At 38.8% G+C, this 144,179-nt stretch overlaps 2 protein-coding genes and 1 long non-coding RNA gene across 6 annotated transcripts; 2 read left to right on the forward strand and 1 right to left on the reverse strand.

Moving 5' to 3' along the window:
* Positions 1–9,117: 9,117 nt before the first annotated feature.
* On the forward strand, positions 9,118–69,662 carry LOC100561808 (calpain-2 catalytic subunit). Of its 2 annotated transcripts, none has more exons than XR_010003629.1 (21): positions 9,118–9,505; positions 19,642–19,711; positions 29,969–30,087; positions 33,150–33,283; positions 35,471–35,639; positions 39,998–40,081; positions 43,755–43,840; positions 46,169–46,243; positions 48,597–48,757; positions 51,142–51,311; positions 52,218–52,229; positions 53,294–53,505; positions 55,686–55,722; positions 57,543–57,608; positions 57,787–57,844; positions 62,132–62,196; positions 64,217–64,285; positions 64,930–65,008; positions 66,450–66,583; positions 67,129–67,187; positions 68,732–69,662. XR_010003629.1 is itself a non-coding variant. In XM_008125886.3 (21 exons), exons 1-21 carry the CDS (start codon positions 9,269–9,271, stop codon positions 68,753–68,755), a joined length of 2,103 nt encoding a protein of 700 aa, XP_008124093.1. In that variant the 5' UTR covers positions 9,120–9,268; the 3' UTR covers positions 68,756–69,662. The 2 variants fall into 2 exon arrangements, 1 of the variants encoding a protein (XP_008124093.1); XM_008125886.3 differs by having other exon boundaries at positions 9,120–9,505; positions 66,450–66,566.
* Positions 69,663–71,572: 1,910 nt separating this feature from the next.
* On the reverse strand, positions 71,573–129,849 carry tp53bp2 (tumor protein p53 binding protein 2). Of its 2 annotated transcripts, none has more exons than XM_008125889.3 (18): positions 129,503–129,849; positions 104,048–104,195; positions 95,583–95,696; positions 94,493–94,572; positions 93,538–93,639; positions 92,475–92,649; positions 89,976–90,157; positions 89,478–89,642; positions 88,883–89,120; positions 87,863–87,991; positions 87,139–87,287; positions 85,628–86,111; positions 83,996–84,774; positions 79,672–79,809; positions 79,304–79,437; positions 78,116–78,282; positions 75,437–75,636; positions 71,573–72,472 (listed from the first exon to the last, which is right to left on the reverse strand). In XM_008125889.3, the coding sequence occupies exons 1-18, from the start codon at positions 129,527–129,529 to the stop codon at positions 72,431–72,433; spliced, it is 3,453 nt and encodes a 1,150-aa protein (XP_008124096.1). In that variant the 5' UTR covers positions 129,530–129,849; the 3' UTR covers positions 71,573–72,430. The 2 variants fall into 2 exon arrangements, with proteins under 2 accessions (XP_008124096.1, XP_008124097.1); XM_008125890.3 differs by lacking the exon at positions 129,503–129,849 and adding an exon at positions 109,671–109,693.
* On the forward strand, positions 92,645–104,785 carry LOC134296780 (uncharacterized). 2 transcript variants are annotated; one of them, XR_010003638.1, is made up of 2 exons: positions 92,645–92,859; positions 104,242–104,785. It is a non-coding gene; the product is annotated as an uncharacterized LOC134296780 (long non-coding RNA). The 2 variants fall into 2 exon arrangements; XR_010003637.1 differs by lacking the exon at positions 104,242–104,785 and adding an exon at positions 93,519–94,687.
* Positions 129,850–144,179: the final 14,330 nt, after the last annotated feature.

Consider the following 144,179-nt stretch of genomic DNA (forward strand, 5'->3'; position numbering starts at 1 on the left):
GATCAGAGAGAAGTGCAGGCAGTTAAAGATAAAACAAAGGATGTTTTGGATTCCAATGTTCATTCCTTAGCAATAGGAAAAAAGACAATTTCTCTTGGGAATTGGCCTTCAGTTGATGAGGAGTTTTCCCACAATATCAGATTAGGTCTCCACATGGAAGGAGTGAAGGACAAATTAATTAGGCATTCAGAAAGACTCTGTAGGAAGGCCTTGAAACCCAGGTGTGTGAGGCATGATCTCATGGCTTCTTGGTCAGGCTTGGGCTTAAATTAAGTGATGTTTACTTGCTCTTTCAGAGCAGACAACATTGCCAAAAGGTTCAGGTTCATGTTTCAGCACTTAAGTTCATGATTAAAATTTCCTATGTTTGCCTATTTCCTGAAAGGGTTTTACCTTGAAAAAAGTTCCTGCTTTCATGCTTATGGATTTATGCCTGTGATCTTGACTTCCTTGATTTCATGTACCTTGCCATTTTTGGACTACTGTTCAGATTTATATGGACTATTTATTTTATAGCTCCTTTTCTACTGCTCTTTTGGAAAATGCCTTTTTTTCCTTTTGTACAGTACATGCTTTCCAATAAACTGCTGTAGTTAGTACTACTGGACTCTGGTGTGGTGCTGGGTGAAAAGGTGCCTCAAGGCTGGAGTGCAACAATACATTCCCAGGTGAATCATATAAAAGGATGGGTGCACAAGTCATGGACGATTTAAAGCTGGCTCACAATCTATATGCTGATTCCTCTGCCATCATCAAATCCCTCCCTATTTCTAATTGATTTCATACAGATTGTTCTTTCCCTGGTGATGCAAGCCATAAAAGAAGAAAGAGCAATGTGATGGATCTCCAATTCAGATTGACACATGAATTGTAGTTCTGATCCTAGGCCTTCAGAACTACCTTGCCCTTTGACACCAAAACTCTTTTCTGGCTCTGATATTTGAGTCTTACAATAACCTCTATGCTGGACAAATGGATGTGTTGGTTGTTTTGTTCATTGTGGTAAAGCATGTCTGCTCAGTTCCTAACAAATAACCTTTTCCCTGAACTCTTTCCATACTCCCAGCTCCCTTCAACCCCATTCCTCTCCTCCTTCCTGGCCCTATTTGACGGTTGTTATTTTAAGTGGCCCTGTCTAACATTTTAACAAGTAAGCCTCTGGCTTTATATTTATCCTTCCTAAGTCCCCTCATAACATTCCATGAGTCATCATTGTCATTATCTTTGTTGATATCCGGACTTTTCCCCATGAATGGACTCAAGGTAGTTTACATATTAAAAATTTTCAATTAAAAACATACAAAAAGTCAACTTTAAAACAAAATCAAACTATTAACAATATTTTAAAAAGACACTCTAAAAAAAATTAAAAAGTTTACCCAATGCAATTTTAACAATATAGCACCTACGGCTCTTCGGTAACTCGTCAGTTCTACAAATCTGCCTGAATAAAATGTCTGGCAATGCAAGAGGAGTAACTGTATCCTCCCTAGGAAGGGATTTCCAAGTGTAGAGCCACTCTTGTGTTCCCATCAGTCATAGATTAAAGTTGGTAGTACTGTACTAAGAGAAATCCCTGTCTTTGATTTTCAGAGTCTGGGGAGGCCCCTATTGGGAGATATGCTTAATCAGATGCCCTGGACATAAGCCACATAGGGCTTTGTAGGTCATAACATTCAATTATGTCTGGAAACAGACCAGCAACCAGTTGGAGCAGGGGAATTGTACAATCTCTATAATCAGTTAATACTTTAGCTGCAGTCCTTTGTACCAACAGAAGTGTCCAAACACTCATCAAAGGCAACTTGACATAGAGTGCCTAACAGTAATCCAAATGGGATGTAACCAGGACATGTGTCATCATTGTCAGATCAGGCATCTCAAAGCACAAGTACAGTTGGTGCAAAAGCTTGAAGTCTGCAAAAGCATTCTCTGCCCACAGCAGATGCCTGGGCCTCCAGGTTCAAGGCTAAGTCTAAACTGCAAATCTGAGTCTTTAGGGCAGAGCTTTCCAAACACTTCATGTCAGTAACACACTTTGGAGACATGCATTATTTCGCAATACAGTAATTCAATTTTACTAGAAAATCGGAGGTTAAACCAACCCCTTATAAGAGATACAGAGAAATACATAAATTGTAATAATGAAATATATAGGGACACAGCATATCTCATTTAAAAACTTTCATTTATATTTGTTAAATATATGATTTATTACTTATTTCATAGAGACTCAGAAATGTCTTGTTATGTTTACACAACACACTTACACAGTTCAGCCAATGCACTAAGGTGTCCCGATACACAATTTGGAAGGCTCTGCTTTAGGGGGAGTATAACCCATCGAGCACCATCTGTATGATTGACTGGTTTCATCAAGGCTTCTCCAGTTTCTCACTTCACAACCCATATCTAAATTTCCTGTGGTAAAGGAGAAAGTACCCATAGAACTGGTGGATGTGTAGCTCTCTAGATCTTTCTGGACTAAAACTCCCATCCATTCCAGCAATGGCTAGTAATTGTGGGGAGAGCAGTCTACAGATAAATGACAGTCTGTGCAACGTTGCTATCTCTTTACCTGTGAGAGTGTAGCAAGACAATTTTCCCTGGAGGGGCAAAAACACAAATGGGAGCTGGGCAGAAGGGCTGGATTGACATTCATTATAAAAGAGCTGTGGCTAGCACAGCAGGTTAAACCACCAGCTATAGAAAATCTTGCCAACTGGAAGATTGGCAGTTCAAGCCATGGGTCAGGGTGAGCTCCCACCATCAGTCCTAGCTTCTGCTTACCTAGCAGTTTGAAAACAGCAATGTAACTAGATAAATAGGTACCGCCTTGGTGGGGAGGTAAAAGGCACCTCAGAATAACATGCTGGCAATTCGATCAGGAAGACGTCAATGGACAACAGGCTCCTCAACATGGAAAAATGGAACAACAGCACCTCCCCATGGCCAAGTCGAGCACAACCTCCAGATGCCAGACATGAAATAGAGCGAAGCCTTGCCTCTATGTACTATCTATCTTTGTCCTGAGTCCCCTCGGGGAGACAGAGTGGAACATAAATAAAGTATATAATATTATTATTAAAAGAGACTTCTGTCAAAAATCTTTTCATAGGTAATAATAAACAAATTAATGCCTTTACTTAAAATCAGTGTTGTGAAGCTTACAAATAAAACACAAACCGATTTTACACATGTTTTACACATAAAAATAGTTGCATCAACTAAATAATAGTTATTAGGATGTCAATGAATATTGTTCAAGTCATCCTGCTCTAATGATATGAACTGGTAGTAAAATCTAATGTGACATACCCTGTCTACCTTAACATGAGAACATGTGCTGCTGGAAGGATGGGAAAGCTTGCATAGTGATGTGGCTTTGCCTGCTTATAATGTCTAAAACTGTTCTTAACACCTTTCCCAGTTCTTATCACTCGGAATCAGTGTAGAATAAGGTCTCTCACAATTTCAAAGGGAATAAAATGCAAATTTTGATAATGGGACTTCCATACAGACTACTTTCTTAAAATCTACAAGAGACCGATCTCTGTAGTTTTCTTATAGTTTATATAGCTTATAATTTGCCTATATCCTGTTCTTAACATTATCGCTTCTTTTAGCAGCTTCAGAACAGCTAGGCTTTCTATTTTGAGAGTATTTGGCAGCTGAAATTGCTAGGAATATTGCAATCACATGGAAAGAATGACTTGAAACAACTTCATGAGTATGGAGAAAAAAAGTAACATTGGAATTTGGTGGGCCCTCCCTTCCCTTCCCTTGCTTTGAATACAGCTCACAATGCCAGAGGACAGTGTGGGTATAAGGTCGTGATCTCCTCCTCCACAACGTCAGAGCTCAAGATGTTGTTGTTACAAAAGCTATAAAGCAGTGCTGCTATTATGTACTTACAGCAAAAATAAAAAGACATTATTTAATGCAAGAATGTATGGAATGCTGGGTTTTAAATCTCTCTAGTTCTTCTGCAACTATACACCTGCAAGAGAAGTTTGGAAAATGTATTTCCGGAGTTTTGATATTTATGGAATTCACAGGAAATTTTAGCACAATGTATAATTACTGAGGAAGAAGGGATGACCTTTGCATCTTTTCTCCAAAAAACAGGCTACAGGAGAAAGGATATTCAGATCTCTCACAGACACTAAGTAGCAACAAACCAATGTATTAAACCAGGGGTGTCAAACATGGATTTGAAACATGTGCATCTAATACACCATTGGAAAGACTGAAAGACATTCTAACCCAGTGGTTCCCAACCTTTATTTGACCAGGGAACACTTGATCAGGGATCACTTTGACCAGGGACTACTCTCCAACATTAGTATCAAAAGGGTTATGAATCATTTTTTCATCAACTTTAGATTCAGTTTAGTAATTTGGGGTGCTGATTCAGAACATTGCATTGGATAGACCACATCAGCTCTAGTTTCTGATGCAGAACATATGCCATCCAGTAGTTGTCATCTGCTCGCCCACAGAAAACCATATCTAGAGCTGATGTGGTTTATTCAATGCAATTTTCTGAATCAGCACCCCAAATAACCCCAGGAACAGGCCTAAAAACAAAGACACCAAGGCAACCCCGGTGTCAGGCGCCACATGAAACAGCTCCGCTCAGGGGGAGGCAGGGGGAGGAGAAACAGCAGTCTGGAGGCTTGTTGTTGCGCCTTTCGTGGTTATTCAGCCTCTCCCCTCCCGACATCCCCGTTGCATCAGAACTATAAGAGAGTTTCGAGAGACCAGTCACTCTTCTTGCAACAATGTAGTAACGGTGAGGCCGCGGACTATATTTTAGTTCTTAGGGACCACGGGTGGTCCACGGACCACAGGTTGGGAACCACTGTTCTAACCAAAGTCATAGCACAACCCCATCAACTTCCAGCAGCATTCAGAGAAAGCTGAGCTGTAGTCTTTTTGCCTTTTGTGGTTGCCCTAAAAGTTAAAAGTTTATTGTATTATTTGTTTATTAAAACTATTTATTAAGCATTTTCCTACCTGCCATAGCTCTCAGACTACTGGGAAACAAAATGAAAACATGGCAGTAATGGAATAGTATATCTACTTATAAATAGGTAAATAAAGCTTTCAAACAAGGCAATTGCATTACTCCTTGTGGGATGCCTTTCATATATTTATTTCTTATTCCTAAATTCTGCAGTTTTTCTACATTCACTTTTTTGGCTGTCCACTTGGCAGCTATCCAGATCCTTCTATTCCCCCACTCACATTTTTTCTTCATAGTTATTCCACCTATTCCCAGAATGCAGAAAGTCCAGTTTTTAAAAAGAGAGAAAGTTACCTGTCTTGGTCCAAGAAGAAAAAATTAAAAATAAGAATTCTATATGATTCAAATGCTAATTTACATGCAACATAATGGAAAAATGCTTTATATATAATGTTATGAAATGCAGGCTCCTTCTACATTGCCATATACTGTCATATAAACCAGATTATCAGATCAGATAATCCAGATTATCTGATTTGAACTGGATTATATGACAGTGTAGACTCATATAATCCAATTCAAAGCAAATAACATGGATTATCTGATTTGATAATCTGGATTATATGACAGTGTGGAAGGAGCTGTAGCGACATAGGAATGCCCAGACATTGCTATGTCTGTGTTTTTACCTGAGGGAAATGTCCGTGTAAGTAAGTACAACTTTATTTCTATCCCACCCTATCTCCCCAAGGGGTCTCGGGGCAGCTCACAACATCAAAGGCAAACATTCAATGCCATTAAAAATACAACAATAAATTAAACAAATTCAAATAGACAATACAACACATTCAACAATCATAAAAATCATATGAGAAGCAATAAGAAGTTAAAACAATATCAATAAAATGAGGGCTCAAAAGGGCTGCAAACAGGAGCAAAGGTTGCCTGCTTTGGTCTGGCCCATAAAAATTCTGGCAGGGATGCTCATCAAACATTTTGGCTTGAAATCAGACCTACTCTCTGCCCTGCCCCCTCTTTCTTGGTGACGCTAGTCATAGCCCGGTCTGAGACCTGATGGTGGCTATGGAGCCTATTGGATCATCAGAGCCATTGCCTGTTGCTTTTGAAACATTGAAGAGGAAAAGAAATAATGCTGGTGAAAAAGACTTGCATACCTGAAACAAAAGTGTTCTGTGTTAATATTTTGACCACTTTTTTAATGATTACTCCACTAAACATTGCCACTTTATGGCTACTTTAGCAGTGAGAGAAGACTAAACTAGACAGCCCTCTATGACATTGCTACCAAAAAAATGTGTATCTCTTATATACGGTATATGCAAACATATTTTTTAAAAGCTTGAAACAGCTCCAAAAGAACCCTTTCTTTCCCATGTAAATATACTGGAACACCAAGATTTGAAAATATGTACCTTAAGTGGTGTGTTAATGGTAATCTTACCTGCCTGATTCAGCTGCAGAAGGGACCTGAGTTCTCCCTAAATAAGAGAGTCCTGGGAAACTCAGGAGATGTGTATCCACACAACAGAATTGAAGCAGTTTGGCTCAATTTTAGCTGTCAAGGCACAGTGATTCAGAATAGCAGTTAAAATGTTCCAGACTGTAGCCAAACTGCTAAAGATTTCTTCCTTTATGAGATATGTACCCTTCCCTGCTGCCACAACAACCAGGAGGCATGGGGTGCATCTAAACCAAAACTTTCCAAATATTTCATGTTGGCGACACACTTTATAGATATGCATCGAGTAGAGTTAATGTCAGGGGAAAACCGTTACTACCTATCATGTCTCCTCTCAGCCTTCTCTTCTGCAGGCTAAACATGCCCAGCTCTTTCAGCTGCTCCTTGTAAGGCTTGTTCTCCAGACCCTTGAGTCTCTGTGAAATCTAACCTCTAGAGCAGGGGTCCCCAAACTTTTTAAACAGGGGGCCAGTTCACGGCCCTTTGGACCATTGGAGGGCCGGACTATAGTTGGCCACCGAGCAATAATAATTAATAATAATAATAATAATAATAATAATAATAATAATAAAGAGGGTTGGAAGAGACCCTTTGGGCCATTGAGTCCAATCCCCTTCTGCCTTTGTACACCGAAAGCACAAGCAAAGCACCCCTGGCAGATGGCAAACCAGTCTCAATGTCAATAATAATAATAATAATAATAATAATAATAATAATAATAATAATAATAATAGACCCTTGGGCCATTGAGTCCAACCTCCTTCTGCCTTTGTGCACAAAAAGATCAAGCAAAGCACCCCTGACAGATAGCCTCCCAGTCTCAATGTTAATAATAATAATAATAATAATAATAATAATAATAATAATAATAATAGAGGGTTGGAAGAGACCCTTTGGGCCATTGAGTCCAACCCCTTTCTGCCTTTGTGCACCGAAAGCACAAGCAAAGCACCCCTGACAGATGGCCAACCAGCCTCAATGTTAATAATAATAATAATAATAATAATAATAATAACAACAACAACAACAATAATAATGGTTGTAAGAGAAGAAGAGACCCCGTGGATCATTTAGCCCAACCCACTTCTGCCCTTCTGCTGTGGGGGCCGGATAAATGGCTTCGATGGGCCGCATCCGGCCCCCGGGCCTTAGTTTGGGGACCCCTGCTCTAGAGCAAGGGTCCCCAAACTAAGGCCCGGGGGCCACATGAGGCCCATCAAAGCCATATATCCGGCCCCCGCAGGCGCACGCCTTTCCCACCTCCTCCCTCGCCTAGTGCGCACCTTCCAAAGCTTTGCTTGTTTATAATGGTATTTTAATTATTATTTAATTAATAATTAATTAATAGGGGGTGCTTTGCTTGTGCTTTTGGTGCACAAAGGCAGAAGGGGGTTGGACTAAATGGTCCAAGGGGTCTCTTCCAACCCTCTTTATTATTATTATTATTATTATTATTATTGACACAAAGACACAGTATAGCACAGTAAACAAATATATATCCTGGATTTCGTATCACAAAATCACAAGTCGAACACTTCCTAAGTGTTTAGGACTATATGATGTATTATTATTATTATTTTATTATGACACAGCAAACAAGATAGACATGCTGGATTTCGTATCACAAAATCACAAGTCGAACACTTCCCAAGTGTCTAGGACTGTGTGATGTATTTTCGGATGATGCGTGCAGATCCCAGTAGGGTGGCCTATTGTAGTTGACAGATCGTAATTTTGTCAATGTCTATTGTTTATTATTATTATTATTATTATTATTATTATTATTATTATTACTAACAACATTGAGGCTGGGTGGCCATCTGCCAGGGATGCTTTCTTGTGCTTTTGGTGCACAAAGACAGAAGGGGTTGGACTAAATGGCCCAAGGGGTCTCTTCCAACCCTCTTTATTATTTTTATTATGATTATTATTAACACTGAGGCTGTATTTCTTTCCATTTTGTTTGTTTGTTTCAAAATAAGATATGTGCAATGTGCATAGGAATTTGTTCATAGTTTTTTTTAAAAAACTATAGTCCGGCCCTCCAAAGGTCTGAGGGACCGTGAACTGGCCCCCTGTTTAAAAAGTTTGGGGACCCCTGCTCTAGAGTCTCTGTGAAATAAGCAAGTGGTGTCAAACTGCAGAAAACTCGGGCTGTGGCGCAGGCTGGAGAGCAAGCCAACTGTAACCAGCTGCAATGAATCACTCTGACCAGGAGGTCATGAGTTCGAGGCCCGCTCGGAGCCTATGTTTGTCTTGTCTTTGTTCTATGTTAAAAGGCATTGAATGTTTGCCTATATGTGTAATGTGATCTGCCCTGAGTCCCCTTCGGTGTGAGAAGGGGGGAATATAAATGCTGTAAATAAATAAATAAATAAATAAAACACCTTTCAGCTGCCATGGCTCAATGCTATGGAGTCATGGGATTATAAATTGGGGGAGGCACCGCACTCTTTGGCAGGGAAGGCTAAAGACCTTGCAAAGCTACAACTTTCAGGACTGCATAGCAGCTATAGTGGGGGTTAAACTACATTACTTCTAGAATTTGCCATAGTTCAGAGAAGTTTTGGCAGAAAAGGCTGAAGACCCTAAAGTATCCAGGATGAGTCCGCAGCATTGAGCCTGGCGGTTGAAGTGGCATCAAACTGCATTAACTCTACAGTGCAAATGCATCCGTGAGGGCGCCAGAGCCACTCCCCGCCCCAGGCGAGGAGATTTCCCCTCTTTGCGATGAATCACCGTCCGGCTGGGAGGGATTTTTCTCCCTGGACGCTTCACAGAGCAGTTAGTTGCAAGGGCTGGCACCGATTCTTCGCATCATGTCTGGGATCGCAGCGAAAGTGGCCAAAGAGCGGGAGGTGGCCCAAGGGCTGGGCTCCAACCAGAAGGCCGTGAAGTACCTCCAGCAGGACTTCGGGGCGCTGCGGGCGGAGTGCCTGGAGGCCGGGGGGCTCTTCCAGGACCCCTGCTTCCCCGCCGCCGCCCCCGCGCTGGGCTTCAAGGAGCTGGGACCCCACGCCGCCAAGACCAAGGGCATCGTCTGGAAGAGGCCCACGGTAGGAGGGAAGGGGACCAGGGGGAGACAAGTGGGGGGGAACTTCTTGGGGCACCACTCCAGTCTATGGGATCCTGGGGCTTGTAATTGGGAGAAGCACCTGGCTTCTTGGGCAGAGAAGGATATAGGATTGAGACATGGCATTTCAAGTGGCACTAATCCCACCATTCCTCACAGCCTCAGGCCCTTTCCTTTTCCCCCTCAGCTGCTTAAGGCTGTGAGGAATGGTGGGAGTTGAAGTCCAAAACACTTGCAGGGAAGGCCCAAGTTGGCCCATGCCTGGTGTAGACACACCTTAGAATCCCACTTCCTTCCTCATTTAGTTCAGAATGGAAACGCCAAGAAGAAAGATCCATAAATTAGTGACATTCGCAGAATCCAAAACTCGAATTATGTAGGTTCTCTATTCTGCCTTGGTCAGACCACACCTGGAATACTGTGTCCAATTCTGGGCACCGGAATGGAAGGGAGATGTTGACAAGCTGGAAAGTGTCCAGAGGAGGGCAACTAAAATGATCAAGGGTCTGGAGAACAAGCCCTATGAGGAGCGGCTTAAAGAACTGGGCATGTTTAGCCTGCAGAAGAGAAGGCTGAGAGGAGACATGATAGCCATGTACAAATATGTGAGGGGAAGTCGTAGGGAGGAGGGAGCACGCTTGTTTTCTGCTGCCCTGCAGACTAGGATGCGGAACAATGGCTTCAAACTACAGGAAAGGAGATTCCACCTGAACATCAGGAAGAACTTCCTCACTGTGAGGGCTGTTCAGCAGTGGAACTCTCCCCCACAGACTGTGGTGGAGGCTCCTTCTTTGGAGGCTTTTAAACAGAGACTGGATGGCCATCTGTCGGGGGTGCTTTGAATGCGATTTCCTGCTTCTTGGCAGGGGGTTGGCTTGGATGGCCCATGAGGACTCTTCCAACTCTATGATTCTATTATTCTGTGTGTTTGGGTGTGTAATCATCAGCAACCATTATTGTTGTTCAACTTTGCTTTCAGATGCCCAGAATTCCTGGACCACTTGGTCGGTCACTTTGCCATAGTTCCATCTTATCGTTATGATTGTCCATCCAGCCTTTGGGATGGGCAGCTTTGAACTGTGGCCCCTTCCACACAGCTGTATAAAATCCACATTGAACTGGATAATATGGCAGCACGGGTTCAGATAATCCTGTTCGAAGGAGATATTGTGGATTGTTGTTGTTCATTCATTCAGTGGCTTCCGACTCTTTGTGATCTCATGGACCAGCTCCTTGTCAGCCATCGCCACCTCCAGCTCCTTCAAGATTAATACAGTCACTTGAAGGAGACCATTCATCCATCTTGCCCTTGGTCGGCCCCTCTTCCTTTTTTCCTTCCATTTCCCCCAACATCATTATCTTCTCCAAGCTTTCTTGTCTTCTCATGCTGTGGCCAAAGTACTTCATCTTTGCCTCTAATATCCTTCCCTCCTGTGAGCAGTTAGTCATTATTTTCTGGAGTATGGACTGGTTGGATATTCTTACAGTCCAAGGCACTCTCCAAATTTTCCTCCAACACCACATCTGTCTTCTTTCGCTCAGCCTTCCTTATGGTTCAGCTCTTGCATCCATAGGTTACTACGGGGAATACCATTGCTTTAACTATGCACGGAGTTTGTTGCCAGTGTGATGCCTCCACTCTTCCCTATTTTATTGAGGTTGGCCATTGCTCTCCTCCCAAGAAGTAAACGTCTTCTGATTTCCTGGCTGCAGTCTGCATCTGCAGTAATCTTTGCGCCTAGAAATACAAAGTCTATCACTACCTCCACATTTTCTCCCTTTGTGATTATCTGCCTTATATGGCTGTCTGGAAGGGCCTAGGGATGTGTGTGTGAATGACAGTTATATCAATATCAGGTTTTTGAATCTGTAAGTTTAGCTCGTTATCTCTAAAGTATTATGTGGACAGATAAGATTCTTTACTCCTTGACTTCTCCTGTTTTAGGTCTTTTAAACTTTTTCCTGTTCAAAGCAAGATGAGTACTTTATGATGGGTGGGTAGCTACAAGTGGTCAAGCTGGAAAAACATCTTTAGCTCTTGCTAAAATATCCTGGTTCCAAAACATCTTGAAGAAGTCACTTCTACCCAATAATAAGCAAGCACTGATACAGGGAACATTTCACCATTCCAGTGCACTGCTCATGCTGGTTATGGCATTTGTAATCCAAGATGTTTTTGTATTACATGTTGGCTTGGGGAGTAGTAGTTCAAAAAGTAACATTCCCAGGTTCTATAATCTACCTTGATATTCTGGGTTGTATGGCTGTGTTTCCATCTGGATTTATTGTTCCTGGTCCATTAAAGTGGGGCCGGGGGGGGGGGGGGGGGGGGGGAGAGAGAGAGAGAGAGAGAGAGAGAGAGAGAGAGAGGGAAAGGGAAAAGCGAAGAAGAGTGAAAAATCACACCATGTCTATTAGATGTGTGTGTCTTCAAGCCACTTCTGACTTATAGCAACTCATGAGGTTGAGAGTGTGTGACTTGCTCAAGGTCGTCCAGTGGATTTCCATGGCCAAGTGGGGAATGAAATCCTGGCATTCAATGCACAAACCACTACAAGTAGTTCTCAAGTTACAACCAAGATAGGTTCTGTAGGTTTGTTCTTAATTTGAATTTGTATAGAAGTTGGAACAGTTAAATTTTTAAGTGTAACTCCAGCCAAATATATATATCTTTTAGCTTTGGATAGCATAGGGAAGGTTTAACATCCCTGTAGCGTTTGTTTTGCTCTGTGCCTCCCTGTTTAGAAGGTTTAACTTCACTTTCTGTCCCTATGATAATTGGATCTTGAAAACTGGGCTTGTTGTGGAAACAAGGATTAGTGATAGTGTTTCAGTGGAGATGCCTTTTCCCCATGATAATTCTTTCAGGAGTGAATTTCCCTTCTTAGGTGTAGATTTCTCTCACTTCCTATTGTCTCACCTCCATTCTTAGGAGCCCCCAATAGCGCAATGGGTTAAACCCTTGTGCTGGCAAGACTGCTGACCTGAAGGTTGGGTTGCTGACCTGAAGGTTGCCGGTTTGAATCTGGGGACAGCTCAGATGAGCTCCCTCTGTCAGCTCCAGCTCCCCATGCAGGGAATGAGAGAAGCCTCCCACACGGATGGTAAAAACGTCAAAACATCTGAGCATCCCCTGGGCAACGTCCTTGCAGACAGCCAATTCTCTCACATATAAAGCAACTTGTTCTTAAGTTGCTTCTGACACAGAAAAAAAACAACTTTCCATTCTTAACTATTAGTCATTACTAAGTCGGATGTTTATAACTCGGGGGCTGCCTGTATATTACACTGTCTTGCCCATTAAATACCTGTTGTTTATTTTTTTGTTTCTGTGCCTACCAAGTTCCCTCACTATTGCATTTATTTTTTAATATCCGTACCATTGATCGATCTATCTATCTATCTATCTATCTATCTATCTATACAAATACACACACACACACAAGCAAACATACACACACATACACACACACGGTGCACAGCAGGGTGGAACTAATCTAGAAGCCTGTTCATTTGTGTACTGTTGCAGAACCTGGGAATATTACTTTTTGAACTACCATTCCCCAAGCCAACATGCAGAACAAAAATGTCTTGGAGTACAAAGGCCATCATCTCTAACCAGCATGAGCAGTGCATTGGAATGGCAAAATATTCCCTGTATCAGTGCTTGCTTATTATTGGGTAGAAGTGACTTCTGCAAGATGTTTTGGAATCAGGATATTTTAGCAAGAGCTAAAAATATTTTTCCAGTTTGACCACTTGCAACTACCCACCCATCATAAAATACTCATCTTGCTTTGAACAAGAAAAGTTTAAAAGGCCTAAAACAGGAGAAGCCAATGAGTAAAAAATATTATCTGTACACATAATAATTTAGAGATAACAAGCTGAACTTATAAATTCAAAAATCGGATATTTCTATAACTCTCATTCACACACAAACACACATCTCTGGGCCCTTCCACACAGCCATATAACCCAGAATATCAAAGCAGGTAATCCACAATATCTGCTTTGAACTGAGTTATTTGAGTTCACACTGCCATATAATCCAGTTCAATGTGGATTTTATACATCTGTGTGGAAGGAGCCTCAATCTCTATGTGTGCCACAAATCTCTATGTAACCCAGAATATCAAGGCAGATAATCCACAATATCTGCTTTGAACTGGGTTATCTGAGTCTCCACTGTCATATAATCCAGTTCAATGTGGATTTTATACAACTGTGTGGAAGGGGAATTAGGGTGCATCAACACTGAAAAATTAGCGCAGATTGACACCACTTTAGCTGCCATGGCTCAATGCTATGGAATCATGGGAGCTCTTGTTTTACAAGATCTTAAGCCTTTTCTTGCCAGAAATGAGGATTCCTTGCTAAGCTACAACTCCTGTGGTTCCATAGCATTGAACCATGACAGTTAATGAGTCAAATTGCATTATTAATTCAGAATTAATCCCAAAACATTAATTTTCCTAGTTCCTGTTTAAGTCCCCAAGTTGTGAAGTTCCATCATGCTTGCATTGAGAATGCTCTCATAGTTCATGCTTTCTTCCAGAAATAGCTATGGGCCATGTAGCTATTCCCAGAGAAACTATGGGAAAATCAAATTCATACTACCATTCCAAGGGGCAATCAACAATTATATACTTGCCATGTGGATGCTTTGTATAAAAAGCTGTTCATGAATTCACTGTCCCAGTGAAAATCTCTGTTACCACTAATTGATAATTTCAGCCAGAAGCAACTGATGTAATATACCTATATTGATCTGTGTGTGGTAAGATTTTGTAAGTCAGGATGGGGAATCACCAGTCATTTCCAATCTAACTTTCTTCCACTTCTCTCTTACATTAGGCTAGGGATGAGGTTCTCCACATGGTACTAGACTCAAACTCCCAACAGTCCTCTCCAGTATAGTAAATACACAAAACAACGGAAGTTCTAGTCCAACAATATCTAAGGAGCTAGAGGTTCCCACTGCTGCAATTATTATTGTTATTTATTAAAATTCTTACTGGTTGCTTTTCTGCCCATTAAGGCCCCCTCCACACAGTTGAATAAAATCCCACATTTTCTGTCTTGAACTGGAATAGTGGACTCAGATAACTCATTTCAAACAGATATTGTGGGATTTTCTGCCTTGATATTCTGGGTTATATAGCTGTGTGGAAGGGCCCTAAGGCTCTCTTTTTGAGATTCATTGTTTGACACATCTAATTAGTATATATGGTTTGCAGAATAAATACAAATACAGCTATTTATATGCTTCAAACTTTTAATTATAAAACAAAAAGTGCTTATTTCCTATCTGATGTTGTGCTATTTGGAAAAAGTGGAAGTATTTTATTTAGTATCCTCAGCAATTTTTAAACAGAATAAGGGACACATTGGGTGCTTTTGAGACTATGGTTTCCAGAATGCTCTGGCACAGTGATTCTTCCATCAGAACATGGAAATATACACATGCTTGAGAGCAGAAGTCAGCCAAGCTGCCAAAACTGCATCAATACACTCTTTGAAGATGCAGAGGCAGTTGAGAAAAGTAGAGACTACTGTTTATTCAAGGAGCTGGACTCTGTCAGTACAAAGTTTACTTCATGCCTCATATAAGGGCAGAACGTTCACATTTCAGATGAATAAACCCCCCAAAAAATCTGCCAGAGTTTCTAACAATTCAGAAGACTGACAACCCCACACCCCACAAAAACACACTAGTTGTGTCAAACCAAAAGCAGGGAATAGAATTATGTGGTATCACAGTCATCCTTTCTCTTTTTGATATTGGCCTTTGTAGCAAAATAGCACCTCCAAATGTAAAGGGAAATTATCACTGTGATTGGGTCACTCAAGGTCTGAAAGGGGAGGGGGGATTCTGTTGTCCAAACAGTAACTTTGCCTAGGACTTGAAAACTAAGGAAGGAATCTGTCCAGCTAAATAAGAAGTGGTATGTATTGTTTAATGACTAGCTGACTTTTAGGTGGAAGACTGGAATGGAGTATCTTGAAAGAGGGCCCTGAGTAAGAAGGCAGAACATTGTAAAACAAAGGATTCCCCCAGGCAGGAAGCTGCAAGGCTATTCAATGCTAATCAAGCTGGCCAACTGCAACATTCACACTTTCCTCAAACAGACAAGAGTTCTTTCTCCCACCCTGGGCATTCCACAGAATATATAAACCCCACTTGCCTAGTTTCCAACAGACCTCACAACCTCTGAGGATGCCTGCCATAGATGTGGGCGAAATGTCAGGAGAGAATGCTTCTGGAACGTGGTCATACAGCCCGGAAAACTCACAGCAACCCATTGTAAAACTGTATTGCAGGACCAGCTCATATGCTTTAATGGCCACAAAGGGAGAGGAAAATCTGGGGAAAGTGAAATAACTGTTTTCTTCAAAAACTCTCCCCCTGTCTCTTGCTTCCAAACAATATTTGCCACCATAACAATTGCAGAGAAATATCCAGCTGAATCAAAAATGTTTTTTAAAAGATAGCTGCAAATTCTGGAGAAGGAAACAGCTTGTTGTATAAATTGCTACTCTATCCTTTCTCTAACATTTTGAAATAAACATGCAAGATAATGTGTCAAACAAATATTTAGAGTGAGGCAAGGCTTGAACTTGGGTTTTCCAAATCTTACATAGGTCAGTATCAACACCTTGTAACAATATGTTGCATTTTGAAGCGATCTTCACTCAGTTTTGCCATCTGGCATGAGATTCCATTCCATCCCCTTTTCTACTAAATATTGTTTTAGTGTTGTTTCCTAATGTTCATATAGAAATTCCTATCTTCTTGGATTGCTTTGTAGAGTCCTTATATCCTCTTCCTATCCAGTTGTTTTAGCTTGCAAAGGTGATTGTATATCTATGGCTTTGTTGTTTCCCCAAAGCTTCCAGTACCTCCCATTTAAGCATGAGTGGTGGTACTCATGCTTAAATGAGTGCTACATAAGTGATGTTTTTTAATCATACCAAAAGCAACTTGAGAACATACTGCAAGTCGCTTTTGGTGTGAGAGAGTTGGCTGTCTACAGATACATTACCCACGGGATGCCTGGATGTGTTACCATCCTGCTGGGAGGCTTCTCTCATGTCCACGCAAGCTAGAGCTGACAGATGGGAACTCACCCCGTCTCGCAGATTCGAACAGGTAACTTTCAGGTCAGCAACCCAAGCTTTAGATCAGCAGTTCAGCCAACACAAAGGTTTTACCCATTGCACCATCGCAGCTCCTATTACATAAGTGATGACATGTAGAGACGGAAAATAAGGGAATTTTATTTATTTCCATGCCATGAAAAACCTTGTTTTATCATGACACAAGAGCAGACAAGAGGTTTTGCCCTTGGCCAGTTAGTTTGATCACTAAGCCAGCATCTTCCTGTTGTATGTGTTTACACTTCTTGAAAGATCTTATGTCGATTTTGACATAGGCCCCTTCTACACTGCCCTATATCCCAGGATCTGATCCCAGGTTATTTTGATATCCCATTGTAGACTCATATAATCCAGTTCAAATCAGATAATGTGTATTATCTGCCTTGATCATCTCGGTTATATGACAGTGTAGAAGGGGCCTCAATCATCTCCTCTCCATCTGCTTTACTAAAAAGCAGTTGGGGTAATAAAAGTATGCTATATCTGGGGAACAGAAGCTGAAACAGTAAGGAGCAATATTTAACTAACCCCTAGATGTGCTGAACATGAAGCAGTTACAGGAATTGACGTCTCTGGTGGAAGCATTTGATTAAAGATACACTAGATGTAAATCAGACCTGTGGGGGGGGCATGAAACAACAATATAGAAAATAGTTGTGCACATAACAGAATTCTTCATTGCTTTACAATAGAAAGAAACTTCAGAGACAGATTGCAATTTTGAACTACTGAACAGACATTTGTATTGTTTAGGATATGTTTATGATGTCTTCTTGTTAATTGTCTTATGAATGTCAAGACATTTATGTTATTACAGTTTTAAAATGTCAGGATTAATATATAATTGTCACTGCCAGTTCTTTCTGCGTCTAATTCCATCCTTGCCTCACAGTCAGTTTTCCATCCCACAATATCTATACCCTGTCTTTACTAGGACGAGGGTTGTTGTCCACAAACGCTAATGCTGTTAGTCTTAAAGGTATCACACAATTTGGATTTAGTAGTGACTCTGTAGAAAGGGAACAAATTATGGGAACTGCAGGAAAGAATTAGTATGAGGTCATTCCTTTTTCAGGCTACAATCTTGAACATGATTGGTCTTCTTGAGTTCCATCGACTTTGGAAAGTATATTGTCTAAGATTTTCATGGCTGGAATCAGTGGGGTGCTGTGTCGTTTCTGGGCTATATGGCCGTGTTCTAACAGCATTTTCTTCTGAAGTTTCGCCTGCATCTGTGGCTGGCATTTTCAGAGAATCTGGTGGTAGTCAAACAAGCAAAGTTTATATACCTGTGGAGTTTCCTCCCATCCTAGTCACTCCACGGGTATGTATACTTCACTTGCTTGACTACCACCAGATCCTCTGAGGATGCCAGCCATAGATGCAGGCGAAGTGTCAGAAGAAAATGCTGGTAGAACACAGCCATACAGCCCAGGAACCACACAGCACTCCAACTTTGGGAAGATTTAATCAATCTCAGTGTCAAGACCCAGGCTGCAGAGCACCAATAACCATGCGCAGAGACCAGAATCTATCTAATATCTTTATTAAGGAAATATATAAAGTCAATAAAAACAAGTGAAGAATATAGTTCAGAAGTAGACCTTTCAGGAAAGGCCAAATTTAGTCCAGTAAAATGATGTCCAATATGTGATATTAAAGTCCAAAGTTATAATCCAATAACCGAAACACACACTTTGCCAAGCAAAGTGTGGGGAGATGACAAGGTCTTTTAGTCCTTAGAAGCTTGACAACAAGGCTAGAGAACAAACTAGATTCTTGGCAAAACAAGACTTGATACGAGGCAAAACAAGAAGCAAGAACAAGGTCCGTGGTAAACGCGAAACAAGGCAGGCTTGAACTTGGTCCGGGAAACAAGGAACTGGAGTCAACACACGATCTCACTCCTCGAGCTGACGAATTGACTCCGCAAGGTTTCTTTCGCGGCAAAACACCTAAATAGGGTCTCGTTTCCCGCCAGAAGAACACTTTCCCTGGAGAACCAGAAGTGAAACCCAACTCAGTCCAGATGCATGACTCCTTAGAATTTCCCAAGGGAAGCAAACCTAATCAGCTAATTGTTTGGCTGCGATTCTGGCGCTCCGGCGATTCGCCTCCCTAGTTCCTCTATCTCTATTATAATTGTCTCTTCGAGAAAACGGGGGAGAATTCTGCCCAAGGCTTGTTTGGCTGACTTCTTGAGGACAAACATCCTCCAGGTGCAGGGGCTCCGATTCTGGCTGAACCGGTGGAAATCCCATGTTTTCCTCCTCATCTGCCACAATAGTACTAGGAATGGGACTACAAGGCCCATGAGACTCAGCCTAACTGTGTGCAGGAGTGCAGCCATTCTGTTTCATGAAGGGAGGCTCAGGCCCCTTCCACACAGCTGTATAAAATCCACATTGAACTGGATTATATGTCAGTGTGGACTCAGATAACGCAGTTCAAAGCAGATATTGTGGATTTTCTGCCTTGATATTCTGGGTTATATGGCTGTGTGGAAGGGCCGAAGGAGTGCATCTACACTGTAGATTGAATACAGTTTAACACCACTTTAACTGACATGGCTCAGTACTATAGAATCAGTTTGGTAAAACACCAGCACTCTTTGACAAGCAAAGCTAAAGACTTGTAAAACTATACCTCCCATGATTCCATAGCATTGGGGCATGGCAGTTAAAGTGGTACCAAATTGCATTAATTCTCCAGTGTAGATACACCCAAGTTCCTAACTATCCATAAAGTAGCATATACTGATACCAAGGTTACCAAGGTTACCCAGTATCTGATCCTAGATTATCTGCTCTGAACTGGATTATATGAGTCTACACAGCCATATAATCCAGTACAAAGCAGATAATCTGGGATCAGAAACTGGATTATATGGCAGTGTAGATCCAGCCAGAGATTGACTGTATCTTTAAATAAAATATTGCTTATTTCTTCCCTTACCAGGAGTTATGTTCCAATCCTCAGTTTATTGTTGGAGGGGCCACCCGGACTGATATCTGCCAGGGAGCTTTAGGTAAGATTGTCCTTGTCACACGTAATGTGACATCTGTATTGTGTAAATATTATTTTTCCTGTAACTGATGTACTCTTTTCTATGGCAAGCGTATTCCAGACTGTTCACTACCTTTTACTGAGTTTTCTTTGTGTCATTTATATTGACATTAATTGTGGTTCAGAGAGCTGCACACAGAGGATCTATTTGTAAGCTTGGAGTGTTTGTGAGCAATCCTTTTTGTTCTGAAGGATGCCAAGCATTAAGTTAAGTGCTTTCTTGTGTTCCAGCTTGTTATTTGGAAAGATTTTTAATGTGTAGGTTGCAATTTTGATTGCTTTTTTGGCTTTAATGTATGTAATATTCAGTGCCTTCTCTATCCCTGCATCTACTGGAATAGGATCCCATGGTCATCTTAAGAGGATATTGATTTCTTCTTTTCAGCTGCTGTAGATAAACAAATTGACTTTTTTGCAGTAAAATCCTATCTATGCTTGCTCAGGAGTATGGCAAGTTCTATTATGTTTGAGTGTTTCTTACATCCTGGGAAGTGTAGGTTTTAGATTGCAATCTTACAATTAGAGTCTAATACTTACATCGTAGTCTTTTTAATACCTTTTAAACATCTGCATGAACTCTACTTGGGGCAAATCATTTTGGAGATTTGGGTCAATGTGACATCAGCATGTGGATGAGACACAAGATTGCATTCTTAAATATTGGAATATAAAGATATTTACAAGGGATATTGAGTGCAATCTTTGGTAATCATTTTAATGAATGTTTATTTTATGCATTCATAGATATACAAACATATACATTCCCTTTAGGGAAAAGCACAGACATATCAGTATCTGAGTACTGAACTTATATCAGAGTAAACCACATTACTTATAAGACATCATACATTCAATACATTGCATCATGTGGCCATTTAGTCATTACCTTTTCATGGGAGAAGAATGTTTGTCTCTTTTTAACAGGTATTGTAATAGTAAATATCTAAAAGAATATTACAATTTTAACAATTTAATTTAGCCATGTATACAGCCATCATTATCATTTGACTCTTTTATACTTTCCATGGTGTCTTTTAAGGAAGTATACAAACATTGTATAATGGCTTAACTTGTACAGAATTCAGTCATTTGTATCCATAACTATTTTGTCATTAGATTATTTTATTTGTATTTTAGAATTTTATTTATTCTTCATAAACTTCCTTAGGAGGATTTTGCCTTCACAGACAGCATAAAATACCCACATCTTGATTTCCACAATAGCCAAACACATGCCGCAAGGAAACAGGAAATGAGAATGACTATCTGTATCCTGTCCTGAGAACTACTGGATATAAGGTTGGGTACAGATGTTTTAATAAGTAAATGAAATAAAGGAAAACACTTTGTTTGCTTTATTCAGCTGATATTTTGAGGCATGCTATCTCCGAACTTAGAAACAGCATAATGCCATCATGACTAGTAGCCATTATGAGCCTTATTTTTCCATTTATTTGTTCAAGCTCCTTTTAAAGTTATCAAAGCTATGAATCTTAAAACTGCCTTCATATCTTGACTCTGTATGAGGCATACTGACCTTTCTAGACCTAATATCACCTAGAGCCTAATATGAATATGAACAGTTGTGATGGGTCCAGGGGGCAGGTTTATGCATCTGGGACTCTTTGGGAACTGCATCGGTTGCTAAAAATGTTTCCTTCAAAAGTGGAAATCCTCTTCTGGTTTATGAAAGCAAGCATTTTAAATGAAGGCATGAATAATAATAACAACAACAACAACAACAACAACAACAACAACAACAACAATTTAAACTTCATTTATACCCCGCCACCATCTCCCAAAGGGACTTGGAGCTGCACACAAAGCACTCAAAGGTGCAAACACACAAAATATAAGAAGTGTAAAAACAATAACATAAAACAATAAACAACTCAACATAAAACACCACAACTTCACAATGCCCCCTGTTAAAAATCAGTAAAGTACAGTGCTAGCTGCAAGTAAAAACAACAGTAATCAATCTCAGTCTTCTAAAGTGCTTAATAGAAAATCTATAGGTCCTCACGTATATTCATTAAAGGAATCTAGATATGGTCAAAGGCTTGATAAAAAAACATGTCTTCAGTTATGTATGGAAGGCTTGGAAAGTGGGGGCTAGCCTGATATCCCTCAGGAGAGCATTCCAAAGCCGGGGGGGGGGGGGGGGGCACCACCGAGAAGTCCCTCTATCTCGTCTCCACCAACCACACTTGAGACGGAGGTGGGACCAAGAGGAGGGTCTCCCTGGTAGATCTTAGTGCCCATGCCAGTTCATAGAAACAGATGTGGTCTCGAAGATAGGTTGGACCTGAAGCATATAGGACTTTATAGATAATAATCTGCACTTTGAATTTGGTCCAGAAACACATCAGCAGCCAGTGGAGCTGCTTTACTAGGGGCGTGGTATACTCCCTATAACCAACTCCTATTAGTAATCTGGCTGCTGATCTTTGCACTAACTGCAGTTTCCAAGCCATCTTCAAAGGCTGCCTCGTGTAGAATGCATTGCAGCAGTCCATTCTGGATGTAACTAAGGCATGGACCACCATGGCCAAATCAGGCTTGTCGAGGTATGGTCAACAATATTCATATAAAGAGAACAATCTTATGGGTCACACAGGGGTGTAAAAACTCATTACGTTTTTAAAATGTAATTTTAAAATTTAAAATCAGGCACATTGTTTTACAGAAGTTAGATGACATCATAAAAAGCTTAGAACTGGCTGTCACATGAAAACACAATCCATATACAGTAGAGTCTCACTTATCCAACACTCGCTTATCCAACGTTCTGGATTATCCAACACATTTTTGTAGTCAATGTTTTCAATACATCGTGATATTTTGGTGCTAAATTCATAAATACAGTAATTACTACATAGCATTACTGCGTATTGAACTACTTTTTCTGTCAAATTTGTTGTTAAACATGTAAAATCATAAACTAATTTGATGTTTAATAGGCTTTTCCTTAATCCCTCCTTATTATCCAACATATTCGCTTATCCAACATTCTGCCAGCCCGTTTATGTTGGATAAGTGAGACTCTACTGTATAATGAAATTTTGCCACCTTCATGATTTCAGTTTTCAGACTTGTCTACAGACTAGTAAGCCCCAATGGCACAGCTAGGAACCAACCCCTTTATCATCTTTATCAACTTTTACTCTAGGAAAAGGACAAAGTCCTAGCAATGCCAAAAGTGCTGCAGTGGCAGGTTTTTCCACCCATGTATCCCTGCAGTTCTGTCAATGTATATATCATGATGATAATGTTTTTAGTATTCCATTGATATTGCAGAGCATCTGCTAAACTCTGTTGCCTCTCAGCAAGGAGAACTTGAATATAAGTAAGCAATTTATTGAAACAAATGCTCTTTTTCTGTTTCAAAGCAATTTTGTTGTGTGCTACCTCGAGAGCTTATGATTTTGAATGAGATATAAATATTTTAATTAATAAAGTGGAAAATGTTCACTGTATCATATCCATTCATAGTTTGATGGGGGAAAGAGTGGGAACATTCAGATCAATAAAAATGAATATTAAATTACTTTGGGGATTCTGGATTAACCAGTTATATTGAAACCAAGGATGGATAGCATGCATCCCTCCAGATATGGTTGTATTAAAGTACTCATTGTTCCTTATTATTGGACCTTGTGGGTGGGCTGGTAGGAGTTGAAGTCCATCATCATAAGGGCAACGTTGCCATTCCTGATCTAAATTACATTTATCAACAGTCCTTATTGATGAGTGGAATTTCACTGGGGCCCTTCTGTTCCAGCAGAGTTTTCCATGTCCATGGCTTTCCTGCTTGTGCATCAGAGAAGCTCTGAAGACTAGCTCTGTCTTCAAGAACCAGGTGCTTTGCCACTGACCAATACTGCAGGATGTGAGACTGTGTACACTCTGTTCACATGCTCGTTGATTCATGACCTGCTCAAACACAAATTTATTGATTTTTTTTAAATGAAAAGAAAAATAAACTCAGTATTTTCAGATTCTATAAACATGACTCTTGTCAATGGCATAATTCTTTGACAAAAGTTACGTCAAATCTATATATATATAGAAGAGTGATGGCATCACGGCGACCCACAAAACAACAAAACTACAGGCACCTCAACCTCGAAATTTGACAACACAACCCATCATCCATGCCTCTAGTTTGATACAGCAAAAAGAAAAGAAAAATAAAGTCCTAATTAGATGGAGAGGAATAATTGCTTTTATCCAATTGCTGCCAGTTAGAAGGCTAAGCTCCCTCAACTTGGTCTCCTAGCAACCCAATAAAAGATAATAAAAAACACTAAAAATAATTAAAAACACTAAAAATTAATACAATAAAATACTGTAATAACAGAAAATAACTAAAAATAATACAATATAATAATATTGAAATAATAAAATATAATAAATAAAAAGATAACTTACAATAAAAATAATTTAAAAACACAAATAACGTCAAATAAAAATTACACAACAATTTTTAACCAATACCACCACCACTTTGCCACAGCAACGCGTGGCCAGGCACAGCTAGTAGTATATAAAAGAGTTCAGTATTTTTTAATGCACAAATATTAGGTCTAGAAAATTTAAACCTGTATTCACTTGGGTTACAAGTGAATACAGCTTTCACCTTTTTCTACAGAATGTTTCAGAAGTGCAAATGGGATTACTCAACTTCTAATTTTGGCCATTAATACTGAGGAACAATTGAACAGAGGAATTGTGGAACCAGTTCGCACAGTACAACTATTCCCTGTGTATGACCAAGCTTGTCCAATATATGGTGACGGCATTGGCATCATACTCACTACATCTTTAGTAACTGCTTACTAAAGTCTGGCCTTCTGCTCATGATTTCATCTCTTCAAACTCAATCTGTCCCCATTCACTTTTATGTTTGTTGCATGCTGGAAGTCTCTTCCAACCACACAACAATCAAAATTTCCAACCTAAATTTTAAGCAGTGCTGTTTCCCAATACATCATTTCCATGTTGCTCTAGAGAAAGTGGTTGAGCAGAGACATGTTCAGCTTTTTCCCAGTAGCCCTACAGATGCCTGTTGCAGTATATCCAGCTGCTGAAAACAAGCTGGTCATGTCTCCGTTCTTCATTGTGGAAAGCTGCAGTGCTGAAGACATTGGTTCTGGTAGGTAGTATTGGGAAATGTTATTTATAATAGCAATAACTTCATTTATATTCCCCCTTTCTCCCCACAGGGACTCAGGGCAGATTCCAAACATAAAAAGCAAATACTCAGTGCCCGAACATAACCATGATACACTCATAATAACAAAAATTGACAACCCAACATATAAAAACAATTTATGACTTAACAACTTAAATTAAATTGAATTATGTGTATTTATATCTAGCTTTTTTTCTTCCAGAGGAGGCTCAAGGTGGCCAACACTAAAAATGAGTTTAAAATTAATAACAATGAGTAAATTAAACCTCAAGCATATAAACATTAAAATAGAATTAAATATATGACTATTAAAAACAAATCAATAAAATTATGAAAATGTAGCTATGTCTTCTGATGTAGAACATCATCTTCAGTGTGGAAACTATCACAAACCTTTGAAAATCAGTATTTTTTGCCTCTACTTTTTGCTAAGAAGTACCCTTTGCTAAATGTTCTGCACAGAGGATGCTAATTTTGATTGTCCGCTTTATAATGTTTCCCCTGCTTCATTGCAATTCCCAATTCTATTTCCCGCTTTCTTATGCCAATATCTACTGTAGAATACTATTCTGATGTCGCCTAGATTTTTCAGGGGGGGGGGGGGGGAAATCTTCAGGTTACAGTAAACACAGCATTAGAAATAGCAAAAGAAAGTACACTTGAAAGCAAAATAGAGTTTATTTTTTAAAAAGAAAATCAATAGAGACAATTGGCAAAGCTCAACTGCTTCAATCAGTACTTGCATTAGACTGTTCCACTTCAGAGCCCACAGTAGGATACGGGGGGAAACAAAAAGATATATTCTTAACAGCAGTAGTCTTATCAACTGTCTTTCCCCCACCCACTCCCACTTAAAAATATTATATCTTACATGCAACCTTAGTGAGTAAAATGAGAGAGCCTCACAGCATGACAACACACTGATGAGGAAAAATGCATACATGAATTTTTATTATGCAAATACGCTCTTTTTTTCCCGAGGAGGAGACATCTGCCATCAACATTAGAGGGGAAATACCAGATTATAGTAAAGGTCATTGCTGTGATGCCATGGCAACATCCTTCGAGAAATATATACATGTTGAACATACTTCCTTTTATGTGAATATCATTGTTTCCTCTTTTTCTAAAATGACTCACCAGTGAGATTTTTAGACATATTTCACTAACTGTGAGTCAGTATAATATACATACTGATATAATCACATTACAATTTGGGGAAGTGTAGTAAACTACACATTAATGTGCATGATGTGTCCTGAAAAGTGAGAAGTCACTTCCAGCATGCATGTCCTGTGTCCCACAACTAAAACTGCTTGGGAGGGGGCACATAACAAAATTTCCCTTCCTGTCTGTAGGGCAGAAGGCCTTTCTGGATTAATAAATGATGGGGGCAAATTGGGTGGGATGGGTTTGTGTGGCCCAACTCTGGGCAATTCAGTGAGCGGAGTGTGTGGCTCCTAGAAATCTGGAAGTTACCCATTCCAAATGTAAACCATTTAATATGATTAATAATAATATTCTGTTTAGTTAAATCAAGTTTTGTAGAGGAAAAATAATCTGAAGCTTTCTATACATGATTATAAAAACTATGGTAATTGTTTCCTCCTCATCACTGTGATGATCCATGGATGGAATTATTGACAGTGAAATATGCATAGTTTTCATAGTCTGAAGCACAGAAGGTTAAATATTAGAATATCAATATAACCAATATAATAAATAAATATAATAACAATAAATACATATTACATAACACACTTCACACTGTACGGAATGATTGACATGCCGCTTTATAATACTGTACTCACTTCTTGACTCAAGCACGTGGGGACCTGATCTATTATGCATAGGTTCAGATTGCTTTTTTCTATAAATTTTGCATTTCTTCTCCACAGGAGCTTTAAAAGTGATCAAAATTTTATTTGATTTATCTCCTCCACCACCACCCCTTTTTATATCTATATGTTGAACTTCAAAGGGAAGTAGTTTGAAAGTAAGGTGTCTGCATGGTTTCATATGAATAAAAAGTATAATCTACAGTATGTATTTAATATCACATGGAGTTTCATATTTCTTGAGATGAAATCTGTGGGAGTCAGTGTCTTGATTTGAGAGCTCAAGTTAGACATCTCCAGCTCTGCAATCTTATCCTTGTAGGATACTTGCAGTGGGAGTAGGAACTATGATTCGACAGAAGCCCTGCGAGTCATTCGCATTAGGCTTGGGCCTGAATCAGTTTGAATGAAAATAATTTATAATATTTGGTGGTCCATTCTATATAATATCCAAAAACAGAACAGGGAGGACGGAGCTGCAAAGTCCAGTAAAACAGATTAAGGGAGCCAGATTTTATTGGTTCTGGAGAGGAAGGAGTTAAGTCTGCAATATACCTGAGGCAGGGATCTGTCCGTCTTTTCTCCCTCCCTGGCAGAAGCAGACTCAGTCAATTTCTTCTTGGAAAGTTCCCTCCTCCTCTAGAACTCGCTTTCCCAGCAGCATTTGCATAGGGCGGGCATTGAAAAGTTCCTCTCAGAGCATGATGGGAGTTGAAGTTTTTTCTCTCTCTCTGTTTCTCAGCCAATAAAAAGCCTGGTTGTGTCCATGCTCTGATTGGCTGAAAATGGACACAATCGGCAACTACAATTCCCAGAACTGTCTCTCGGGGTTTGCCTTATTTTAAAAAATGTTATGGTTAAAACTTAAAATACTTATTAAAAAATCAGTAGATTGGTGAAAGGTTTTGAAACTTGGCAGCTTTCAGTTGTAAATGGGGTCTAAAATTGAGGTAGATTTCATGGAGATAGACCTTAAAATGGCCGAGGACTGAGCCTTTAAAGTTTCCCATTGTAGCCAATGGGCCAAATCTTTGTCAAATGAAAATGATAAAACCCCTCCCCATGTGAGTAACTTCCTGGTAAACAGAATAGGGGTCATCTGACAATGGACCCCAAAACGGCTTGCCTTTTGGCCAAATTGCACACCTCTATTTCACATTATGAAAGCAGTGTAGATAATGAGGAGATGTTTGAATGAGCCAAATGACATTGTTCCAATACAAATTCTCCAAGACTTGACAAGTAAGAAGAGCACTAATTTCCTTTGCCTGTATGGTTCCTCCATCTATTTAAGGACTTCCCTCCTGCCTGACGTTTGGGTCTCTACTCTCTTTTGGCTGACAAGGACCTTTTTATCTAGCTGTAGTGAGTCAGAAGGATCTTTCTATCTTCTATATACATTTTTCAGAATTAATTTTGAGAGCCAACATGGTTTGAATGGTGGACTAGGACTCTGGGAGACCAGGGTTCAACTCACCCTTTGGCCTTGGCAACACAGTATTTGTTCTTGGGAAGTCTCAGCCTTGGATAAAAACAATTGCAAGCCACCTCTGGACAAACTCTGCCATGAAAATCCTGTCATAGGTTTGCTTTAGGGTCACCATAATTCAGAAATGGCAAAGGCATCTAACAGTAGAACACAATGCTGCAGTTCATTATCTTCCGGTCATTCATTTGACCTCTAACAACATAATCTGTATTATTGTGCACAAAATACCTTTTTGTACACAAATACAAAATTGAATAAGTCAATTTATAGTTTCTGTTAAAAATTTTTTACAGTGAAACAGCATTGTTTGCAGCCATGAAATAAGGTTTGGCATACTGTTGCATTGTTTGTCTCTGGCTGCAGCCAGTTCAAATTGCTTCATACATGCCCTGGAGCATAAACAACATTCCACTCCCAGCATGAAGTATCATTTGCACGAAAGATGACACCATAGCAAATAACTCCTCTTGTCTAGGAATGGATGAGCACAGAAAATAAAATCAAAGGCATCAATCTAGTGATTTTTATCCTGGCTGTGTGTGGAGTGCATTCCATACTCAGGAGTAGAATTATTTAGCTAAATCACATGGGACCAGAAGGATGTTGAGATATTGCTGAAAATACCAATGGAGCTAGTGTATTCAGGGTGCAATTACTTTGTTGCTATGTGTGTGTGTTGTAATGCAGATTATATGCTGGGAATATTTCTTATCGCTGCAAATTATTGGCGCCCTCTCAATATGAATGACCTTGGAGCTCTTATCTAGAGTCCCTCCCTGTTGTCCTTCCACCTTCAACTGATGGGCATTTGAGGAAGTGGTTTTAACATTGGGTTTTTTAAAGCAATAATAATAAAATTTATTAAAAATATTTTTCAATCTACAATGTTTTAACACATTAGTAAATTTAGCCGTTGCTTCCGAATGATAATCTATTACACTGCATCTTAAACTGTGTGTCCTGAACATGAATTTGGCAACAGTAAAAGGTTTCTGAATACCACCCATTTACACAAATGTGTTAACAACAACATGCAGTGTTAACATTGGACTGCAGAAAATGCTTCAGCTGTACTCCACAAAACAGAAAATAAGCCTGTTTAGCAGCAAATATTTGGTTTTTATACCTATTTTATATATCTGGGGTCATGTCAAAATTCTCAGGCAGAACAGGGTTACGAGTAGAAAATGTTTAAGAAACCTTGATGTATTGTATGTTATTATCTGCAATTGTATTTTTTTGTTTCTGTTTTAATTTTGTTGTGAGCTGACTAAGTTCGGGTCCTGGGAGATAGGCAAGGTGCAAAATTAAATCATATATATATATATATATATATATATATATATATATATATATATATAAAAATCACCAGCACAGCTCCTTACAGCTCAACACGTTAGGTGTTTTAAGAGATGTGAGGGAGACCAGTCTGTCATTTTTATAATATTTTGGGATTATCTGTTAGTGGGATTTTCCTCTTCAAAGTTGAAAAAACTCTTGAGTTCCTATTCTGCTGGTGTTTCAGTAGCATTATATCCCTTCTTGTAGTGTGTTAGGGCTGATGATCTGGTGTCTTCAAGGCCCTGGCCTGGCCTGGACTTACCTAAATACTTCCTGTTACTATTGGTGAGTCTCAAAAGTGAACCATTTCTATCTCAATTATAGAGTTGATTTTATTTTTTCTTGTTTCAACAGGAGACTGTTGGCTTCTGGCTGCCATTGCTTCTCTCACGCTAAATGAAGAAATTCTGGCTAGAGTTGTTCCCAGTGATCAAAGCTTTCAAGACAGATATGCAGGGATTTTCCATTTCCAGGTACTACAGATACTTGCTTTCTTTCCTTTTCCAATGCAAAATTGTTGAAACACACAGAATAAGGCCTTCCCAAACAAAGGCATTTTCTGGCATTTTCAGTATTAAAACAGTAAATAAAGAGCAACACTCAAAAAACAGAGGAATTCCAGACAGGAAACAATCAGGGTCAGCTAACACCTCCCAACAAAGGATTCCCCAAGGCAGGAAGCAGCTAGGCTTAAAAGCTGCAATGCCATTCAATGCTAATCAAGGTGGCCAATTGCAATATTCACCTCAAACAGTTGCCTCAAACAGACAAGAGTTCTTTCTCCCACCCTGAACATTCCACAAATATATAAACCGCACTTGACCAGTTTCCAAAAGACCTCACAACCTATAAGGATGCTTGGCATCAATGTGGGTGAAATTTCAGTAGAAAATGCTTCTGGAGCATGGCCATATAACCCAGAAAACTCACAGCAACCAATTTTCCAGGAACTATATAATGCTATCTTGTAATATTTTATTAAGTACTGTATGCTCTTATTTCAAATGATACTCCCATTAGTGTAGATGAAAGGACATGAACATTTTGAAGCATGCAGGGGCTGAAGGCAATGACTTACCTTCCTCCCACTCTGCTGTTGGAGATTGTTCCTTTAGCAGAAAGAGTTATTTGGATGGTCTCTCTTGTCAGTTAGATTGTTCTCTTCTGGTTTCCAGGCAACCCAGTTATTTTTTTGGCACTGACAGCAGAAGCCCAATGTTTGGGAAGTTCCTTTATCTTTTAAAGTAATTAGTTGCCATTATAATTCCTAACCCCTCAAATAGTTAATTTCTGGTGTAGCTTCCTTTTCAAAAGTAACATTTTATTTTCTTAAAGAGTAAACTAACATGGTTGCTTTTTTAACTTGAAAAGAGCGACTTTGAAGAACTAGTAAGGTGTTATTGCAGCTCACCCATATAATAATTTACAAAATCATTTATTTATCAGTCATTTATTTATGTAGCTCAAATTCCAAAAATAATACCAACAAGTTACAGGAAGAGATGTGCATAGAGTTGCACTGAAAGATTCCAGCAACTTCCATCCAGGACAATGAAAGAAGGCAACTTCCTTCAATGATTCCCCCTTTCTGCTCCATTTTCCCATTTCTGTTTTGCTTTCTTGAAGTTCAGAACAGGAATCCAGCATAAAGCCAAGTGATTCATTTCTTCAGTCAGAATTCTTTTCCCTCCTCTGAACTAATCTTGTGCTAAGAAAACCCTATTATTGTGTTGCCGCACGTCAGAAACAACTTGATGGCATACAATACAATAAGGCCTCCTGTGTTATTGGATCTGGCAGAGAAACAGCCCTATCATCCTCTAATAAATTATGGCTACCTAAAATAACTATTGCAGTCCTTAAAATGTAAAAGTTTGTCTCTTGAAATTAGTGGAATTTAACTATGCTAGTGGGGATTCTCACAACCTGATAAATGAATAAATTAACTATTCCTCCCAAACTGCCCCTTTCCCCTGTGAGTCAGGTGGCAGCCTTACTCTCAGAGTGTAAATTTATAAAAATTTGTCTCACGTCAGGTATTGGCTATGTTTTTTTGCTATAGTCAATTCCAATAAATGTAATTTGATATACCGTGTTTCCCCGAAAATAAGACCTCCCCAAAGAATAAGACCTAGCAGGGGTTTGGGGGGATTGCCAAATATAAGGCCTCCCCTGAAAGTAAGACCTAGCAACTAAGGCTGCAGCAGAGTTCCATTGGGAAGCATGGCTGCAGGGCTAAAGCAGCACTCATACACACACCGGAGGGAGGGAGGGAGGGAAAGTGCTTGCTTTCTGTGCCTCCCTGCTTTGCCTTGCCTTGCCTGTCCCCCAGCCGCGGCTTGAAAAACCTTCCATGGCTGCTGCTGCGCTGCCGTTTCTTCCTTCTCCGTCCAGGCCATGCTGGCCATGCTCCCTTCTTCCCAGAGGCTTCTGATTGGCTCCTGGAGCCAGGGCAAGGGAGGGTGGGAGGGAAGGAAGAGGGCTTTCGTCCTGCTGCTTCTGCTCCTTAAAGGTACAGGACGCATTGGGATTCTCCTCTCATCTTTATTCCTATCCTATGCCATAAAACTGATTATTTTATACTATTATTCTATTGCCATATTATTATCATCATATTCTGTTACTATTATTATATCCCATTATTATATTATCCTAATAATATATTTAAATCATTATATTATATTTTTCTATTATTATTATTATTATTATTATTATTATATCATTATATTATTATTCTATTATTATTCTATTATATTTTCATATTATTATATTATTATTCTGTTATTATTAAATTCCATTTTATATTACCCTATTAATATATTTTATATCATTATATTCTATACTATTATTCTATTATATTATCATATTATTATTATTTTATTATTATTAGCATATTCTGTTATTATTATTATATTCCATTTTATATTATCCTATTAATATATTTTATATCATTCTATTCCATTCTATTATTCTATTATATTATCCTATTATTATTATATTATTATGCTATTCTGTTATTATATCCCATTATTATATTATCCTATTAATACCATATTATTATCATATTCTGTTATTATTATATCCTATATTATATTATCTCATTAATATATTGTATATCACTATATTATTATTATATTATCATATTATTATTATAGTATATTATATTATTCATCATTCATGACTACATTGAAACTAGAATAGAGAGAAATCAGCGTGGAAACCTTGTGAAACCTAAATTGCAAGAGGTACCATAGATTGTTGTACATGTAAATAATGGTAGTAACAAGAAATTCTTGATAGGATTCATAGTTTGTCTGGTTATGCTGGTTTGTGATGACAACTACTTTACAGTATATAATAAATGTTCATTTTGTTGTTCAACAATAAATGTGAGCTCTTCTTCATGGAAAAATAAGACATCCCCTGAAAATAAGACCTAGTGCATCTTTGGGAGCAAAAATTAATATAAGACCCTGTCTTATTTTCGGGGAAACAGGGTAGATTGGATTCTTGTATTTTTTTTTTCCCCTTTCAGTTCTGGCAGTATGGAGAATGGACAGATGTGGTGGTTGATGATCGGCTGCCAACCAAAAATGGGGAGCTCCTTTTTGTTCACTCAGCAGAAGGGACTGAGTTCTGGAGTGCTCTGTTGGAGAAGGCCTATGCCAAGTAAGGGGAGCCATTAAAAGTATTGCTTAGTACAGCATAAAGTAACTTTCGGGTTTTTTTGTTTTTGTTTTGACAACGTTGCTCCTAATTGAAACAAGATACCACTGAAGGAGTTAGCAGCACAGAATGGCTTTATAATATAGATAATTTGAGTGTCAATAAACATAATAGTAGTTCATGGGTATACAGTAGAGTCTCACTTATCCAACATCAACGGGGCGGCAGAATGTTGGATAAGCAAAAATGTTGGCTAATAAGGAGAGATTAAGGAAAAGCCTATTAAAAGTTGATTTACATTATGATTTTACAAATTAAGCACCAAAACATCATGTTTTACAACAAATGGACAGAAAAAGCAATTCAATACATGGTAACGTTATGTAGTAATTACTGTATTTACAAATTTAGCACCAAAAAATCTCAATGTATTGAAAACATTGACTACAAAAACAGTGACGACTAAAAGGCAAACTGTGTTGGATAATACAGAACATTGGATAAGTGAAGGTTGGATAAGCGAGACTCTACTGTATATAACCGAACCATCCTAGGCTTATGGAAACCTTATGGGAATGTGATTTTTTTCATGTCAGAAGTGACTTGAGAAACTGGAAGTTGCTTCTGGTGTGAGAGAATTGGCCATCTGCAAGGACATTGCCAGGGGATGCCCAGAAGTTTGAGGTTTTATCATCCTTGTGGGAAGCTTATCTCATGTCCCCACATAGAGCTAGAGCTGACAGGGAACACATCCGTACTCTCCCTGGGTTGGATTCAACCAGCAACCTTCAGGTCAGCAACCCAACCTTCAAGTCAGCAGTCCTACCAGCACAAGGAGTTTAACCATTGTGATTAGAATGTGCCCATATTCTTCATTCAGTCCTAACTTGCATTGTCTTTAACAGTCAAATATTTGACTTTATATTCAGTGGAAGTAAGAGGTGAATAAAGAACTGGGCTGACAGTGATAGGAAAGCATCAGAGAACCTGGTGAAATTAAGGCTAAGGTTTGACCAATTGACTCAGGTTTCTATTTGTATTTCTATTTAAAAAGCACAGTGTAGTGTTGTCACTTCTTTTGTACAAATTTTTCGTTAGTCCTCATAAGTGTGATCGCATTCTTTAAATTCGTACTTACGACGTGATAACCGACACATGGGTGTGTGGCCCACACCAAAAGCTTAAGAATCAAAACTTACCCAATACTTTTTCATTTGAATTTTGTAAACCTTGGAAGACACCCAAAGTCAGTTTCATATTCAGCGCAAGCAAGCAACGCAAAGCCAAAAATGCTGCCATTCCTCTTTAAATTAATGGCCTCTTGCCATTAGTAGAGGGAAGCAGCAGGGAGAAAGCAGAGTTCGCTGGGAAACAGACTGAGAAAGCACAGAATTCTGGGAGATGTAGTTTCAGAAGGCAAGGAGCCCTATGTCAGAGAATTCAAAGTGCCCTGCCCTAAACTACATTTCTCAGAATTCTGCTCAGCATCAGAAAGCCCCAGTCAGGATAGGGGAGAGAATTGTCCTTCCAAAGAAGCAGCCAGCCAGAGTTCCAATAAATCTGCAAAGAGGAGGACTGACTGATATTAACTAAATATTAACTGACTGACTGATTAACTAAATCTTGTTCTGGGCTAGGAAGAAATCCCTAAATGGAAGTTCTATTGGTTAATATGAGAGGCATTCAATGAAAAAGCTGTTGTGGCTTTTTTAAAAAAATAATTGTCAAAACTTTTTTTAAAATCCCTAAAATCAGTAGATGTATGAATATTTCTCAAAGTTGGGGGAAATGATCCCCAGTTATCTCCTGTCATTGTATAGAAAATGCAAAGAGGATTTTTTAAATTTCCCCCCAAAAATTGGGTAAATGAAATGTTCTGAAACATGATGGGCTAACAGTGGTAAATGTGTTCTACCATTGTAGCACATTTCACCCCAATAGCTGTAAAAATGAGGGAGAAAGGAGCCCTTGAACCTTCCCCACTTGCGCAATTACAATAATGAATAAGTAACGAAATTTCGTTATTCTCATTGTAATAACAAAATTTTCACTAACTATACTTTAGAAATGAAATTCCGTTGCCCCCTAATTCTGTAGAGTTGTGAAATTTTTTTTATCAATTGCACATCCCTATTTTCTACGCTGGTGTGAAAGTTAAAATATTAAGCATCATCACTGCACTTTCTGTAGGGTGAATGGGTCGTATGAGGCTCTCTCTGGAGGAAGCACTACTGAGGGCTTTGAGGACTTCACTGGTGGAATTGCAGAGTGGTATGAACTGAGAAAAGCTCCACCAAATCTGTTCAGAATCATCCAGAAAGCCCTTCAAAAAGGTTCTCTCCTTGGATGTTCTATCGATGTAAGTAACTGCTGCTTTCTAGCTTGCTATCAAATTCTTTGCAACACAGGGCAAAGTGGCAGTTTGCTTTAGTTGGGTTATTGTACTTTTACATCGATTTCTACTCCTGCCATATTGTCCATGGAAAATGTGCAGCCCTTCTCCATTTATAAGAAAGGCTGGTACTCCGTCTCTTATATGTCAGAAAAAGCTCAAACATACATGCCTGTGCAATATGTAGCCCTTCAAATAATTGTGTCATAGATAGCTGGAAGAAGACATTTGTTGAGTAATGCAAAAGGCACCTGCTACATGTTAGTATTTGAATATATTAGCTGAGACCCTGCATGGGAAGACAGAGAGAAAAGTTCAGTCCAAGCAGAACTCCAGCTCCCCTCCCACAAGGCTGATTTTCATCCTGTGGCCATGTGGTGATTGAGGAAGGCTGCAGTAACGGAGAATCGCCAGAGTAAGTCCCACCAATAGAAGAAAGGTGGCCTCTGGAGGTCCCAGTGGTTGATTTCATGTCCATAGTGTCAATAGTGACATAACTGGATAGTTTCTCCTCCTTCCGTTTTCTCCTTTTGTCCTTTTCTTATTTCAGTTACTGAGTTTAAAGTGCATGAGTAGTTTGCTCCCAATTAACAGGAGGGAGAAGAAAGGAGAGGAGTAGCCACCTTACCACATTGAGAAATTTCTCAGTTGTAGAACAGTTCAGCCTCTGTTCAAACATGGAGTGGCACTAAGCTCGATCACATGAGTTAAACTACTTCTAGTTGTCATGCATGGCTCTCCATGGTTGAAAAGAGGCAGAAGTGTCCTAAAAGAAGGGAACTCTGGCAATCGACCTCATCACATTGAGAAATTTCCCCCTCTTAGGACACTTCAGCCTCTTTTCTAGCATGGAGAAGCACAGAGCTGATCACATGTTCCAGGGTTGAAAAGAGGCTGAAATGTACTGAAAGGAGGGAACTCTGAACACAGGCCAGCAATCATGTTCAGAGCTCCTACCGCTTTACTCATATCTTTACAATAGAAAAACAGGTGTGATGGGAACCATCAAAGTTTCCCATCGTGTTTCATTTCCCAACCATCAGCAGTCTCTTGTATCCTATGGGGTTTGATGCAGAATAATAATAATAATAATCATCATCATCATCTTTATTTGTATACCGCCCTATCTCCCCGAAGGGACTCAGGGCAGTTTCCAACATGTAAGGCAGACATTCAACAATAGGATCCCATGGAAAGCAATGGTTTTAACCTGGATCACTGCCTCTTGTATCTTCTGAGGTTCAATGCAGATCAATAGGATCCATGGAAAGCAATGTTTTTTACCTGGATCACTGCCTCTTGTATCCTCTGGGGTTTGACCAGATCAATAGGATCCCATGGAAAGCAATGGTTTTAACCTGCATCGCTGTCTCAGGTATCCTCTAGGGTTTGATGCAGATCAATATGATCCCATGCAATGATTTTAACCTGGATTGCTGGCTCTTATATCCTCTGGGGTTCAATGCAGATCAATAAGATCCCATAGAAAGCAATGGTCTGAAGCAGAACAATTTTTCCCATGGGAAGAAAAGGTTTTAAACTTGTGTCCATCTCTTTTAATGTAAGGGGATTTGGGAGGGCAAGGGCTCTTTTCATTTTTGGATATTGTTGTTTCTCCTAATTAAAAACGAAAAAGCAATACTGACCTTTTGATGAGTGTAATGGCGACAGGGGACAGGGAAAAGGCAGAACTACTTAATGCCTTCTTTGCCTCGGTCTTCTCAGAAAAAGAAAGCCATCTTCAACCTCAGCAACACAGAATGGACGAAGGATTGGGGGAAATCCAACCCCAAATAGGGAAACAAGTTGTCCAGGAACACTTGGCCTCTCTAAACGAATTCAAGTCCCCAGGGCCAGATCAGCTACACCCAAGAGTACTGAAGGAACTAGCGGAAGTTATTTCAGAACCACTGGCAATTATCTTCGAGAGTTCTTGGAGAACGGGAGAAGTCCCAGCAGATTGGAGGAGGGCAAATGTGGTCCCTATCTTGAAGAAGGGAAAAAAGAACGACCCAAACAATTACCGTCCGGTCAGCCTCACATCAATACCAGGCAAAATTCTGGAAAAGATCATTAAGGAAGTGGTCTGCGAACACTTAGAAACAAATGCGGTCATTGCTAATAGTCAACACGGATTTACCAAAAACAAGTCATGCCAGACTAATCTGATCTCTTTTTTCGATAGAGTTACGAGTTGGGTCGATACAGGGAATGCTGTGGATGTAGCGTACCTTGATTTCAGTAAGGCCTTCGACAAAGTCCCCCACGACCTTCTGGCAAACAAACTAGTAAAATGTGGGCTAGACAAAACTACGGTTAGGTGGATCTGTAATTGGCTAAGCGAACGAACCCAAAGGGTGCTCACCAATGCGTCGTCTTCATCATAGAAAGAAGTGACAAGTGGAGTGCCGCAGGGCTCCGTCCTGGGCCCGGTTCTGTTCAACATCTTTATTAACGACTTAGACGAAGGGTTAGAAGGCACGATCATCAAGTTTGCAGACGACACAAAACTGGGAGGGATAGCTAACACTCCAGAAGACAGGAGCAGAATTCAAAACGATCTTGACAGACTAGAGAGATGGGCCAAAACTAACAAAATGAAGTTCAACAGGGACAAATGCAAGATACTTCACTTCGGCAGAAAAAATGGAAATCAAAGATACAGAATGGGGGACGCCTGGCTTGACAGCAGTGTGTGCGAAAAAGACCTTGGAGTCCTCGTGGACAACAAGTTAAACATGAGCCAACAATGTGATGCGGCTGCTAAAAAAGCCAACGGGATTCTGGCCTGCATCAATAGGGGAATAGCGTCTAGATCCAGGGAAGTTATGCTCCCCCTCTATTCTGCCTTGGTCAGACCACACCTGGAATACTGTGTCCAATTTTGGGCACCACAGTTGAAGGGAGATGTTGACAAGCTGGAAAGCGTCCAGAGGAGGGCGACTAAAATGATTAAGGGTCTGGAGAACAAGCCCTATGAGGAGCGGCTTAAAGAGCTGGGCATGTTTAGCCTGCAGAAGAGAAGGCTGAGAGGAGACATGATAGCCATGTACAAATACATGAGGGGAAGTCATAGGGAGGAGGGAGCAAGCTTGTTTTCTGCTGCCCTGCAGACTAGGACATGGAACAATGGCTTCAAACTACAGGAAAGGAGATTCCACCTGAACATCAGGAAGAACTTCCTCACTGTGAGAGCTGTTCGACAATGGAACTCTCTCCCCGGGGCCGTGGTGGAGGCTCCTTCCTTGGAGGCTTTTAAGCAGAGGCTGGATGGTCATCTGTCGGGGGTGCTTTGAATGCGATTTCCTGCTTCTTAGCAGGGGGTTGGACTAGATGGCCCATGTGGTCTCTTCCAACTCTACTATTCTATGATTCTATGATTCTATGATTCTATGTAAGATGAATGTATTTCCAGCTCTCAAGTTTCTACATGTGAGTGTGATGGGGAGGTAGAACATGAAATGAGATTGCTGAAATGGAAGTGTTGATGATATAAGAGGGACGATTCTCTACCTTAAAGGGATGGCCACCCATTCCTTTCCTATCTCAGTATGATGAGGTTGCCCTTTTCAGTTAACTCAAGCAAAACTACTGCAGACTCTCCCAGATTGTATGTTCTTAGTTGTTAATAATTTTTGCAATATTGACTAAACTCCAATGTTGCTTGGCCACATGTGTCTCAGTTTTTTCATGAAGAACAATGTAATATTTAGAAATGAAATGAGCCATTAAATTATGAGTTTTATACCGGCGTTCATGGTATGTTTGTGATGTACATTCTCTCACTGCACTGTGGAAGCCTGAGACTGGCAAATGGGAAACTATATGTATTCTTCCCCTCCTGCTCAAAGGAATCCTGAGAGAAACAATGTTACTCGACTATTTTACCTATCTAGCATGTCCTGCTGCCAGCATACCTCCAGAAGGCTCCATGCTATTTACACAAAGTGTTTGGCGGCTAGGGTCAGACAAAAATATTTTGCAGACAAGATGGGATAGACTCCTCCATGACATTGAAGTTAGCTCCAGGTGAGAAGGATAGCATGGTCTGGAAAAGGGGAGGGGAGACTTCTGTCCTCACCCCATCCCACCAAAGCTGCTACTTTTGCCATTTGCCTCACTCCTCCTAATGATGTCAACTTTGGCTGCCAGTTTGTTTTTTCAGACTGAAGATTCGTCCCTTATTTTACACCTGTTTTGAATAGAATTAAGTGCCTGCATAATGAAGCAATCCACTGTTTTTTTAATTTTGTAATTTCTGGTATTGCTCTTTGCACTACTTTGTCTGTCATAGACGTTTGTACTAACAATCCTTGTCTTTGCAGATCACAAGTGCTGCTGAGACGGAGGCAGTCACAACACAGAAGCTGGTTAAAGGGCATGCATACTCTGTAACGGGTGCAGAAGAGGTAACTTAGTCTGTTCTGAATGCACTGTTCACCAGATCACAGTGTTTCACTTATAATGATGCTCTTGTTCTTTGGGACGGCATGGCACATTCTTCTTTTGAAATGTTTGACTATGCTGCCCTCCTATGGCTATACAGCCTCATTTTAGCCTATCTAGCCCATCCGCACTCAAAAGGATATTCCTATGAAATTTCTGAGAGGCAGTGTGATTGTAATGGTTTGAATGTTAGATTGTGACTCTGGGTCCATCCAGACAGGCCCAAAGCAATTTTACCAGAGGTGTCCAAATTAAAAACAAATTAATGCGGAGTAAACCAGGCTTTCCCTGGTTTACTCTGCAATAATCAAACAACTCATTAGATACAGATCTTTATGAAAGATCCAGGTCTAATGTGGTACTGGGCATGCAGGGCCTGACACTGGGGACTGCTTCCGCAGTCCTGGGGGGAGTCTCCACAGCCATCCCGCTTCTTCTGGACTTTGAAAATCCTGGAGGAGCGAGATGGAGTCCACCCCCTCCCCCCAGCCCCTAATTTACCCTCTAAAACCCTCTAATTTACCCTCTACTGGCCTCCATAGAGCTTCTCCTCACATCCTTGTGGCATGAGTAAATGATGCCTGAGGAGATTGGGGGAACACAGAGAAATTTTCCTCCTCACCCCTCCCATCTCCTCAGACATCATTTTCTCGTGCCATGAGAACACAAGGAGAGGCTCTATGGCAGCCAGGGAAATTTTCCTGTAAGTTTTAGGGGGTAAATCGAGGCTTTGGGGTGGCTTCATGTTATCCCAATTTCAATCATAATAGCATGTAGCCATGCTGGGAGGGAAATCCCAGGATTGTATTAGGGGTAGGGACTAGAACTCGTGTCAAAGCGGGTTACTTTAACCCGTTTGGGTGCGGGTTTTGGCACGGCTTGGAAATTACCTCTGGAAACCAGGGTTTGAATCCACACTTAGCCATGGAATCCTGCTTGGGCAAATCACATTCTCAGGCTCAGAAGAAGGCAAAGGCAAACCTCCTCTAAATAAATCTTGCCAAGAAAACCCCATAATAGGTTCATTTAGAGTTGGAAATTACTTAAAGGCAAATAAAAAAAGAAATCATTTTCTGTTGTGGCCTACACCAGTCATTCCTATTAAGTTTGACATGTTTTTAATATGCATAATATTTAAGGAAGCCATGAAGACCATGGGGAAAATATTTTTCCCCCCTCTGGTTACCACCTGAACACTTAGAATCATAGAGTTGGAAGACACTACATGGACCATCCAGTCCAACCTCCTCACCCAGCCCAACTTATAATAGTGTACAGCAGAGGTAAATAACCTCCTGTCCTTCAGATGTGCTGAACATCCCATCATCCTCACTTCACATAATTAAGACTTATGGACAATGTAATCCAATAAAACCATCGTCCTAGAATACATGCAATTTAATAAATACACGTAATCATCTTGTGACACAAAAGCATGTGATGGATTGACTGCAGCAGCTAGTATAGTTTCCTCCCAGACATACTTTTGTATTGACTTGTACTGTTTGTACTGATTTACATGACCCTGCTCTTACATGTCAGAATTCTGTTCTGCAAAACATGCTAATTTCCTTGCTGAGAAAGGGGAGGACTATATGAGGTGTCTTTTGTTCATTCAGATTTGTGTATATACTCATAATTTGATGGATGTTCTAGCCCTGTGAGTTATTTCACATTTTTGAAGCCTACCACTCAGATTTGAGGAGTGCTTTGGCCATTCTGGTTCTGTCCCAGCATATGCAGTGAGAGTGAACTTGGAAAACTTACCTTTGTGAACTACAAGTCCCAAAACATACAACTAGTGTGCTGGCTGGAGGATGCTGATAGCTGTAGTTGTAAAACAAGTAACATCTCCAAGCTTTGGGCTTAAAATGAATGACACAGGGCCAGTCTTACTTCACATAGTGAATGTGGAAGAAAGTGGAGTTCTAGTGAGAACTTTCCCCAGGAAACATCTAGTTCTATTGATTTATTATTATGTGGGCCAGTTAGGAACAAGAGAGGATATAGTATTCACTTTTTTCCAGGCAAAGTGGTGCAGCTGTCCAAGCACTGCTGTGCTCTGTTCACCGTTTGTTTCTGCCAGCACAGTTATCTGCCGAAATAGATCACATTCCTTTGGAAAGGATTTTTCTAGCCCATGAAGAAGGGAACAGGTATGGCAGAAGTTGAAAAGAATGAGTGTTTCCAAACCATGGAGTCTCACTGCTCATTTTGGAAGAGCCCCAAAGTATTTACACTGGAAACATCCCTGCCCTTCTGATTAAAACGTTGTCCAAGGTTGAATCCTTGGCAGGCTGCATCAAAAGCTAGGCAAAATAATGAGCAATTGGCAGAGGTTTGATTACAGCAGACCTTGGATGTTTTGGCTTTAGCATTTCAGAGCATAAACAGGCAGAAGGAAGCATGCTGCTCTAATTGAGAGATAAACTGAGAATAGACCTGTTTGAGAGATAAACCGAAAAGCTTTCTCTGGAGAGTTCCATGAAGCTATTTAGTTTCAGCCCACAAGCCACGGCAGATTTGTATCAATGCTGGCTGAATACCTATCGAAGTACTTATTCAGATGGAATTATTTGAATTATTCAAATTTTCATGACTGAGTAGAAAGTTGAAGTCATATCCCAATATAATATTTATCTCATACTGGATGTAATCTTGGAAAAAGTTATAGAAGGTAACATTATAAAATCTGTTCTTAATAGCCTCCATACTCATTGATGTGCCAGAGAAAAAGAAATAGATCCCATTAATTTCACTGGGATTTACTTCTGAACACAGGTTGCTGGTAGCTCTCATATCAGTTTTAAGTTTTTGTCAAATATGTTGTGTCGTTGTTTCGGGCTTGTCCCTGTTGTGAGCCACCCCGAGTCCCTTCGGGGAGATAGGGCGGGATATAAAAATAAAGTTTATTATTATTTATTATTATTATATCAGTGGGCACTGAATTTGCTTTGGTTTTGGTCTGAATGTTAAAAGAGCTCTTCTGAGCCCATTGGGAGAAGATACCTTGGAGAGCTCATTTCAGTTTCAGGGTAGAAGTGAAGGTTTTCCCCCTGACATTAAGTGACATTAAGTGACTGAGAGTTGGTGCTCGTCTCCATTTCTAAGCCGAAGAGCCAGTGTTGTCTGTAGATAAGGTAATGTGACTGGCATGACTGCATAGAGGACCATTACCTTCCCGCTGGAGCAGTACCTACTGATCTACTCACATTTGCATGTTTTTGAACCGTTAGGTTGGCAGAAGCTGGAGCTAACAGCAGGAGCTCACCCCATTCCCTAGATTCTAACCAGGGACCTTTCAGTCTGCAAGTTCAGCAGTTCAGCAGTTTACCCCCTTTGCCACCAGGGGCTCCTTCAGGCTAGAACACAGAGTAAATTCATTACCTTCTTGGCGTGAGAGCTTCCAACCCACTACTTCTGAGTAGTCAGTCATACCTGAGATTGCATAGCAAGTCATTTACATTTCTCTCCTTACATCTTCTTTGGAGCCTCAGAACTCATATTCACTGAATTTGCTGCTAAAATAGAGACAAGCGACTGTTAAGAAGAAAATAACTGTTAAGAAGAAAATGAAACAGTTTACTGGCTGATGCATAACATGTTGGCTTGGCTTTTGTTCCCTTATCCCACTAGGTCAGTTTCCGAGGCAGTCTGCAAAAATTGATCAGAATCCGAAATCCCTGGGGAGAAGTAGAATGGACTGGGAAATGGAACGATAAGTGAGTTGCAAGTCTTCCGGTTTTGTTTGGTTTTTTTTTCTTCAATACACAACTGAAGCATTTGGGATAAAGCTTTGCAACATAAGCTCCAAACTTTCAGTTGAAGCCACTGCCCTGGTTTCCTTGAAGATGGTCTCACAACAGTAAAGCCTAAATCACCTATGGATTTTCTCACATTTCCAAACATTTGTGAATCTGACCTGCTGCAGTTAAATGTGTTATCACTGTTCACAGAGTATGCTTTTTCTGCCTTAAATGTTATCACACTTGTTCCAAGAAGCATGAAATATTTTATTGAAGCTACATGTTTGTTCATTTTACCCTTTCTCTAATAAATGTATTTTGGCAAATGAAAGATCCCAATAATGGTCACATGCAGCTCTCAGTTTAGACCAGTCAAATATATCATCAATGAGCTACCACCTATTCTGGACAATAATGCTTCCCTCTCAAGAAGTCTTGGTGCCCAAGCTTTACTTGCCTCCAGAGAAACTGATAGTCTCAAATAGTCACTTACTTACAGGAAGACATACAATATGGATGGGAAAGAGCTTATGACAAACTCATATACCAATTATACCCACACATCTGCTTAGGAAATGCCACCACATCACCCACATTATGGAGCCCCCCAGTGGTGCAGTGGGTTAAATCCTTGTGCCGGCAGGACTGCTGACTTGAAGGTTGGGTTGCTGAGCTGAAGGTTGCTGGTTCAAATCCAAACCGGGTAGAGCACGGATGAGCTCCCTCTATCAGCTCCAGCTCCATGCGGGGACATGAGAGAAGCCTCCCACAGCAATGGTTAAAACATCAAAACACCCGGGCATCCTCTGGGCAATATCCTTGCAGACAGCCAATTTTCTCACACCAGAAGCAACTTGCAGTTTCTCAAGTTGCTCCTGACATGAAAAAACCCCACATTATTAGAGTTATTTTCATGTGCTCATCCTCTAATGTGATTTGTGCCATCCTCTGCCAATAATGTCCTTCAGCACTCTACATTGGGCAAACAAACTAATGTCTGTGTCAGGATAGATAAACCTAAATCAAATATTAGGAATGGGAATGTACAAAAATCAGCTGCAAGACACATCCATCTCAGATCTCAAAATAGCAATCAAACAAAAACTTCAAAGGGAGATTAGGAAGAGAAACAGCACAGTTGGAAATATATCCACAAACTAGTCCATCAGCAGTGAGTTGGACAGGGACAGTGGTTTCTTGGCATACTAAACATGTTAGAAAACTAGTGAATACTCCAGTCTTATGAAGGCTCTCTTGCTCATTTTATTAAGTCTCTTTTCTGATTCCCAGCTAGTAATAACAATATATTCCAAAAGGTCCCTCCACCACACCTTAGGCATTTTGACTTGTCAATCCATCACCTACAGACTCTGCACTTCTGTTACTATTCACACACACAGTCTGCTCATTTATGGGCATAAATGTCTGTCCATATGCCCCTTTCATACATATGATGAAGTACATTCACATTGTTAAATCCAACAAAGGAGCTTAGAGTGACTGATAGTGACTTCTTGTGAGTTCCTCATGAATATCATGGTTGATTGGAATTAGAACCAGGATTCCAAAAACCAAACTCATGACCACAGCACCCCACCCTGCCTTAAACGTCTCATCATAATGGAATGCAATAGTAAATTATTCAACAGGCTAACAAGTCAAACTCTCTCCATGAAAGCAGAATATTCTCTCTTACACACACATCTTTTTTTCTTCTTTGAAGACATCCAAGAAAAAACAGTCACAATTTTTCTATGTACGTCTTATCATTCCTACTAAGAAGCTTTTCCCGCCTTTTGACTTGTAATTGCAAGCTATTGATCTTCACCCTGTTCTCCGAAAAAGCCATGAACAAAATGTTTTCCTCCCTCCTATTATAGTGCCTGTAATTTCTCTTTTTTTCAGTGCTGCATATACTCAATTGCCTCAGATATTCCTCCTGTGTAATGCTATGCTGATTTTCACATTTCTAATCTATTAATATCCGTCCAAGATTATCGTGCAGAAAGCTGAACATAGTCCTTGTTCCATTCATATCTGTGTGTTGGCTGTCGTGTTTTTATTTCCCAAGCCATTTCCCTGATTAATTGAGTCTAATTCTCATCACAGTGCAGAGAAGAGAAATTGCAAAGCATTGTCATTATGCAGAATTCTTCCCATTTAGCTTTTTGAGTTCTCCTGAATTGTGGGCATTATTATCTAGTCAGTTATTAGGCCTTGCAAAATGTTCCAGGGACCGTCTGTAACTTTAAGGGGTTGTTTTTTGCTTTAACTCTTAACTGTATATAATTTTTATATTTTTAGTTGCCCAAGCTGGAGTAATGTTGATCCTGAAGTGAGAGACAGACTAACCAAGAAACATGAAGATGGAGAATTTTGGTAAGGATGGCGTATCAAAAAAGAAGGCCCGCCTTACTGTTTCCTCTCTAATACGTAAATATCAGATACATAAATCTGGCCATCAATCTGTAATATGGGTATCTAGAATCATTTCTGTTAAAAGTAAGTGCATAATTGTATAGACCTATGTAGGAACTTGGTCAATGGTGGGTCAAAAGAGTGTTCATACATCAGTAGATATCAGTGTAAGTGATATGAGGAGATAAAACCTTTGCTTTGCTAAAGGCATATTTGCAAGCTAATGGTACAACTTGCCAATGAATCTTGCAAACGTAATGACTCTTTGGTTACTCTTGGTTTAGTTCAAAGATGGCAAAAAAAGAAAAGTATTGTATATAATATAATACAAGGTAAGTTATGTTATTGTTATACACTTCTATTGTAATGTCATCCCTTGTATGTTACGATTATAACATCTACTTATATATAAAATACTGTATAGGTGAGTAACTGCTGTTTTAAACCATCTCGGGTCTGGATTGGGTTTAAATTAACCTGGTAATTGACCGTAACCACGTTCCTGTCGTTTATCCAAATAATAATCTTAAACTTAGTTATGGTATCAATTCAAACAAAGTACAATACAGTATAGGTACCCTGTATGTATAGTGTCCAGGTGGATTTATTCAACCCTCAGTCTGTATGTATACAATATAGTAATGAAGAATAGTTATAACATCACATCAGGTTTGAATTTGGTTAAAACTAATTAAGTCTCTAGTCTTAAATCCAGTTCTAACTCATGTAATTGTTGATTCTCAATACAGTCCTATTGTCGTTTTGATAATATTCTCAAGATCTGTTGTAGTATTGTTCAAGGTGAAATCATTCAAAGTAAATAAAATGCAGTATAAATTCCTCGTATAAATTATAACAAAGGGGATTTATTCCATGATGGAAAGAGTTCACTGGTAGGTTCCAGGGATGGTATAGTTGATTACTCTTCCTTAATGGTGAAACGAATTCACTGGTGGGTACCAGAGATAGTATGGTCGATTAGGGGTACCGGACATAGTGTGGTTGATACAGTGTGGTCGATTACGACTGGTTTCCCGGGTATATGTCCATTTTCGATGAACCTTCCTCAGGTAATCTATGTTGTATCTTTGTGTTCCCTCTGTTTGCTTGGGGCAGGTTGTAGTAAGGCTCTGCTTTCTCATTTCTTATTATAAAAATAAAGAGAAAAAAACTTTCTAGTACTGTATTTGTTGATAGAGCCATAATAATATAAACCATACTGAAAATAGACATGTTTAACACACCCCAACACTGTCTTATATAGCATATATACAATCTAAATATAATCAGAATTCAATGAGATCAGAACTTACATATCCGTGGAGGATCCCTACGTGTTTTATTCTATCTCAGGTAGTGAGCATTCATTTACAGTTCTGTAAGGACTTAAATACTTTAATCTTGTTACAAAAAGCAGGTGTAATCCAATTTATCATTTAGGCCCTGCGGGGTTAGAGTTCTCAATTTGTGGATCCTTCTCCTTCTTCTTCTTCTTCTTCTTCTTCTTCTTCTTCTTATTATTATTATTATTATTATTATTATATTACAGTATTTATATTCCACCCTTCTCACCCTGAAGGGGACTCAGGGTATATGCACATATATACTTGGCAAATATTCAATGCCATTAGACATATGACATATAGACAGACACAGAGGCAATTTAACATTTTCCAGCTTCCGGCTTCATGATGGTATGCTCAATTCTGGCCACATGGGGAGCTACTGCTTCATCGTCCTCTTGTGACACCGAGTCCTTGATCGTAGTACTTCCTCATTCCTTTCTGCATGCTGCTGGCAGTTTTTTTATGGTGTTGTAAATTAGTTAAATTAGCCTCCCCGCATAAAGCGGTATCTAAATTTTCTACTCAACAGATGCAACTGTCTTTCAAGCAGCTTAGGTCAACAGCAAGCTAGGCTATTAATGGTCAGGAGCTCAATCTGACCCGGGCTGGCTTCTGACCCGGGCTGGCACTACTGACCCTTGGTCAGTAGTGATTTATTGCACCTGGCTACTAACCAGCTGCGCCACAGCCCAGCCCCATATCTCAGCCCTTTCTCACAATAAGATAAAAGCACAATTTCTAAGGCTGATGAGAAGCCTCAAGTTCCCTGTGTGCTTTGTTCAAAATTAGAAGACAGTTTTAAAGTGAAGGTTGCCACTGAATTTCAATAGTGAATCAAATGCAGCTTCCAGTGAGTTAGGGGTGCCAGTATGGCAAATTTTCCACCATAGTTTAATTGCTATTGAAATCCAATGGCGAAGTCATCTCAAAGTCTTCCTGAATATCATTTTTGTGGCCTTACTCTATAGGATGTCATTTGACGATTTTCTGAGACATTACTCACGCCTTGAGATCTGTAACTTGACACCAGACACCCTGACCAATGACAACTACAAGAAATGGAGTCTCAGTTTGATGGATGGGAACTGGAGAAAAGGATCCACTGCTGGTGGATGCAGAAATTATCCTGGTGAGTCAATTTTTTAGCACCTTTATTTGCAGAGATGGCTTTTCCCTAGTATCTTTCAAACAGTTGGCAGAGTTATATAGAGCTTGATACTTTACTACGACACCATGGCACCAGACTTTAGAATCAAGTGCTTATGAGTCTGTTTTTAAAGATGTGCATCATTACTGTTGTGATTCGTAACAATGACAGTCACTGTGGTTTTATGGCCTAATCCTTACACCATATTTGGATTTAGTAATGCTAATAGACCTGACAAATGGACTGGTGGTAAATTTGCAACTGCAAGAACTGAAAGTTATGACAGCTATGCTGCCAAGGAAACTATGAATATACAGGAAAGATGTGTTAACCTGTATTAGTAAGCCAGTTTAATTTCCACTGGGAACAGATATTTTTCTGAAAATAATAGGTTTTAGTAGCCTCTCCACATATTTTGCCTGACAATAATGATGTTTCATAGCAGTATGTCCCATGAGATAAAATTTCTTTTCCATCATACCACTGTGAAGCTTTTGGCTCACCTTAACAGGAAAATCAAGGGAGGCAGTGCTAATTGAAAAGCCCTATCACTCTGGCTCTCCTTGATCACTGGGCTTGCTGGGAGGACACTTTGCTCTTTCTAATCCTCCAAACCTCAAATTAGTCTCTTGTAAACTCCTACGTATAACTAATGTTTTCATCTGATGCCTTTCATTCCTTACCTATCTTTCTGGTTATATGAAACTTTAACTTATAGTCAAAACAAAAGCAGAAAACCTAGAGTTGCTAAGTGGCAGATTAGACCCCTTCCACACAACTGAATAAAATCCCACATTTTCTGCTTTGAACTGGAATATATGGGAGTGTGGACTCAGATAACTCAGTTCAAAGCAGACATTGTTGGATTTTCTGCCTTGATATTCTGGGTTAAATGGCTGTGTGGAAGGGCCCTTAGTCAGGCAGAACTAGATTTGGTCAAGAGTTTCCAGTTACTGATCATTTTGATGGGAAACACTAGGTGTTTTGATACTGAGGTTCTGTGTAGGTCTATAATTTAAATTCTCGTCAAGAATGAGTACTGACTGTGGGAAATCCAGTAACTCCCTTTACATCTAATAACATTTAGAACTTTACCTTCACATCATAGAATCATAGAATAGTAGAGTTGGAAGAGACCACATGGGCCATCCAGTCCAACCCCCTGCTAAGAAGCAGGAAATCGCATTCAAAGCACCCCCGACAGATGGCCATCCAGCCTCTGCTTAAAAGCCTCCAAAGAAGGAGCCTCCACCACGGCCCCAGGGAGAGAGTTCCACTGTCGAACAGCTCTCACAGTGAGGAAGTTCTTCCTGATGTTCAGGTGGAATCTCCTTTCCTGTAGTTTGAAGCCATTGTTCTGCGTCCTAGTCTGCAGGGCAGCAGAAAACAAGCTTGCTCCCTCCTCCCTATGACTTCCCCTCATGTATTTGTACATGGCTATCATGTCTCCTCTCAGCCTTCTCTTCTGCAGGCTAAACATGCCCAGCTCTTTAAGCCGCTCCTCATAGGGCTTGTTCTCCAGACCCTTAATCATTTTAGTCGCCCTCCTCTGGACGCTTTCCAGCTTGTCAACATCTCCCTTCAACTGTGGTGCCCAAAATTGGACACAGTATTCCAGGTGTGGTCTGACCAAGGCAGAATAGAGGGGGAGCATAACTTCCCTGGATCTAGACGCTATTCCCCTATTGATGCAGGCCAGAATCCCGTTGGCTTTTTTAGCTGCCGCATCACATTGTTGGCTCATGTTTAACTTGTTGTCCACGAGGACTACAAGGTCTTTTTCGCACACACTGCTGTCAAGCCAGGCGTCCCCCATTCTGTATCTTTGATTTCCATTTTTTCTGCCGAAGTGAAGTATCTTGCATTTGTCCCTGTTGAACTTCATTTTGTTAGTTTCGGCCCATTTCTCTAGTCTGTCAAGATCGTTTTGAATTCTGCTCCTGTCTTCTGGAGTGTTAGCTATCCCTCCCAGTTTTGTGTCGTCTTCAGAACCTCAACCTCTGGGGGAAAACAATACTGTGCTTAGGTAAAAGGTAAAGGTTTCCTCTGACGTTAAGTCCAGTCGTGTCGGACTATGAGAGTTGGTGCTCATCTCCATTTCTAAGCCGAAGAGCCGGCATTGTCCGTAGACACCTCCAAGGTCATGTGGCCAGCATGACTGCATGGAGCACTGTTACCTTCCCGCCGGAGCAGTACCTATTGATCTACTCACTAATACTGAGCTTACTGTAAATATATATGTGAGCCTGTGGGCAAACTCAATCTCAAATTGAAGGATTCCAATTTTGAAAACTAGGATTGCTTGTAGTCCTCATGAGGAGTTGAATCACTATAAACTAATGGTGGTTTGTTTGCGCCTTTGACAGATTCATTTTGGATGAACCCACAATATTTGATTAAACTTGAGGAAGAAGATGAAGATCCGGATGATCCTGAGAAGGGCTGCACCTTCTTGATTGGACTGATTCAGAAACACCGCCGGAAGCAGCGGAAAATGGGGGAGGATATGCATACCATTGGCTTTGCCATCTATGAGGCAAGCTTGTTTTCCTATCTTCTGCTTTACCTACTAAGGCATGGTGTGAAAGGCTGTTCTTCTTAGGGACAAAGTCAACTCAGGAGATCATTAGTCTCCTTGCCAAAAACTTGAGTAAGAGAGGAACAAAACATAAAGCAATCCCCACTCCTTTACTATGAATTTGCGTCTCCTAAAATGTATGCCTGTCATTTATAAGTTAGGTACAACAGACAGAATTTTCATATTTCCTTAATTCAATAGAAGCTGCACATGGTCACTGAGCATTTCTGAGTGATCAGCATATCTGGCCTATTGCAAGCCCATTATTATAATTTCTATGCAGAATTTTCATCTTAAAGACGGTATAAAACTGGATTATGGGCTTAGAAGTGTCCCTTGGAAATTAAGATAGTTATGACTGTTATCTCAGTCAGAGTTCTGCTTTGTAGTTCACTCTGCCTGGAATACAAATTTTTGGCTTACAAAGGGAAAGAGTAAGGAATTGACTGCCAAACATTCATTTGAAGAGATTTGAGGGATGTGTTAAAGTGAGAAGTAGGTGGGGTTATCAGAAACAAAAGATGAATTGACTGAAGTAGTGATCACCCGAATTTGGAGAAATTAATTCATTTCAAATTAATTTATTTAAATATTATTTGGGGAAAGGGTTTTTCTATTGGAGTAGGAAACCTGGCACAAATGAAAATGTGGTTCTGAGTTTGAGAGCTACTGCACATCTTAAACACCTGGGGACCCACAAGTTGAGAACCACTGATCTTGAATATTTCTGCTAGTTTAAGAAGCCAAAAGGCCAGTGATCGTGCTCTTAAATTAAACTGAAGTTGTGGATGAGTGGCAGTTTGTATCACTGTTGAACGTTGTAACTAAGGAGTACATAATTTTTTTCTCTTCTCTTTCCCACAGGTACCTCCACAGGTATGTAACGTGTCTTTGATGTAGAATGGGGCATATGTATTTCCAGCTTCAGAATGTCCAAAGAAAATGATTTTTCAAACCTTATTTAAAAGTCCACAGCCTGCTGACATTTCATAATTGTATGTAGTTATATCATGGAAACATTGTCTTCCACTATATCTAAATCCTATAAAAATAATTGTCTACATGAGAGATTAAAAGCAATCCAATGGTAATTAAGGAAGTTCAACACTACAGTCAAGAAAGAATGCTGAATTATATTTTGAATACTGGTATTGGATGACTGATCAAAAACCATAGGAACATGTCAAAGCGTGGGAGATCAATCGAGACTTAAACACCTTCTCCATCTCAATTGCTCCACTTCCAAAGACATGGCTTTTGGTCCAGTCCCACGGAAAATAAACTGTCATCAGTCTTGGCAGTTCAAAGCCTTTATTGATATTATATACAGCTATTTACATAAAGAGAGTCTTACACACACACATTTTGTCTCAAACAGATCATGATGGCGACTGATGAGGCTCACAATCAGTAAAGTCACCTCCCCACATTCCAAACTAGTGATTTATTTCCTGCTACACAAGCACAAAACTGAAACCGCATTCCTGTCACTCTAGGCAGTAAATCTATGCACTATGCAATCAACCATTCCTCTTCTGGAATGCTTGCCGGAAAATAACACTTACTCTAACTTCAACCATGAGTTAACATTTCACTCTAACCATTACTTTGACAGAACATATCATGTCAAAATGTACTTAAAGCTTTAAACTAATAGAAATGTTATTAAAATTATTTATTAAGAAAACAAGTTAGCTAACCCTTCCAATGAAACAAAATAATTTCTAAAATGTTGTAATGTTTATTATTAACAGGGCAAATGCAAACATGCATCCACAATGTTCAAGAAACTAGACAGTTTTTATTGCTTGAAATCCAAAGAATCCATCAGAATTTCCCTGTATTATACAACCATAAAAATTAAAGGAGCCCTGTCCAGGGCTCATTCTGACAACCCTACTTCAGGTACTTTGTAAACTGTCATTGTTTTTCCTATGAAGTTTTCAGGCCAAACCAACGTCCATCTGAGCAAAAACTTCTTTCTAACAAATCGAGCGAAAGAACGATCAAACACCTTCATCAACCTCCGAGAAGTGTTAAATCGCTTCAAGCTTCCCTCAGGGGAGTATATTATTGTGCCATCAACATTCGAACCCAACAAGAATGGGGATTTCTGCCTCCGAGTCTTCTCCGAAAAGAGTGCGGATTCACAGTACGTTTCTGATTCTTCCCCTCTCCAACTCACTGTGAAAGTACTGGGAAGACCATATTATCTTCGGGAATCTGTTCCATCCATTTGGAGACCTTCTGCCTTATTGGTGAAGGCTGAAAGGAAAGAAGGCTGTTTCTGCAATTTCAGAGCTTAGAAAAATCCCTTTGAGGTGCTAGCATGAATAGAGAGCATGAATCGTGCCTGTTCTTGTTGGTCATGAGCAAAGGGACTATTTATGTGTTATGTTGTTTATATTAATTGTTCTTTCTAATGGTCATGCTTTACAGTACTTTTAGTTTTATTGATAGTTATGTTTTTAACTTTTGTATGACGTACATTTTAACTGTATCTGTTTTAACTTTTCTAAGATGTCTTGAGCCCCAGATTAGGAAAAAGATAGGATATACATAAATATAACTACAGTAGTAGTAGTAGTAATTCTGGTTTTGGGTTTCTGGGAAATATCACTCCAAAATAACATTTCTAAATTCTAATGTTCTCCAAGATCTTAATTTGCTGGAGCACAGAAGTGTTTTGGGAAATTATTCTGCACAGAAATACATGTGATCATTTGTTTGTTTGTTTTACATGAGCATTGTGGGATTTAGGACAAAAACAGTTTCTAGACAGCCACATATATGTTTTTCGGTGGAAGACTATGCAAAAGATGCAGCACATCTTTTACAATAAAAAAAACAGGAACCACTTGCCTATTTTTTGTGCAAGACTATAATTTTTGGTGCAAAAAATTGTGCAAGGAGTTTACTGTGCAAGATTGCTGTTTTGCAAGACAAAAGTGTAAGATTTTATTGAGCAAAACTGCACAAAACACACACATATAACTGCCTAAAAATTATATGTGTTTCTACAAATCTCCAGAGTTGTGCAATCAAAAAAACTACATGAATTTCTGCACAAAATTGTCTGAATCTGGGTGTGAATATTGGGTGAAAATTCTCATGTTTTTTCTTCCTAATTGAGTTTCCTAATTATCTGGAAACTCATTTTGCAGTCAAGAAATTATGATGAATATTCCTTCTGCACCCACTTTGTCTCTTATATCAAATCAGGGAAAAGCTGAGTATTAAGGATTTCACAGTTTTAATGACCATAAAATTCAACCAATTGAAGTTTAAACTAGAATAAATATTGCCCACTAGGCCCTGGTTCAGCATAACAGATATCTGAGCTACAAATCAACAGATTATTCCTCCCCCCCCCCCAAAAAAAATTGGATTTAATGTATCGCCTATGGGTGATATTGAATTAATCTCTCCTGCTAATACAATGGTTGTCTTCTTCAGTGGAATGAGAAGGAGGTAATCCCCCTCCTTCAGCCTTCTCATCTCTTCTAAGGCTCCTTCTGCGCTGCAATATAAAATCCAGATAATCTCCTTTAAACTGGATTATATGGCGGTGTAGACTCATATAATCCAGATCAAAGCAAATCATTTGGATTATTTGCTTTGATAATCTGGATTATATAGCAGTGTAGAAGGGGTTTAGGTCTGTTCTGGAGAGTTGAGGAATCCTTCCGATTTTGGAAATGTGGGGACTATAGAAAGGTGAAGAGGAGTTCAAAGATGTAACTTGGAGCAAGCAGCAGTGTCCCTTCCTAATTCCATAGGCCTTCTCTCAAGACCAAAAATGGAAGCAGATAAACTACTGGAGGTTCCCCCAAGGGACAAGAAGCATTATCTGTCTTGGAACGGGGGGGGGGGGGGGGGAGAAGAAGACTTCCAGATAGAGGGCCTTGCAAAACATACAGCTCTGGCAGAGCAGGTGAAGAGAGGATGAATAGGGACTGTGGTGGGTCAGCCAACACCATCACCTGGTGGCCCCCATTAGCTCACAGGCCCACAGAACATCCAGCTAGCTATAATCCTTTAAGGCAGTGGTTCCCAACCATTGATCCACCAGGTATTTTGGACTTCAGCTCTCACAATTCTTAACAACTGGTAAACTGGCTAGGATTTCTAGGAGTTGAAGTCCAAAACATCTGGGGACCCACAGGTTGGGAACCACTGCTCCAAGGCATTCCCAATTCAAGGGAAATGGTCTGTACATATTACAGCACATTGATCTTTCTAACAGAGACTTTTCTTTCTCCCTGATAAAATAAAAGAGGTGATGTTGATCTAATCCCTTCCCTGATTTTAACACTCTGCCTTTATTTTTAGGATTGTTGATGATGAAATTGAGGCCAACATTGAAGAGGTATGTTACCTGATGAGAAAACTTATCCGTTCCTGCCAATGCCTCCTTTAGGCCAAACTGCAGGAGCAAATTTCCCTCCCCAGTTTGGGGATACTTTTTTTTAGTGAGGTTGTACACCACTCAGCTATGATAAACAACATTACCTGTAACATTACATTCAGGAGTAAATGAGAGCATAATTTATTTTTAAGTATAATATACAGAGTGATATGTTTGTTAGCTTTAAAAAGGCTTCTTTAAAAAGGTATATTGTCAAATATAGAAGTCTGCAAAAGTAGTGGTGTATATTTAAAACAAATTGCAACGCCACCACTTCCGTAATGCTATTTTAAAAAAATTATAGCAAACAAATCATTTTACATTTAAACCAACTATTTCTGCATTTTAAACTACTTCTTCATTCCCAGAGCTTTGGCAATCATACTTTAGTGTAACAAGTCATATTCACTCATTAATTCTGAAGCATTCCTTGAGAGGGAGTTCTTTTGCAGTTATCTGGGGCTGGTTTTGTATTGTAGGTAGGATATTTTAAATTTTAAAAGCAAACACAAAGTACTTAACAGTGTGCTACTAACGCACCACTTTAAAGAACAATGTGGTGCAGTGGTGTGAGTGCTGAACTACCATTCTTCAAGACCAGGGATTGAATCCTTGCTCAACTAGGGAATTCTCTGGATGACTCTGGGCAAGTCACACTCTCTCAGTCTAGGAGGCGGCAAAGACAAACCCCTCTGAACAAATTTGGTAAAAACAAACAGGTGATAGGTTCACCTTAGGGTCTCCAAATGTTGGAAACAATTTGAAAGCACACAAGAAACATTGACAAGCTTCTCCCTGCAAAAAACTGAGAAACCACAATGGAACACGTAATCAAAATACAGTAGAGTCTCACTTATCCAACATAAACGGGCCGGCAGAACGTTGGATAAGCGAATATGTTGGATAATAAGGAAAGATTAAGGAAAAGCCTATTAAACATCAAATTAGGTTATGATTTTATAAATTAAGCACCAAAACATCATGTTATACAACAAATTTGACAGAAAAAGTAGTTCAATACACTGTATTTACGAATTTAGCACCAAAATATCATGATGTATTGTAAACATTGACTACAAAAATGCGTTGGATAATCCAGAACATTGGATAAGTGAGACTCTACTGTAATATTTTGTGCTCTGTAATTTCAGGATATGAAGAATTAAATGTTCTTCAGCATATATGCACTTCCACATGAGTATTCCTAATGTTTCTGCTCCTTTCCCTGCTTTTTTTGGGGGGAAGCAATTTTATTGAAGTATATTAACTTGCATTAACTATGATCATTTACATTAGCCTCCAACTTCAGTGACTTAAGGGTACTCATCATAAATCTTATCACAATTATGGCTTCACCCCTTCTTTATCTGGATACTGAAGTTAACTTCTGAACCACGTTTTAGCAGTTTTGTTTTTATTTCTCTTATAATACTTGCCTCACTGCATACATTGGATCGGATTGAAAGCCTTTTCCTTAATTCATAGCAAACAGAAAAATAGGGTTTTCTTGAACTGTTTGTAATTTTAACACTACAGAATGAAAGGAAAAATCTGGGATTCACTGAAGGGCTTGTGCATTATTCAATCTGAACAGAATTCAAACCAGCCATTGAGAATAAAAATTAAATTTTAATCCATCTCAGCAAAAGAGATCCCTAGCCAAAGGGAGGAAAAAAATGGATTTAGTCATGGAAAAAGAAATATTTGTTTAAATATGGTATCAATTACTAGGTCAAAGCTTATTTTGAACTTTTTCTTCTTCCATTCATATCCTTTGCTAGAAAGAAGTCACTGAAGATGAAATTGAACCCAGTTTTAAGAAACTATTTGGACAATTAGCTGGAGGGGTGAGTTGTTTTCTGTAGGGTGGTGTTTATGAATATATAAAATGCATCAGCTCCAGATGGGATCTAGGTTTATAAGATACAAATGCTGAACTTGACATGGAAAACATTCCTGTTATAATTAAAGTTCAGATATGTTATTTCAAGCCAACTGATATTGTGCTGTCTTTGTCTTCCTTAGGATGCTGAGATCTCAGCCTTTGAACTGTGTGGTATTCTGAAAAAAGTGATGGCAAAACGTAAGCACTCTTGCTTTTCCTGAAGTCTTATCTCATTGAATAACTGAGATTGCCTTGCTTCACTAATAATTTTACAATGCGAATCCCCTGCAAAATTAAGGCCTAGTGTTAGTACAGGCCTTATAACAACGAAGTGTAAATTTCACCTGGCTAAGATGATCCACATGCTCACAATGCCATCACAACTTGACTGAATCATAGAATCATAGAATAGTAGAGTTGGAAGAGACCACATGGGCCATCTAGTCCAACCCCCTGCTGAGAAGCAGGAAATCGCATTCAAAGCACCCCCGACAGATGGCCATCCAGCCTCTGCTTAAAAGCCTCCAAGGAAGGAGCCTCCACCACGGCCCCGGGGAGAGAGTTCCACTGTCGAACAGCTCTCACAGTGAGGAAGTTCTTCCTGATGTTCAAGTGGAATCTCCTTTCCTGTAGTTTGAAGCCATTGTTCCGTGTCCTAGTCTGCAGGGCAGCAGAAAACAAGCTTGCTCCCTCCTCCCTATGACTTCCCTTCACGTATTTGTACATGGCTATCATGTCTCCTCTCAGCCTTCTCTTCTGCAGGCTAAACATGCCCAGCTCTTTAAGCCGCTCCTCATAGGGCTTGTTCTCCAGACCCTTAATCATTTTAGTCGCCCTCCTCTGGACGCTTTCCAGTTTGTCAACAACTCCCTTCAACTGTGGTGCCCAAAATTGGACACAGTATTCCAGGTGTGGTCTGACCAAGGCAGAATAGAGGGGGAGCATAACTTCCCTGGATCTAGACGCTATTCTCCTATTGATGCAGGCCAGAATCCCATTGGCTTTTTTAGCAGCCGCATCACATTGTTGGCTCATGTTTAACTTGTTGTCCACGAGGACTCCAAGGTCTTTTTCGCACACACTGCTGTCAAGCCAGGCGTCCCCCATTCTGTATCTTTGATTTCCATTTTTTCTGCCGAAGTGAAGTATCTTGCATTTGTCCCTGTTGAACTTCATTTTGTTAGTTTTGGCCCATCTCTCTAGTCTGTCAAGATCGTTTTGAATTCTGCTCCTGTCTTCTGGAGTGTTAGCTATCCCTCCCAGTTTTGTGTCGTCTGCAAACTTGATGATCGTGCCTTCTAACCCTTCGTCTAAGTCGTTAATAAAGATGTTGAACAGAACCGGGCCCAGGACGGAGCCCTGCGGCACTCCACTTGTCACTTCTTTCCATGATGAAGACGACGCATTGGTGAGCACCCTTTGGGTTCGTTCGCTTAGCCAATTACAGATCCACCTAACCGTAGTTTTGTCTAGCCCACATTTTACTAGTTTGTTTGCCAGAAGGTCGTGGGGGACTTTGTCAAAGGCCTTACTGAAATCCAGGTACGCTACATCCACAGCATTCCCTGTATCGACCCAACTCGTAACTCTATCGAAAAAAGAGATCAGATTAGTCTGGCATGACTTGTTTTTGGTAAATCCGTGTTGACTATTAGCAATGACCGCATTTGTTTCTAAGTGTTCGCAGACCACTTCCTTAATGATCTTTTCCACAATTTTGCCTGGTATTGATGTGAGGCTGACCGGACGGTAATTGTTTGGGTCGTTCTTTTTTCCCTTCTTGAAGATAGGGACCACATTCGCCCTCCTCCAATCTGCTGGGACTTCTCCCGTTCTCCAAGAACTCTCGAAGATAATTGCCAGTGGTTCTGAAATAACTTCCGCTAGTTCCTTCAGTACTCTTGGGTGTAGCTGATCTGGCCCTGGGGACTTGAATTCGTTTAGAGAGGCCAGGTGTTCCTGGACAACGTGTCTCCCTGTTTGGGGTTGGATTTCCCCCAATCCTTCGTCCATTCCGTGTTGCTGAGGTTGAAGATGGCTTTCTTTTTCTGAGAAGACCGAGGCAAAGAAGGTATTGAGCAGTTCTGCCTTTTCCCTGTCCCCTGTCGTCATCACCCCATCTTCTCCTTGCAATGGCCCTATCGCCTCCTTTTTCTTCCTTTTTCTACCAACGTAAGCAAAAAAGCCTTTTTTGTTGTTTTTTATGTCCCTGGCAAGCCTGAGCTCATTTTGCGCTTTAGCCTTGCGAACCTTTTCCCTACAGGTGTTGGCTATACGTTTGAATTCTTCTTTGGTGATTTCTCCCCTTTTCCACTTCTTGTGCATGTCACTTTTGAGCTTTAGCTCAGTTAGAAGTTCTTTGGACATCCATTCTGGCTTCTTTGCACTTGTCTTATTTTTCTTCTTTGTTGGCACTGTTTGCATTTGCGCCGTGAGTATTTCACTTTTGAAAAACTCCCATCCATCCTTAACTCCCTTGTTTTTTAATATCGGCGTCCATGGAATGCCGCTCAGTAATTCCTTCATTTTTTGGAAGTCAGCTCTCTTAAAGTCCAGAAAGCGTGTTTGACTTGTCTTAGTTTCAGCATTCCTTTGTATTGCAAACTGCAGGAGCACATGGTCACTTGCCCCTAAGGATCCAACCACTTCAACTGTATTGATCAGGTCTTCCACATTTGTTAAGATTAGATCAAGAGTTGCTGATCCCCTTGTTGCCTCTTCTACCTTCTGGACCATAAAATTATCTGCAAGGCAAGTGAGGAATTTGTTGGACTTTGTACTCTTGGCTGAGTTTGTTTTCTAGCAGATATCGGGATAATTGAAATCGCCCATGACTACTATATCTCTTCTTTGTGCCTGTTTGGTCAGCTGTTGACAGAAGGCTTCATCAAGTCCTTCATCCTGACTCGGAGGTCTGTAGTAGACACCCACGACAAGATCTTTTTGAGTCCCGGTTCCCTTGATTCTTATCCAGATGCTTTCAAGCTGGTTTCCCGGATTACAGTCTTGCATTTCTTCTGCAACGTAACTGTTTTTGACATATAAAGCTACTCCCCCTCCTCTCCCCTTTGTTCTATTTCTGTGAAAGAGGTTATAGCCCTCAATGGTTAAATTCCATCTTCAGACATCAATTTCCAGTGATTCAATTGGGTGTTGCATTATTGTAGGAAAAAGGCAAACCCTTGGATTTCCCCATCATGGGGAATTCCAAGACCCCAAAATAACTGCCAAAGTTGCTAGCTTTTGTGCAGCAGCAATAGGTTGTTGGCGCAAGATGTTGTCACAGTTTGTCATTTTAGCATATACATGTTTAATACCGTTTTAACTACCATATTCAATACTGTGCTTTAACCTTGTTCTTCACTGTGTTTCTCAATATCTAAATGTATACATTTCTGTTCTATTCTGATGCTTGTAAATCATGGGAACTCCAGAATCTATACATGTCATGCTTGATAACTATTCATATGGTAAGGATTCAATGGATTCATTGTTTTCCAAACTCTGATCGTCAACTGTTTGAACTTCAGCTCCCAAAATCCAGGATCATTCCCTAAAGAAGCTTCTGCAAGTTGAAATCCAAAACACTTGGAAGTCTAGAATTTGGGAATCACTGTTTTAAAAGCTCACTCTCAAAATGTACTTCGCCTGTTTGTGGAAGACTTGAAGCAGTTCAAAGAGTTTCTGCTCTGGACTTAGGAAATAAATGTACAAAACAACTGATACCAGCATGTCAGACAAGATTAATGGACTCTCACTCCAGCTGTCTATCTCTATAGATGGCGATGTATAATGGATTGGCTTTTGGAGAGGAAAATGTGTAACGGAGCTCAACCTTTCTAAATCTAATATTCTTGAAGATGGACAGGAATTATCAAAACTGTAGGCCACCTTTTGTCCTCATGACTGTTTTTCCAGCCCCAAGGCTCCTTTTGAACCTGATCTGCTCTGGAACAAAATAAATGAGAAGAAAAAATTGCCACCAGGAATAACAGTTATTTTTACAAAGTGCAATCTATAGAGAACAAAGAAACCTGTAACTTACTGTGATCAATTAATTATAAGTACCACTGCAATTGGATAATTGGTCGGAGCATTAATAAATTCATTGATTGATACAAAGTGTAATCATCCCACCTCCCTGTACCTTTTAAAATATTTTAAAGGCTTGTCAAAACTGAGAGTGGGTCCATTTTTCAGGGAAGGGGTGATATTGAGGGACTGGTGTGGTGCTTTAGTGAGTTCTAGAAGCAGGAAATTGACACCTATTGTCCACCTTTCATTTTTTTAAAACCCTAGAATTTATTTCAGTATCTACTTGCCAAATCTGTAGTTATAATTTTTCACTTGGCTTACAGTAGATGTCAATTTCTTCTGATATTTATTTATCATTATTTTATTATGTTACATTGGCCATCTAGAAGTTTTTAGGGCAACATATAAGCTGTTACTGTATTTCAAATTTGCTGCTGTTTTTCTTTGCAGGCCAAGACATTAAATCAGATGGCTTCAGCATTGAAACATGTAAAATCATGGTTGATCTATTAGATGTATCCTTCCATGTGTTTTATTTGACTGAAGGTTTCCCACAAACAAGGCCAACAACTCAAAGGAATGGAAGAAACAATATCAGCCATGAATATTGGTTAAAACAAGGTTGGAGTATGCCAATGGTAGGCAGAGTGATTTGAAAGGGCCCTAAGAAATGTGAGGTGCTTTAGAGTATTTCCTTTGCTGCAACAAATTTTAAGGGCTTTCATATTTTGGTGTATACAACATGTACGTGCTTCCCTCCATCAACCCTCTTTGGGTGGGTACAATGTGGACCAAGGGCTGCATGTAACCCCCAAGACAATTTTTTGGTCTTCAGGGGCGTCTAGGACTCAATTGCAATTTTCCCCTCTTGAATTAATCAAAATTAGGGGTGCATATGTCCTGGGCAGCCAATGTGATCCATAGCCTTCCACAGCTATCCTTTGCTGATATACCAAAAAGAGGCAATGGAGAATACTGGATAGTAAACAAACTTTCATTTAGACATATACAGTGTTAGAAGGGGAGTCCCTGGTGGTGCAATGGGTTCAACCCTTGGGCTGGCAGGACTGTAGACCGAAAGGTCAGAGGTTCGAATCTGGAGAGCAGGGTGAGCTCCCATCTGTCAGCTCTAGCTTCCCATGCAGGGACAGGAGAGAAGACTCCCACAGGATGGTAAAACATCAAACATCTGGGCGTCCCCTGGGTAACGTCCTTACAGACAGCCAATTCTCTCATACTAGAAGTGGCTTGCAGTTTCTCAAGTTGCTCCTGACACAAAAAAGTGTTAGAAGGAACCATAGGTCAGTGGTAGGACACATGATTTCCATATTTTAAAATGTATACATTAAATGTCATTAAGCTAGACTGGAAGCAGTTCTTCATGAGAAGCCCTATGAGGATCATTTTAGAGAGTTGGGTATGTTTAACTTGGAGAAGAGAAAGTGTGAAGAGTAAATAATAGCCATGTTTAAATATTTGAAAAGATGTCACATTATAGAGGAAGCAATCTTGTTTTCTGCTGCTCTGGAGACTAGAACACAGAGCAGTAGATTCAAGCTGCAGGAAGAGATTCCACCTGAACATTAGGAAGAACTTCCCGACGGTATGAGCTGTTTGACGGTGGACTATGCTACCCAAGACTGTGGTGTAGTTAGAGGTGCTGTTATTGTGTATTCCTGCATGGCAGGAGATTGGACTGGATTGCCCTTTTGGTCTCTTTCCAACTCTATGATTCTAAAATTCTGTGAGAGTGTATAGAGGCAGATAATATTTGAGTTGTACGTACGACAGCTTTGGCTCAGCGTATGAAATTCTATGTAGTCATGGGGGAGGGGGGAAGAGAACCCTAAATAATGCAGGTAATTATTACACATTGTTGTTATTTTCTGTCCTGCCTTTTTCTCAGTTCAGGATGGCTTACAACAGCATATCATCAAGAACCCACAAGATAAAAAGTTAAAATGAGATTAAACAATCAAAAAATCAAAATCAGATTAAAACATTTATTATTAATCATGCACACATACATCAGCACAACATTTGGTAAGATCCAGTATATTATTTGGGTGGGATGGGCCTTATATAGTCCATCATCAAATGCCTGTTGAAACAGAAAAGTCTTTACTTGTCTGCAAAAGGAAAATAGGGAAGTTAACAGTCCAACGTCTGTGGGAAGGGAGGTCCAGAGCCTGGGAGCAACTACTGAGAAGGCTATGTTATTGCTAGCTGCAGTTTATCAAATGAGGATTTTAAAAACTTTTTGACTCATAACCCGTTTTTCTGCCCTCGCTCTGCCATTTCACTTACACCTTGTCCCATTTCCCTGTCATAGAATCATAGAATAGTAGAGTTGGAAGAGACCTCATGGGCCATCCAGTCCAAACCCCTGCCAAAAAGCAGGAAATCGCATTCAAAACTGTCCTTTTTCTTTTTCTCGAGTTTCCTTCTGAAACTCATTTTTTCTGAATAATTATATTAGAATTAGAAAACTTAGGTTTGCTACTTGAAATGGAAGGATCCCTAACTGCCACACAGACAGATGGAAGTGGTAAACTGGGGCTGAAGGAGTTTCATATACTTTGGACAAAGATTCAGAAATACCAGGTAAGAAGACACCTTCAAATTAATTTCAGGTTTCAGACAAAGCTTTCATTGGGGCATCCTCTACCCCTTTCACTACCTCATCATCATCATAATTATTCCCCAGCTTTTTGTCTCCACAAGGAGACTCAAAGTGGCATTTTACAGGGTATCTATATAGTGAATCATGCTCTAACCCTCCATTGCTTTTCGAATAGTTTTTTTTCTCTTTTTTTCTCTTAAATTGTAAATGCAGCTGAAAACGACTTCTGTGATAAAAAGCTATATCTAAAACTGCTCTAAGACTGCAAATATGATTTAATCCCTGCCCGAGGACCTATCATGGCATGTCAAGCAAGAGATATTGTATGAATATCCTGAGTGCATAGGACTATTTGCAGTGCTCTTCACAATGATCATTGCAATGTGGGTTATAAATGGACAGAAAAGACATACTATTCAGTTATACCATCATTATTAAGTCAGTTATATGTCTCAAAAATAATTTTTAAGCATAAGAGCTTTTTAAATTCAAGAAAAATAATAAATTAAAGCAATTTTCAAAATTTAATGGCCTTTTCTTTTCCTCATTAAAGTACAGAGATTATTTCCTAGGAATATTTCTCTGCATTGCTATCTGGATTTTAACTGGGCTTTCTGTTTTGCAGAAAATTTATCGGGAAATGGATGTTGATAGTTCTGGAACCATGAATGCCTATGAGATGAGGAAAGCTTTAGAACAAGCAGGTACATTTCACCTTTCAAACAAAGACAAAGCAGGTCTTTTGGCAGAACTCATGTAAGATTGTACTGTTGCTGGAGGGGATGATTTCAACTGTTTCTTTCCAACTGGTATTTTATCTTAAAGTGAATGGTAGAGAAAAGTAGCTAATAAATAATCCAATTTTCTGAGACTTTGTTCTCAAACCCTGATAAAACCATTCATAGATGCACTCAAAAAGCAATACAATGTAACATCTCTCAAGTCAAGAAGTAGCTGTTAATATTCACATGAATGCCACAGTGCAGTTACTTGCTCTCTACTTTTAACTGTTATTCTTTCTGCTGGGCTTTACCATGATCTGGAAAGACAAAAGTGTGTCCATATTTCATATAGCATTGTCACTGTATCAGAAACAGTAAAGCACATAAGTAGATTTTTGTCTTAAGGCTTTTACAAAGCAACAACATAGGTCTGCTGATAAGTCCTTATACACAATGGAGCTTAGCCTCTTAATACAGTGACTCTCAACCTGTGGGTACCTAGATGTTTTGGCTGTCAACTCCGAGAAATCAGCTGTTAAACTGGGTCGGATTTCTGGGAGTTGTAGGTCAAAACTCACAGGTTGAGAACCACTGCTCTAATAAATGTACAAGACAGTAGTTTAAGATCATGATCCATCTCTTTCTGCTGACAAATATTCCCCCCACCCACCCAGTGCTCATCTGCCTACTCATTTACTTGTTTTGTATATCAGTTGCTATTTTAGTGCATTTGTGTCTGAAGTTCAGTAAAAATTGATAGCAAATTGTACATACCATACATACATTCAAAATAGGATTCTTCTGAGACCTATGTAAGTTGTGATTATACTTTTTTTCTTCTTTCTATGCACATACGTATAAGCGGAAGATGCCTATAAAGCTATATGCAAGTTTGCCTAGACAGGAATGGTGTATTAAGCAGCTCATCTGGCCATCTTTGAAGCATCTCCACATGGGTGGTTCAAATACTCTGCTGGAGGAAATTGAGGTTTTCACTGTAAGGAGTGTAAATAATTAGGCTAAAGACTTTAATACAGTTGCCTGCACATATGTACATTAGTCCTGCAGTCTCTCATTGAGCAGCTGATTGGTATGCAGTTGCCAATTTAACACGTTGATGAATCTGAATGCGTAGAAGAAATGCTTTAAAAAACAATGATCCGCCCAAGAAGAAATGCAGATGAGTCCACAAGTCTGCTAACTGTCCTCATCAAACATTATAGGGACAGCCAATCTAGTCAAAATGCTGAATTAAGATCTGCAGCTCCCAGTACATAGTGCTTATTTGGTTATTTACTTCCTTATTCAGTGTTTCCAAATACTGTAAATTGAAAAGAGAGACTCGCTTTTATGAAAAGCTATGCTGTATGTTTAGTTGCAGTGTCCAAAAATGTATTTAAGAAAGGATTCTATTTGCTTTTAGGCTTTAAGCTGGATTGTCAGTTGCACCAAGTCATTGTGGCTCGTTTTGCTGATGAGCAGCTGATCATTGATTTTGACAATTTTGTTCGATGCTTGATTCGGCTGGAAACCTTGTTCAGTAAGTAAATTATCAATGTAAGTAAATTATCAAAACCTCCATCTTAAAATAAACTAAGTCATATGTATATCTTGCGAGAAGGAAAAGCTTGCAAGTAAAATGCTTTATTTTTGTTTATTTTATACTTTTATTAAAATTAAAATAAATATCCTATTATTTCCAAAAGTTCTAAGACAGCATACAATAAAGTTAAGCAGCTTAATTGTTTTTTGAAATTTCAAATGTATGGTTGTTATCTTTATATTAGTAAATTGTCTCGAGAGCATTGCTGGTTGGGCAGTACAGGAATATTTCTAATAAACTGAGCTCTTGAGATGGAAGAAGTGTTTACTTAAGGGAATAACTTTGAGGGATGCAGTGGGGGGAAAGGAAGGGAGGGTTAAACCTCCCTTCCCTGTGTGCCAATGTTTTTCTTCTATTTTAAGAACTTTTAAAACAGTAAAGTGGTATTTTTCTCCAGAATTTCTTACAGTGAATCGTTTCATTGCTGCTTTGTTCTGTCCTGAAAGTGTCTGCTTTGTTATTCATACTTTATTCTCTCTCCACCCCCACCCTCCTACAGAGATATTTAAGAAATTGGACACTGAGAAAACGGGAACAGTACAGATGAATCTTGTCACTGTAAGTTAACAAGGCTGTCAAGATCTAACAGCACAGTTCTAATGCAAGCTGAAGTTATTTTAGAGGACCAATTCCACATTTTACAGCTGTCTTTAATTGGCAATCTAGATGTGCATTGTGCTGACACGCCAAACCTTAGATGCCCTTTTTTCCAAGATGCCTTCTCAGTATCTATCACTGTTTTACAGCAAAGGTAGGAACCATGTGATACCCTGCAGTCCCCTGTATGCATCATCACTGCATAGGACTTGCTGTCCAATTTCATCTGGAAAGCCATGTTTTCCAGTACTACAACAAAAACAGACATGCCTTTTTGCAGAGCTCACAAGGTAGCAGAATTTTTCAAATTTTGATACAGGTTTTCCTACAAGTGTGAGCTGATTCACAAAGGCAACACTTCCAAGTATAATAGTCATACTTTGGCCTTGGAATCAGGAAATACTCACCCACACTCTGCTTCAACATAATTTTTGAAAACAAATATCCAATATCTCATTTATACAGAAGTCATTTAAAATTACTAAATCTTTTAAGTAATAATTGAGTACTGCTTTTGAATTCTGTGCATTATTGCTGTACACATTTTCCCTGTTAATCTTAATGTTACTGCAAATGCTTGAAATGCCTTGTGCTCCTGCATCTCTGCAAAAAAGAAAATATGAATTGGCATTTACAACCCCTGCTCCTCATATCTTTTGTCTTTATCTACAAATATACGCACCTTAACAGGATTTCTGGAAACTTGCAAAAGCAGAAACAGCCCTAGACATTATATATGCCCTTACAAGAGTTACAGGAATACGTAATACAAAACACAGAGATCTGCTCTCTTTGGCTAGAGTAAGCACTTGGCAGCAATTTTTCTGCCCATGTATTTATCAACACATAGAAGTCACATGACTAGGAACCAACACCATTTGTACTTGTTTAGTTAACCATGAATGGCCTTTTACTCTTTTGATGTATCGTTGTCTATTGTAACTGGGAGCATGTCGCCATTTCCCCAGAAATGCCCCTACACATGGATGGGCATTATAGATTTGAGGGACTGGATCCCTTCTCACCCTTCTATAATGCCTCCATCAAAGGAATAGTGGAGCTTTTCTGTCTGGTACTTCCATCTGATACCTTTGCCAGGGAAAGGTAAGACAAGGAAGCCAATCTAGCTGACGTTCCCCACCTCTGGAGTAATGCTTAGACATGATAAAAATCACAGTCATTATCTAGACATAAGTCACAAAGGAATGAAAGATACACAATTGTGGCATTTATATTTAATTTAAAATTTCAGTCCCACTTACAGAAAGAAAAATGCTCATTCTTGCCCTTTTAAAGATAGATATCTTAAAGACTGGTTGAGGAAATGAATTTCCACAGTTTATTCTATTAAAAAAATAACTTCTCTTTTTTTGCTTCAATTACTTCCTCAGTGGTAGATAACTTCCTTTCAGGATGTAACTATACACTTCAAATGAATTTGTTCTGAACTTCACCAGTTTTATTCAAGGTTGTTCATATCATGTCTCTTTCTTCCTGTATCACAGTGGGTGTGCTTTACTATCATCTAAAGAAGGAATGGATCTCATTTGAAAACTTCTGTCAGGACCAGAACATCATTTTAAGATCAATACCAAGCAATCAAAGAAACTACTTATATTTTAATGCTGCTGCATATCTTCTATTTATGAAAGTGGTTGCCTAAGAGAAAGGAGAAATGCTGGAAAAATAAAATGAATTGACAATGGGAGATGGTTAACTTGGCAAATCCATTATACAAGCATTAACTTTTTATGCAAAAATTTGCTTTAGCTGCTTCAAAATGTGCCATATAAAAGAAAGTAGACAAAACACAACTCAACCCAGATCTTTAAGAAACTGGCATGTGAATGCCACCTCTCTGAAAGAAAAATAATATATTTCATTCTACTTTTATTAAGCATTATAAACACCAAACAAGCATCTTAATGCTAGGCAATAAAGCATTTGCATAGTGAGCTTCTTACTGTGATTTTATCAAGCACTGATTTTCAAACAACTGAAATTCAACTCATCATATTTAATGAATGCATTTGTCACTGAAATATTGGATGATAATTGTGTCATGTATCTACATGACTTCCTATAATTTTTATTTCTTCCTATGATTTTAAACTTTATGTTCTTTTAAAATATGGACTATCTGTTGATAAATCAAATTAGAATTACCTCAGTTGGATCAGCACTTGTGCAGAATGCAACAAACATGCAGATTGATTTCAGATACATGTGCAGGTACAATGGTAGCAAGGGATCATATTTTTAAAAAGTATGTTTTACTTACAACCCAAAGCAAATAAATTATATAAGTCATTCTCTTTTCATCAGGGGTTGAACAATACTTGTACTTCCTAATATAGAAGGGTTTAAAAATATAAAGCCAGTTGAGCTAGCAATGTTTTTTAACTGTTAAGAGTGCAATAAATTTCTTGGAATGCAGTGCCAATTTGTCTGCTTTTGTAATGTTCTACCTATAAATGTAACAATCTGCCCTTTCAGAAAAGTATAATATTTTTGGATACTATTAGCATTATCGCCCAAAACTGCTGAAGAGGCTCACATATTGCAGACACAAGTTAGATGTCATTTCAAAAGTTTAAATTCACAACAAATTACTATATACTGCAACAAAGCTTCACTACTTTTGTGGTAAATTTTATATTTAGTTTTATAGTTATGGAGGATGGTGGTGGAAGAACTCAAGACCTGAATCAGGTTATGCCAAAATTTCCGGTGGGTATTTTTAAAGAACGAAGTGTCAATTGGAAGAACTACCTTAATTGCTTTTAAGAAGATGATTTTTTTTAAAAAAAAATCTAACCATACAGTATCTTTAGTGTTCCCAAAACAAGTATAACTACATTTTTATAACTACAAATTTTCAAATACCATAACAAATGGATTGTTTTGTTTTAAAAAAGAATGTAATTAGTACTGTGCAATGAAAGAATTTTTAAATCACATCAAAGAATATGATTAAAAATAGTCATGAAAGTTCCAAAAAAAGCACCCAATTTGTATTTTTAAACTGTATACACATGCCAATTATCTACGGGCATTCTGGGATTTGAATAGAAGTAGGGAAGTAAATCCCAAAGTAAAACAAGAGATTATTGGAAAGTCTTGTAAGAACTGTGCTCCATATGGGAAGATAAATCTGAAATTCTAAACTTCAAGAAACAATTAAGGTTTCTAAAACAGAATGAGGAGCTATGGGGCAACATTCTACATCTACCCATGTATCTCTGCCCTCTCCCTTCCTCATGTCAGAGCATGCTCCTGTGCTCAAGAGAAACCAGGGTTACTCAAATGGGATTCTGCTGTAGTTCCACAGCCAGGGGAAAAAACATCATCCTCATAGATGTTTAGTGTTATCACATATTTTTCCTGGAGATCTGGGAGGGTGATGCTTCCTCCCTTCATCTGAAAGTGAAACCACAGCTGAATGCCACCCAAGTACCCACCCATCCACTTACTTCATTATAATGCTGTGCTCTGATGTGGAAATATTGTTTGCATGGAAGACGGGGTGATATCACTGCACCAGGAGATAGTATTATTTTGTTAACTCCTTGGTTTTATATATCAAGGAGTTAATTTCTTCACTTATCACCAAAAGGATTCCAGTATTTGTCAGCATATATCTCTGCCTGTAACACAGAGCCTTCCAAACTATATGTCAAAACAATTTGATGTGTCACACAAACTTGATGAGAAATGACAAAAATCTTAGAAATGTATGTTATCTTACAAATAATATTTTTCTGAAAATACGACAAAAGGTTTTCATGAGGTATATGATGTCCCCATACATTTTGTTATTACAGTTTCTGTATGTGCCCCTGTCTTATAAGGGCTTGGTTTAACTTCTGGTTTGCTACTAAAATTGAATTACCATGTTGCAAAATGATGCATGTCTAAAAGTGTGACACCAACATGAAATGTTAGGAAAGGTCTACTCTAACACTTGTGAAAAAGCTGTTGTGAGATAGATGGTATTGCAGCAGTTAGATACATTCAAACAGGAAGGTTGCTACCTGTATTAAGAGTCAAGTAAACAATTTTGCTACTTCAGGATTTCTTTTTCAAGCATATTAAAAAGTGACCCAGGCCCAGGGGTAAAAATGCATCAATTTGGAACAAAAATGTTGGCTCAGATTACACACTCAATGTAATTTATAAAAGTTACAGGTAAAAAAAATTCTTCCAAATCTAATAACCAATGAATGCTGACAAGACAAGGAGCTGCAAACTGTAGTCATTTAATGTGTCTATGTCAGCATATGAGGACCGTTCAATGACAGAGCTGTGTGGCTGAGCGTTACCAAACTTGACATCAGACAAATTGGTATTTTTAAGACCAAAATTTAATCACAGTTAAGAATAAAAAGGTAATTGTAACAAAAATGTAAGATGTAGTCTACACAGGTTTTTTCTATGTTTAATATCCATGTTACAAAAGACAAGAGGACAATTTTTTAAAAAAACACTCTATGAGCTACAATACTAGTGGTACAGCATATATTCCAAATATTCTGGAACTCTAAAATGCTACCGCACTCTTAACATTATTGCTCAAAAATGGTTTAGGTCCTTAATTTAAGATGCATTACATTACTTTTATAATGTTACCTCTGCTACTAAGACATCCTATAATCAGAATGTATATTATTAGTTTCTGTATGAAAATAATCTGACTTACATTGGCCCTGCTACAGAGGAGAAAATGCAAGAGTGTAAGAAATAGTTTGTTTAGAACAGTGGTTCCCAATTTTGATGTTACTAGAGAACAGCTCTCAGAATCCTTGACTCAGGCCATATTAGCTGGGACTTGAAATCCAGTTAACATCTGGGACTCAAGTTCGAGAATAACTGGTTTAGAGGAAGAAATTGAGTTCTCTCTTGACAGTATATCACAAAGATAAACAAACCCATCCGCAGAAAAAGAACATTGATTAAGATTAATCTACCTAAACAGGACCATATCCATTTGCTTCAAAGTAGCATTCCAGACTGGGGAGTATTTTCCACCATTTGTGAATGCAATCAATCCTTCATCTGTTTTCATAGCATATTCAGCATTGCTTTCATGTCACATTGTAAATCTCATGAAACTGATGTAAACACAAAGAGAATGCATTCTTTTCTATTAAAAGAGATAAATTCATCTTGTGGCTGGCACATCAGAAAATTGCTTCCACGTGTTTTCATGCCAAGCTTCTTTGCCTTGGCTTAATCCTTGGATACAGCTAGAAAATAAAGGATTGGAAAGAGAAATCAAAACAATAAGTTAAAGATGTAGAAGATCAGTTTAAGTAATTGTGAATACAGAAAAATATGTCAGCAGTGTTCTTATGTATCCCCTTTGACGTAGAACTCATCTGCATAGCTACAATTATCATAAAGAAAAAACCCACTGATGTAGTAATCATTATTAAAATTGAAAATAACTTATTTTGTAAATTACATTGAAATCACAATTAGCACCGACATTTTCTTTAAAATCACACATTCTGATGCTATGATGAACAACTACGGTAGTTCAGTTGGCAATTTACCTACAGCAACCACAGTGGCAAGGAGCTTTTTTGGGCCCTCCAGTACTAAGAAAATACCTGGTTGTGACAACGGGCTTAGAATAAACATAGATGGTATAATGTAGCACTCTCTCTCCTCTCTACTGAAGAGTTTAGTGAGGAGTTAGAACTTTTTAGGCCTGGATGAATCTGAAGAAGTGTGATCATTGCCACCAGGCCTGTTTTGTGCTCACCTCATCATCACTAGCAATTAAAAATAACCCACAGGGGCATGGGGAGCAAAAGCCCTATCTTCCAAAAACAGAAATACAGATCTATGTTCATTTTTTAAATAGTCACAGTTAAAAAAAATTTGGACCCACAGTTCTGCCACAAAGTTGTTCACCCAGGGTAATTGCCCTGCGATACAGGACAGACTACATATGGCATTCATTGGATGCTACTTTCTGCCCATAGTGCCTGTTGCCAACCTCTGCACGATAAGATAGGTACAGACAACATATATATCAAGGGAAGATGGCCTTTCTTCTGTTTCACAAGAGTCATCATTATAAATCATTTGCTTCTGTATCCCTGAATTAGAATAAAAGCAGTAAGAAAATTTCCAAATTCTGATGCCACAACCAAAACACCTGTGGGAAATATTGTGTTCCGGCTTATGAGTGAGCAAACTATATGTAACAAAGGAAGAGGTCAAACTAGAGAGGACAACAGGTCAGAAGACATGATTTTAAAACAAAGAGAAAGAAATGAATACTTTGCACAATACTATGTGCTGTTGAAGCAAAGAAACAAAGGATTTTTCCTTAGCCTGTGGCAATCATATTTTTGGATGCTAAAGGTATGTTGGGGAGAAAGGTATTTTCAGCACAAATAAGCAGATGAATTTCTCAATATAGCGGCAAATAATTTGGTGAAGATAATACATTCTGTTCATAAAGCTTATTTTAAAAGGCCTAGATTCTATTCTTCAAAGCCGGCTTTTGTTGGAAAATGGTTCTGTTTGTGAATCCATGGATTATCTGTTAGAAGATGCCAGGCATCAAATATCAATCAGCTGAAACCAAGACAATTTAAGACTCTGCCAGTACTGAAGGATTATCTGATGGACCAAAGTTGCCAGACATATATAAAGAGATTAAGAAACGGAGGAATTATAAATAATATTATGCCAAAGTCCATCTGCTAGTTTTATTTTAGCATGAAGGGCAAGAATGTTTCAAGACATTTGCCCCATTCCTGCAAGGGCAGTGCCTTGAAAAACAGAAAAAGAGAACTGAAACATATTTATAACCATTAGACATCTGCCCTCTATTGCTTCTGAACTTCTATTTGTTACCTATAGTTACTAGCAAACACATAGAGAAAACTGTCTCTACTGGATAGTTATATTATGATAAAAACTAAAAGTACAGCACATAAAGACTAACAAAATGAAGACTTGGCATAGTTTGTATCGCATGCAGCACACTTCAAGGTTTGCATGAGGCATATAGCTCAGTTTCTGTGCAAAAAAATACATGAACAGGGATATCTGAAATGGCACTATCTTAAAAATAGCAGGTGAAGAATGAAATTAAAACAGCCATTCTTGAACAAAAGAGTCTTAGAGACAAATTTCAACATGATATCAAATGAGAATTCATCTTTCTTTGGAATTACCAGTTACAACCACTCTTTAAGCAATTCCCACTACCTTTAGTTTACTATTTCTTCTCACCTTTCTAATTACAATTCCTTGCCCACTACATCCAAAGGTTAAATAGTGTCTTCTGTACTTGGACAAAGGCTTTTCATTACCTTACGAATGTTGTTCTGTTTATGCTAGGATGTCCTTCTCATCTTCCACTAATATTGATTATACAGTGACAAGATAATCATCAACATTTGTAGATTCTGAGTTTCTATTTCTCCACATCCTCCCCCAAATCTGGCATTCACTTGATTAGATCAACACTCCATTAATGTAATGGAAGTGGTCTGCAATCCATGAAAACTTAGCAAAGTAAAACATTTGAAACTTTAAGGTGCCACAAGAATTTGGTACTTTTGCTGCAACAGCCTAGTAAGTTTAACCCCTATTAAGATATATTATGATGTGTTGTACATTGTTTTATCCACCGTTCTTTTATGGCAGTATACAGTATAAACATTTAAGTAAAGTATTATTTTTAATAAAATAAATGATGGAACACAGGTAGTGAACTGAATTGTCAACGCAATGTAATTTGCAAAACCTTGTAGGGTCAATTGCAATGACTGTTTAAAGTACCACAGGAAGAATCATAATTAACTCAGCAGGATTGCCACTATAATGCTGATGTGCCATGAAAACCCTTTCATGTGGCAAAAAGGTAAAACCAACTCTCCAAGAATATAATTTGCTATTATATCCACCATTCTGATAAACTGGTTTCCCTAATAACAAAGGTAGGTAGTCTGAAATCACTCTTAAAACAACCCTTCCAACAGTGATTAATGTAAACAATCATGGGCCCAAATCCAAACAGAATCAGATAATTTTTAGCATGATTACTGTCTCACTCGCTCCCCCCCCCCATCCCCACCTTCCCCACCCCTTTCTTTTTCTCTTTTTCTTCTCCCTTTTTCTCATATGGTTGTTGAGGAAAAGCCAGAAGTATACTCAATAGACTTATTGTAAGTATTTCTACCTACCCCAAGTAAATTACGTGGCACATATCCTTCTTTGTCACTTAACTGTGCCCACCACCACTCTATTTCTTCTTCATCTTCCCGGCGAAGAACTGTCATGCAGTCTCCTGCTTTCATAAACAGTTCATCATCATTCTGAGCTTCATAATCCCACAGAGCATAGACCACTCCTTTGTTCATTATTCCCATTTTCTCTTGAACTCCTATATAAAAAAAACCAAAATCAAACTCAATCATAACAAAACATTATTCCACAGTATTTATTGTTTTACATATTTATCTATTGCCCTATATCACATATGATATATCACATTGTACAAGTAAACTCAACCCATATTATTGGCAACCACTACAACTCCTTCAAAACTGGTGTTATGTGGTTTCTATACAGCAGTGTAGTCAGCAATCTTGGTGCAGCATTTTGCACTGTGCATATAATCAAAGGTAACCTACATACAACATATTCCAATAGTCTAACTGAGCTACACAACATCTAATATGAGAACCATACTGAACCTTGTCAACTATCATAAAAATTAGAACTTTAAATCTAATTAAAAATTAAACAAAAGGCTATAAACTTACTAGATGTTTTTTTAAAACAAAAAACAAGGCTAGAGGATACCTAAACAATAACAGGGTCAACAAAAATGAATAAACTACTAGGCAGCTCAACGTGCTTTCTTTCTGAAAGCATGTTAAAATACTTCCCCAGAACAGCAGAAACAAAAAAAATCCAAACACACACACACACACACACACACACACACACACACACACAGACACAGAGTTTCTAGATAAAGTAGTACTGCTTCTATCCTGTAAAAGTAAAAAAAAAAAAAAGGGGGGGTTCTAACCAATCTGTTATGATAAATAAAATAGAGACTGGCATACTGGATTCTTACTGTGAAAGTCTATTATTGCATGTGGAAAAGGAGATATGCTAGTTTGGGACGTACGCAAACTGATCTTCGATACTCTATATTCAGGGACTCTTTAATGTAATAGGTGATCAGAGAAGGGATAAATGCTTTCACTTACTAAAACAGGAGGGTTGCCTCTAGAAGGAGAAAGTGGGAGGAAGACCCTCCATGCCTGCAGATGTTGGCTCAAGCTGATGGTTGTCTGTCTGTACTAGCATGTGGTAATGATGTAGGATTAAAGTGAGTTAATGCTAGCTTCTCCATCATCACCCTGTGCGGTGCAGACAGACAACACATCAACTAGGAAGGCAGCTACTAGGAAGAGACGCTGCTGCTGCTGCTGCTGCTGCTGCTGCTGCTAATAATAATAATAATAATAATAATAATAATAATTGCATTTATTATTCCCCTCTCTTCATGGCTCAAGGTGGGGCAAAACACAGTTAAAATACATAATAATAATAAAATACATTCAGTTAAATCCATATATTAAAACATACTTCTATAAAACACACATATTAAAATACATGGAAAGGAGATTACAATACAATAGACACTGAATGTGAATTTGAAATTTATAGTTAAAAATTGACTGGGCGGGCCTGCCAGAACAGATAGGTCTTCAGTTGTATCTCAAATTCTGACAAATGATTTAGTTCAATAAATATCTGAGGTGGAGACCAAGGGGAAAGCCTACACTGGAAATTAGAATTGCCATAATACAGTGAGAGGAAATTTATGTGAGTAGGAGGGCTAATGACAGGGAGATATAGGCCTTCATCAGATCATGTGTGAAATTCCACCTAGCAGATACTTTACTGGGGGGTTTGGTGTGGTGCCATCCTGACTTTCCTATACATGATGCACCTGTTAAGTACTTTGGATCCAGAATTGACTAAAAATTCCTTCCCTGCCTGGATGCTAGGGGAAAAAATTAGTACACTGCTTACTTCTCTGATAGTGTCTTTGGGGAAAGTGTCTCTGTTGTCTTTGGGGAGATTACTTCGATACTGATAATGGAAGGAACCTTGGATGGGAGAATGAGTGACTTCTGCCTGACCTGAGATCCTTACAAACTAAAATAATCACTCCTCTTCTCCTGTATGATTTTTAAGCCTCTTTTGCTTAAGCCTTCAATATGGATCCATTTAGATCCAGAAAGATTTGCTGAAACAGTTTTTAATGTATGTACATTATTTGAAACAAAAAGACCACTGCAGGCGGTTAGGAGTGCATATTAGTCTTTTCTCTGCATCTCTAGCGTATATAGTTTCTGTACTACTTCTGTATCAGAAGTAACTAAAGCTCAAGTTTCAACTAATTTTTGTAGAAACATTAAAAAGTGAAAAAAATAAGGAATCTGTCTCAGCTTCATGGCAGAAGAAGCCACCTTTCACAATGAACAAACATTAGTGGATTAACTACAATATTTCAATTCAAGGAAAAGCAAAACATTCAATTCTCAGTCTAAAACACAAATGTGCTAAATTTTTCACAATAATAAATTGACAGATAGCTTTCATTTTCATTAGTAGGACATTTTTCTTTGACTCTCTATCTGACCCTAAGCCATGATATCTGTAACCAAAATGTTACCAACCAATGAACATACTACCATGGACCATACATGTTTTATCTTGCCAGATAATCTTGAAAACAGATAATTTTTACTTTGTTTCTTTTAAATACATATGGGAAAAGGACATAAAAGCATTTTGGCGCAGCTATCATTTTAACTAATTCCATTTTTGGCACATACCATAGAGGAACTGAGAACACTGTGTATAACCTTCTTCCATTTCTTCACATTTATCTGCTGCAGTCTGCATATCACTGTAGGTTGTGGCAAAAACAGCAGCACCTGATTCCACTAAAAATTTGCACACTTGGACATTATTGCAAGATGCTGCACAGTGCAATGGGGTCCTAGAAATTATAAAGAAAAAATTGAAATTATTATTTACTTGTATCTCAGTACTGGGAAAGAATTTAGTAAAACGTGAAAAATAGTTCAATTATTACTGGTAAAAAAAGAGAGACAAGAATTCTTGATCTCTTTTACGGTTTAACAGGCATATTTCCTTCACAATTGCTTTTAGAAGGGGGAAGAGTTATAAATGACCAACATGTATCTCCATTTCCATTCTTGCTACACAGCATCTGATATACACTGAAAAGGCCCATTTGCTGGAAGTGCCAACATGTATAGACTGGATGTTGAAAATCCAAAAATATGCAGTGATGAGTAAGTTAACAAAGTTTATTAGAGATAAGACAGCTGAAAATGTTGAAGATGAATGGAGCTTAATGATTACATTTATCGAACTTATATGGGAGCCAGAATCAATTGGTATCTCTATGTGTCTGTATGAGTAATACTTAAAGTATACATATATTCTAGTATAATGAAGCTTTAAAATTTTTGATAGTTGTAGAAGAGAAACAATTATTATATCATATATAATTATAATCTGGCAAGTTTGGAAGTGACATATAATCCCTGTATGTTTAGTTCAATTTAGCATTTGATCTAGAATATATGTATGTTTTCCTATACTTTAAATGTAATTTTATGTAGTTAAACTTTGTGTACTAATAAAAATATTTTTGAAGAGACTTATTTACCACCAACATTTTTCCCTTATCCCACTCAGTTCTCCTCCTCACTCACTGTCAAATGGTCTAACTCAGTAGTTCTCAACCTGTGGGTCCTCAGATGTTCTTGCCTTCAACTCCCAGAAATCTTAACACCTGGTAAACTGGCTGGGATTTCTGGGAGTTGTAGGCTAAAACCTGGGGACCCACAGGTTGAGAACCACTGCTCTAATTGAAGTATTATGAAAAAGAAGCAAGTCTGCTTCAAAATTAAATTATTAAATGTGGGCAGAATATGAATATATGACCCAGCCAATGCATGGGCCAACAACTGTGAAATAATCATCCTTACCATCCATCACTATCTGCAGCATTTACATTTACACCAAACTGTACCAGGAATTTTACAATTTCTGTGTGACCAGCACACACAGCATTGTGCAGCGCAGTGATACCCTCATCATTGGGCAAGCTGGGATCTTCAACCTACAAAGCACACACACAAAAAAATGCAGCTAAGAATTTACGCAACTGCTTTCATTTATCGCATTTTATTATATACTTTATTTTTATATCTCCAAATTTATTGCATTAGAAAACTTGTATTATACTATCCACAGAAAGTCTCATATGCCATCCTTAAATACAATTCAAAATATCACACAGTTCTAAGCGCAGCTCAAGCTTTATCCCCAACTACTGGAAACAGAAAATGTATACCTCATAAATGATTCGCTGTACAAGATCAAATTCTCCCTCAAGAGAGGAATCTAGAAGCAAAGCAAGGGGATTGAATTTCACTCGCATTCCATGGTCAATCCTGTCTGATCCGATTTTACGTAGGTTTGTCCTCTTACCCTGAAAAGAATAGTAAGACACTCATTTATAAAAATAAATTAAAGCAAGACAATATTGAGATAATCCTATGTCTACTAAAAAGTAATAGTACTAATCTAGCACAACCAATTGTCTTATTGCAAAAAAAAAATCAGCACTTCATCCACATACTGAACACTGTGGGAGACACAATTATATACTTAAACCTAGGAAACATTCCCTAATGTAACCATCATAATAGCTAGTCACCTCCGGAAAATGTTCCTATAGGTCTAGATATACTTCACCAAGAAAGGGAGGTACAATTCAGTATGAACAATGAGGAGTGACTGCAGAATTGGAAATAGATTCAAGGGATAAAGCACACTAAATAGAAGCAAGAGCAGATAGTCCAATAAAGATGTGCATGCATATGAAGACCAGATAAAAGAAGTGCCTTCATAAGTATAAAAACTGATAGGGAGGAACTGGGAGAAATATAAATCTTTGTTATCGTAATAAGAACGAATAATTCTCTAAGTGGGTAATAAAAGTTCTTATCCCATTTACAATGTTGCACAATGTTCCATCTGAAGCAAGAGCTAGAAGAAAATGCTTTGTTGTTGTGTGCTTTCAAATATTTTTCCAATATATGGTGGCTGAAGGCAAATTTAACACAGGGTTTTCTTGCTAAGATTTGTTCTGAGGTGGGTTGCTTTTGTCTTCCTCTGAAGCTGATAGCTATGACTTGCCCAAGGACACAAGTGGATTTCCATGGTTGAGTGAATCCTGCTCTCCAGAGTCCTAGTCCAGCTCTCAAAACACTGTTCCACACTATCTCCCAAAAGAAATACTGCTAGAAATCAACATTTCAAGTAATCAAGCAATATGTCCACTAATAAGCTACAATTCCAGACAATATCCTAGTAACAATATCTTCTTGACGTAATGACTCAAAAGTGTCAGTACTTAATAAGATTACTAGTGGCACAAAGCCACTGCTTTTAATAATAAATGAATGCTATGGATATATTTCACTTTGAGGAACTTCCTGGATCAATTTTACATTTATTTTTTAAAAGTTCAGATTCTGAAGCATGTGATGTTTGTAGGAGTCCTGCATTTATAAGAATAATAACTCCAGCTGGTTGAAAAGTAGCAACAAGCCCTATTCAGAGGCATGTGTAAATTTTGACAGATGCCAGGATAATAAAAAAAACTGTAAACAAAGTGAGTCATGTTGACTCTTGTTCAGTTCATATGGTGGGATGGAGGAAACCTTTCATCTCTTTTCCACAATTAAAAATCATTGATTTCTCAAGGATGGGAGGAAGAAAATGTTTTAAGTGTACTACTCATTACCACCCCATAGTGAGATTGCTTATCTGGGCTTTAATATTAAAAATGCCAGCATACTTCAACTGATATCTCCAAAGAATATTTCTATCTATTTCCAAAGTCTTTCAAAAAAAAACTGAGGCAATACAGCAGGGGCTGTGAAAAGAATGCTGAAACTGTTCAAAACTGGGAGGCACAAAGAAAGTCTAAAAGGTTAAAAAGATGTACATGATAGCATGAGACATACAGACAGGGAATGCTACAATGAGAGGAAAGGGTTAACATAAAGAGGTGGAGCATCTGTCACTGAGAACTGCACATAACCCATGAATACATTACAAATCTGATATCAATATACAGTAAGGAAACTGACATGACCTACACTGTGTTCGCTTTTTTACTAAAATCAACAGGATTCCAAGATTTGAAAAATCTTCAGGGTTAGAATTACAAGCCCTGCATGTTTCATTATGGGTCAATTATATAATAAACCAACTCAAACCTGAAACTGAAACTATTCAAACACCTCGTGGGATTGCATCTAGAATAATTATATATTCTGTTTTTGGAAGCAATTTATGAAAATTATGTGACAAGCTAGGATTTGGGATCATCTTCTACCCTCAGGCATGGGCAAATTAAGGCCCAGGAGCCAGATGCGGCCCCCTGGGCACTTACCTCAGGCCCGCCTCATTTTCCCTGTCCTCTTGGCATAAGGACATCCCGCAGCATCCTTATGCCAAAAAAGGTGAGGGAGTAAGGCAGACAATAGTTAAGTGTCCTCTGGAGCGTTCTCAGCCATTGCGTGTCTCACACTCCTCCTCCCCCTAGCATAAGGATGGTGCAAGCAGCCCCATCCTTATGCCAGGTGGATAGCTCAAGGAAGGCATGTGGCGGCTAAGAGCCCCTGGAGCACTCTCAGCCTCCACCTGTCTTCCTCTCCGCCTGGCATAATGCCGAGGATCGGAGGAGGAGGATGGGGAGAAGAACTGGGGATGGGGAAATCGGGGCAGTCACCTCATGTCCCGCCTTCCTCCCGGCATAAGGATGGGGCAAGCAGCCCCATCCTTATGCTGGGAGGACAATCTGAGGATGACCTGCCCCTGCCTTGCCCCCTCCTGGCCCTGCCCTCTCCTGGTCTCGCCCTCTCCCGGGCCCACAATGCTACCCCTAGGCAAAAAGGTTTGCCCATGCCTGTTCTATCTGCTTGTTGTCAAGTGTTTTCTGTCTTAGGAATGCCCTAAGTTGATTTTATCACAGAGATTTCTGAGCAAAATTTGTTCAGAGAGGGTTTGTCTTTTGCTAAGATAGTGTGACTCACCCAAGTTCACCCAGTGGGTTTCCATTACTGAGCAGCGATTCAAGCCCTGGCCTCCACAGCCATAGTCTAATGCTCAAATAACCACACCACTCTGGTTTTTACCTGCGAAGTTCTGTTCTAAAGGTTCAAGAACTACAGTAGAGTCTCACTTATCCAAGCCTCGCTTATCCAAGCCTCTGGATAATCCAAGCCATTTTTGTAGTCAATGTTTTCAATATATCGTGATATTTTAGTGCTAAATTCGTAAATACAGTAATTACAACGTAACATTACTGTGTATTGAACTACTTTTTCTGTCAAATTTGTTGAAGTTTTGGTGCTTAATTTGTAAAATCATAATCTAATTTGATGTTTAATAGGCTTTTCCTTAATCCCTCCTTATTATCCAAGTTATTCGCTTATCCAAGCTTCTGCCGGCCCGTTTAGCTTGGATAAGTGAGACTCTACTGTACTTGGTACTTTAACCTATCTACTATTTATTGAGGTGTGTGAAAAATTAGTCATCAAGACGATTTGACATTTTTTAAAAATTCACCATATTGCCAATAAGACGAATTTAAGACAAACAGTGAACCGGCACGCAAGAAGTAAAAATGCAAAAATTGCATTGGGGAACAGAATACACTCTTGAGAGTATGAACAGTCTTGCAAGTGTAATCTGTCAGGAGAGGAAGGAGGGGCAGAAAGAAGAAAGCCAATGTGTTCCTTTTGTTGCTTCAGCTACTTGTCTGTGATACATACTCTTGCTTTCTTCAGCAGTTTACACTTTGCATACTATCTCCAATAAACATTGTAGAGGGAATTTGGTATTATTAACACGATATTGCTTCAAGATAAGATGCGAACTCAATTGTTGTTTAGGGGACATGAGATATTTACGGTAGTTTAGATTTGTCCCATTGAACTAAAAACCTCTTTGACAATAACAGGCACAAATCCACTGAGTCTAGTATTATTCTCTCACACACAAACAGAGCTTTCAAGAAACAAAGATAGAAGATGGCAGATCAGAAACAAAGTGCAAAAGATAATCAGGAAAGGTGTGTCAACATGGACAGCATCCTGCTAGTGGCTTATGTCCTTTTTTGGAAGGAGCAGAGAAAAATATTTTTAGTCCTTTTCATCACATCCAAAATCTGTCCCAACCACTCCCCAGTAGCTGCTAAGTCCCAAGAGGAGTTGCTACAGCTGTTTACCACAAGGGAGGAAATAACCCAACTTAAACAACAAAGATGTGGCTGTCTCAACTCAAGAACAGAAAGGAAGATGTACTCCAACTGTGGGCACACCTAAGTTTTCCCCTCCTCTGATCTGAGACCAGCTGCATCTTTCTCAAGTGAACAAACTCCCCATGTCTCATCTTTGAACTAATAAATTTACAGCAACAGCCTTTCTGGGGATTGACAGCTGCAAGAGGACAGAGAATTACATGAACAGAATGTCACTCTCTGCCTACTAGATATAGGATCTTGGCCCTTAGTTATAAAGAGGTCCTAGTCTACATAAATGGCTCAATATATCGTTTCAAACATAACTGCCTAAAATAAGAGACACAACTTTTTTACTTACAGGTGGTAAAGAGAACTGTCCAGTAACCTCAGGAGGCCGCATACTAAACGAGTCCTCTGCCAAAGTCTCTGGCTCTCCTGAAGGATATGGAGGTGGTGGATAGGGAGGATACTCCTCCATATACATTTCCATAGGCAAGGGTACATCTAGACTTGGTTCCTCCATTTCAGGCTGAGTAATGGATGTATTGTCGGGTATGTTCTCAGGAACACTATCTAGTCCTGATGAAGGGAAAGCATATGTGCTCTGATCAGTATTTGGACTTTCTGCCTCTTCTGCAATAGCTGGCTCAGGCGGAGGAAGAACCACCTCTTTCACAACTTCTGTGCTTAGGTAAGGGTTTGGGATTTCTGTTGAGTCTTCAGTAATGGCTACCGAAGTTTGCTTTGATGGGTATGACGGGGCTGATATAGTCTCCATAGCAGCCAAAGTTGTTCTCTGGTACAACAGCTTTTGAATATTAGGCCCATTAGGCCCCTCTGGCTCAGTAATGGAACTACGTTTCTTCAATGGTCGTGGTGCATTGGACAGCTTCTTCCGAAGGGCTTCGAGATCTGCATCACTTTGATTTCTATAAGGATTTGACAAGAAAGGCAAAAGCTTGGTTGGACTAAGTGGGCGAGGAATACGTTCTGTTTCATTGTTTTCATTGGCTGAAGCTGTGGTCTCCATTTCAGGCTCTGGACTGGAGGGTTTTCCTTGAGTGTTTGAATAAATATTCTCCATTTGCTGCTGTTGATTTGGGAGGCCAGTTCCAGCAATAACTGGCTTTCCATACACTGCATAGCAATTGAGAAAAAAAAACTGTCAAATTCTTGACAAATAAAAATGCACTGATTTCAGCTAAATAACTTTACATAAATAAGATTTGCATAAAATCAGTAATTTCTGTCAGCAGCCAAGCCATTACTGTAAATAGTTACATCTATCAGTCAGATACACTTCTCTAGCCTTGAGGAATATAATGGTGCAATATCGCTGCTTTGCAGCGTTTTAATTTTTGTATACTTTTTATCATGTTTTTATCATGTTTTTATCATGTTTTAATTATTTTGTTTTTATCGTATATTTGTTGCTGGCCCTCGTGGCAGAATGTAAGCCGCTCTGAGTCCCCTCGGGAAGAAGGGCGGGGTATAAATGCATGTAATAAATAAATAAATAAATAAATAAATAATGGTAAACAAGTACCTGTCTTCTTGTTTTTCTTAATAATGAAAGTAGTAACCTCCCAGGGTATTTTGGACAACAAATCCCCTACAGTGATTTTAAGAGTGCAATAATCAAGGGTGCAACCATCTTATTTTCACCTAACACAGAACTAAAAAGGTCTAACTAAAACAGAGTTTTTTAAAACACAGATGTTCCTTGAATTCTCACTGTGTTGATCATCGACTTCTTCCCTTATGGCAGTGATTCTCAATCTGTGGGTTCCCTGATGTTTTGGCCTACAACTCCCAGAAATCTCTGCCAGTTTCCCAGCTGTTAGGCTTTCTGGGAGTTGAAGACCAAAACATCTGGGGACTCACAGGTTAAGAATCACTGCCTTACGGCCTTTTGACCATCCCATGATGAAAGTTTTCTTTGTTAAACAGAATGTGAGCTAGGAAAGTGAGAAGGCAACTAAACACTCACCACTTGGAAAATGTGGTCCTCTGGTTTGGGCCCTTGTCAGTGCACTCTGCACAGCTTGTTGAAAGTTCTTCCCTGGAGTCTGCTGTTTTGTGTACATACTGTAGATTGAACTTGCAGCCACAGTTTGTGGCTTCCGGAAGGGAGGTGGGGGGGCCTCTTTGGATGGCTGAGGTGTGAAAGGTTTCACGGCAACTGCAGGAGGACTCTCTTGTTTAGAAAGAGCCAGATCTGGATTAGGAGGAGGCCCGCTTGGTGACACGCAGATTCTTTGCTGGACTGGCTGGGATGCTGGGGGTGTGAGTGGAGGAGGAGGTTTCTGCTTGCTTCCAACAGCTGCTATTGCCAGGGGCAGCTTTTGTGCATTACTGTCTGGCTTAACATCTATGGAGGACAGCTGACTGGCTTGACCAAAGTAAGGTAAGTTGATCTGCTTTGGTTTGGTGGGAACAGGTGGTGGTACTTTCGCCATATTCTTAGTGCCCATCTGCAAGGCAAAACAATAGATGTGAAAATGAAAGGAACTATTCTAACCGTGTTGCACTAAAGAAAAAAAACAGAAAATACAAGGCACAAACTTGAAAGATATTATCACCAATCATCATCATTTATTTATACAGCACCATCATTGTACATGGTAGTTTACAAGTAAAAGACCAATAAAACAGCTCCCTGCCCTCAGGTTTAAAATCTAATTGAGACATAACAGAAAAGAAAATGAGATGCAGTGGTGGAGGGGATCAGATAGTACTTCTCTCCCTTTGAGGCCCAAGCAGTGGCAGCTGAGTGGAGGAAGGGCTCCTCATTTGTTTGTGGGCCTACTCATGATGGAGCACCACTGCTGTCTCCACGTACTGCAATAGTGCAAAAATGTATGGGCATTTCCTTCTTTTAAAGATTTACATCTCCGCTCATACTCCTGAAAAACAGATGGTATCACTTTCTTCCCATTCAGACAATTAATGACATTCAGACAATGAACCCAATAAAAGCCAAGCATTTTGCCAATCATCCCAGCTTCTCAAATGGAGGACCTTTTCATGGGCCGCCCCACAACTGTGGAATGACCTGCTGGAAAAGATCCGACATTTAAATGAAATGTTGGAATTTAAAATGCAATTGAAGACTCATTTCTTCCAGCAGGCCTACCCAGTCAATTTTCAATTGCGAGTTTTAATTTGCATTCAGTTACCACTGTATGTCAGTTCTGTAGCTGCGTTTAGTATACTTTTTCATATATGTGTGTGTGTTACCTATGAAATTTAGTAATGTGCCTTATTTTTATGTTCATTTGATTTTTTTTTAAATTTCTTATACCCCATCTTGAGTCATCAGGAGATGCAGGTAATAAATAAAATGTATTATTATTATTATTATTATTATTATTATTATTATTATTATTATTTACACCAAATGGAATTTCATACAAATTCATAAGCACAACACCATATGGACACAAATACCAATACTGTTTCACACAAAGAGTAAGATCAGATTTAAAAATTTAAGTATACCTGGCCATCACGCAGCAGGTCTTCACTACTCTGGTTTTTCCTCAGTGTTGTAGGGGCTCCATTACCTCCATTTGATTCAACAGAATCAAACATAGAAAAGGGACGTACTTTCTTCTCTCTTTCTCTAAGAGGAGCATCTCCCTCACCAACTGAAACAAAAACAAAGAGTTAAATATTTGTTCGAATCAATCGTAAAGATACACATTTTAACCAACTAAACTCCACCGTCCTTATTTGAAACGACTAGCAGAAAAAATAATTGTAAACCAAACACATTTAAGAACATGTAAGAAACAATTAATTTAAAAGGGCATTAGGTTTTCCTCCTGAAAGATTCTTAATGAAGAAGGACACTTGAGAAGGATCATTTTAACATTGGTCATGCCCACTATTAAGAAGACATCTACTAAAGATACCAGCCCCAGTAATGCAGATTACACAATTTCAACAGTATTAGACTAAAAATCTAAGAGCTGAATGAACATTGAGCTGTCAAAATAAATATATATCAAAAGTGGACTTGGGTTTATACATCACCCTGGGAACATCTTTGAGAATAACCTGAGAGCTTCTCATGAAATTTGTTTAGATCTTTTTTTAAAGACTAAAACACTATGGAAAATACTCACAGAAGGTGTCTTCTTGGACAGATGGGAAAACATTCTTTCTCCCTTTATCTTAACAAATAAGCAAAATTGACTACTTCGTTTTCAAAGGAACCCACCTGGCCCTTCAATGTTGCCATTGGCTTTTATCACTGAAGAAGTCAGTCCCTGGTTGATAAAGTTATCAGCATTTGAATTATTCCAGTCATTGATGGTGAGTGGTGGTTTCAAACCAGCAGCTGTCATACCTGAAATAAAGAGAAAAAAGAAACAGGAAATCTATGTTGGGAAAAGTTAAATTATTCATGTAAATAAATGTATAAATGGACAGGCAAAACAAATATCCCCTAAGCCCAAACCTAACATTTATAAATTTTGCAAATAAATCACAAAACAGTTTTCAGGAAAACACTTAGCATTGCTTGAGCCACAGGAGTACTGGCATAGCAGAACAAAATGCTCAGTTTAGCATCAGTGCATCCTAGGCTAGAAAGCATTTAACAGCAGCTTTTCCCTGTAGTTACAAATATTGAAACACAAGTATTTCTACACATTCCTCATAAGCAAATCACACTTTTTTTTCACCATATACATCCCACCTCACAACACCCTTCTATTCAAAGAACACTTTAGTGTCAAAAATAAAAACCAAGTCCATAAACACTCTTGCTCACTGAAAAGAAAATTTGAATCCCCTAATATCAAAATGAACTATGATCCATTAGTACTTCGCTTTTCGATGACCAGCCTGCTACTAATATTTCCAAACACACCATTTGCAAGTACTAGCATCCTTATCTTCATTATTTTACTTGAAGACGGCTGCCATTATAACATGGAATATATATTACAGATTCTGAATTACAAAAAAGCATTCATTTTTGCATTTATGTCCTTATGTAAATTTACCATTCAATCCATCATATAGGATGAAATAAACACCTATTTCAAAACTAAACATGCCCTCTAAGTAGTTAAGCCTATTAGAGAAAGCAGAGAGAACAATATATCACTGTTAAACAAATAAATAAAATAACAGAAACTAACTGCTGTACCCTGTTAACTTGATAAATAGGATCAAATGACAAGAGGATATACAAATATACTTTAAATAAAAAGAGAAAGAAAATGATAATTACCACCAGAAGCTTTCATTTGCGAAAGAATCCCAGGTCTCATGTTTGGTAAAGTCTGGGTTTTCAAGGAACTATCAGAGGCTTGTAAGGTTGAAGTCCCATCCGGAAAGGCTGGCTTCACTAAAAGTTCATTCCTTGAGGCAATTCGTGGCATGGTGGAAGACTGGATGTAAGGACCAACTGCTGCCACGCGACTTGGAGTAGATACCACTGGTTGTGGCTGATTACCATCAGGAGTCACCTAAGCAAAATACATAAATATTAGCAACAAAATATTGCAATTCAGTTATTGGTGAAGCAGGGAAAGGCACAGTAATGCTTTTCTGCAAGAAAGGTATTTTGACAACCTTATTGCATCCTTTACTACAAAGAATTTTTTTCACCAAAGGAGAAAAAAAACTCTTCCTCATATGAAAGAAGAAATAGGTTAATAGTGATATATTATTTAAAGTGGCTTTCATGCTACAAGGGAAATGCTTTGGAACAGCAGACTCACATAGCCACTCACCTCCACTCAGCATATAAAGCATGTTCTGGTATTAGAAGTGAGCGATGATTTTGTTTTGGTTTGTGATTTATTTATTTTTGGTGTACTCACCGGTACATTCTCCTTTTGCTGTAGAGCAGCCTTCTTCTTCCACAGCCGTTCCCTCAACTCATTAACACGCTTATCCATAACTGCCACCTCTGAGTTGCGTTTGTTTAAGCAGTCCCTCTGTTGCTGCAGCTTGGCATTCTGCTCTTGGTTCAGTTTGTTCCTTAGCTGAATGCATTCAGGACAGGAAATCAAGAATTCAGGACAAATAACTTGCAGAGTGGGTGCCATGAGGAACTTAGCAATTTTGTAAAAATTATGTGAGTACTAAAAAGACTGGACAATCATCCAAGCAAGTTCTGGTTAGGCTTTGCTTGTTTTCTGAACATGCCAAGTGGCATTAAAAAATCTACACAACAGACAAGACATTAAACTTCAACAGTCCAGATAATTTTTGGCCATTCCTATCAAAACACTCAAGAAGCCAGAGCAAGTCCCTTTGCAAAGAAATTTGTGACCTGCCCGTTTTAGCCATTACTTCTGCTGCACAGATTTAGTTACCTGAAGCTCCTTGTACAGACGGTCAAGTTCCGCTACAGCAGACTGGTTGTCGTGGTAACCATCAATCCGGCCATTCTTCAGCATCTCCAACTGCCTAGTAAGTTCTTCCACCTTTGACACAGCCAGTACCAGTTCTCGTTGTTTTTGCTGGAACAAACTGTTCATCTGCTCAATCTCCTCCACTGCAGAGGAAGACAGAATACAATGACTCTAGCTGAGAAATTACCAAATGTTGGCTGCTTCCAAGGCAGCTGTTAAGAGGACAGAAACACCCCCCAGCTCTCCCAACACAGAGCTCAAAGAAAGCTGCCCCTAATCTGTAACTGGAACAGAAGTATTTATTAATTTTATCAAATTTAGAAATATAAAAGCGGCTTTATCACTAGAAGCATTTTGAACTATATTTTTAGAAACATTCCAACAAAGCTACGTAAGATAAATAGAGACGTACATACTGTGGTTTTTAAAGGAAAATACTGAGTTCTCATGGGATAAAATGAGGAAAAAGCGAAGGAGATGAAAGACAAATGAGTATTGCCTCAGTCCTGTACTGGTTTTAGGAATGAAGCTTCATGTAGGATAAAATAGGGGAAATAAAGTATAGAAACTACAGTTTGTAGTTCTTCAAAATGTTGTTTCTGGAAAACTAATTATATATTTCATAAAACTAATAGATTGTTCTAAAAGAAATGTACGTAACACAATATTTAACTGTTCCTGTACTCAAGAAAAGAGGCTATGCTAAGACAGAAGATAGAGAAATGGGATGGTTTCCAATTAACATGGGGATCAGGCAAGGAAGCATCTTCTCACCATATATATAGGCTTTATATAAAATCTGTATGCTGAACATATATGTAAAGTAGAGTTAGACATGCAGGAAGGAGGCATGAAAACTGGAGGAAAGAACATCAACAATTTAAGATATATTGATGATACCATACTATTAACATAAAATATCAGACTTTGAATGACTACTGAAGAAAGGGAAGCTAGGAGGCTTTTAAGCTGAGGCTGGATGGACATCTGTCGGAGTGCTTTGAATGTCATTTTCCTTCTTCTTGGCAGGGGGTTGGACTGTATGGCCCGTGAGGTCTCTTCCAACTCTGTGATTCTATGATAAGACATATGCAGTGTGCATTGGAATTTGTTCATATTTTTTTTTCAAATGATAATTCGGCCCCTCTAAAGTCTGAAGGATTGTGGATTGTCCTCTGCTTAAAATGCTTGAGGACCCCTGATTTTGGTACATGAATAGCCCACAAATAGACAATACAGGAAGGGAAGTTCAGCAAGGGCAGAGAAAAGTACTACTACATTTAAATTGTTTCCAAGTTATTTCTTGGCACGGGAATTGTCCCAAACCTATTCTAGATAGAATTGTTTTAATTCTAGTGTTCCATTTTACCTTAAGTATGGTGAGATTAACACCAGAAATTAATATTAAAAGTTAAACATTTTTAATATGTGGTCAACCGCAGACCGGATGAGGCCCCTTGGACCCTCTCCCTCAGCCCTGCACCCTCCTCTTGGTAGGAGGATGCAGTGGGCCACTGTAGGGATTCGGGGGCGGAGGCAATGAGGAGAACAGTCCTTTGCCTCAACTGGCATCCTTCAGACAAAAGAGGCCCTGGAAGTGGAGGGCAGCCGGAGGCAGCTGTGGGACTGCGCTGGGGCTCTCCCTCACCACCCAGTCCCAAATGGCTCTCTTCCTGAGGGAAAAGGGGTGAGGAAAGCAAAACACTGCCACTAGAGGAAGTTAGGGGCGAAGGCGACATTGAGGAGGAAGAGAGCAGTATTTGCCTCAATGGAGGGGACAGAATGAGGGGTGAGTGACTGGCCTCACTCAGCCTGAATATGCATGCATGTGCTGGAGAAAGAGAAAAAAAACCCTTCCCCCTGCTGTCCATTACGTTATTTCCAGCCTCCCACCATCCATCATTAAGGAAGGGAGCTTCTCCAACCTTTCCATCCTGCCCCGTTCCATCCTGCCCCATAGCACCAGCAAGAAGGGGGCCAAGCGGCAGGGGAAGCACAACTGCACATTGGCCTGGGAGGTTCGCGAGGAGAGGAAGTGGGGAAGGAAGGGTGGGGACATGCCTCATTCCCAGCGAGCCTCACACTGAGGAGGGAAAAGCAGAGATGAGGCTCTCCTCTGATGGATTGCAAAGGGGGCGCGCACATCCTTTGCTGAGAGGAGGGACCAAATTGGCCCCACCCAGCAAGCACGCTTGCCCTCCCAGCCAGGCCCACAATGCGGTCCCAAGGCAGAAAAGCTTTCCTGTATCTGCTTTAGAGGGTGTTAGAATAAAACCCAACTCCAACCTAAACTACAACAACAGGTTAAGCACAAACAGGCACACACCAAAACATATCTCTGTAGGAACAACATGCAACGATTCTAAATGTTTCTTCAGCTAATTATTATAAACAGGAGCATCTGGAACATGAACATTAAAGAAACATCAGTCATTCAAAAGCATCTCACTAACAGTTTACCTAGTTTTCCATTACTGAGCCGTTTCTGTTCAACGTGGCCTTTCAGTGCTCTCACTTTCTTCAACTTGGCTTCCTGGTTCTCAGCAATTTCTTTCAATCTTTTTAGCTTTTCTTGCTCTGCAGCTTGTTGTTGCTGCCGTTGATCCTGCTGTTTCAAAAATTTTAGCCGCTGCTCCTACAGGTGAACCGAACAAGTGTTATGCCAATTTCAATAGTCTATATGGATAAGTGTTCAGAAACTTAATACATGCTTTGTTTTATGCTTTACCCACAGAACCCTAACTACAGATTATGTGATTACTGCAGATTTAAAAACACACAAAATTGCTATACAGAAGACAACCAGATATGGAGAATCCTGTATCTCCCACCATCACCAAAGAAAGTAGGTGTGCATGTGTGCTTGTACAACTGACACACAGTTTATATAGTTTCTTTTAAAGAAGACTCAAGATTTGATCATGGATCTCGAAAGTTCATTTTTACTTTGTTTTTCATGCATACCATCCACAAGAGACACTTATTTTGCATGCTTAGTTGTCCTATTTGATGAGGTCCTAATAATTTTTCAAGGAACCACAGAGTCCCCAAGAATACAGTCGGAAAGCCACCACAGTTTGTATGATACACTGATACATTTAAAGAAGCATCAAATATTTGATTCTGAAAGTGTCTAAATCCAAACGACATATCTGTAGTAGACTCTAGCAGTAGCCTTGGCCAAATCAAGGCCTTTGATTATTCCGTATCAAAAGTATTGCATAAATTAATACAAAACTGATAAAAATAGAAGGAGCACAAGTGGCTAAATATCTTTTGACTAAAAACGGGCAACAGCAAACTCATTGTCTATAGCCTCAAACAATTCTTCCTCTGTACATGAGGCCTTAGTCCACTTTAGGGTACCACTATAGCATACCAGTCTCTCCAAACAGGCTGTTGGGGGTGAGGGAGCAAGAATTCCAAAGCCCTTTTATAATACAGAATTTCAAAAAGTGGTTTTGAATTCACTCTTGCATTTTTTAAATATATATATTTTTACAGAAGTGTTTTTTCAACAAACCTTGTTTGCCAACATTTGCTGTTGTGCCTCTATTTGCTGCTGCTGTCGTGATGCCATTTCCTGCAGTTCTGCCAGAGTCATATCCATCCGAGGAGCATTGATCTTCAGTAATAAAAGTAGACAAAAACATGGCTATTATCTGAAACCCCCACAAGAAAAATGTTCCCTGGCTTCAGAGGAGACTCCATCAGGCACCAAAGCAACATATTTTACTATCAAAAAGTTCTAACCATCAGGAAATTCTTCCTAATGCTTAGATGGAATCTCTTTTGCTACAGTTTGAATCCACTGCTCTGTGTCCTAATCTCTAAAGCAACAGAAAACAAGTTTGCACCCTCATCAATATTGCATCATTTCAAATATTTAAGCATGACTATCATATCCCCTTTCAGCCTTCTCTTCTCCAAGCTAAACATGTCAAGCTCCCTAAGTTGCTTCTTATGGAATCTGACTAAAATCATCAACCAAAAGACATCCAGATGTCATCCTGGTCCAATGCCAAGTCGAAACTTGTGTCTTCCACTCATCAATGACATACTGACCTCTTGAATATCCTAAGCAAAAAGTAGATGTTCCACACAGTAATTATGAGCTATGGGAAAAATTAAGTGATGATACAACACAGGCATATTATGTTTATCCATCTGACATGAAAGTGAGGAAGATATTTTTGATGATTTCAAATATAAAGGAAGAGAAATCCTAACAAAGATTCCAAAAGAAATATTTTACTGGGCACAAGTCTATGTAATATCACTGTAATATCACAGAGAGAAATTTAAATCTACCACACTAAAGCTGCCTCTTTATTCCTGTGATACTGACTGCTTACTAACTGGCCATGGTAGTAAAATTGAAATTTCTCACTATATAATGAAATGTTCTGAAAAATATATTCAGAATAAAAAACTTATTTTCTTAATTGCATTTCAGAGAGGCTAATGTAAATACTTACTCCATTCTCTATTCTTCGTTCACTAACCATTTTTACACCATTTCTTTTTGAGCTTGGATCCTGCAGTCTTGGCCCACCTCCTTTAATGATTACAAAGGAAAATAAAAATAAGTAAAATATCGCATGAATTCCTTTCAATATAACTTTACTTCTGAAATGCTGAAAGACATAAAAGAAGGTTTCTACAGACTAGCACAAGTCTTTGACAATCATTTGTAAGTCAATGTAAGCATATCTGCAGCTCTGCTACATCTTTGCTAAAATGCTGGCTGTGCAATAAATGCATTCACCTTGCCTGACGTGCAGGGACAACAAAAGAAAAACTAAACATGTTTTCTCATAAAAATTACAGTAGACACAAGAAGCCAAGTAAGTATTTTGTGCAAACTCAGCTTTTACAGCAGAATTAAAGGGACAAGTCACTTTACTATGAAGTCATTTTGCACTTCTGTTAGGAATTTAAAAACACAAGCTAGGCAAACAAAGCAGCAGGAGAGAGGGATTATTGATGGATCAGTATACAAATAGTATACATGCTGGATGATTTTTAGGAAAAGTTTATGTGGACATAAAAGGATTTATGTGTTCTGAAAATGTAGTCCTATTCAGGTGTTACAGAATTCATATTAGGTTTTTATTACCTGTGGCCATTTGCCTCCTTTCACATAGTAACTTAGTGAAGTGGAGAGTCTCCCCCAAAATATGGCAGATCTCGCCAAGTTACTCTTCATGAGGGGAAAGAACAGGGTTAATAGTTCTCCACTCCTTGTGTGTTTACTTCAAAATGACTAAACAGATTGAAATATCTCACTGAAATAACATAGAACATATGTCTAGCATGGAACATTCAGCAGCCTTGAGACTGAGGTCTTTTAGAAATCAGTGCCTCACTATTAACCTTTTTCGAGGCACCACAGAATAAGATCGCATAACATAATCTTAGCTGCTTTCTAATGCATCCCACACAAGAGATCATGGATCTTCTATCAAATAGTCAGGCAAACTGAAAGAAGATTAAGTGTATCATTTCCAAAGAGAACAGCTTTTATTGTGAGTTTAAATACACCCACTGAGTTAAGTTATCACATACCAGTTTCCCAATTAGGGGACCTTTCATGACGCAGAAAGAACCGAACCTCACTTCTTTGAACTCCATAGCGCTGCAGAAGATCTAACATGCGCTCATTATCAGCTACAGGGCGTTCTGAAAAATGCAAAATAGGTTTGATAAATTTTATTCAATGTGCTTCCAATACTAACCTAACAAAATCTATTTTTATATCTCAAATAGCATACAATTAGTTACAAAGGGATCTTTTGCCCAAATATATATTTGTAATGTATCGAGGAAATTTTGTTCATATGTCACAAATAAAAAAAGCATTATTTAAAAGGATGGAAGGAACAATGGGTGGGAAGGGAATTTTTAACAGCAGAGAAACCAAAGTCTGTGGAAACTGAATCACTGCCAAAACTATACCGAGCCAATGAAATAGGAAATATTGAGAAGTATAACAAGTTATATAAAGAAATATTGAGAAGCGTGCGCCTGCCTGCCTGCCTGCCTGCCTGCCTGTGATCCTTCCTTCCTTGTATATGTGCTTGTATCCTGCCCTGGTCAATGGTGTCTTGACTTGTCCCTCCAGAATACTGTAATCCTTGGATAGAGGTGCTATATTCAAGCAGAGACACTCCATCAAGTACATTAGTGTTATTATTTATTTATTGATGTGTACATGTTGCTCTACAATATAACACCCTTACTAAGGTGTACATTCTAATTAAAACAAGAAATACAGTATATGAAGGGCCCCACAAACAATTTAGGATTTTAAATATAAAAAGTATTTTGAATTCAAACCTAAAGCATACTTGTAGTGAGTGTATCAGAATCATATGGTGTCTCCATAGCATTTCGTTCGGAGAATTTAACAAATGACAGATATAACATTATTGAAACTACAGGATAATGTCTCCAGTTAAGTTTTAAACAGGATCAATCAATCAATCAAAACATTATTTGTATCCCGCCCCCTCTCCCCGTGGGGACTCAGAGCAGCTTATAAGGATCACCTTCTATCCAAATTGCCATAACAATATGCCAAACAGTGATGAGCTGAGCTGAGCAGAAACCAATCTGTAGCTTTGCTTTCTGCCATTTGGCTGATAGGTTGTACCGTCAAGCAGCAGAAGGCAGCTTTGGCCCAACCAATGTTACTAGACTAATTCTTCTCACTGTTGGCTGTGTGTTTCTGACCCGTAGTCCAACAATTTGCTAGCAAAGACCACCTGATCTAGAGAATGGAGTGAGAGCATGGCTTTCTAGTTTACTTATGCTTTCCCAATGCACTCCAACAGAGTCCAAATCTCTTGGTTAAACACATGCAGGATTTTCCATGAGCAATTATTACATTTTTATTATACTGGAATAAATTAACATGACTAGCCTTTTGAAAATGTATTTTGTTTATAGTTGTTCAATAAAAATAAAGTTGGGTTTCTCCCTCCAGCCCCTGGTTGAAAGCCTCACTGAATAGGTTTTTTTAATCTCTGAGGCTCTAAATGCTAACTGTTCGCACTGCTATTCCCCTGATCAATGAGGCCCATTCTTCCAGGGAATGACATCATCGGATTATAGCAAGGATGGAGTAACTTAGTTGTCTCTGATTCTTTTCCTCTAATGTTTGTCACTTTTCCTTCTAACACCAAACATTTTATAACCCAAGCTGCACAACTATAGGAATCAAAAAGTACTATTCCTGCTGTCCTGCTACTGGGTCTGTCCCAAAATGTCATACAGATAAATAGACACTGGAAATTGCATAGGCAGCTATCACCCTGTGTATCAACAAAATTGGCAGGACGTGGGGGTCTAAATTCCTAGTTTTAATATTTATTATTATCAATTGCCAAAGTTATCCCATTTGCACATCTAATCTCTACAAAGGAACCAAGGTAATGGTGTGATACCTTCTTTTTGGATTCATTCTATACAATATTTGCATTTTTGTACAACGTTTCCTTCTCAGTGACTATTCACATGTATAATAGCAAACTTCTTGTAACAAAGGACACTGTAACAAGTTATCAAAATATCAATATTAGGTGAAAAGACATGTTTTAATAACTATAGTAGCTAAATAGGTTTATTAGGATTCTGCACATCTGGGATTCCTCTGCTGATTAAAGTTTTCCTTTATCTGGCACAAAAAGGAACTCTAATTTTTCGCATCTGAAAATTTGGGAGGTCAACAGAAAAAGTATTGTTCAATCTGCAAAGCTTATAATAGAGTGTACAAATATTTCATCAGACCCAAATCAATACATTTTTATAATTAAAAAATAATCGTGTAGATGAGGAACTTATTATTCTTTTATACATTTAAAACTAAAAGCAGTCAATGTTTTTCAACCTGATTTTTTTCTCAATGTTAATTGGAAGTATAAATGCACATCCCTCTTAAACTTTACATTTTTAGCACAGTTTAACAGGCGGGCAAATGTGAGGATTCCTTCCTATAGCAGGTGCTAATTTTGGCAGAAAATGTCACCCAGAAGTGATCACAAATCTACTTTCAGTTCGCACTTTCTGATTTTCAGCCAATTTTTGGTCAAGGAAGGGGCAAGATCAAGAATGTTAAAAGGGAAACTGCTGTCTTTTAAAGCATTTTGGAGTTCTAAAGGCTTGGAAGCCTGAGCAGCACATTCCCGATCCCTGCTGTAAAAAGAAAGGATTTGATGGATTATCGTCTATAAGACACGAGAAGAAAAAACAATGAGATTATGATACACAAGTGATAAGAGGCCTGTATTGGGACACTGATGGTTATAAACAACTGCTAGTTTCAAGAGACAATAAACATTATCTTGATTTAAAAAAATAAAAGACTGCACATTAAAACGGCCCAACTTCAGCTCTATGTTCTGGTTTAAATCTTTGGTTTTGTGCCTATTAAAATACTCTGTTCTGCAAGTATTTTATGGTTTTGGAGATTCTTAGTTTAACATAAAAGAACACTGATAAAATAGGCTTCTTTTTAGAAGAAAAAATCAGCTGGCACATTGAAGGAATGTAGGAAGGAAATTTTCTGGGGTCACTGTCAAGGGAGATTAGTTTTACAATATAAGCAAGTAGGTCACTGTTACAGAAAAAGCAGCTTCCGAGGTTATTTGTCTAGACAGCTAAACAGCTCATCTTCTAAATCACAAGGGAAGATACCTTTATAATTTGGAAGGGGACAGTCTGGAAGAGGATTTATGATGGGTTTTACTCAATACTCTAGTAAAAACTAATTAAAGTTAAGACAATGGCATTTGTGCGAGATTTCTCACTATAAAACTGTGATGGTCATTGTGTGTCATAATCCATTCCTGCCAAGTACAAGAATGTTAACATTACTATAAAACTAACTGCTGTCAGCTTACAAGGATGAGCTTATTCAAGAACTGAAAACTCTTGCTACTTTAACTTTTAATGTAATACTTCACAATACCTAAAACCTGCTCCTAGTAATCTCTGTATCACAAAATTAGTGCTTTGAGAAGGATGTGCTAACAGCTGTGCTATTGCTACAATGAGTCCTGCTTTGCCAACATGGCAAAATGACCTAGGACAGCATGCCAACACCACACAGTAGGCCTCCACGCATGACTATCCTTTTTTAGTTCGATAGAGAAGCATTGTCTAAGCATGGGATCTGCTCGTAGATGTTTAAATTAAAAGTGTTTCTAACTATCCACTGTTATTAGTAGTGACAAAAAATATTTTACCACCTAAAGCAAGATAGGTATGAAAAAGGTTATGATAGCCAGGAGTAGTATTTTGTGCAAAGAGGATGTAAACTTTATTCAGTTCTGGTATTCCAAATCGCTAAATTAATAATATGCTCACAGACACTCTCTTTTTATTAGTCTGATATTTCCAACTGCAGGACCTTGGGAGGTTTAGTAGAAAGCAAAATAGATTTGCGAAGCTGAACATATTGTGGTTTAAAGATATCAAGAAAACCAAATTTAATATTACTCTAAGTTACAAAAATGTACAACTAACATAGAGTATTAGGTAATGTACACTCATTTACTTGACTCTGACTGTTACAATTATAGTGGATCAGTGAGTTATTAAAATACACAGAGTTGAAGTGCTTATTTCAAATTTAAGATGCACTGATTGAGGGATACAACATCTTAACAAATATCTACTGAGTTCAGCTTGAGTATAAAAAGGCTGATCCTCTATCAATTTCAAAATAATTGTTGTTCACCCAGCATGAATAATTCTGGCAGACAGGATCTGAGGCTCTTGAGGGATTTTTTAAAGTAGCATGCAAAAGAAAAGCTGGCAATTGGAATTTATGGCACTAAAATAAGAGGATCAGAAGCAAAATTTTAATCATGCAAAGAAAACTACATATCAGGGGATAACAATCTTAGATTGCAGATAAATGAAGCTACAGTATTTCAACAATTATCAGCTTTTATTGGTAAAATTTAAAGACAGTTTACAATAAAATCCAGTAAAACAATGAAACAAAAAGAAAACTAAAATGCACTATTTAAGGCAGGAATGAACAATTAAACCAAGGGTGGAAACACTTGTGATTCAGCATCCTCAGGTAGGCTGCACAGACGTGCCTTGCTTGATGTGGAAGTGACCTGATGTTACTTCTAACTTCAGTTTTGGCTGGCATTGAGAATCCTTTTCTTTATTTTGCTGGGGCAGGGTGGGAAGGAGGCATACAAATTCTTTCAAGGAGCCTGACTACAGTCAAGATAAAGACAATCACCTGGCTCCATAAGGACTACCAATCTTATGATCGCTCTATACGCCTCATCTCCACCTTTGAGGATAAGTTTATAGCAGATAAATTATGGGCCCTCAGGTTTCAGCTGCTTTCATGGGGCATTACCATCAGAAGAGTAATAGTGGACCCCTTGATTCGTCCTCTGGTGACCAACCTGTCTTTACATGCTCAAGCGTCTGCTAGGCCCAGAGACAATAGGATGTTCAATCCTCAGTGTAGGTCCCCCCCCCCCCCCAAGAAAAGTCTCATTTAGATATTTTGGCCCAATCCTTTTCCGTATCTTATCAGCAATCTTTGCCTTCTCCAACTTCACTAAGTTTCTCCGGTAGGCCCCATTTATCCCCTTCTCCTGAAACTAGGTTAGATGGTAATTCCAGCAGCCTTTTGGACCTAGGGAGCTGACTAGATTCTCTTAATGATGCTCCAATTGAGCCAGATTCCTTGGGGGGTAGGGAACAGGTGGGGGGGGGCGGTTCCATCGAGGTTGTGTGGGGGAGGAGGAATTGCTGTCAATGGATTCCCAGGGAGAAGCGCAACAGGGTTCTTGCGACCCTGGAGAAGGATAGGTGCGGTAGCTTCCATAGCAGCCCCTCCGGGCTGAAGGTCCTGCTGTTCAATGCCAGATCTGTCAAGGGTAAATCATCTATTATCCAGGATTTAATCCTGGATGAGCAGGCAGATCTGGCTTTCATCACCGAGACCTGGTTGGATGATCTGGGTGGGGTAAACCTTACCCAGCTTTGTCCTCCGGGTTTCTGGGTGCATCAGCAGGCCAGGCCGGGAGGGCGGGGAGATGGGGTTGCGGTGGTCTTTAGGCAGTCCATCGCCCTGGTCAGATGCGCTGCTCTGCAATCTGCCGGGTTTGAGTGTCTCCACTTGACGGTGGGTACCCGGGACAGTTTAGGGATTCTGCTGGTGTACCGTCCACCCCGTGACACAGCAATCTCCCTGCCTGAGCTAGCAGAGGTGGTCTCTAGCATGGTGTTGGGTTCCCAGCGCCTGTTAGTGCTGGGTGACTTCAACATTCACGTTGAGACCACCTTGACAGGTGTAGCACAGGAATTCATGGCCGCCATGACGACCATGGGTCTGTCCCAAATAATATCGGGTCCCACTCATCAACCTGGACATACACTCGACCTGGTTTTTGTTGCGGGCGACAGTTTGGTCGGAGTGGAAGAGCAAATTATTCTTCCATTGTCATGGTCCGACCATTACCTGATCAGTTTAAGACTAACCGTGTCCTCAAACCTCCGCAGGGGTGGTGGGCTCATTAAGATGGTCCGCCCCAGGAGACTTATGGACATTAAGATGGTCCGCCCCCACCTGTAGGGTCCCGCAAGGTTCTATCCTGTCCCCCATGCTTTTTAGTATCTACATGAAACCGCTGGGTGAGGTCATCCGGAGTTTTGGAGTGCGGTACCATCTCTACGCGGATGACACCCAACTCTACTACTCTTTTCCACCTAAATCCAAGGAAGCCCCTTGGATACTGGACCAGTGTCTGGCCGCTGTGTTGATCTGGATGAGGGCGAACAAGTTGAGACTTAATCCTGACAAGACAGAGGTCCTCCAGGTCAGTTGCACGTCTGATCGGGGTATTGGGTGGCAACCGGTGCTTGACGGGGCCGCACTCCCCCTGAAGGCGCAGGTCCGCAGCTTGGGGGTCCTCCTGGACTCGGGGCTGACATTTGAGGCCCAGGTGTCGGCCGTGGCCAGGAGGGCCTTTGCACAATTAAAACTTGTGCGCCAGCTGTGACCATACCTCGAGAAGTCAGATCTGACCATGGTGGTCCATGCCTTAGTTACCTCTAGATTGGATTATTGCAATGCGCTCTACGTGGGGCTGCCTTTGAAGACGGCCCAGAAATTACAATTAGTACAACGCTCGGCATCCAGGTTTCTAACTGGGGCAGATTACAGGGCGCGTTCAACGCCACTGTTTAAGGAGCTCCACTGGCTGCCGTTTATTTTCCGAGCCCAATTCAAGGTGCAGGTCATTACCTACAAAGCCCTAAAAGGTTTGGGACCCATCTACCTTCAAGACCGCATTTCCCCCTATGAACCCGCACGATCTCTTCGCTCGTCGGGGGAGGCCCTCCTCTCGGTTCCACCACCCTCGCAGTCGCGGCCCCCCGGCTTTGAAACTCGCTCCCCAGGGAGATTAGGCAGGCCCCCACCCTTCTTTCTTTTCGGAAGAGCCTGAAAACCCGGCTCTCCCAGAAGGCCTTTGATGATTGATCCTTGTAGGATCGAATTACTTGCCTACTAAGCAATAGACCCTCAGGTATGCTTTCTCAGGATTACACTTAGCACTTTAAGTACTACACCTGCTGGGTAATTACACCTCCCTGATGACTTGACATTTTTTCTGCACCTTGGCCCAGATCTTTTGATCCCACTCATGATTTTAACATTATTTTGTATATTGACCTTTTATGACTGTTTTTATCCATGTTGATGTTTTATTGTTGGCTGATTTGTTTATTGTTTTTGTTTTGATTTTGTGCTGTTGTGTCCGGGCATAGCCCCATGTAAGCCGCCCCGAGTCCCTTCGGGGAGATGGGGCGGGGTATAAGAATAAAGTTGTTGTTGTTGTTGTTGTTGTTATTATTATTATTATTACAAGTCAAGCTACTGCATTTTGGAAATTTCCCCCATTTTAAACATATTTGAAGGTATCAGGTATATAGTGCACAAAATGGGTTGGGGAAACTAAACATTGCCTACAGCTCACACTTTCCCGATTACAATGTAAAATATTTAAAATATTTTTAAATGCCTTCAAAAACCATTTTTGCTATGGAATGCACTCCATGCATGTATCCCTATAGGGAATATTCCGTAACAAAGTTACCCCAAAACCCTCCCCTCTCAATGAAATGAGGTTCAGAACAGGATAAGGAGAACTACAGCTTCAAATTTTCCAAAACATTTGGCCAACTCATGTTAACAGAAGTCCACCCTGTTAAAAAAAGGAAGACTGCTTTAAGAGATACAGTAATGAAAAATACTGTATGGTTCTATAAAATATGCAATGCGAAACAGCTGAAAAGTTTAGGGCATAAATTAACAGAGCAATTCATGGAGTTAATCCTCCACATGGGCAAATAATGTGGGGGAAAGCAGGAAGAGTCTTTAATAGGGAAATGCATGTTCTACATTTCTATTAGAATGTGGAAGGAATCTCATTTGGTGGCCTGTCTAAAGAATCCACTCAATTAGCTGAGACCTCTAGTAGCTTGTAAATATGCTACTAGATCACACAAATTGTCTTACCATAATAGTCTGTTTTCATTTTACATGAATTATGATTTCAAATTGCTGATCTTAAACTTTTTATAAATTTATGCAAATCTTAATTTCAGGAATTGATAACTTCTAGAGGGGGTGAGGAGGAATGCTAAAACACTTCAACACAACACAGGCCATACACGATCCTGCTAATGTGCTGTAGTTTAAAATCAATGTTTCTTACATATAAATCTATATATTGCCTATATACATTTCTGCATATATCAGCTTCTGGAAACAAAACAATGGCATCTATTTGCTGATGATAATAAGGTGCTGATGATGATTTGTTAGTGGCAGCAGTGGAGAGTCTAGTGGTGGCAGTAAGGAGTCAAATGAAGTCTGTTATACCCGACTTTGGTTTAATGTTTTCAATTAATCCTGATATTTAGGTAAGACTTTATTTTAAAGTAAAGACTAGATACCTGACATCTTACAAATGCTGCATTTTGTTTACCTGAGCCACAACACACTTCTGCGAGATGACATTCAGTCTCACCAGGTTCTTTACATAAATCCACAACATCTCTGCATGTAGTTTCTGGGGTGATTGGCACTTCCGTGAAGTGTTGCTCATTGTTACTGAGGTACACTGTAAGAAACATCTGCAAAAAATAAGATTACTTTGTTAAATTAATTTGTAATTCACAGGATATGAGTGAAGAAAATATGTTGCTGAACTGCAATTCCAGACAATCCTAGCCAGCATACCCACCAGAGAGAATGCTGGGAGCTGCTTTTCAACAACATCTGAAAGGTGCACAATTCCTACTCTATTACAGAAGTAAAGTTTTTGTTGTCATGTATTTCAAATTATACACAAATATGTTGAAAAATGCATAGATCTAACCATATAATAATAGTTAACTATTGCTTTGGCAAAAAACAGGCCTTTGCTCATAAAATCCATAGTGACATTGCTTATGACCAAAGTTATGAACAAACAGAATGCATCCTCCGAGATGGGATACTGAAGATCACTCTTGGGAAACCGATAAAGTAAACATATGCCTAAGTCGGCTGACCTGCTGAACTTGCTCAGAGTCAAGATGATTACATGGAGGAATATCACTTTTCTATCAGGACCAAGTCAAAAGAGCAATGACTTTCTGCTGCTTATTTTTCCTTTGAAAATGTCTGACTTTTTAAATGTCTGTTTTTTTAAAACCTAGAATTAAATCTTGTAAATTTTCTATATACTTTGTTTGATTCCTAAACTATTCCTATGGCTAGGTATTGCTTCTTTATACATATGCTAAATCTACAACCCTGAAACTTAAAAAATGATCGGTCATGATGTTGTTCATCTTGTCCCAAAGCAATTTGTTTCCTATGTCATTTTCATACACTACATAACAGTACCAATTTAAGACAAGTTGTGCCAGTATTATATAACTCTCTTTTAAAAATCACAAGTGATTCTTCAATTGTAGATCCACAAGCTACATTACTAACAGCTTTGGAAGGATGAGATGGTAAAACGCTACATCTAATATTCAGAAGTGCTGATTTCAACATTAATTGGCACCTTTACTGCTCCTAAAAGGTAAGACAAATTGCAACCAGCCACAGCCTAACTGATGACAGCTAAATAACTGAATGTGTTTCCTGGAGTTCCTTTGAATTTTGATTCAAGGTAAAATTTACCACAATCATGACTTTAATTATTAAATTGTGTTAACAGAAGGTAGTATGCTTCACTACATCATGCACACCACTTGAATGAAATATGTTAAGAGTTACATAAATCATAGTTGGATTTCTAATCCAAACACTTGTTTTCTTCATTCTCTCACACCTTTTCAAAAACATCACAGAACTGCACATGATGCAAACTAGAGGGTAACCCAATTTCTTAAGGTTGGCTCTGCATCTCGTGGTGCCAGATCACAGTATGTTCAGCACCTTCCAAGTTGCCCAGTCTTCTGTGTGCCCAGGGGAGAGTCTCTCATCAGGAGTCAGCCACTGATTAAGGTTCCGGGTTTTAGCCTTCCACTTTTGGATTCTCACTTGCTGAGGTATTCCTGCGAGTATCTCTGTAGATCTTAGAAAGCTATTTCTTGATTTAAGGCATTGGCGTGCTGGCTGATATCCAAACAGGGGATGGGCTGGAAATGTCAATGCCTTGGTCCTTTCATTGTTGGCTGCTACTTCCCGGCGGATGTCAGGTGGTGCAATGCCGTCTAAGCAATATAATTTCTCCAGTGGTGTAGGACGTAGACATCCTCTGATAATGTGGCATGTCTCATTAAGAGCCACATCCACTGTTTTAACGTGGGAGATGTATTCCACACTGGGCATGTGTATGCAGCAGCAGAGCAGCAAAGAGCAAGGGCAGATGTCTTCACTGTGTCAGGTTGTTATTTCTAGCACCCACTTTTTGCTTGATAGTAAATCAGTGCTTCTTGTAAGTCAGAGCATGGTCTAGGGTAACTCCCAAAGTATTTTGGTGTGCTGCAATGCTCCAGTGGGATTCCTTCCCAAGTAATCCTCAGAGCTTGAGATACTATTCACATGTACTGCTGTCAAGCCAGGCATCCCCCATTCTGTATCTTTGCATTTCATTTTTTCTGACTAAGTGGAGTATCTTGCATTTGTCCCTGTTGAACTTTGTTTTGTTAGTTTCGGCCCATCTCGCTAATCTGTTAAGATGTTTTGAATTCTATTCCTGTCTTCTGGAGTATTCGCTATTCCTCCCAATTTGGTGCTGTCTGCAAACTTGATGATCATGCCTTCTAACCCTTCATCTAAGTCATTAATAAAGATGTCAAACAGAACCGGGCCCAGGATGGAACCCTGCGGCACTCCACTCGTCACTTCTTTCCAGGATGAAGAAGACACATTGGTGAGCACCCTTTGGGTTCATTCACTTAGCCAATTGCAGATCCACCTAACTGTAATTTTGTCTAGCCCACATTTGACTAGTTTGTTTGCCAGAAGGTCGTGAGGGACCTCGTCAAAGGCCTTACTGAAATCCAGATACGTTACATCCACGGTGTTCCTTGCATCTAGCCAGCTTGTAATTTTATCAAAAAAAAAGATCAGATTAGTTTGGCATGACTTGTTTTTGATAAATCCATGTTGACTATTAGCGATGACTGTATTCCTTTCGAAGTGTTTGCAGTCCACTTCCTTAACTGTCTTTTCCAGAATCGTGCCTGGTATTGATGTGAGGCTGACCAGACGGTAATTGCTAGGGTCGTCTTTTTTTCCCTTTTTGAAGATGGGGACCACGTTTGCCCTCCTCCAATCTGCTGGGACTTCTCCCATTCTCCAAGAACTCTCAAAGATGCCAGTGATTCTGAAATAACTTCCGCTAGTTCCTTCAATACTCTTGGATGTAGTTAGTTGATCCAGCCCTGGGGACTTAAATTCGTTTAGAGTGGCCAGGTGTTCCTGGACAACTTGTTTCCCTATTTGGGGTTGGATTTCCCTTAATCCTTTATCCATTCCATGTTGCTGAGGTTGAGGACAGCTTTCTTTTTGTGAGAAGGCCGAGGCAAAGAAGGTATTAAGTAGTTCTGCCTTTTCCCTATCCCCTGACAGCATTATCCGATCTTCTTGCAGAGGCCCTATCGTCTCCTTGTTCTTCCTTTTTCTACCAACATAAGCAAAGAAGCCTTTTTTAATTGTTTTCAATGTCCCTGGCAAGCCTGAGCTTGTTATGCGCTTTAGCCTTGCGAACCTTTTCTCTACAGGAGTTGGTTATACGTTTGAATTTTTCTTTGGTGATTTCTCCCCTTTTCCACTTTTTGTGCATGTCTCTTTTGAGTCTTAACCCAGTTAGAAGTTATTTACATCCCATCACCAAACACCTGTATATCCACATGCCGATTACACATCTTACACATCACTGTTGGATAAAGCTCTCTAACACACCCTAGGTCAAGAAGTCAAGGCATAACAGGAAAAGCAAGTGAGCATAGTAAGGTTAAGTGTACCTTATACATCCCACATTAAGTTTACTCTTATTTGAGCTACTCAACGCAAGGATTATACAAAGAAATATATGAAAAGTGCCATCCTTCCTAACAAGGTTGACAGGCATCTTGGTGAGATAATACTACTGCATACAATTTTACGATAGAAACTCTCACATATGTTTTCATTTTTACAACTATCAAGTTTTTTTTGTTCTATGCCACAACTCTGCCACTCTAAAAATGACAACATAATCTAATTCAACATCTTCAAGTGCAAATTAATTTCAATTTGGTCTTTCAAGCATTTACTTGGTAGTCACAATAAATACATTAACTATGTTTCCCAATATCAAGAATAGAAATACATACTGGTAACAAGTCCCGTTAAAACCAGAAATATGCTCATTAAACATTGATTACAAGTTTAATTTGCTTTTCCACCCTGTTCAGCATTTGACCTGTATAACTCTGTGACGTAAGTAGTTATAATGAGCTTTATGAATGAATGGGGATTTCAATTAGGGTCTCCCCAACATTCATTTTCATTAAAATATGTAACAGTAAGAGCAAACTTATGATCCTCTAGTTTATTCAATAATACTCTAATTAATGTGGATTTTAACTGCATGTTCATCTAGCAATTTTCAAAGTCTTTCCTTTGAGTCACCTTGTTTTGAGCAGAAGATTCATATCATTTTATGAAAAACCAATTAAACTATTCCAGTTATTGAGTAAAAGAGACAAAAAGATTTGCTTATATCGGATAATTCAATAATCCCTTATATCTGGGAGACCCATTCAGTATATCAACAACTAAAGAAAAACTAAACCTAATATTTCACATTCAAGCAAAGAATGATTTGATGAGACAACCAAAAACACTAAAGTACAGTAAAAAATATTTTTCCACACCTCAAACAGCTCTTTGGAAAACAAATCATGGTTTTCCTTTCCAGCAGATTGTTGTTGTTTTTCAAAGGAGGATTTATCAAAATGAAAAGAAAGCAGTACAAGGAAAGAATATTTAACAGAAGTAGCATTATCCCTCCACCAATTACAGAACCTCAATTTCACTTGCAAGGCAAAACAGACATACACATTCATCTGGCATTAAAGAGGATACACTTTTCCTAGGCAAAAGTGACAATGATATAAAGGAGGTTTCTGTAAAGCAGCCACAAGCAAACAAGCAGGACTATTTTTCCGACAGTTTGTATCTTTCAGTAATCTGAGCTAGTGCTATATAAAATAAGGATAATAGTTTCACTACTGTAAAGCACATACTTCAGATTAACTTCTTCACTGAATACTTTTAAATGCAGTTTCGAAAAGGACACTGAAGATAACTGCACTAAACAAAGAAAACCTCTCTGAAAGTAGCATATATTAAATACTGACAAAACAAACAGGATTAATATGTATCATACAAAACCACCTCTTCTGTCCTATAATTAATATAAACATTGACTTTAACACAGCTACTCTTCTTCACAGACAGGGCTCTGGAAAGAACAGCATAGCCAATAACTGATTATGAGAAGCCATGAAAGGCTTCATTCATTCATATTTTCAAAAAAGGAACAAAAGTTATTTTAAGAAAAGGGGGAGGACGGGACAGTCAACAAACTGAAGCCTAGCAATTACAAAAATTATACTGCCATATTTAAACAGCCAAACAATTCCAGGATTTTTACCCAATAAGAAACCAATTTAAATAACTTTTTTGCAGTCTGATTTATCTTCATTATTCCCAGAAAACATAGATTGCAAAGAAATCAACAACAAAAGTCTTTGTCATATTTGCTAACTTGGTTACAACTTTGTGGATGACAGAAGCTTTGAGTACCATAATAGGGCTTTTTTTCATAAACAGCATTCTCCCTGGGTGATTAGATACATTTTCCAAATTTAACATGGCTTAGGATAGTTAGTAACTCTTCAAAACATCAAGAAAAATGGAATTTCCCACACATTTTCATGTTATTTTTTCAAGTACAGTATTCAACTGTTCAATTTTGGCTTGCCTGAATATTCACTGTGCTTAAGCATTAAAAAGTGACACTGAAAATAACCTACAAAAAAACCCTTGTAGCATTTCATAGCAGTTACTCAGTGCAGTATGGCAAATCTTATAAGGAGGAGAAAAATAGTATTTACCTATACCTTTGGGTGATGGCCAGCCTGCGTTTCTGCTTTCTCAGTTACTGCAGACAGTCCAGTTTGTGCTGCTCTGGCATTCAGCCACAACTGTGAGAAAGGAAGTTATGATGCAGAGTAGGTGGAGTACAGTAGGAAGTGCAGCATAATTGTTACAATTATTCAGAGCCTGAATAAGATACAAGCCTTTTATTCTTTATTTGTCTCATGGGAGAACATAAAGCCCTTGGCCTTTTACATCCTCCCTCTGTGTACAGTCACATTTGGTGTTAAAATAATGTATCAATGAAGTTATTTTGGATAGTAAAAAAGAGCCTTCACCTTCTGAAATTTAGCAAACTGCCCCTCACACATAATTTGAAGTTCAGCAGACCTCTTCAATATACTACCTGAGAAGCCCTGCCTTTCAAAACTGAAAAAAAACTAAAAGCCTTTATATTTCACTCTATGAGAAAAACCTAACAGGATTTTTTTTTCTATTTCAACATAGCAAATTTCTGAATTCTCAGATGTAAGTCCCAATGAACTTGTGTCTGAGTAGCCATGTATAAGAATTGTACTAAAGATTGCTTACAATGAGGTCCATATGGAGAAAACTATCAGCAATTAAAATATATTTGTTTATAAGTTGCAAACTACAGGCAGTGCCTGAGTTACAAACATCTGACTTATAAATGACTCATAGTTAAGAATGGGGGTGAGAAAACAGGAAGTGAGAGAACTCTATCCCTAGGAAGGGGAATTCACCTCTGAAAGCTTTATCAAGGGGAAAAGGTGTCTCAACCGAAGCCTTATCACCAATCCTTGTTTCTACAACAACCCAAAATGTTCAAAATCCATTATCACAAGAACAGAAAGTGCGGGGAAATCTTCTGAACAGGAGCAAAGACAGCAAAACAAAGCCCACAGGGGTGTTTACCCTTTCCTATACTATCCAAAGCAAAGAAATACTAGTGTTACACTTTAAAAAATGTACCTGTTAACGACTTACAAATTCTACTTAAGAACAAACCTAAAGAACCTATCTTGTTCATAACTTCAGAAGTGCCTGTATAAATGAGGTTTTCATGGCAAGTAAATTAAGTAAAGAGAAAGAAGAAATACTGTACTATGAAAATCAATGTTGGATTAGATTCGATAGTCTTGCCATGAACAATATGATCACAACATCCAAGACAGATTCTTAGGAACTCTCCTCTGCTTAAAATAAATGTATCAGTAGCAGATATTGTTGAAAGTTACCTCTCTGAAAAGTCTGTTATTTTATGCTGGCTCTTAGAGCGTGCCCATTGGGAAATACTTAAATTATCCCTGTTAAATGTTGTTTTCTTCCTCTACTTTGTAAGAGAGACATCTAGCAAGAGGAATCTAGCAAAGCCATTCCTCTTTCCAGTTTTTTTTTTATCATGTCAGAAGTGAATTGAGACAAATCACTTCTGGTGTGAGAAAATCGGCAGTCTTCAAAAATACTGCCCAGGGAACGCCCAGATGTGTTACCATCCTGCCGGGGGGGGGGGGGGGGCTTCTCTTATGTCCCCGCATAGTGATGAGAATTCACCCCATCTTATCTTTCCAGTGCTGACCATGCTTACAAGAAAATTAAAAAAAATGTTTAACATACAAAATATTTAAATTCATAGCAGACACCTCATACACCTGATTGGCTATTGAGAACACAAAGTGTCAGGATTCAAAAATCAATACTGTTTTGAAACAGAATCAACTGTCCAAAGAACTTTTTGCAATGAAACTTTACTAATCAACATAGAGAGGTTAGATTTCTTGTAATAGATTTGCAAAATTGGTTAAATTGTAAACATATGAAAAGAGGTATTTAGAAAATGGGAGTTCTGAACACAACTGTCTTAAGCCTCCATTGTTTAGCTTCTCGCTACTTACGTCAGACTTCCAAGCTGCCTTTGTATTGAAGCTTTGCTTAAAAATAGGCCTTATAGTTCTAATGTGATGCCACTCCCATCAGAGTTAGAAGTGGTGTTATCTCAGGCTAGTGGATGGCAGGAATCCAACAGAATTGTATTCACAAAAGCCCTCTGGGATGCTATTGTGAGAAACTCTGTTGTCTGACTCACACATATGCTTAGTGCTATAAAAGGAGAATTCAGTGTTGTTCATCCAAGAGCTATTTCCAATGTTACCACTTTCCCAAATCATTATCAATTTACACTTCCACACTGAAGTGCTCAAAGCACAAATTGCAATATTTTAAACTAATAGTGCAAAGTCAGCCAATAGCAGCCCTGCATTTGACCTGTGCATGCTCTCTCCTGTCAACTGATAGGTTTTTTTATTGTGTCAGAAGCAACTTGAGAACATACTGCAAGTCGCTTCTGGTGTGAGAGAATTGGCCGTCTATACAGACATTGCCCAGAGGATGCCCAGATGTGCTACCATCCTAATGGGAAGCTTCTCTCATATCCCCACAAACTAGAGCTGACAGACGGGAGCTCACCCCATCTCGTGGATTCAAACCATCAACCTTCAGGTCAGCAAACCAATCTTCAGGTCAGCAGTCCAGCTGGCACAAGGGTTCAACAGTGCTCACAACACTGATAGTGACCCCATGAATTTCAAACAGCTTTCTTATGCAAGGAATACTCTGAGGTCTTCTCTCCAGTTCGTTCCCAGGTACCTTCTGAAATTATTTACGCCACCCATATAGAAAGTATATAAATGCTGCAACTTCCAAGCTGACCATGGTCACACAAATTTTCAAATTGAATTGGTAAGTTTTAGATATATAGATACAAAAAAAAGTCACGGCTATATGCACGGAGGTGGACTTCTCAGAATATTGGTTAGTGATTAAAAGAGCAATGCATCACCTCAACTCTGTAAACAGAGTATAAAGCAGAAATGGAAGCTACTCTGATTGGGGAAATTGCACTGATGCTTGTAAACCAATATCACAAACACTGTGCTAGTTTTCACAATCTCGTCTATTTTCCAGTGAACCTTTGTAAACCAGAGATTTGCATGGAAAACAGGGAAGCTCACATAACTGTTTATGTCAAAATGGAACTCTAAAACTTTCACCATATAAACCGAGGCTCGCTGGAGATAAGCTGCTTCCCTCTAAAAAAAACACAAGTTATTTCTAAATCAAACAACATATTAGCAATAACACCTACTTGTGCCAATGTTATCTGGGTCACTGCAGTCTACTTAACTATTTAAACAGCACTAATAGTACATCAAAAGAACACAGAAAAAACATTGTGTTTCTAAGATCCAAGGAAAAGTTTATACATAGAAGCAATCCTCCATGATCATCTAGGTAGAAATGCAAAAAGAAATGTGTGAATACACAGTGAATCATCACCACACAGCAAACTCTTAAAATATTCACACTTTTATAGTAGCAACATTTTTAAAGGACATTACAAAACACTTTAACCACACGTACTTATATAGAGAATTTACCAACTTGGTGTCCCCAATATGCTCTAATCTTCAATTCTCCTCTGTGAACCATCATGACTAATGGTCAGGAATTATGAGAATGGTGATTCACAATTCACAGTGCACCAAATTGAAAATGCAGAAAAGAAGTATCTGTTTTTTAACAAATTATGCTGCTCCTTATGAAAGAAAGTGGAACAATAGTTTGAAAAGTAGAACTGGTCACATCCTTGAGTATGAGATATGAAGATGACAGGAGGAAAGTAAAATTCAAAGGACAAATAAAAGGTATAGGAAATGCACCTGTTGGAGGTACATTTCTATTCAGAAATACTTATTTCCTATCTTTTGTGACTGATAACAGAATAGAATCCATCTGGCCTCGGAAACCTATATATTTGAGGGGCCCGAAACATGTTCAGAAGGGAAAAAAAATACACAAAATTATTTGAAAACTCTGAAGGACAAATTTATACACTGAAAATATGTTTAGAGATGCTTATGTCAGTGTCAAAAGCATACATAAATGTACACAAAAATTCACATAATGCCCATGAAAGGGGTCGTAGCCTAACAGGATACAATGATTACAAGGAATGTTGAGCAGGAACCCTTGAGAAGGAACCCAAGAAGTCTCTGCTGACAATATGACATGATCCAGGAAATTCTTGCTAGGAAAAGTCCATTTTTGGTAGAAAGGAGAGAAATACACGGACTTGCAGAGAATGTGCCTTTACTTCCAAAAAGGAGACATTGTGACAAAAATTACCACAAAGTTAGAAGAAGAAATGGAAATGAAGGGGCTTGCATTTTGTATGGCATAAAGAAATGAGAGAAATAAACAAATAAAAGTGTATAAAGCTAGGTAGCACTTTATGTTTTAAAAAATGAAAATATGGAAAAGGTATAGCAAAGGCATTCAAAACTAATGCATAAAATGCTGATGTTCTGAACTTTAACTGTAAACTTCAACTTCAAAATAATGGAAGGTAAGAATAAGTCATCTAACATACTCATTTGCATTTTAATTGATATGCTCTTCTTCCAGTGACAGGTATGTATGTATAAGTATGTTGTACATCCAAATACCTATACATGCATCTGCCAAAACACTAGAAGAAAAGTTAAGTACTCAAATACTAGAGGACCCAATAGGTTTTCCCTTATAATTCTCTAAATAAATGAACTAACATTATTTTAAGGTAAATTGAAAATGAGAACAGTAAATTCAGAAAAGCCAAGAATACCCAAGATGACCAGCACTCACTGCCACTCACCCAGCTGCCATTCTGTCTCTAGTGTCAAATCACAGAATATGCTGGTATTAATTAGAGAAAGAGAAATGTATTCTTAGGTAAAACGTCTTTACAAATGAAGGAGCCTTAATGAAGGTTAATTGTCAGAAATAGCCCCCCACGGCATAAAGAATGTTTAGAGTATTGCCTATGAAATAAACAAGTATTAAGACAACTCCATTTACACTCACACCTCACTTTCATGATGATGAAACTTAAGAGTAAGATCAATTCTATATGTGAGGTAGAGTGGCTTACCCTTACTTCAAATTTTGTAATTAATTGACAAACTACATGAGCTAAATGCCACTACTAACATGACCTTCAGAAAGTTTTTTCCAAGCATAATTTGATATGATCGCCCAGGTCAAATTCATTGATTACATCAACTGAACTTTAAAAAACCCCTGAGGGTTCAACATATACTGGCTTGTTTCCCAAACTCTGGTGTTGATTTATTTTTTTAACAAAAAATCCATTGCATTTAACTAATGATTTTGTTGTTTTAACAAAGGATTCTTAAACAGTATGACATAAAATGGTATTAAAATATTCTGAACAGACTTCAGTGTTCCGCTTACGTCCCACTTCTCCACGAAGTCTTTCTGCTGTAACTTTTTTTTCCGTTTTCATCCCACATTGTACTTTAACAACAAGTTATACTTTCTTAGAAGACAGGTATGCAAAATTCAAGAAGCCAGCAAAATCAATGGTACTGTACTGTTTTTAACTTTGTTCAGTCAGTGTTTTTTATTTCATTCCCTGAAATTTAACAAACAGAGCACATGAAAATATAACAAGAAAACAGCAAATGAGATTTAGTATAACTTGGGGTTATACAACATGCTGTATTAAACATGTAACATGCAGCTTCCTATCTCTTTTAATCTTATTCTACAGCAAAGGTAAGCAAAGTACAGTTCACATCAGGGGTCCCCAAACTTTTTGTGCAGAGGGCCAGTCCACAATCCTTCAAACTGTTGAGGGGCCAAATTATCATTTGAAAAAAAGTACAAACAAATTCCGATGTTCACTACACATGTCTTATTTGTAGTGCAAAAACAACAACAACAAGAACAACGAAATAACAATAAAAGAGCAATACAATATTTAAAAATAAAAACAATTTTAACCAACATACACTTATCAGGATTTCAATGGGAAGTGTGGGCCTGCTTATGGCTAATGAGATAGTCAAGTTAATTAGGGTTGTTATTGTTGTTTGCCTTCAAGTCATTTCAGACTTTGGGCGAGCCTAAGTCTAAAATTTATTTATTTATTTACTATATTTATTTACTACATTTACATCTCACCCCAAAGGGGACTCAGAGTGGCTTACAAATTATATGTACATACAATATGTTATATTGTTAGCATAGCACACTATTAGCATTATATATTACTATATTGAACTATACCACTATACTGTAATATTATTAGTAATACTATTAGTAATATATAATTAATACTATTGTATGGTATTATTATTATTAGTGTTATATTGTATTACATTATAATATTATTATCAATATTATATGTATATACAATATATTATATTATAAAACTGAGGGTGGGGGCCAGGTAAATGACCTTGGAGGGCCGCATTCGGCCCCCGGGCCTTAGTTTGGGGACCCCTGGTTCACATACTACTAAGGACGCTCACTGCATTCCCTTCAGCCTCCTTAACATTTTGCCCCTCCCAATAATTTCAAATTTTGCAACCAAATGGCAAGGGATGCTGTGAATGCAGCAAAATGGAACCTTCAAAGGTATGCCTGGCCTATCCCGGCAAAAATGTTTTCTGCGGTTGCGTGGAAGGATGCATCCCACACACCCCTGGAAAATTCAAACACAAAGCTTTAATCTGGATAAGGATCTGTGCACCCACACATTATCTTTTTATTATTTAAGCAATACTCTTTCCCATACAAAAACACATCTTTAAAAGGAGAAAGAAATCTGTCACCAGTTGAACATTGTGTTTTAATCCTTTCATGGCAGTGTCAACATCTTCAGAAGAAAAACAGCACAAAGAAACACTCACCTATAGCAACTGCACAGAACTTCCTTCCTCTATCCCTCTACTTCCACCACCACTCCTGGAAATCTCTGAATCCCTAAAACAGCCCTGAGCCTTGGATACTCGAGTTTACACAGGATGCCACAGTGCAAAGAGAAGACTATATACCCAATTTTCACTAATTACACTTTCACCTGTGGAAATCCGTCTCAAATTCAGAATACATCATCACTTGCTTTAATTTACAACTGTATTGATGGTTTGTTCTATTTTCAACTTTAAGAAAGCCCTAAGAGGTGCTAGTTTTCTTAACATTTCTGCAATTGTAGCTCCATTTTTAATTGAAAATAAAATATTTAATAGTACCGTAATCTTATATTCATTTTTCCAATAAATGTAATGTTTAGTTCTTTAAAAATAATATATCAGAACAGGGTAGTTCAGTGAAGAAACCACAGTATGTTATCTTCCTAAAAAGCATACAGGAACAAAATGACTCTAAATCTATAAAAGTACTGAAAAAGAATGCAGACCTTTTCCATTTCCCCCTAACCTTCAGTGGTTTCTTTCTGAAGGAAGAAAAAAGTAAAAACTTAGGTATTTATCTTACTTATAATACAACTAGAGCAAATTTACTGGATCTATTATTGCATAATAAGTTAACACCCACGTAAATTCAATTGATTCAATGGTTTTATTGTATCAGAGATTACCAATAAGATTCAGGCCCCAAATTTGCCTCTTCCTTGTGTCATTCCCGCCACCCCAAACCTTAAAATGATCTGAAATGGTATGTTTTTCGTTTTTCTCTTTTTCCTATAATACAACGATTGGCGATTAGCAGTAGATTCTGGACATACAAAAGAAAGCATTTTCTTCATACAATTATATAATTAACTTGTGGATTCATTACAAAAAATTGAAACATTTACCAGTATCTTGGATTGTTTGAAAGGGCGATAAAACAAATTCATGGAGAATAGTTCAATCAATGCATATCAGCTGTAATGGCTATATATGTAGCTTCCAATTCAGTGGCAGTATGTCACTGCATAGCAGTTGTGAAGAAGATACACTTAGTGCAAATTATTACAAACATACTTCTTGACTTTAAGAAAGCAGTCGGTGCTGCTATCAGGTGCATTAGCGTGCTATTCACAATGAGCAACATACAATATTAGTATTATTTTGAGATCTTCCAGTGTCTGGTGTGTCCTAAGTATTTACTTACAAAACAGGATTCTCAGGAGAAGCAAGTGATCAACTGCAGATAGGGAAATGCTTAAGATTTTTAAACGAATAATGGGGATGCTCTGTCTACAGTAGAAAATTAAGACCTAAATTGAAGACAGGTGAGATTACACTATGAACAAAGAGTCTCAATAAAAAAGCTGTTTTCATGTTCATCAGAAAAACTACTTTGAAATAAAAATTAACAATTCCACAACTAAATCAACTTTAGCAGGATTTAAACTTGTAGCTCTACGGAACACATGAACAACAATCAAAACATGGACACTAATTATGTATGTTGCAACCCTAACCAGAGATTCAAAAAATTAAGGTGGAGGAGGAAACTTGCATTTGGCTATACAATCAGAATTACTTCAAGTTATTACAGTCAAAGACATCAAAATAATTTAGAGTACTACATCATAATGCCTCAAAGCAGAAATAAAAATTCCAAAACACAAACAACAGTGCAATCCCATTTATCTTGTCTTTTTCCTGAATGGCAGAGGGTTGGACTAGACGGCCCATGTGGTCTCTTTCAACTCTATTATTCTATGATTCTATGAAGTGAATCCACAAAACTACAAGATTGTATAGGGTGGGCCAAAAGCCACAAAGGTGCTAGATGTTTTAGTAGCTTTTTGAAAATTTTGCTTGAAAAGATTTTGCAAGTAATCTAAATAATAATAATAATAATAAACCGTATTTATACCCCGCCCCCATCTGCCCGTGGGGACTCGGGCCGGCTTACATGGGCAAAGGCCCGAACAACATTGACGAAATAAACAACAGAAATACAATTCACAGTATAAAAGATAAAAATAATTTTATTTCCAATGTATACTGTATACAATGCTATGGGGTTGTACGTTTAAAACAATGCATAACGGAGTTATTAAATATTAAATCCCCTTTGTGACCTTTGACCCACCAAAATTCTCTGGTCACCTTCACAAATCTTAGCCGAGGAAGATCAAATATACAGAATATATTCAATGGGGGGAGACATTTTGGGAAGTGATCCTTATTTATTTATTTCGTGTCAAAAGCATTGCATAACAAATACATTTTAAAATGATGGGGGAAAAAGGAAATCACAAGCAACTAAATAGTTTTAGACCAAAAACGGGCAACAGCAACCGCATTGTCCGTAGCTTTAAACAACTCCTCCTCTGTGCATGAGGCAGGACATTGTGGGCAAGCATACATATGCGGAGTTGTTTGTTCTGCTCCACAGTCACACAAGGTGGAGGATTCCTCCAGGTAGTGCCACCTTGCCAAGTTGTCTTTAGATCTGCCCACTCCACTTCTGAGTCTGTTCAGGGACTTCCAAGTTGCCCATTCTTGGTTTGCCCCTGGAGGAAGACCCTCATGGGGTCCACACCCAAAAGCATTGGGAAGTGATCCTGAAGTTAAATAACTTTTATTTACAAGGCTTTTAAAAAAAATTAAGATACACGATGGCAACATGTATTCTCAACTACCAGAGCTCTCGTTACATCTATAGCTGGAACATAGCTGGGAAAGAAGCATGGCAGAGTTCCTTCAAGTTGCCTGTTGTCTTTTGGCAACCCATTAATTTCAAAGAGGCAAGGACCATGCTCTGAATAGTTTTGCCAGATCCTTCCTCTGAAATATAGCCTATAACAACCTGGTAGTCACTGGTGGTCTCTCATCTAAATACTAACCAGAACTGACCCTGCTTACCTTCCAAGATCAAATAGGGATTTGATGCCTTTAGGCAGACATAACCAGACCACTCATTGTTAAAGGCTGGAATTCTGCCAATGAAACACAATTTCAACTGGTGGAAAAGAGCATAGAACTTTGTTTTGAACATAAAATTAATGGAAATCTAAAAAGCACTAAGAGGCGAAAATATTGACACAATTACAGTCTCAAGTGCCTTTTATTGATTATGCAAATTGTGTCACAGATGATTACAGTCATCCATGACATCATTAGAAGTTTTGGAAAGACTTGCTTCATAATTCCTGATTCCTATATTTCTTGAAACCCAGACCAAAAAAACCCCAAACAATACAATACAGGTTACATAAAGGTGGTGCTTTGCCACAAGTATTACGTCTTTCATTGTTACTCATTTGTTATAATGTTTATACTTAATTAAAAAAATTAACTGCCAACATGACAAGATATGGATTTCTCTATCAAAACAGAATAAGGATAAACGGAATGGGTTATACGTGGCAAGGGAGTCAGACCCTCTCCTACCCTATCTATTCAATTTATATACAGAATTCCATACATAAAGTAGAATTAGATTCAGATAAAGGAGGCATGAAAATTAGAGGAAAGGACATCAAAAATATATGCTATGCAGATGACACATATTACCAGCAGAAAATAGCAAGGGCTTGGATAAAGATGAAAGTTGGGGCAGAAAGTTCAAAAACAAGATTTATTGCTACTGCATGTATCTTCTCGTAAAAATAATGATGATTATAGAGTATTTATGAACATTCCAAGCAGACTATGAAGACATGGAAATAGTTACAAGATCTTCCATCATTTCTGTCTAATCGCAAAATCATATCGGAGACTGGGGTCACCTAAACATAAGAACTACAATTCTCAATCTAAAGACATATAATTAAATGTGAATCATTTGGAGTTGTCATAGTTAAACATCCAAACTCCAGATAATCCATCTCAGCAGTTATATGTTGAATAGCACAAGGAACAGAACTGAATCCTAAAGGACATGGCACTAAAACATTAGTGTTGAACAGAAATCCGTCAGCACCACCTTCGGGATTCATTCCTCCAACAAGGATCAGAAGCACTGTCACACAATTTTCAAGTCCATTCTGAAGAGGCAGCTCAGAAGGATACCACTGTCAAGGTTACTTAAAGATGCTGAACAATCCAGAAGAACAAAAAGGCATGCCCCCTGTTCACTTCCTAGAATAGGACATGTACCAAAATGACCAAAGCTATCTCCATCTTTGTCCAGGCCCTGGAGATAAATTATTTCATCCAGGAACCTATAGAGATAGGAGGTCACCACGTTCTAGATTCTTTGCCAAGAAAAGGATATTGGATTCAGGGAGCACTGTTTTCATTACCAAAGCCTCTTTGAGAAAGGATACATGATAGAATAATAGAGCTGGAAGAGTCCACAAGTGTCATCCAGTTCAACTCTCATCATGCACAACCAAAGCACTCCTGACAGATACTCCCCTGCTTTGATATAGTGAGGCATTCACTACTTTTCTGCCCCATTCAGTCAGTCCCATTCTGACTGTTTTTCAGAGTTTGGGGGGGGGGGGGTCGTCCAGTATTTATTTATTTTTTTGTTTGTTTGTTTATTACATCATTTCTACCCCCGCCCTTCTCACCCCTCGGGGACTCAGGGCGGCTTACAACATGAACATATATATCAAAACAATTTATATCATGTTTAAAAATCCATTTAAATTAAAGACTTACATTAAAATTGAGAGCTTACATTAAAAAACCTACATAGTTATACATATAAATGCACATGGTGACTCTAATTTCTCCTAAGATCCTGTCTACACCCTCACTCTGCACTAATGAAATATATTCAGTAACACATGAGTTTGCAGACACTGGTAGCACAATTCTAGCCCAAAGGAATAAAATGAGAAGATACTCTTAACCATCATCTCTTGGTTCAATCACTTTTCTGTGAGAAAGAACACTCTACTCCCAGCCTAAAAATAACAACACAAGGAAAAAAATCATCCACTGTTTCACCAACCAAGTTTCATCCCTTTGCTGAGATTTCTTTGATGCCCAAGATCTTATAGCTGGAGATTAAAATTAGTACACAGCAAAACAGCTGTTCTATCAGAAAAAATGTGACACACGTAGCTTTCAGAAGGATGCTGACTTACAGCATTCCTGTCTAAATCCTCACAGCATGTATTTGGGCCTCACAACAATTTCTTCTAGTATACTTAAATCACTTGTCCACCTATATAATTCTAAGGCACTAACACAGGGGTCCCCAAACTTTTTAATCCAAGGGCCGGTCCACAATCCTTCAGACTGTTGAGGGGCTGAATTATCATTTGAAAAAAAAATACAAACAAATTCCTATGCATACTGCACATGTCTTATTTGTAGTGCAACAACAACAACAACAACGAAAGAACAATACAATATTTAAAAATGAAAACAATTTTAACCAACATAAACCTATTAGGATTTCAATGGAAAGTGTGGGCCTGCTACTGGACAATGAGATAGTCAAGTTAATTAGGGTTGTTGTTGTTGTTGTTGTTGTTGTTGTGTGCCTTCAAGTCATGTCAGACTTTGGCCGAGCCCAAGTCTAAAATTAATTATTTATTTACTGTATTTATTTACTACATTTATATCCCACCCTTCTCACCCCGAAGGGGACTCAGAGCAGCTGTATGTACATACAATATATTATATTATTATCATAACACAATATTAGCATTATATATTACTGTATTGAACTATACCACTATACTATTATATAATATGTAATATATAACATACAATTAATATTATTATATGGTATTGCTATTAGTATTATATTGTATAACATAAGATTATTATCAATATTATATGTATATACAATATATTATATTATTAAAACTGATATAAAAATATTATATTATAAAACTGAGGGCGGGGGCCAGGTAAATGACCTTGGAGGGCCGCATCCGGCCCCCGGGCCTTAGTTTGGGGACCCCTGCACTAACATATGCCCGGCCATTGAAAACATTTGTAATCAGGACATCTGACATTTATAACCTTTAGGAGTCAAACTCCCATTGTAAAACATTGGCCTTATGATACGCATCTGGCTCTACGATTACCATGAAAATTAACTCAGCAATGACAGGGCTAGAATTAGAAACTGTGCTGTAGTTTTTGTATTTATCATGCCTATTGTGCTTTTGAGGGACTTATCTAATTTTCAGACAAACATTTCTGGTATGAACTCTCAGATAAAACTGCTAACATTTAAAACCAAAACAGGAGAACATTATGAATTATTTAGTACTATAAAATAAGATCCTAACAATTATGGACCTTTAAAATCACTATCATTTTTCTAACTGGAGAAGGTATGGACAAGTGTATTTCCCTTTTCCAGAAATCCATTTTGTTTATATGCATAAAGTGAATAAGAAGAAAAAGAAGGAGAAGCATTTGAAACAAATTAAAAAACAGGAGAGGAAAACTGTTCAGACGATAGTAAGGTAAAGGTTTTCCCCTGACATTAAGTCCAGTCGTGACCGACTCTGGGGGTTGGTGCTCATCTCCATTTCTAAGTAGAAGAGCCGGCGTTGTCCGTAGACACCTCCAAGGTCATGTGGCCAGCATGACTGCATGGAGCGCCGTTACCTTCCCGCCGGAGCGGTACCTATTGATCTACTCACATTTGCATGTTTTCGAACTGCTAGGTTGGCAGGAGCTGGGGCTAACAGCAGGCGCTCATTCCACTCCTGGGATTTGAACCTGGGACCTTTCGGTCTGCAAGTTCAGCAGCTCGGCGCTTTAACACACTGCGCCGCCACCAGGGGCCCATTCAGACGATGCGTATATTAATTAAAACATCAATGATGTTTTGGAAAAGTCAATAGTTTCTTTGCCATGGGCAGACATATAGAAAGTATGAGCATTCAGTAAACTATTGAGAATTGCACAGAGTTCCATATGTTCACTGGCATGCAATTACCGGTAATCTATGGCTAGCACTTAATATAAGATTGAACTTGTTACATGCAAAAATAATGTTTTTCTTGTTATCTATTGCTATCAGAACTACCATAACACATTTCAAATGAACATTTTTCTTTGCCATTACTCAAAAGTAGTATTAATGACACCCATTTTCTGAACATATTCTGCACATAATATATTTTCTGCTTTTCATTGATAAGCAGACAACAAAAACTCACTGTAGCATGTACTATATGTTAATATCACCACTGCAAATAATGAGAACAAAACAGCCATGTATGTCTTGTTCATTTGGAATATATATATATATATATATATATATATATATATATTCGTGTCAGGAGCAACCGGAGTTGCTTCTGGAGTGAGAGAATTGGCCGTCTGCAAGGACGTTGCCCAGGGGACGCCCGGATGTTTTTTACCATCCTTGTGGGAGGCTTCTCCCGTGTCCCCACATGGAGCTGGAGCTGATAGAGGGAGCTCATCCACACTCTCCCCAGGTGGAATTCGAACCTGGCAGCTTTCAGGTCAGCAACCCAACCTTCAAGTCACTTAGTCCACTACGCTCTACTGATTTTAGGAATTTTTTTCAAGTTTTGACAAAAACATTTGGCTTTTTTTTAAAGCCATAGCAGATATCACATTGAATGTCTCTCATATTAACCAATATAACGTTTTACTTACTAGTATTAGTATTACTAGTATTGAAGTATCAGTCAGTCCTCCTCTTTGCAGATTCAACAATTTATTGGAACTTTGGCTAGCTGCTGCTACGGAGGGGCAAATCTCTCCCCTATCCTGATTGGGTCTTTATGATGCTGAGCAGAATTCTGGGAAATGTAGTTTAGGGCAGGGCCTTTTGAATTCTCTAGCATTGGACATCTCGCCTTCTCAAATTATTTTTTCCAGAATTCTGTGCTTTCTCAGTTTCTTTCCTAGTGAACTCTGCTTTATCCCTGCTGGTGCCTCTCCTAATGGCAAGAGGCAATTGATTTAAAGAGGAATTGCAGCCTTTTTGGCTTAGCTTTGCTTGCTTGCATTGAGCATAAACTGACTTTCGGAGGCTTCCGAGGTTTACAAAATTCAAATGAAAAAGTACTGGGTAAGTTTCGATTCTTAAGTTTTTCATGCGAGCCATGCCCATATGTCAGATATTGCATTGTAGGAACAAATTTAACTAATTTGGTCTGACACACGGTAGGACTAATGATAATTTTGCACAGCCCTAGCAATACTTTTAATGTAAGCCTCTTTGAATCTCCTTCTGGAGAGATAAAGTGAGGTATAAATAAACAAAATTAAAATAATACTAATTTTTTTTGTTCTTTGAAGAATCTGTCTAGGGTGTCAATAGGTCTAAACAAGTGTAATCATTTGCAGCATTTAATTTGATGCTAATCTGTGACAACAATTGAAGAGTGAAAGAATCCCAAGAAATTGATCTGTTCAAAATACAAGATCAAAATCATTGCCAAAAGACCTTTAAAAATATTTTAAAGTTGGTCTTTATCAGCTTTGAACTAGTTAATTGAAGGGTCTGATGATGTTCTAACTATGTGGCACCAAGAGGTTCATGCAAACCAGACCAGGATAGCTAACACCATGGATTATTTTTCTGACTTCTTAAAGCCTCCTTCACATACATAATTTGAGTGGTAGCAGGACAAACATGTAATTTCCAGCCTCTAAAAACAGCTAGATTTAAAATTAAATCATGTCTTTCTCTTTTTTTAAAGACCATGGATTTTTTTACAATTGGCTACCTGGATTTTTTTTTCCATGGAGAAAAATGCTAGTTCTCAAAAAAGTATTTTAGCTTCTCACTGCTGCCAACTCGGCAGTCACACTCCCACATATGCACCTAATGTGGAAGGGTGAGACAATCTTCATCACTCACTTTAACTATCTCTATAGGCAGTACTTCATTACATCCTGTTAAAAGATTTTTTTATTGTAACTTGTTGGGGCAGAACATGTTTGGCTTCCACTATGATATCTTTGTTAACCACAAATGACAACAACAACAATGAATAAATGTGTTACCCACCTCTCTTCCAGCTCAAGGCAGGGAACAACATAGTTAAAACAGAGAGAGAAGACACAATGCTTTTAAAATACATATAACAAGATACACACAATACCACTTTACAACGTGTCATCTTGCTTTCTATGGAACAGAAAATTTAGATATAATACAGAGATGTTTTCATTCAGGTATGATAGCTGCAATTTCTCTTATAAAAATTCTTTCCACCTATAACCATCTGATTTGGAAAAAAATAGTGAATTTCAATCAAAAGGTAATGTAGTACAGTGCACGCATCATATCTCTAACTAGAACCAACATCACTGTGTCTTGGTCTAACTCACTGTGTGGGAAGGTTATCAGGAAAGGAAACACATCACAGGATGAAGAAGGATATAAATCTATAACACTACTTAAAATCCTTTATTTCTGCAGCTGGATAACATACAATGATTGTTTTGCAATAAATATTTCACTCCTTCATGGAAAGCTCTTTTCAGACAAGCAGTATCTCACAGTTGCTACACAACTGTAAACAACTGTGTAAACCAATGACAAAAAGATTTTAGAAATACACAAAATTATGACTAATAAAACAGAAATATGTGACTTGATTTAAGATATATATGGCAGCATATAAAAGAATATAACCAAAATAATTATTTTGTTACATAATTCTCACCACTTCCATTCTCATCCAATAGCATAGTTGATTAAACTGGATATCTACATTTATCTTCAGTTATTTTGCCTATGTCTACAGAAGAGGGTTAGTATATGCTAATAGAGTTTAACTATTTTGGATAAACTCCATGAGAAACCAGAGGCTGATTTATAAGGATACTCTTAGGCAAGCTGCAGAATTTCCTTAATTTCACTACAATAATCTTTCAAACATCCAACTGGGTTGTTGTGAACTTTTCGGGCTGTAAGGTCATGTTCCAGTAACATTCTCTCCTGAAGTTTTGCATGAAAGCAATTTAAATGTTGTTTCAACCAGGAAGACCGGGCATGCACACATTCTAACTGGCCAAGTATTATTTGAAATTGGCCAAGGCAACAAGGGTAGCTAGTTATCTTGCTTTTTGAAATGTCTCACAACATATTTTATATGATCCTACATCAAGAGCAACATAAAGGGCACCACAAGTATTAGCACATTTTACTATGCAAAAATGTTTTTTGTATAGATTGCCACTCGCAAAATCCTATCTGAAGGTAATTTGTTTTGTATAGGTAGGTCCAGGAGACCAATAAATTATTCCCAATACATTCAGCCAGCACTTTAATATGCAGATTACATTGGCATACAGACTACATGCACCATCTCCCAACAAGTGTTTTCCATATGCTAGTACTACACTACTCTTAGAAAACCTGATTTGATACAGGAATCCCAGTCACTAAAATAATTCAAAACAGATAATTGTATTCGTTTTCTGCAAAAGCCATTAAGGTGTAGTTGTTTGAGCATTGAACTAGGGCCCCTTCCATACAACTGAATAATTTCCACATTTTCTGCTTTGAACTGGAATATACGGCAGTGTGGACTCAGATGACCCAGTTCAGAACAGATATTGTGTGATTTTCTGCCTTGATATTCTGGGTTATATGACTGTGTGGAAGGGCCCTAGGACACCAAGAAACCAGGATTCAAATTTTCACTTGGCCACGGAAACCCATTTTGTTGATTTTGAACAAGTCACCCTCCCTCAGTCTCAGAAGAAAACAAAGGCAGATCCTTCTGAATAAATTCTACCAAAAAAAAACAACACATGACAGAGTTGCCTTGTGGTCACCGCAAATCAGAGACAACGCAGAGGCACATATGAAGAAGAATCCAGATTTAAGTATTTATTCGAGACCTACATAACTCTTGAAAAAGCAGTCTTTATTTTAACAAATAGGGGAATATTCCCAGGAAAGTTCAGATGGTAACACAAATTAAGGTAATTATTTCCTGGCAGAACAATGACCCATCAGGTGGCTTTTTAAAGCTTTGATGCCCCCTCTAAACAGACAAAGAATCAGTATAGTACATACTATGTACTATGTACTGTAATTAGTATAGTACATACCCTGTTTCCCCTAAAATAAGACATCCCCAGAAAATAAGACCTAGTAGAAGTTTTGCTGAATTGCTAAATATAAGGCCTCCCCCGAAAGTAAGACCTAGCAAAGGTTTTGTTTGGAAGCATGCCCACCAAACAGAACACCAGAGCATGCAGGATCGATAAATGTACGTAACGTAATGGTAGTAACAAGAAATTCTTGATAGGATTCACAGTTTGTTTGGTTATGCTGGTTTGTGATGACAACTACTATACAATATATAATAAATGTTCGTTTTTTTGGTTCAACAATAAATGTGAATTCTTCTTCATGGAAAAATAAGGCATCCCCTGAAAATAAGACCTAGTGCATCTTTGGGAGCAAAAATTAAAATAAGACACTGTCTTATTTTCGGGGAAACACGGTAGAAGTTGGAAAGGACTTCAAGTCACAAACAGCAAACTAAACACAAGACTTTCTATTCCATAAAAGCAGGACTCCTTAAAACCTTTTCCACTCATGACCCCTTTCTGCCTAAGAATTTTTCTGCCCTAGAAATTCCAACATAACCCAGATCTATAGGTATATGAAAAAGTAAACATTTATTGTTAATAAACCAACCTTTACAAGGCTGATTTTTTATTTTTGTGTTGCTCAAAAACCTTTTACTGTGACCAGTTTAAGAAGAACAACAACAGAAAACGGCAAAGCTTTGGACGTAAACTTTTCTTGGCATGGGTTGCTGTGAGCTTTCTGGACAGTATGGCCATGTTCCTGAAGCATTCTCTCTTGACGTTTTGCCCTTATCTATGGCAGGCATCCTCAGAGGTTGTGATGTCTGTTGGAAACTAGGCAAGTGGGGTTTATTTATCTGTAGAATGTTCAGTGTGAGAGAAATAACTCTTGTCTGTTCGAGGAAAGTGTGAATGTTACAGCTGGCCAGCTTGATTAGCACTGAATAGCCTGGCAGCTTCAAAGCCTGGCTGTTTCTTGCCTGGGGGTATCCTTTGTTGGAAGATGTTAACTGGCCCTGATGGTTTCTTGTTTGGAATTCCTGTCTCCTGAGTGTTGTTCTTTATTTACTGGGTTGTTGTATGTATTCCGGGCTGTATGGCCATGTTCCAGAAGTATTCTCTTTATTTATTGTCCTGATTTTAAAGGGTTTTTTAAATACTGGTAGCTAGATTTTGTTCATTTTCATGGTTTCTTCCTTTCTGTTGAAATTGTCCACATGCTTGTGGATTTCAATAGCTTCTCTGTGTAGTCTGACATGGTGGTTGTTAGAGTGGTCCAGCATTTCTGTGTTCTCAAGTAATATGCTGTGCCCAGGTTGGTTCATCAAGTGCTCTGCTATAGCTGATTTCTGCTTTTTTGTGGAATATAACTGAACTTTGTGTCGCTCAGAAACCTTTTACTGTGGCCAGTTTAAGAAGCAGCGCATAAAAGAACCACAACAGAAAACGGCAAGGCTTTAGATGTCAACTTTCCTCGAATTGCTTGATTTCGAGTTTCTCTTTCAACGTTTTTCTTCCATGACGTTTTGTTCAGAAACGAATGCCTTGCCCAGTTAGTTGTCCTCCATTCCAACAATCCAAGTTTCCTGAAGCTTGCTTTCTGCGTTTTTGCACAACCGCCTCTCTGTCTATAATCGCCGCTCTCACTGAATGATTCTGCCTCCATTTTACAGAAAGGAGTCTGTGGGAAAGTTTCTTGGAGTGAAGAGAAAAGGGAAAACGTTACACGGAGGAGCCGAGCTCTCCATTTTCTCAGGGCGGAAAACTAAGCCGCAGGGACGGAGAAAATGGAGAGCTCGGCTCCTCCGCCTCAAAGGCCCCATTTTAAGTCCCTCGAGAAAAAGCTGTGAGAAAAATAGGGCCAAATTTGGTCACCAACGGGCCAAACATTCAGCCACTGAGAGCTCTACCATTCCCACCACAAGTGGAAGTTGGATTAGGAGCGGAACCTACAAGAAAACAAGGCAACTAAGGCCTGGGTGACCTCTTCCCTCCCGAGGCGACCACCATTCGAGTCAACAACGCCACTCATCCCTTCCCTCACAAGCCACACACACACTCACCGGCATCATCTTGGCCCCGAACCGCATTGAGGCGAGTTGTGATGGATGTTTCCCTTTATAATCGCGCCTGAGGAGAAGGAGAAGGAGCGGCCTGCTGAGGAAACCTGTTGCGAGGAGGAAGAGAGGGCCCGCCTCTTCAAGGCTCACTTTCTGCCCTCAGCAATGGTTCCCTTCCGTCAAAATAAGGCCGCCGCCGCCTTCGAAACCGCTCCGAAAGTCCGACCCGGTGGCTCAGGAGAAGGCGGAGTTTCCTCCCTCCTTCCCCCGAAACGGGCCGGGCTCGGCAATGGAGAGCGAGCAAGCGAGGCGGTGCGAGCGGCCCCTCCTTGCTTCTCACGCTGCCCTTCTGGCCTCGGCGGGGAGAGGAGGGAGGAGGAGGCCTGGAGGAGGGAGAGGAGGAGGAGGCCCCGTTGGAAGCAACGGAGAAACAACAGCCCGCCTTCTTTCATTACATCAAAGACTTCCTTACAAAGTATTTGGACCCCAACAGTTGCTCTCTTCGGGATTCATTCCCTTCTTGATGAGGGGGGAAACAAACTAGGCCCCTGTCTACATTCAAGTTAGAAGCTAGTCCAGGCCTGGGCCAACTTGACCCCTCTCTCCAGTTGTTTTGGACTCCAATTCCCACCATTCCTAACAGCCTCAGGCCCCTTCCTTTTCCCCCCTCAGCCGCTTAAGGGAGATGGGAGAAATGCCATTAATTGAAAATATGCTTATCAGTGACTACAAGTCATGCTGTATGAGAGAGTGCATGAAAAAATACACAACTTCCAGTATTGGACAGAGTATGCCTCTAAATGTCCCTAACTATGAACGTCTCTCACTATGACCTACCACGTAATTCAAGATCTTCAGGGGAGGCCCTGCTCTCTGTCCCACCAGCCTCACAGGTGCGGCTGGCGGGGACGAGAGACAGGGCTTTCTCAGTGGTGGCTCCTTGGCTATGGAACTCCCTCCCAAGTGACGTCCGGCAGGCTCCATCCCTTTTGAGTTAAACATGAATCATAGAATCACAGTTGGAAGAGACCTCATGGGCCATCCAGGCCAACCCCCTGTTTATAAAGAAAGTGAAGACCTGGCTATGCGAGCAAGCGTTCAAAGAATAAGTTTCGTTGGCTTCGACTCGGTCTGGACTAAGGTTTATGTACAAGGTTTTGTGGATGAATGGCTCAAGTATTTTGTATTATTTTAAATCTGTTTTTAATTGCTTATGTTTTATTCTTTTGTATTGTTGTATACTGGCATCGAATTCTGCCAGATTTGTAAGCCGCCCTGAGTCCCTTCGGGTGAGAAGGGTGGGATAGAAATGATGAAATAAATAAATAAATAAATAAATAAAATGCCAGTTACTGAGGAACAATAGCTGGAGTGAAAGATTGCCTTCATATCTAGTTTTTGGGATTTCCAGAAGCATTGATGGGTCATTGAGGAAAGAAGCAGCATGCTCCTTCCCTCAAAGGGTGCTACTTATGTCTTTACTCTTGAAATCATGTCTTTATTCCTCTTTTAATGGCTGCTCATCTCCCTTTACTCTTCGGGTTTTGCTATTGAAATCTTGCATTTTGAATTTTTTTCTAATCTATCATTATTATCCACTTTGAGATTTTAGATGAAAAGTGGGATATAAATGTACATTTCTAAAGCAAATGATAATAATATATTGTAACTATGTTGCCAGTTTTTCAGTCTATCCCCATAGCTTCAAACAACAGAAGAATTAATGACAATATTTCCCTCCAAAACACAATTTAAGTTTCAGGAGGAAACTGTGGTTAAAAACTGGGCCTGAGGCTGTTAGGAATGGTGGGAGTTGAAATCCAAAACACTTCGAGAGAAGGCCCAAGTTGGCCCAGGCCTGGACTTGCTTCTAACTTGAGCGTTAGAAGCAAGTCCATGCCTGAGCTAGACTCAAATTCCTACAAAAGCACCCTCAGTGCGCATCAGTGATGTGTGGTTTGTGTCAACATCATCACCAAACTGGTCTCAGGATTCTCTATGGGTGCATCTATCCATTCTACACAGTGGTATGACTGCAGTTTGACTCTGCTTGAACCACCAAGGCTCACTGCTATGTAACCCTGCGAGCTGTAGTTTGGCGAGGCACCAGACCTTGTAAAACTACAACCTGCAGGATGTTGTTCTAGAGCCCTGAAACATCTTTTCATCACAAACCACACTCTGTCCAAGTATTCCAGTAAGTAGAAGTTTATTTAAAGAAGACTATATACAGGAGCCCCCAGTGGCGCAGTGGATTAAACCACTGAGCTACTGAACTTGCTGACCGAAAGGTCGGCAGTTTGAATCCAAGGAGCAGGGTGAGCTCCCGCTGTTAGCCCCAGCTTCTGCCAGCCTAGCAGTTCGAAAACATGCAAATGTGAGTAGATCAGTAGGTACTGCTCTGGCAGGAAGGTAACAGCACTCCAGCCATGCCGGCCATATGACCTTGGAGGTGTCTACAGACAACACCGGCTCTTTGGCTTAGAAATTGAGATGAGCACCAACATCCAGAATCAGACACAAGTAGACTTAATGTCAGGGGAAAACCTTTACTTTTTGTATATAAAAAGTAAGCAAATTCAAAAAAATCAGAGTTCAAAAGGTTATTTCCAAGATAGCTGAGAGTTCAAAATCCTTTCAAATGCAATCTCCACAAATACATCCATAAACAAGATACCATGAATCCAAGGCAAACAACCTATACTACACGTGAACAAAAAGCAAGAATAAACTTAGAAACTTCAATACATGAATTCCAACAACATATGACCAAAATACTGAGAGCGGTTCACCTTAAGACAAAGTTGCTCTCTCAAAGGATTGTACCAGCAGAAACCACTTTAAACGGCCTCAATTTGTTTATTTATTTATTCATTTATTTATTTATTTCTGTCATTTCTATCCCACCCTTCTCACCCGAGGGGATTCAGGGCAGCTCACAATCTGGCAAAATTCAATGCCAATATACAATACAAAAAGATAAAACATAAGCAATTAAAACAATTAGATAATTTAACAAAATACAATAAATAGATTTAAAACCATACATTATAAAATACTTGAGCCATTTGTCCACAAGACCTTGTACATAAACCTCAATCCCTCTCATAACATCATTTCTCACACACCTGCTTTTCCTCTCCTCTCTAATTCCCTGGGAAAAGGAAGTCTGTCTTTGTTGCATGCTTTGTATCTGCAATTCCAAGCACCTTGACCTAGATAAACAGTCTTCTCCCACATTTCTCTCAGCCTGCACTTCTGGCAGGTTCTCATGAAAACTGATAGTACTTTCTCCAGTCTAGTGGGAACTGCCAGGGATAATCCATTTTATGAGGAGGGGGCTTGAAAGAATAAAACAGTTTCCCCCCTTTTTTTCCTGTTATCCCCCCCCCCATGTCCCCATTGTAGAAATAACCCTAGTTTATGAAATGGGAAGTGAGGAGGGGAAATAATCAGCAAAAATGTGGGAAATGGTTTTCCTCCTTCAAGTCCCCCCTGTAAAATGGACTATTCTCTCTCTAGCGCACCCTTGTGGCCTCCACCCAGATAATAGAACAGTACCCTATGGTTCTATGCGTTAGTTCCATTTTATATCGATAGCCCATCTTTTCTCCAGTGAGCTATAGCCACCCCACCTGGGTCTCACCCTTTTTGCCTTTTATTTCTTTGTTCTGTGATTTCAAGGATGGAATTACTACACTATAGGATGAATGCCATTTGAAACCACTTTGATTAACATGGCCCAATGCTATGGATTCCTGGGAGTTGTAGTTTAGCAAGGCACCAGCAATCTTTGGCAGAGAAGGTTGGAGACCTTGTAAAACTACAACTCCCAGGATTCCATAGCATTCAGCCATGGCAGTTAAAAATGGTATCAAACACCCTGGCCATATTCCATAAAGATTTGAAAACATGGATGTTTCAATGCGCCTTTGAATAACAAATCAGCTTGCACCAAGACCGCATAGTCCTAATCTATTCTTGGTCTGGTTTCCTGCACTTTATCCCACTCCTGTTCCTATTTTCCTGAGTTTTTTTGCCACTCACTTGCAATTTAATAGTCCCACTGTGATGATGATGTCTTATGATGTATTTTATGATGATTATGTTTGGCTCTTGGTTAATGCTTTTAACTATTTTGCTCTGTTATGTGTTTTAATCTTGTACAGTGTTTTAATTTTTGATTTTTGATATGCTGAATTTTTTGTTCTCTGGGCTCCGTCACCATGTAAGCCGCCCCAAGTCCCTTTGGGGAGCTGGAGACGGGTCATAAAAATAAAATTGTTGTTGTTGTTGTTGTTGTTGTTACAGTGTAGATCAGGCATGGGCAAACTCCAGCTTTCCAGCTAGGCTGTTGTGGGAGTTGAAGTCCAAAACACCTGGAGGGTTGAAGCTTGCCCATGCCTGGTGTAGATGCATTCACTGATAGCCCATCTTGTCTCCAGTAAGATAAAGGTGATTCTATGAGTGGATCTAAAAAGAAAGCGGCAAGCACAAGTTAAGCCTACAACTCAGTGGGGATTTGGATAGAGATTTCCATGTCCCAGACCAATATTACATTTACCTTAGTTTTGTTCTATGTATACACACACACAAATGCACACACAAACATACACCCTTGTTCAACATCATATTTCCATAGGGGTTAAAGTAATATTTTCATATTATATTATTGGCTATAGCAGAAGGGACTGCTTTTTCCTCAGTCACACACTGCCATGCCTTTAATATAATAACAAACTCTGTGCCCAGGTAAACTTTTGACACTGACTTCTGCAGTGCAGAAAGGAAGTACAGCATACTGTAATTATTAACATTCTCTTTTTTAAAACATTTAAGAATTAGAAAAATAAAAGTCCATAAGAAAATGTGATTTTGTCTCAATTGTAGCATAATGTTTCTCACACCTGGAATGTACTGAGCCATACTGATACAGATAGCAGCATCCTGACATCAACATTATTATCAGTTTGACATTCTCAAAGGTTAAAAGTCCAGGTTATGTGCTGAAGCAAGGTACAGTAGAGTCTCACTTATCCAACACTAGCTGTGCCCGGCCACGCGTTGCTGTGGCGAAGAATGGTGGTATGGGAAATAAAGTATTGAGGAATTGGTGGTAGTTAAGGTCAAGGGTAAACGTTTTCCCCTGACGTTAAGTCCAGTCATGTCTGATTCTGGGGGTTGGTGCTCATCTCCATTTCTAAGCCGAAGAGCCGTCATTGTCTGTAGACTCCTCCAAGGTCATGTGGGATGACTGCATGGAGCAGCGTTACCTTCCCACCGGAGCAGTACCTATTGATGCACTCACATTTACATGTTTTTGAACTTCTGGGTTGGCAGAAGCTGGGGCTAACAGTGGGGGCTCTGTCAGTTCCCCCAATTCAAACCTTCGGTCCAGAAGTTCAGCAGCTCAGCGCTTTAACATGCTGTGCCATCAGCATTATTCTATCACAGTAATTATTTCATATTAAAGTAGAATCTCACTTATCCAACATTCGATTATACAATGTTCTGGATTATCCAACACAGTCTGCCTTTTCATAATCAATGTTTTTGTAGTCAGTGTTTCAAATTCATTGTGATATTTTACTGGTAAATTTGTAAATACAGTACAGTAGAGTCTCACTTATCCAACATAAGTGGGCTGGCAAAATGTTGGATAACCGAATATGTTGGATAATAAGGAGGCATTAAGGAAAAGCCTATTAAATATCAAATTAGGTTATGATTTTACAAATGAAACACCAAAACATCATGTTAGACAACAAATTTGGCAGAAAAAGTAGTTCAATACGCAGTAATGCTATGTAGTAATTACTGTATTTATGAATTTAGCAATATATCATGATATATTGAAAACATTGACTACAAAAATGCGTTGGATAATCCAGAACATTGGATAAGCGAGTGTTGGATAAGTGAGACTCTACTGTAATTACTACATAGCATTACTGCGCATGGAACTACCTTTTCTGTCAAATTTGTTGTATAATATGATGTTTTGATGCTTAATTTGTATAACGATTACCTAATTTGATGTTTAATCAGCTTTTCCTGAATCCCTTCTTATTATCCAACATATTTACTTATCCTGCCGGCCTATTTATGTTGGATAAGTGAGAGTCTACTGTATATTGATCATCTTATATTATCTGCTTAGAACTGGATTATATGAGGCTCCTTCTTCACAGTTGTATAAAATGCACACTGAAGTGGATTATATGGAAGTGTGGAGTCAAGATAATCCAGTGCAAAGCAGATAATATAAGATTCTAAATGGGTTATATAGCTGTGTGGAAGGGCCTTGAGTCTACACTGCCATATAATCCAGTGCAAATTAGATAATCTGTGGAAGAAGCCTAAGTGAGGCCTAAATTTGCCTGTCCCCTAACTGAAGCCTGGCTGTCCCTTGGCTGGTTGCTAGGCAACCAAGTGGGCAGAGATTAGCCCTCTAAACTGGCAGCAATTGGATAAAAAAATTATTGCTCTCCCTCTAATTAGGACTTTATTTTTCTTTTCTTTTTGTTGTATCAACCTAGAGGCGTGGATGATGGGTTGTGTTGTCAAATTTCGAGGTTGGGGGGCCTGTAGTTTTGTTGTTTTGTCCACTGCCCTGATGCCATCACTCTTTTATATATATAGATAAACGGGCCGGCAGAATGTTGGATAAGCGAATATGTTGGATAATAAGGAGGCATTAAGGAAAAGCCTATTAAACATCAAATTAGGTTATGATTTTACAAATGAAGCATCAAAACATCATGTTAGACAACAAATTTGGCAGAAAAAGTAGTTCAATACGCAGTAATGCTATGTAGTAATTACTGTATTTATGAATTTAGCCCAAAATATCACGATTTATTGAAAACATTGACTACAAAAATGCGTTGGATAATCCAGAACGTTGGATAAGCGAATGTTGGATAAGTGAGACTCTACTGTACAGAGAAACATTCTGAGATCAATAGATATGTGAAGCTGAATTATTCTGAGTCAGATTCTTGATATAGCTAACTGGTATTGTCAACATTACCTAGAAGGAGCTCTTTCAGCAAAACAGGTTTCTAGACCTATCTGGAAATGCCAAGGATTAAGCCTGGTTTCTGCATTTAAAGCATTTGCTCTGCCACTGAATATGGTTTTCTTCCTTGCATTTTCTTGTTGTGGGTCTTAAAGTCATTTTTGACTTATGGCAATCCTAAAGAGGGTCTATTTTTATTTATTGTTTATTTTTTATTGCCATGTATGTTCAGAGAGGGTTTGCTTTTACCTTCCTCTGAGGCTGAATGGGGAGTTGAACCTTGATCATTCAGAGTAATTGTCCAACACTCAAACAGCAGCACCATGTTGGCTGTTCTTATTATCAGAACCTACTTGGCTATTTTCTGCCTATTTAGCATCAGTGAACACATTCAGATTTGTATGATCAACTGACTATTTTATTTTCCATAATAAAGCTTATTGCTTTCACAATATTCCCTCTTATTCAATTGGCTGTTAAGCCTACCAAGTGTACAAGATTTAGGTTTCAATGTATAACTTGGAGCAAGTTCTATCAAAATTCTTGCTTTATATTAAGATCTCATATGCTTCAAAAGAATACAATAGCACTTTCTGAGTCGAACCCCCTAAGCCACTTTTGTGTCAGCACCAAAATCCCATTCGGACATTCAGAATTCCCAAAAAGAATGGTAATCAGTAGAAGAATAGTGTTTTAGCATGTTACCTTATAATCAGATGATAAAGTAGTTGGTATTTTTTTAAGGGAACCAAATGTATCAGAAAAACAAACCCAGTGTCTCTGTGACTCTGCTTAAGCTATCAGTTTAGCTCTCAAAATTAAAATCTTCTTCCTAAGAAGGATATTGTACAAGTTTCTAGGGATTGCATAGAAAATTGCAGTTTGCATGTGTGACGGAAGTCAACCTTTCTCTGGCCTGTGCTGTTTCTATTAATAAAGAACAAGCAACAGGAGGAAACCGGGCAAGTAAATAGGAGGTATTAAATATTAAACAAAGCAGGAACTGGCAGCTAAAAATAATTTGGAGCATATGTAAATGATATTCCTAGAATACTGAGTCCCATGTTGTTTATCACTTAGTAACAGGAGGTACCTTGTTAATAAGGTGGTGGAAATGATAGAATAAGAAAATAAACACAAGAAAACTATGCAGATAATCAGAAGAATTAAGTAAAGCTAGTTCCACCCCATATGGGCAAACTATCTCTGCAGTGAACCATTAGAAAAATAAATTGATCATTAATGTGGCAGTGTATTACCGAGCTTATGAATTTAAGGCTTTCCCACTGGCTTAGGACTCTTTGTTCCTTGTGGTTATTCTTACTGCAGTGTCAGTATTGTGTAAATGATTCATAGAGCTCATTGCTGGAGGGAGAAAGCCAAGTGCAAATATAAATAACAGAATCTTGCTGTCCTTAGGGACATTTAAAAAAAATTGCTATACTATTTGTTTACGGTGTCACAGAACACAATAGTTTTTGATTTAATAGATAAACATTATTCCCAGTGAGGGAAAAATGAGAAGAAAGGAACAGAAGAACAAATGTGTGGGGTGGGAGAGTTTAGTTTTATTCATGTTGGCGAGTTTACTGTCCAGTTATTGAAAGTAACTATATAAGCATTTCTTGTTGATTTGATAAACTCTCTAACTCTTTCTGCTTTGAGAAAAGTGAGGGAGGCAATCTTGAATCCATATCTGGATTATTTTGGATTTTCATCATTTTAGAGCTGTGAAACACATTAAACTCAACACAGGTTGCTTCTGTTGGTGTGCCATCAGCATAATTAGCATCAGCATCAATCACAACTCAAAGTATTTAGTGGTTATTAGTATCATTATTATGATTATTACTTTGGGTATGAGTAAGTGTTATTTACTCTGATTATAACAAGAAAGAAAATGTGACCAGAGATGGACACTAATTAAAAATACCATTTATACAACTTTTTGCTTCATTTGGAGTAATAATATAAAATTCAATACATTTTATAGCCATGAGGTAAAAACCAATTTTCTTCTTTTGAAGGGTAGAAAAATAAAAACATTCAGAAAAAAAATTAGAAATGCAGAGAGACAGTGATGCTTTTAGTAGCATGACAATCAAGAAGAGAATATTAGATCATATGGCATAAAAAAACTCCCAGCCATACAGAAAATGTAGTGCACATTACATAACTAGAATATTTTTGTGTAGCTCATCACAAGTGCTGAAATCACATTTTGGTCACATAAAAAAGCAGATGACCATTTCATTCATGACATGCTTCTCAAGTTGCTACAGAATTGGAGATTTAAATTTTGGGGTAAATCCAGATAAAGTTAGAAAATGATTCAAATTCTAAGCCAAACTAAAGGTGAATCTGTTGTCTCAGAAGTTAAAACTTAGCATTTCCTGAAATCTCCAGAAAATTTTGACTAACAAAATACAAAATATAGCGCAACATTATGTCATCATTAATGCTTTTCATTGCACGAGCCTCAGCAGTGTTTCTTAGCAACATCTTGGAAAAGACAAACTTTACAATTAACTATGTATGTTATATAAACTGAATATTATTTATTGTATCTGTTTTACAGTTGCAAGTGTATTTCCTTTTTAAAAATTGCTATGATGCAACACCTGGAAAAATATATTTTGGGCCACATGTCTCAAAAATCTCTAGCTCAATGGTTCTCAGCCTGGGGTTCCCAGATGTTTTTGGCCTTCAACTCCCAGAAATCCTAACAGCTGGCAAACTGGCTGAGATTTCTGGGAGTTGTAGGCCCAAAACATCTGGGGACCCCAGGTTGAGAACCACTGTATGTGCATATCCCATGCTACCTAAGAGTTTTTGAGACTTGTTATAGTTCATACAGTGATTTCTCCAAGATCTAGTAAGACATGAGTAACACTTGGTTCCTATTTTGGTCAATACAGAAAAGCATTTCTTGTAGCAGCTTAAATTTCTTTAAACAAAGTGTATGGCTCAGTGTTTCACAGCCTGGATAAAATGAAGATTTTCAATTTTAAAAAACTTTCAACAGAGTGCTAATCTGTTATAATTCTCTGATCCACAATTACCCTGTTGTTGTAAGATTGTAGTCTAGAATTATTAAAACAATCACCAGTGGTATTTAAGGAACTGCGTGTCCCCACATATACCAGTCCACCATTAAGGTATCAAAAAAGTTGAAATATTTTTGTGTCTCACCATTGAGATCAGCACATTATTTTCATAGAGATATACAGTAAAAAAAATTCTCACCTATTGAGAGGAAACATAGTGCCATTGTGGATATACAGGCTCATTCGGAGTAAAACCCATTCACCTTTACTTCTAATTAAGTATGTATTAGAGTTCAAATCTTGCAGGGGAGACTTAACATATTGCTTGAACCACTCAGAAATCATTACATTCTCATTTATTAAAATTATCAATACACATTTTGTTAGTTGCCCAAATAGCTCCTGTTTATTTTCAACTACTATTTCTTGGGCTTCTTCTTTATTCAATCTGTAATATATTTTAATCTCATGGTATTTATGAAACTTATGATACTGTAAATCATCGCCTCCTCCTAAGAAAAATTCATAATATTACAAAGGATTGCCACCTAACTTTTTTCATAGGAAATCTGCTACAAAAGGGAAGCTTTTTTGTTGAGTTCCTGGGTCAGAGAAGCAGATGGCGAAGACAGAAGAATGGACTACTTCGGCTTGCTCCATCAGTGTTTAACATTTACACAATGATCAGCCTCTGCCAGACGGTACAGAGAGTTTCATCTATGCTGACAATCATGCCATCACCGCTCAAGCAGAGAGCTTTGAAATGGTTTAACAGAAGCTCTCTGAAGCTTTAGGTACTCTTACTGCCTATTACAGGGGAAACCAGCAGATCCCTAATCCATCTAAAATACAAATGTATGCTTTTCATCTTAAGAACAGACAAACATCTTGAGCTCTGAGGATTACCTGGGAAGGAATCCCACTGGAGCACTGCAGCATACCAAAATATCTGGGAGTTACTCTAGACCAGGGGTCCCCAAACTTTTTAAGCAGAGGGCCGGTCCACAATCCTTCAGACTGTTGAGGGGCTGAATTATCATTTGAAAAAAAATTCCTATGCATACTGCACATGTCTTATTAGTAATGCAACAACAACAACAACAACGAAAGAACAATACAATATTTAAAAATGAAAACAATTTTAACCAACATAAACCTATTAGGATTTCAATGGAAAGTGTGGGCCTGCTACTGGCCAATGAGATAGTCAGGTTAATTAGGATTGTTGTTGTAGTTGTGTGCCTTCAAGTCATGTCAGACTTTGGCCGAGCCTAAGTCTAAAATTAATTATTTATTTACTGCATTTATTCACTACATTTATATCCCACCCTTCTCACCCCGAAGGGGACTCAGAGCAGCTGTATGTACATACAATATATTATATTATTAGCATAACACGATAGCATTATACATTACTATATTGAACTATACCACTATACTATTATATAATATGTAATATATAACATATAATTAATATTATTATATGGTATTACTATTAGTATTATATTGTATAACATAAGATTATTATCAATATTATATGTATATACAATATATTATATTATTAAAACTGATATAAAAATATTATATTATAAAACTGAGGGCGGGGGCCAGGTAAATGACCTTGGAGGGCCGCATCCGGCCCCCGGGCCTTAGTTTGGGGACCCCTGCTCTAGACCATGCTCTGACTTACAAGAAGCACTGCTTGAATATCAAGCAAAAAGTGGATGCTACAAATAATACCATATAAAAACTGGCTTGCACACCCTGGGGATCACAACCAGGTACAGTGAAGATATCTGCCTTTGCGCTTTGCCACTCTGCTGCTGAATATGCATGCCCAGTGTGGAATACATTATCTCACCACGTTAAAACAGTGGATGTAGCTCTTAATGAGACATGCCACATTATCACAGGATGTCTATGCCCTATACCGCTGGAGAAATTATACTGTCTAGCCGGTATTGCACCACCTGATATCCGCCGAGAAGTAGCAGCCAGTAAAAAAGGACCAAGGCATTGACATCCCCGGCCCATCTTCTGATCGGACATCTGCCAGCATGCCAATGTCTTAAATCAAGAAATAGTTTTCCAAGGTCTACAGAGATACTCGCAGAAACACCTCAGCAAGTGAGAGTCCAAAAGTGGCAGGCTAAAACTCAGAACCTCAATCAGGGGCTGACGCCAGATGAAAGAATCCCTCCTGGGCACACAGAAAACTGGGCAATTTGGAAGGTACTGAACAGGCTGTGCTCTGGTACTACGAGATGCAGAGCCAATCTTAAGAAATGGAACCTCAAAGTGGAGTCCACGGCATGCGAGCATGGAGGAAAGCAAACCACAGACCACCTATTACAATGCAGTGTGTGCCCCGCCACATGCACAACAGAGGACCTTCTTACAGCGACACCAGTGACCAGTTTCTGGTTAAAGGAAATTAGTATAATGTCAAGTTTTTAAACTTTGTTTATGGTTTTTATTCATATAACTGTATTCTCAATTTGCTTTTGACATGATAAATAAAATCTCACGGTACTCACTTAAAGAATACAGTCCATATTTAGTGGTAGAGTATATTTATTTGTTTAAAAAATGAATTCTACCATTCTTCCACCAAAAGCAGCTTATGATAAATATATCAGACGTAACAAAAGCACATTTCAAAGAGCGAGAAAAGAAAAAAACAGAAAGGCAGTCAGCAGATAAATTGAAAAGATTGCCTGCAAATAGCTCAGCCAAATACACAAGATAAATGGTGCTAGTATGATGTCAGAATGCCAGAGAAGGAAAATAAGACTTCAATAGTTTCCAACACATAGTTTGGATAAATTAATTCTTTGGGCTATATCTTCCAGATTTCCACAGCTTACAAGAAAGTCCAAAAGGGGCAAAACATGTAAATTCTCTGCTCTCACATATTTCGAACTATCAACAGAGGACCTGAAAATTAGAGTATATTCATATTAAAGAAGAATTTATCTGATGTATCCTTTTCCCAGACAATTGAGGACTTTGAAAGCCAAAAGAAGTTATGTAAATGTTACTAAAGGAAGATGAAAAGACAGTTACACTGCATCCTTGGTATCTGCTGGTATTTGTTCCTGGACCTCTTGTTGATGCCTAAATATGTGGATGCTGAAGTCCCCTTATGTTCAATATAGTAGTAAGTAATTTCCCTTGTATAAAATGGCAAAATCAGTAGGGTTGGAAGACTCTAAATGGAAACAAGAAAGCAAAGACCAAGCAAAACAAAGCAGGCATCAAAGGCACTGATTTCACAACCAAAACACTGGCCATCGTGACCCAGGATTTAAACATAATTAAACCAATCTGGCTATGGATTATGCAGGACTGAGCACCGTTTATTGTTAGCAAATAACACAGCTCCATTAGCAACATTTTAAAAAAATCAATAAATGTATCTACACAAAGCATTAAACAACAAATTGGTTATAATGGGTATGTGATTAGCTGGTTTTAAGTCAATAAGAGTTTGAAATTTTTAACATTAGGTGGCTTATCTTTGCGCTGAATAGACACAGCTAATTGTACAAAACCCTGTATTTTTTCTAACTTAAATAGGTCTAAGCAGCCCTAAAACTGACTACAGATGCTGCAACATTTTGCAGATGAAAATGGGGACATATATGACTAAACAGCATAAGGATTTGGTCAAGCTGGCAAAGAGCCTCAATAAGGAAGAATATAGAAGCTAGTAGAGAGTGCAGCAGTTTGCTTTTGACAGAGCTTCCTGAGAAAAGCTCTTCCTTCTTTCTTCTCTCCCTGCTCATTTAATGGAGTGCAAACTACTGTTGTACATTACAGCATTTGAAGCAAACCTGAGGACAAAAAGGGGAAAATGGGAGAAGGAGAGAGAATTTGGGACATTTTTAAAGCAGCTAAAAAGGTGAAATAACAGATGATTAATCAAGGTCGTCCCTGTCAAATTGGGCCATTTGGACAATATGTGATTACAGCAATGATGCCAAGAGAGAATGTATTTAATTTTCTTCTGTTTCTCCCACTCCAATATAGGAACAATACAGGAGGGAATGGTTAAACTCTCCATTCCACAGCGTCATTGGTATGATTGCAGTTGGAATCTCGCCTACCTTTTTTTTACAGGAAAAAGTCCCAGATAGTCTGAGTATATAGTCATGGGTCTGTATTTACAAGTTCCTACTATTTTTTCACATTTTAAGATCTTTCCTTTTCAACACAATACACACCCTTGGTGTAGTTCAGAAAGTTTTAATTACAGTTATTATAATTGGCAATCCAATCATTATGTTAAGGTGTAGACATGGCATCACTTATAAAACACTCTAGAAATTATTATCTAGATATTCTTTCAAGGTTGACGTCAGCATCAGGATTGTTTGCTGCAGTGTTAATGCCCTAATAAAGCTACTTCTGTTTGTTTATTCTCTTGGACTGGCATTTCAAACAGTGCCGGGCAGCTGGGTCTAGTCTCCATTTCACTTTCCCACAATGATTTGGAATGATGTGATGTTGAAGACACTGTGGGCACTTTGCCTGGACTCCCCCATAAATACTTCTACTACGCAGAGTCTACATTCTGATCGTTAGTTCAAGATCAAAGCAGATATTACTT

The sequence above is a fragment of the Anolis carolinensis genome, chromosome 1 (assembly GCF_035594765.1).
Source record: "Anolis carolinensis isolate JA03-04 chromosome 1, rAnoCar3.1.pri, whole genome shotgun sequence".
NCBI lineage: Eukaryota > Metazoa > Chordata > Lepidosauria > Squamata > Dactyloidae > Anolis > Anolis carolinensis.

Coding starts and splice junctions, on each gene's coding strand:
- LOC100561808 (XM_008125886.3), top strand. CDS start 9,269: ATGTCTGGGATCGCAGCGAAAGTGGCCAAAGAGCGGGAGGTGGCCCAA. Junction 43,841..46,168: donor ACTGGGAAATGGAACGATAA/GTGAGTTGCAAG, acceptor TTATATTTTTAG/TTGCCCAAGCTGGAGTAATG. Junction 65,009..66,449: donor GAAAGCTTTAGAACAAGCAG/GTACATTTCACC, acceptor ATTTGCTTTTAG/GCTTTAAGCTGGATTGTCAG.
- tp53bp2 (XM_008125889.3), bottom strand. CDS start 129,529: ATGCGGTTCGGGGCCAAGATGATGCCG. Junction 104,196..129,502: donor TCGGGGCCAAGATGATGCCG/GTGAGTGTGTGT, acceptor TATTTTTTGCAG/ATGTTTCTTACAGTGTACCT. Junction 72,473..75,436: donor TGCCACGTAATTTACTTGGG/GTAGGTAGAAAT, acceptor TTTATTTTCTAG/CTGTATCCAAGGATTAAGCC.